The 144,179-nt window shown below is 29.5% G+C and overlaps 14 protein-coding genes across 16 annotated transcripts; 2 read left to right on the forward strand and 12 right to left on the reverse strand.

Moving 5' to 3' along the window:
* Positions 1-3,776: 3,776 nt before the first annotated feature.
* LOC135948975 (uncharacterized) lies at positions 3,777-5,890 on the reverse strand. The gene is made up of 2 exons (XM_065498430.1): positions 4,741-5,890; positions 3,777-4,588 (listed from the first exon to the last, which is right to left on the reverse strand). Exons 1-2 carry the CDS (start codon positions 5,810-5,812, stop codon positions 4,389-4,391), a joined length of 1,272 nt encoding a protein of 423 aa, XP_065354502.1. The 5' UTR covers positions 5,813-5,890; the 3' UTR covers positions 3,777-4,388.
* A 7,639-nt stretch (positions 5,891-13,529) lies between these two features.
* On the reverse strand, positions 13,530-15,017 carry LOC135948976 (uncharacterized). Its single transcript, XM_065498432.1, has 2 exons — positions 13,884-15,017; positions 13,530-13,820 (listed from the first exon to the last, which is right to left on the reverse strand). Exons 1-2 carry the CDS (start codon positions 14,935-14,937, stop codon positions 13,621-13,623), a joined length of 1,254 nt encoding a protein of 417 aa, XP_065354504.1. The 5' UTR covers positions 14,938-15,017; the 3' UTR covers positions 13,530-13,620.
* Positions 15,018-21,788: 6,771 nt separating this feature from the next.
* LOC135959576 (uncharacterized) lies at positions 21,789-23,230 on the reverse strand. The gene is made up of 2 exons (XM_065510534.1): positions 22,155-23,230; positions 21,789-22,089 (listed from the first exon to the last, which is right to left on the reverse strand). The coding sequence occupies exons 1-2, from the start codon at positions 23,194-23,196 to the stop codon at positions 21,890-21,892; spliced, it is 1,242 nt and encodes a 413-aa protein (XP_065366606.1). The 5' UTR covers positions 23,197-23,230; the 3' UTR covers positions 21,789-21,889.
* A 3,875-nt stretch (positions 23,231-27,105) lies between these two features.
* LOC135948977 (uncharacterized) lies at positions 27,106-28,686 on the reverse strand. Its single transcript, XM_065498433.1, has 4 exons — positions 28,456-28,686; positions 27,825-28,330; positions 27,386-27,755; positions 27,106-27,320 (listed from the first exon to the last, which is right to left on the reverse strand). Exons 1-4 carry the CDS (start codon positions 28,658-28,660, stop codon positions 27,115-27,117), a joined length of 1,287 nt encoding a protein of 428 aa, XP_065354505.1. The 5' UTR covers positions 28,661-28,686; the 3' UTR covers positions 27,106-27,114.
* Positions 28,687-35,663: 6,977 nt separating this feature from the next.
* Positions 35,664-37,453, forward strand: LOC135948978 (uncharacterized). The gene is made up of 2 exons (XM_065498434.1): positions 35,664-36,882; positions 37,011-37,453. Exons 1-2 carry the CDS (start codon positions 35,763-35,765, stop codon positions 37,208-37,210), a joined length of 1,320 nt encoding a protein of 439 aa, XP_065354506.1. The 5' UTR covers positions 35,664-35,762; the 3' UTR covers positions 37,211-37,453.
* A 5,603-nt stretch (positions 37,454-43,056) lies between these two features.
* Positions 43,057-49,629, reverse strand: LOC135948979 (uncharacterized). The gene is made up of 4 exons (XM_065498435.1): positions 49,340-49,629; positions 43,689-44,300; positions 43,410-43,626; positions 43,057-43,341 (listed from the first exon to the last, which is right to left on the reverse strand). The coding sequence occupies exons 1-4, from the start codon at positions 49,571-49,573 to the stop codon at positions 43,148-43,150; spliced, it is 1,257 nt and encodes a 418-aa protein (XP_065354507.1). The 5' UTR covers positions 49,574-49,629; the 3' UTR covers positions 43,057-43,147.
* Positions 49,630-53,881: 4,252 nt separating this feature from the next.
* LOC135959585 (uncharacterized) lies at positions 53,882-61,878 on the reverse strand. The gene is made up of 3 exons (XM_065510547.1): positions 61,292-61,878; positions 54,685-55,181; positions 53,882-54,620 (listed from the first exon to the last, which is right to left on the reverse strand). Exons 1-3 carry the CDS (start codon positions 61,494-61,496, stop codon positions 54,048-54,050), a joined length of 1,275 nt encoding a protein of 424 aa, XP_065366619.1. The 5' UTR covers positions 61,497-61,878; the 3' UTR covers positions 53,882-54,047.
* Positions 61,879-70,078: 8,200 nt separating this feature from the next.
* Positions 70,079-71,502, forward strand: LOC135959594 (uncharacterized). Its single transcript, XM_065510559.1, has 2 exons — positions 70,079-71,170; positions 71,232-71,502. Exons 1-2 carry the CDS (start codon positions 70,132-70,134, stop codon positions 71,423-71,425), a joined length of 1,233 nt encoding a protein of 410 aa, XP_065366631.1. The 5' UTR covers positions 70,079-70,131; the 3' UTR covers positions 71,426-71,502.
* A 3,352-nt stretch (positions 71,503-74,854) lies between these two features.
* LOC135948980 (uncharacterized) lies at positions 74,855-76,625 on the reverse strand. The gene is made up of 4 exons (XM_065498436.1): positions 76,352-76,625; positions 75,657-76,162; positions 75,231-75,600; positions 74,855-75,172 (listed from the first exon to the last, which is right to left on the reverse strand). The coding sequence occupies exons 1-4, from the start codon at positions 76,554-76,556 to the stop codon at positions 74,961-74,963; spliced, it is 1,293 nt and encodes a 430-aa protein (XP_065354508.1). The 5' UTR covers positions 76,557-76,625; the 3' UTR covers positions 74,855-74,960.
* Positions 76,626-83,743: 7,118 nt separating this feature from the next.
* On the reverse strand, positions 83,744-90,481 carry LOC135948981 (uncharacterized). Its single transcript, XM_065498437.1, has 4 exons — positions 90,323-90,481; positions 85,058-85,288; positions 84,104-84,973; positions 83,744-84,045 (listed from the first exon to the last, which is right to left on the reverse strand). Exons 2-4 carry the CDS (start codon positions 85,269-85,271, stop codon positions 83,840-83,842), a joined length of 1,290 nt encoding a protein of 429 aa, XP_065354509.1. The 5' UTR covers positions 85,272-85,288; positions 90,323-90,481; the 3' UTR covers positions 83,744-83,839.
* A 17,734-nt stretch (positions 90,482-108,215) lies between these two features.
* Positions 108,216-116,149, reverse strand: LOC135948982 (uncharacterized). 3 transcript variants are annotated; one of them, XM_065498440.1, is made up of 5 exons: positions 116,128-116,149; positions 111,762-111,972; positions 111,213-111,703; positions 108,550-108,916; positions 108,216-108,477 (listed from the first exon to the last, which is right to left on the reverse strand). In XM_065498440.1, exons 2-5 carry the CDS (start codon positions 111,958-111,960, stop codon positions 108,290-108,292), a joined length of 1,245 nt encoding a protein of 414 aa, XP_065354512.1. In that variant the 5' UTR covers positions 111,961-111,972; positions 116,128-116,149; the 3' UTR covers positions 108,216-108,289. The 3 variants fall into 3 exon arrangements, with proteins under 3 accessions (XP_065354512.1, XP_065354510.1, XP_065354511.1); XM_065498438.1 differs by having other exon boundaries at positions 116,030-116,139; XM_065498439.1 differs by lacking the exon at positions 116,128-116,149 and adding an exon at positions 115,817-115,932.
* A 4,915-nt stretch (positions 116,150-121,064) lies between these two features.
* Positions 121,065-124,588, reverse strand: LOC135948984 (uncharacterized). The gene is made up of 3 exons (XM_065498441.1): positions 124,350-124,588; positions 123,797-124,287; positions 121,065-121,765 (listed from the first exon to the last, which is right to left on the reverse strand). The coding sequence occupies exons 1-3, from the start codon at positions 124,543-124,545 to the stop codon at positions 121,205-121,207; spliced, it is 1,248 nt and encodes a 415-aa protein (XP_065354513.1). The 5' UTR covers positions 124,546-124,588; the 3' UTR covers positions 121,065-121,204.
* A 7,168-nt stretch (positions 124,589-131,756) lies between these two features.
* On the reverse strand, positions 131,757-133,539 carry LOC135948985 (uncharacterized). The gene is made up of 3 exons (XM_065498442.1): positions 133,278-133,539; positions 132,726-133,216; positions 131,757-132,629 (listed from the first exon to the last, which is right to left on the reverse strand). Exons 1-3 carry the CDS (start codon positions 133,468-133,470, stop codon positions 132,069-132,071), a joined length of 1,245 nt encoding a protein of 414 aa, XP_065354514.1. The 5' UTR covers positions 133,471-133,539; the 3' UTR covers positions 131,757-132,068.
* Positions 133,540-138,509: 4,970 nt separating this feature from the next.
* LOC135963898 (uncharacterized) lies at positions 138,510-139,926 on the reverse strand. Its single transcript, XM_065515903.1, has 3 exons — positions 139,734-139,926; positions 139,182-139,672; positions 138,510-139,082 (listed from the first exon to the last, which is right to left on the reverse strand). The coding sequence occupies exons 1-3, from the start codon at positions 139,924-139,926 to the stop codon at positions 138,510-138,512; spliced, it is 1,257 nt and encodes a 418-aa protein (XP_065371975.1).
* Between the last annotated feature and the right edge of the window lie 4,253 nt (positions 139,927-144,179).

A 144,179-nucleotide genomic window follows, 5' to 3' on the forward strand; every position in this document is an offset into this window, starting at 1 on the left:
TGGAATCTCTTTAATAAATTGGGAATATTCAGGGGACTATTAATATTTAGTTTAGAACATCAGACGAGCTCATCCTAAATTATGACTTAATTTTAATGTTCCAAACGTTGTTCTATAATTGAACTCAGCTCTCACAATAACACTTCTAACTGAAAATTATTTTAACCCTTACCCTGCACTAGACCCATGACATGTGACTATAAACAGTCGATAACACTCTGCTATAAAATAACACTTTTTGTCAGAACTTGAAAAGCGATATAATGGAGGTTGTAGGCCTAGGTAAAACCGTTCTCAAAGATTTTGAAACACCCTCAAAACTTTGGGTTATTTTGATAGTACCTCTAACTCACACACTTTAACACAGATTTAAAACAAAATTGTAAACAACTATGGATAGGCAAAGAATTAAGATTTCGTAAAATGTATGCATAAAATGTATATCCCAAAAAATTGTGAAAGTTTTTATAAAAAGTTTCGCTTTACTATTTATTTTTTTTCGTAATTTTTAAAATTCAACAGTAGTTATTTTGCACAGTGTTTTAAATACAATTTTATATAGACAAAAAAAAATTAAATAAAATATTTACTGCCACCATCTACTCATAAACTATTGGAATCTTATCTATCGGACCGTATATTTACAGTTAAGTACAATGATTACGTGACAAGAGAATATAGGATTGGAGCAGGAGTACCACAAGGAAGTGTTCTTGGACCTATCCTCTATTTGATTTACACCTCTGATTTGCCTACGAGCGATGAATTGACTATTTCTACATTTGCTGACGACACCGCAATTATTAGCTCGCATGAAAACCCATATATAGCATATAGTATACTAGATGGCTACTTAAGATGTGTGGAAACATGGTTAAACAAATGAAGAATACGTGTAAATGAGTTAAAAAGCAAACATGTTACGTTCACTCTGAGGATGGGATGCTGTCCACCTGTCACACTTAACAATGTTAATATACCTCAGTCCGATTATGTTACATACCTTGGTATTCATATAGATAGAAGACTTACTTGGCGCCGTCATATAGAAACCAAGAGACTTCACATGAAGTTAAAAGCATCTAGCCTTCACTGGTTAATAAGTGACCAATCAAAGTTAAGCCTGGACTATAAAGTCACCCTGTATAAAATCATTTTAAAACCAATTTTGACATATGGAATCCAATTGAGGGGAACGGCCAGTAATTCCAGTATTGAGCTTATACAGAGGGCCAGTCGAAAATTCTAAGGACCATGACGGGTGCACCATGGTACATAAGAAATGAAAACATCCACAGGGACTTGGAAGTGCCACTAGTGAAGGATGAGTTTAAGAAAGTCCGCGATAAATATATACTGAAACTGCAATCCCATCCAAATCCGCTTGCTCGGCTTCTCGCACAGAGTCAAACCAGATCAAGGCTTTGTAGAGGAGATCTACCACCCCGCTAAGATGAGGTACATGCATCAAGCAATGCTCTCTTTAGATATCAATTAGTTTTAATTTTAGTTATAAGGTTTAATCACTTATTGTTAGACCTAATGATATAGGCAGATTCAATAAATAAATAAAAAAGTTAAAAAAAAAAATAATATAGACAAAAATGAGACATTAATTGTTAAAATCGGTTTATATTTGCAAAAGTTATTGAACTTTTTCGAAAAAAATTTTATAAGCTTTCATATAAGAATATGCAATGAAAAGCGACTAAAATCAAAAAAGTTGATAATTTTTTTTCTTTTAGATATTATTAACAAAAATAATGCTTACAAATGTATCAAAAACTGCACGACAAAAACTGACTAAGCTACAGATTGATAAGTCGACGAACATAACTGAAATTGTAAGTTTGTGTTTGTTTATTTGTTTGACAATCACGCCTAAACAATCACATATTCGAAAGCATCAATATGCTATACCGTTTTTATAAATTGGACCATAAAGGGATAAAAAGGGGAAAACGGATAAAATAGGTACCTTTAGTTTTTAAACATTGAATATTTGTTTAAAAGGTAAACATTTTCAATTTAGCTCACTATAGTCACAAAAATAGATATTTAGAAATTCAAAAGTGTATTTCCAAGGGGGTAAAAATGGGTAAAATTAGGATAAACACATCCGTATTTATGTCTGTTTATTTGTTTGTACTTTATAGGAGGCTAAACCACTGGTCACATCCTTTTGAAATTTATATCGTATATTCCTATGTATTTGAAACGACCAATAGACTACTTTTTTTTTGAAATTTAACCTGGGCGTGGCACCACCCATACAAAGTTAATAGTTATTATGGAATATCTGGTGAACTATCATTGTGAAAGACGCAAAACTTCGCCGGATTTACTTGTGCACTGATTGCCTTAAAATGGGCGTGGCTTCACCTATAAAAAGTAAATAGTTGTTTTCGAATATCTACAGAACAATATTCAAACTTTATACGACTCGAGCTCTTAGCACCTCCCATACAATGTAAATTGTTTATTTCTTATATGTATATGAAGAACTATAATTGCAAAAGAATTTGAACTTTGAACAAATTAATTGTATTAGTGGGCGTGAGTAAATAGTTATTTTCGAATATCTGGAGTAGTATAACTGTGAAAATCTTCAAAATTCAATTTCTTATCACTGCATGAAGTTCAACGAAAAATTGGAGGTTGGCGTGAGATGCCACGCCCAATAATCTATTAACAATGAAAGTAAATAACTAATTTCGTATATCTGGAGAACTGTAACCGTAAAAGTATTTAATTTGTATAAATTAATTTCTCATCACTGTACGGAGTTTAGCTTAAAATGGCTGGCATAGGGACTGTAAGTGTTGGCCCTTCCATACAAATATTCGAATATCGAGTGAATGTAATTGTGAGAGTCTTTAAACTTAAGAAGATAGGAGAAAGTAACGTGCCTAATCCGGACGACTTCTGTGTTCCCAGTGGGAACCAACTGGAACTTCTGATAAATTTGTTTTTTGCGTAATAATTTATTTTATTTTAAAAATTCTTTAATAAAAAAAACAAAAAAAAATAGTTCGAAAAACTAATTATAATTAGTTTTTCGAACTAATAATTGTATAAAATGCTAATGCAACGAATCGTTATATGCGGGATATATGTATATTAGGCCGGGTCGATTTGTATGGACGATCAAAGAGTAAAAAATCAGAAACGCAATCTACTGAAAATTCTAAGAAATTTTCCCCAAGAAACCATAGGTCTAAAATCAAAACCAACAAAAAAAAACTATTTAAAAAAAAAGTATATACTGAAATATCATTGGATAAAAGACGAAATGCTCAAGATAGGATTTGATTTTAGACCTATGGTCTCTTGGGGAAAATTTCTTAGAATTTTCCGTAGAATGCTACGATTTTTCGTGAAAAAAATCGACCCACCCTAATGTATATACTTTATGGGTAGCAAATGAAAACTGTGGATATATACCCTTTCCAATCATGGTGAAGGGTTCAACAATTAAAATTTCAAAATATAAATATCTTTTAAATTTTCTTCATTATCATTTTGCTTTATAACAAATTAATTTTAAAATATATCGACATTTGTACAAATTACAAGCTGTATAAAGATACAGCCTATAATCCACTTTGTGTTCTAAAGGGTGGTTACAATTTTCTGTTCTTATTATTAATCTTATTAAATTTTAAACATAGTTTAGGCTTAATCAAAGATAAAATGTATTTAATTTGTATAAAAAAATAAATTTAAACTTGATTAAGCCTTAGCTATGTTTAAAATTTTCATAAGTTACCCGGCATTAGTATGTACAGTGGTGGCCACCAATTTAAGACAAATACTTGAATTTTTTCCATCAACTGAATTTTAAGTGCGTTGGAGCCAAAATAAAAGGACCTCTAAGGGTATACAATTTATTATTAATGTTTCTAGTTTCTCAAAAATGTTTGGAAAAATCGGTAAAACATATATGGACAAATATATGTGGAAATACGTTGACCCACCTCAGCGAACATCCGCTGTTAATAACATAATATGACCGAAACTAATGGAACTAAAAATACGAAATTTGGTCCGAATATTTTATAATAATAAAAATATAATGATATAAATGTGAGAAAATATGTTTATTTAAAAAAAAAATTTTTGGTCAAGTTGTAGAAAAATCTTATGAGTTCGTGGTGAATATGTATGAATTGATACAGTCGAATAAAACACAGTTCTCATGCATACATATTTGTGGAAATATTTAAAAAAATAATTGACAATTACATGGAATTTAGCAAACAATTTTTGTCTTAATTACCTGGCCACCACTGTATATAATTTAATTTCATAGTCTTTATACAATTAAACATTAATTTATAACTTATATCTATCATTAAATATATGTACATTATTAACAAGTTTAAAAACTATTTCTGGACATCCAACAAGCCAATTTGATCGAAATATGGCAATAATATTTTTAGATTATTTTGCAGACGTTTATTTTGGTAGAGAGTGTTGCGGAATTTTCTACCTCTTTCGTCGTCATCTATTAAACTATGGAAGTCGGCATCATCGCATTGATCGTTAATCATAATGGGCTGATTGGTAGTGGCAGCAGTTAAGGCTGAAAATATTAAAAAAAAAATTAACATAGAAATTCAAAAAAAAAGACAACCAAAATAATCTCTAAATGAACTGTAGATTCTTTCGATTGAGAAAATATTTGACCATTATGAAAATATTTTCTAGATGTATTATTTATTTCTAGAGACATACCCAATATTTTGCCTTCCTCTAACTGAACATGCAACTGATGTAATGTTGGTATATAACCCTTATATTTTAGTTTTCTCAAAACATCAACTAAAACTCTTTGATAATATTGCACCAACTTATTAAGAGCATGTATATCTAGTTGTAATTTTGGCTCCAAGGATGTATGAAGAAAATAATGCAAATCAACCGACACTGAAGACCAATTACACAATTGAAAATCTATTAATAAAACATCTTTCAAAGATTTCTCCTTTGTTGGTAGTAAATCATACAGCATCATCATATTATTAATCCATAAATCACCATGATTTAGAGTGTAAAAATGATTAGGATTACTGTTGTAAGCGCGAGTGCCATAGTCAACAACATGAGGTTTTAGTTTCATAAGTTTATCATGATAGTACGATCCCAACTCAGGACACTTTTGAGCAAACTTGGCGCAAATTTCTGTCAAATATTCGAAAACACAACCGAAAGCCCGAGTATGCCTATTAAAAATACCACGCTGAAATTTCTCCAATTCTCCATTAAGACGTTCATTTAGAACGGCAGATGCTGCATGAAATTTTGCTAATTTCTTTAAAGTCAGACAGGCATGTGTTTCATCCATTCCTATTAAGCGATCGGCCAAAACATAATTTTCCACCGTTAAATCCTCAAATATAATGGCCGATTTATCGAAATCCACTTTTAAAGTTTTGGCAAACAGCTTTTCTGTGTCACCCACTTCCTCTAGAATATCAGCTAATTGTGGTAATATTTGTTCATACATTTTCATTTCTGTATTATAAACATCATAGCCAGACATTATATTTGCTACGAAAGGATCACTTTCGTAAGAATATTTCATTATAAAGGTTAATTCTTGAGGATTTTTGCTGTGTTTTTCTTGCATAAATTTCACTTTAATACGACTCATAACACTGGCATAATTTTCACCATTCGAAGTGGCGGGCTTTATATCAACATTTATTATTTTCAACTGATCATCTTTGAGGTACTTTTTTAAGACATCCTCCAAATAGCTGTCTGTTAACCACAAGGGTGCTTGCCAGCTATTATTTTCACACATTTTCTATATTTTATTTTATATTATTTAAATTAAATTATTTTTTAGTTTTAATTAGAACAGCGTATGTTGCCTCGTGAATTTAGACTTTCTAAATGATAAAAAATTTATCAAAATCTTTAGTTTTATGATGTGAAAATTTCACTTAATTTGACTAAAAGTGCTGTATAATGTTAGTTTTATCTAACACTTACATATTTTATTATTTTAGTTTTTATTTTATTTATATTACTATAATTTAGTTTATAAATTTATAATGCTACTTTAAATTTACACAGATGTTAACTACATTAACATCTAAACTTAACAAATTTATTGCATATTTTGGGGCTGTATTTGAAGACAAACCACATTTCAACATGAATGTTGATAAAGTAATAAATCAATTTTGAGTTAAGTTTATTTTACGTATATTTTTAAGTACGAGTATTATCTGTTAGACGTAAGTGAGAACAATAACTTTAATTACATAGAGTAAACAAAATATAATCATATTAAATCAAACATTTTGTAATAATAGTTTGTATTAGAACATGTACAGTGGGGTAAATGATAATAACTGAAACACTAGTCAAAATCCTGGAACGTCAGAAAATTCCTTTGAAAGTATGAATTTTAAGCACAGACAGTGCTAAAATGGATCAAAGTTGGACACCCCTGATGGGACAAACAATTCCGTGTTTGAAAATTTCGCAAATATGGTCTGAAATGTAGAAATCCTTAAATTCGTTTCATATATGGGGTAAATGTTTTTCTAATTTGAGCTCACTATAATGCCTAGATCAGGACAATATTTTGAAAGTTAATTTCTTACTTTATTGGCGTTTTAAGTTTTAGAGAAATTTGTTTACTAATTTAGATGTTACATATGTCACACTAATTATTTTGTGATTGGCCCCATAGTGCAATGTGTAAATACGTGCTTTTTTTTCAAAATAGAATAGAAGCACAAAAATGTAATTTAATTTCAGGCTTGGGCTAAATCATGAGTTTGATTTAAGTTTCATTTAAGAAATTTAATTAATTTGCTAGTAAGAATTTAACAACAAAATATTGTTATTACTATTTTTAATAATATGTTAAATATTGTAGGTACTTTACTAATTATACTTTGTATTTAAAAATTATTTTCAATCAATATTTCATTTTTAATGTTGTAAAAACAATTTGATAAATTTTCATTCGATTTAAAATTTTAAAACTATCTATTACATTTGTGTCATTAAATAAATTATTTTAATTTTATAAATAAATGTGTCTTCATTTATAATTGGTGACCCCGCAAAACAAATATTAAAATAATTGCTACAATCAACATGCCTGTTTTTGAAGATATTCCATTACGAAGCACGACACAAGAGATGCCACAATCGAATCCATTGCCACCGCCTGCAGAGCCTACAAATGTTCCAGAAATTTCTTCTGCAAAAACACCAAAGCTTCCAACTTTTTGGAAAGATGAACCAGAAGTTTGGTTCTTCCAAGTTGAAGCAAGGTACTTTACTAATTATACTTTGTATTTAAAAATTATTTTCAATCAATATTTCATTTTTAATGTTGTAAAAACAATTTGATAAATTTTCATTCGATTTAAAATTTTAAAACATTTGTGTCATTAAATAAATTATTTTAATTTTATAAATAAATGTGTCTTCATTTATAATATTATAACCCCCAGTAACACGAAGTCTGGTTATGTGTTAACTAATAGTTATACTGACAGTTTTCATACAAAAATAATTTTAAAATAAATTTATAACTATTAGTTAGCACCTAACCAGACTTCGTGTTAAATGGGGTAAAAGGTTATTGTGTAATTCGAAAATATGAATTGTATGAATTAGTATGTTTCATGCATTAATGACGATTGCACTACTGCACACAAAATGTTGTCTTCATATTTTTTTTATCATTTATTAAAGTTTACTCATACTCTCTAAGTGTGTTGCATTTTTAACGCAATTTTACTTCATGTAGCTTCTAAATATTCTAAAACAATACTTTTTGTTTCCATTTTAACACTTTAAATTTTTTAAAAAATACAAAAACCACAAATGAAAAATATTTTTTTTTTCAAAAACAATAACAAGAACATCTGTTTTAACTTTAAACAGTGGCGTTTTTTAGGACAGAACTATTTTTTTCAGAAAATAATACAAATAAAGTTAAAATGCAACAATTATAACCTATAAATTTCTGATTTTATGTGGGTTCCTGGTTTGTAGGTTATTACAGAAGTTGTCACTTGGACGTATACTTAATGTAAAATTGTACAATAATTATTCGCAAGGATACTATCTATTCGATTTGTTATTTATTTGGCTTTTATTTGGCTAAAATTTCTTAAAATAATTTTTAATTAAAAACCTGTTCAAAAGTTTAAATACGATCGAGGTCTGGGGATCAATTTATCAAACAAGTTTGAGCACGGTCTCATAGGATAAAAATTAAGTATATTATGAATTATATCAAATAAAAAAGGGAAATACAATAGCGTTATTCACAATCTTGTGCATTTGTATGGTGTATTTCTGTATATTTTGTTAGTGTAACGTAAAAATGCAATGTATATACAATGATGCAAGACCATTTGCACAAGATTGTGCAAATTTAAGTTTCAAAAAACTCGCTATTTTATTCACGATACACAGTGGTTTAGAAAAGTTTTTTTTTGGAAATAATTCGGTTTATCGGGAAATATTGGAAGCCCCCATTAGTGCTTCCTAGCACTAATGGGGGCCAGTGCGTTGCCCCACAAAGTTGGTCACCTTGGATCTAATTTTTTTTTAAAAAAATCGCCTAAAATCCATTTATGATCCGAATGAGCTGAAATTTAAAATTTAAATAGTGCTTAAGAAGGTCTAAAAAAATACGCTTACAAATGTAGGTTATCTCTATTAGTTGAAGAGATATTTATTTATTTTATTTTGTTTGAAAACCATAAAAAGTTTTTTAGATGTTGCGGGCCTACGGAGGGTCGAAAGTTTTGTTTAAAATATCACCTATATTGGCGATAAAATTTAAATTAAATTAAAAAAAACTTGCTAACCGTTGTTTTGTTTCTATAAATAGTTAAACCAAAGTTGAAACATGTAAAAAGAACCCTAAAGAGTAACTGTATTTTTTCTTTTATAGAAAAACTTATTCTTCTGGACTACATACAATTTTTTATGATGTTTATGATGATTTATTTGTGTAAAAAATTTTGAAAAGTCAAAGCATTTGTATAACCCTACATACTTCTTAAATATCTACAATTTTCTTTTACTATCACATTGGCACTTTTCTAAAAAAACTCAGTTTTTGGAACACATGTGTCAAAATTCTGTTAAAATTTTACATTAATTCAAATTTTATAATTTTTTTTTCATGGAAAATCACCATATTATAATTTTAAAAAAAAAATTGAGACCCTGAGGTGCAACGCAACGCCCCCATCAGCGCTAGGAAGCTGAACAACTACAAATCAACTCAAAAATACCACAGCTCCAACCATGTGAAATTTCGTAACAATATCTCTAATAGTTCCCGAGATACCGAATTATATTAAACAAATTCTGAAAAATAATGAGAACTTGCCGAAAAGACTACTTATTATACCCTACACCACCATAGTGGGGAGGGTATTATGCGTTTGTGCAGATGTTTGTAACGCCCAAAAATATTAGTCTAACACCCAACTTAAAGTATACCGATCGACTTAGAATCACTTTCTGAGTCGATCCGTCCGTCTGGTTGGCTGGCTGGCTGTCCATGTAAACCTTGTGCGCAGAGTACAGGTCGCAATTTTGAAGATATTTCGATCAAATTTGGTACATATTACTTTTTCGGCCCAAGGGCCAAGCCTATTGAAACTGGCTGAAATCGGTCCATTATTTCACCTAGCCCCCATACAAATGTCCCCTCGAAATTGGACTTTATCGGTCATAAATGTTTAATTTATCTATGTATCTACACAAATTTCGCTCCAAATAAATTTTATATATACAAAATTCATGTCACCAAATTTTGTTACGATCGGTCCAAAATTAGTCATAGCTCCCATATAGACCCGCTTCCGAAAATCACTTTAACCTGCATAGATCGCTTAAAAATGTTGATATACACACAAAATTCAACATAGTTAACTTTAATATAGACACAAATCACACGACCTAATTTTATGGTGATCGGTCCATAATTGGTCATAGCTCCCATATAAGGCCCACTTCCGAAAATCACTCAAAACTATAAATTATTGATATTTTAAAAGAAAAATATTTTTACCCATTTACTTGGTGTAGGGTATTATATGGTCGGGCTTGACCGACCATACTTTCTTACTTGTTTTTCTATTAGAAAAAGTACTTCGATGTCACAGAAGTAATCCATTATAATTTGATTTGCATAAAGTATTCTGTAAGCCATTTATGTACGTTGAAGAAAACATTTTTTGTTGGAACACGATTCGAACCATCAACCTTTTTTGCTTGTTAATCTAGCGCCTTATTTTGTTAAGCGTTAACAACTGGTTTTAACACACATATAAAATTCAACATAATTCATTTTATTTAAATTATATAGACCAGACGATAGTATGCTGGACTATCAATCTGAGGGCTGCGGGTTCGATTCCCGCCACAGACTCTGGGTGTATCTGCAGAAAAGCAAAACGCATCGCAGTTTGTGTTTGTTTAAAAAAATAAAAAAAAATGCTGCTCCAGTTGTGTGTTGAACTCACTATCTCATATCAAGATTTATATTTAACTTGATGATGATATATTACAAAATATCGAATTTAGAAAGTAGTAGTAAAGTAGTAACATTTAAAATTGGAAGTGAAGTTATTACTAGAATGGGAGTCCTGGCCAATTACACTGTACCACACCAAAAAAAATTACGAGGTCCGACCAATAAATATTGATAGAGGAGACAAAAAAAAAGACACGTGTATCGGCGTTTTGAAAGTTAACATCTGAATTTCATTTGAGGGGGGGTTAAAGTTTCCCAACTCTGGCACATTCTTATTGTTAATGGACATAAGAAACCATGTGATTCTTGCATTTTCAGCTAATTTATGTAAAATGTTAAGGAGAAAATTTTTTTAGAATATGTTAACCCTCTAAATCCTCAAGGCATGGGTCTTTTTTGTCCTTCTTTTAAAAAAGAGCAACAAACTCCATTAAAACATGGATTTAAGGGGTTAAAATGTTCAACAAAAATATTTTCCATGAAATTTTACTATAAGTCCCTGAATACACCAAAACGGAAAATTCAACCAGAAAGTCAGAAATAGGACACAACAAAAGAGAGCTTAGGGTTAATTTCGCATTTATGAAGAATTTTATTTTAAAGTACCCCAAAAATTTAACATGCGCACCCATTGAAGAACGCTTATAGCTGAAATATGCTGGACATTGTATGGTAATGAAGCTAGAGCTAAAAAAAAGTAATTAATAAAGACTTCCTATCTAAATTCTTAATAAATACGAAATTAACCGTAAGCTCTCTTTTGTTGTGTTTTATTTCCAACATTCTGGTAGAATTTTCCGTTTGGTGTATTTAGGGACTTATAGTAAAATTTCACGTATAATATTTTTGAGGAACATTTTAACCCCTTAAATCCCTGTTTTAATGGTGTTTGTTGCTCTTTTTTAAAAGAAGGACAAAAAAGACCCATGCCTTAGGGATTTAAAGGGTTAACATATTCTACAAAAATGTTCTTCATAACATTTTACATAACTTTGAACTGAACACATTTTATACCTAAAATGTAAGGATCACATGGTTTCTTACGACGATTAACAATAAGAATGTGCCAGAGTTGGGAAACTTTAATCCCCCTCAAATGAAATTTAGATGTAAACTTTGAAAACGCAGATACACGTGTCTGTTTTTTTTGTCTCCTCTATCAAAATTTATTGGTCAGACATTGTAATTTTGTAAAAAATTTGTTTTTGTTGTATAGTGTTATTACCCAGCAGTTTGAAAAGTGCCAATTGGAAACCTTGCACTAGCTATATTACTACTTGTACAACTAACTAGTTCGATGTGGCTGCTAAAGTGGTAGTTAAATGGTTATCATTTGCACTACATTTCACCAGCATATTCAGTAATAAGCAATAGTCAGCTATTTGTCCTAAGTTTTTGAATATTCTCAGTGAGGATGTAGAAAATGCAAAAATAGAGAGTAGACTCACATGTTATTCTTAATAACAATTAGAGAGCAGTACAAATAAGTGCTCAGTGGTTTAGTGGTTAGAGCATTTGACTAGAAAACGAGAGGTTATGTGTTCAACCCCGCTCTCAGAAAAATTTATTTTTTCTTTTTTTCTCAAATGCTGGAGTATTTTCACTATTGAATTTAATAGTGAAGTGTTATGCAGAGTGTGCCAATCGGCCACTTTCAATGACATCCCCGTGTTAAATTCACCAGTCAATAACGTTGCGAGTGGGTTGAAAATTCACTAGTAGTAGTTCTTAGTGGCCAACGAATTCGACGTAGCGGAACTAGTGCAATGAACTGCAGGGTAGCTTATCCTTGGGTAGAGCTATTTTTATATATCTTAGGTTTATATGTACCGTGTTTATATGTATGAAACGAAAAAGATAGTTTTGGGACTTATTTTTGCTAAATTGTGTATGAGTACTGCTATTCTATAGGCACTTTGTAAACTTGGTCTCTTATAAATCCTGCATAATTTTCTGAATATAACACCAAAATCCCTTTTCCGAAGGGAGTTGTCTGAGTTTCTTATTAAGTGTCATACTAATCCGAACCGCACTTCTAGAAATTAAAAACATGTGAAAAATACACATCCTCAGGACTGAGATCGAAAAATTCTTAATATACATAAATGTTAATAAAAATGAAACCACTAAACTTACAGTTTTGATTTGTTTTTTATTTGATTGAAATTATTATTGCAATTTACAAAAAAAAAAAAAATATTTTTGGGAAATTTATTTGCTTTTTGGTACTAAACTTTTCCACAATATTCCCTCGAGTATCAGCAACATAAAAATATTGATCCTGAAGCTGCGAAAAATTTTCCAGAACATACGTTTCGTCAACTATTATACAGCAGGTATATTTTTTTTTATAAAATTTGACTTCAATTTCCGAGCTCTGCCTTTGGCCTCTAATTTTTTAGCAGAGTTCCTGTCAGGAACTTTTTGATCCTTGTTTGTTTTTAAAGCTGCATTAGCTTTAACTTTTCGTACCAAATAATCAGAGTACTGAGCTAAACGGATTGCTTTCCTACCGGATGTGTTGGGAGCTCTTTTGAAAATGCTTTCTATTTACGGACTTTAGAAACATCATGTGGACCATTCCCTCTAGCTGAACCAGGTTTTCTATCAACGGGCAATATCTCCCGATACAGTTTAATGACATTGTAATCAGTTTGACGGCAGACCTTTGATTGTTTGGCCAACTTTTTGTAGGACCAAGTTGGGTTTTGTTGAAAATATTTAATAATTGTAGTACGCACTTTTTTCTCGTCACTCATTTTAATCAGATTAATATCAAATGTATATAATTGACATTAAACATAATAACTGACATGCTTTGTAAAGGTAAGTTCATCAAAAAAAAAATTAAATAATACTTCGGTTAAAATTTTTAATGAAAAACGTGTGTTAAGATCTGAGTCCTTAATAGACATATTATTAAAAATATTTTAAGTTAATCGGTTGCTGCGCATTAGCTGGCTAAATAGAGCAAAAAACCAATGGGAAGTGATGGGATATTTTCCAGAAATTATATTTAAAAATGTTTTATTGCTTAATTTAAATCTAAAATGCTATTCCTTGAGCATACAATTCTTAAATTACATTTGTAGATCTAACAAGCCATGACGATCAAAATATGGTAATAAAGTTTTAATGTTATTCTGTACTCGTTTATTCTTATAGGCGCTTGCACGGAAATTTCGACTTCTCTCATCATCATCAACCAAACTGTGAAAGTCAGCATCATCACATAGATCATTTATCATTATGGCTTGACTGGCTAAGGTGGCAGTAACCGCTGCAAAAGATAACAAATATATGAAAATGTTTAATAATATTTTTCGTTTTTATTGAAACTTACCTAAAATCTTTCCTTCTTCCAATTGGACATGCAATTCATGCAAAGTGGGTATATAGCCCTTATATTTCAAACTCTTTATGGTTTCCGTCAAAATTGTATGATAATATTGCACCAGCTTATCGAGGGCATGCATATCGAGTTGTAACTTGGGCTCTAAAGAAGTATGCAAGAAATAATGCAGATCCACAGCAGGTGAAGACCAATTACTCAATTGAAAGTCTATTAGTAAAACATCTTTTAAACAATTTTCCTCATCATACTGCATCATCATATTATTTATCCACAAATCACCATGACATAAGGTAAAAAAATTATTAGCATTACTATTGTAGGCTCTAGTACCATATTCAACTATATATGGTTTTAACTTCATGAGTTTATCATGATAATAAGGACCCAATTCCGGGCAAGTTTCCGCAAATTTAGCACAATTTTCTGTCATATATTCGAACATACAGCCGAATGCCCGAGTATGCCTGTTGAAAATTCCACGTTGAAATTTTTGCAATTCACCATTAAGTCGTTGGTTAAGTACTAATCCTGCAGCATGGAATTTGGCCAATTTCTTTAAGGTGAGACGAGCATGCTCTGCATCCATACCAGTCAAACGATCTGCTAAAGCATAATTATTTACTGTCAGATCTTCAAATATAATGGCTGATTTTTCATAATCCACTTTTAGGGTATCGGCAAAGAGTTTATCAGTATCTCCCACTTCTTTTAGCACTTCAGCTAATTGTGGTAAAATTTTTTCATACATTTTCATTTCGGTATTATAGAGATCATAACCACTCATAATATTTGTCACAAAAGGATCACTTTCATAAGAATATTTCATTATAAAAGATAATTCTTGCGACTTTTGTTTGCTGCTGGAAAAATTCACTTTTATACGACTCATAACACTGGCATAATTTTCACCATTTGAGGTGGCGGGTTTTATGTCAACATTTATTATTTTCACCTTTTCATCTTTGAGGTACTTTTGTAAGACTTCCTCCAAATAGGAGTCAGTTAACCACAAGGGTGCTTCCCAGCTGCTATTTTCACACATTTGATTTATTTTTATTTTAGTTTCTAGAAGATTTCAAGTGAAGGCGCGTGTCGCTCTACCTTTTAAATGATAAACTGTTGGCAGGCTATGTTTACTTTTATTGTTAGAAATATTTGATAAATTCTGTGAAACAAATATTCTTTGTTGAAATGGTTTATTACTCCAACTAATCTTAATTAGTGTATAGAAACAGTGGAAAGTACAATCGTAATTATAATTAGAAGATGTTTAGTATATAAATAAATAATGGAATTATTTAAATATACTTTATGAGATCTGGATTTTGCTGTTATATTTATCATATACATTTTATATCATCTAGCAAACCATGGTGAAGAATTTCATATTTGCCTTAACGTTGACCGAATTATGTGCCATAGACCTCAAATGGAATATAAAATCTGCTTCTTAATGCACAGAGAAAGATTGATTAATTTTGTCAAGCGTATTTTTTGACAATTGAAAGATTCGATTGTGTACATTAGGTGCACATTTTCTTTTTTCGATGCTCCCTAGGCATAAAATTGTATTTCTGGAAATTTGAGCAAAATCAATTTATGTTTATGCATATGTAGCAAAGTTTATTTGAAATAAAATCTTAATTTTGCACATAGAGAAATATACATAGAGCGGAAACTCTCCTGCCAAAGACCTAACTCAGTTGTCAAAAACCTAAGTGCTGAGAATTTATTAGTAAAAAAAACTATGTGAAAACAAAAACAACACTCGTATGTGTGATAATTTTGAGTAAAATTTTTGTTTGAGTTTTTTTCTAGTTTCCGCTCTTGCTGTTTCTCTATGGTTTTGCACTCGTATTTTATTTACAGATATATTTTTAAATTTTAATTATAAAAATTTTCTATTATCAATAACACATTATAATTTGATACCAAAGATAATTATTGAAAATTAAATTTTGTTGAACAAAACTTTGGTTCCAAAAAAATGTTTGTTTATGATTTCAATACTTTAGATTTCGAATACTTAATATTTTATATTACCATTAAAATTCCACGAGCGAATGAAAAAAATTGCTTTTAATTTATTTAGCAAGAATTGTGTCTCAATTGTTCGATGTCCAAAATAGAATTGAACGATAATAAAAATGTTTAAATCTGCATAGCAATCAAAAAATAATATTCAGTAATGAATAAATAAAAAACAATAACAAATATATATACATCATAACAAAATGAGAACAATTTTGGATCCAAATTAATCATTACATTCTATATTATTGTTATTAACATCTTACTAGTATATAAAGTGAGCTAGTTAAGCAAAGAGTAACATTGTATAGGAGAATATTATAATAATCTCAGTAATATTAACCTTATAATGATCACTTTTGGTGTCGGTTACAAACGAAATGACAAACTTATGGATTTATACCATTAGTACGGTGAAGAGTATAATCCATATTCCATATAATCAATCACAAAATTGTATATCTTCAGTTACTAAACATTTATTTTTATATTTATTCCACTCGCATCCCACTAAACGACCAAATAGGACTTAAAGGAAATCAACTAAGCTTTCTTTTTAGCAAAAAAAAAAAATTGCCCATTTTGAAGAAAAAAAATTTCGAATTTGCAAAAAAAAGTCAATAATTGTATGTCTTGAGTTACAAAATATTTATTTTGATAGATATCCCACAAAATAAGTCTTAAAGAAAAAGAACTAAGCTATCATTTGAGCAAAAAAAAATAAAAAATTTCATGTTTTGAGTTACAAAATATTTATTTTGATAGATATCCCACTCGCATCCCACTAAGCGACCAAATAGGTCTTCAAGGAAAATATCTAAGCTTCATTTTAAGAAAAAAAAGGGCCCATTTAAAAAAAAAAGTCAAAAAAGTTTTTGATTTCGGAAAAAAATATTAAAAATTTTTTATTTTTTTTTAAATATTTTTTTTCGATACATGGATAAGAAAAAACACCTGGTTGGCCAAAATGTCTCCTCTAACTCAGAGAGTTCTCGACCGATCTTGTTGAAAAATTGTGTCTGAGTTACTATCCAATAGAACTAACCTTGGTGCAAATTGTAAATGTCTTGTATGTTTGCTGGTTTGTTGGAGCATCACGTCTAAACTGCTGAACCGATTTTTATTGAAATTTGGAACGTAGATAGATCATTACTTGGAAGCGTCAATAGGCTATCTCTTTTTTCTATATTTGGACTAGAAAGGGATAAGCAGGGGAAAACTGGTAAAATGTACCTTTAGTTCTTAAACAATATAAACGGTTGAACCGATTTGATTGAAATTTCGATCATAGATAAATTATTTAGATGCATTTTTCGCAACTTGCACCTTTTAGTTTTTAAACATTGAATATTTGTTTAAAATGAAAACATTTTCAATTTAGCTCACTATAGTCACAAAAATAGGTATTTATAAAATACATTTTCAAAAGTCTACTTTCAAGGGGGTAAAAACGGGTAAAATTAGGAATTTTGTGTTTATCTATATTTATCTATATTTATGTCTGTTTATTTGTTTGTATCTTACAGGAGGCTAAACTACTGGTCTGATCCTCTTGAAATTTTGAGTGGGCGTGGCACCTCCCATACAAAGTTAATAGTTATTATGGAATATCTGGTGAACTATCATTGTGAAAGTCGCAAAACTTCGCGGGATTTACTTCGGAACCATTGTGCACTGCTTGCCTAAAAATGGGAGGGATTGTATAAATGGGCGTGTCACCACCCATACAAAGTAAATAGTTATTTTGGAATATTTGCAGAACTTTAATTGTGACAATATTCAAACTGGATAGGAATCAATTTCTTACCTCTACATGAAGCTTAACCGAAAACGGGATGGATCGGAACAGGGGGTGTGACACCACCCATACAAAGTAAATAATTATTTTCAAATATCTGGAGAGCTATAATTGTGGAAGTCTTCAAACTTTTTCCGAAGAGCATTCTTTGCATTTTACTTTGTATGAATTAATTTTTCATTACTGTACGGAGTTTAGCTAAAAATAGGTGGGATATGAACAGTTGGTATGGATCCTTCCTTGCAAAGTATTTAGTCAATTTTGAATATCTGGGTAACTAAAATTGCAAGTTTCTTCAAACAAAATCGGGCGGGTTATTAATAGTTGACATGGAACTGGACATATTATCGAATATCTGATGAACTGTATTAGGGAAATTCGTAAAACTTCTAAGAATTTATTTCGTTACCACAGTTACATAGTTGACTGAAAATGTAATGGATTGTATTAGTTATTTTCGAATATTTGGAGAACAATAATTGTTAAATTCTCGAAGATTGGTACCACTGAGATCGGAACATAGGGTGTAGCAACTACATTACAAAGAAAATTGTAATTTCGAGAGTCTTTTAGCTTTGTCTGAATGCCTTCCTCTTATTTTTAGGTTGTTTGACATTTTTTTTTCCAAAATCAAAATTTTTTTTCGATTTTTTTTTTTGCTCAAATAATGTTTTGGTCTTTTTCTTGAAGAGTTTTTGGTCGCTTTGTGGAATGCAAGTTTGATATATGTATGTATATAAAAATACATGTTTTATAACTCAAGATATACAAATTTTGAAATTTTTTGCAAAATCAAACACTTTTTACTTTTTTCAAATTGGGCCCTTTTTCTGTTATTTTTTTTACCTCAAAAGATATCGTAGGTCTTTTCCTTTAAGACATTTTTGGTCGATTAGTGGGATACATATCTATCAAAACAAATGTTTTGTAATTTAGCACATACAATTTTTGATTTTTTGCGTTAAGAGCTTTTTGGTCTCTTTGTTGGATACGAGTGGAATATGTGTATTAGGGTGGCCCTTAATAAACGAAAGTTGGATTTTGGCCATTCTCACCCTCCAGTTTGGTGAACATTAGTAAAAAAATCATCCTGAAAATTTTTTTGGTAAATCGGTTGGGGTTAAGACGTGCCGCAAGCCCTCTGAAGTTTTGAGATGCATTTACAAGGGGAAAAAATGCATTTTTTTCAGTTTTTGTAAAAATTTTGCCATTAAAAAATTACTTTTGTAATTTAATTTAAAAGAATCGAAATGAGTACGTAATTGTCGTTCTAATAAGATATAAAATGTTGTATATTTTTGGGCCGATTTTTATGAAATTTAACAAAAATATAACATAAACTCTAGGGTTTATAATAACAGTACAAGAATGGAAATTAACGTTTAATGGCACTTGGGGTTAAAATGACCCCAAATTTTTAAAATCATAATTTTTTTAAATACTAGGCTTTGTGTTGGTATTTACATTTCGAACATTTCGAAATCTTGCCAACAGAAATTCCAAATATTGAAAAATTTTACCTTTCACCTTCACGATTTAAGGGTTAACGTCTTCGGATTTTAGTAGAAGTTTCAGAGTATATTTAGAATTATCTGGACTATAATATTCTGAATAAGTTTGGCTTAAAATTCATAAGAGTAAGGAAATAGAGCTCATTGGCCTAAAAATTGCCAAATAATTGGTTTTTCTCGAAAATTTCAAAATTTAAATCGCAGTTACGGAAAAACTATAAGAGATATTTTCATAATTTTTTCACATTTTTATTCCCTATTATATTCTTAATAAATACCAATGAGATGATCAAAAAATTCTGAAATTTGTTTAACAAAATTTTTAAAAATTTTAAAATGGAGTTTTGAAACTGCCGCTAAAAAAATTTTATTTTTTTGTTCATACCTAAGAATAGGTTAACGGTATCCTACGAAGACAAAAACTCATATACAAGTAAATATGGACATATTTTAAGTAAAAATGAGCTTTTATTTTAATATTTATCAAAATATGTTAATTTTGTTCCAACATTTCTTGTTCTAGTGGCCTGAGACACGTTAATGGCCTGGCGAATTTTTAATAACTTTAACATTTTTTGACCGATTTATGTTTTTTATGTCTCATTAGAACGACAATTACGTACACATTTCGATTCTTTTAAATTAAATTACAAAAGTAATTTTTTAATGGCAAAATTTTTACAAAAACTGAAAAAAATTCATTTTTTCCCCTTGTAAATGCATCTCAAAACTTCAGACGGCTTGCGGCACGTCTTAACCCCAACCGATTTACCAAAAATTTTTTCAGGATGATTTTTTTACTAATGTTCACCAAACTGGAGGGTGAGAATGGCCAAAATCCAACTTTCGTTTATTAAGGGCCACCCTAATGTGTAGAGTAACTTCGGGTATTGTGGACTATGCGTCTAATGTGGACCAGTGTCTTTATTCAGAAACTATTGAAGGTATGATAAAACTGATTTGTCGTACATTTTACAATTTGTTTGAAACGATAATTGCACATGTGCTTTCATGAGTAATTGATTAGTTGGCTTTTAATTCTTCTATTGAAATTAATGCGGGTGCTCAACATTTTTTTCGGCCCAAGTAAGAAACAAAATTTGGTACAGTTACTTGGTAGAATTTAATGTTTGGTTGTTTTATATAGTTAAAGTGGACACGTAGTTTTGCATATATTTGGTAAGAATTTAAGCACATTTAGATTATTATGTAAAATTAATTTGTTACCACTGTAACCCAAGTTCGTGTAATGTGGACCACTTAAATTACTTGATTATGTACTACTGGTCCACATTACCCGACAATAACTATGTACTTTGTAAGCCATTTATCTAAGCCAAGAACTCGACTTTTTAGTTTGTATTAATACAAATATATTTAAAATTAATTTTTTAATCATTCATGATTAGCTGGTTCATGAATTTTATGCATTAAATACTAGTCCACATTACCCTCATATAGTGGTCCACATTACCCTCCAATTTTTTTAATGCTGGTTTTTGGGTTCCTTACAATATTTTCACATAAATTTGTTATCCCTTGACTGAAAAAATTTTCAACTGGAAAAACAATTAGAGAATACATTAGCTAATTTTTTGATTCACAACTTTTTTAATATCCATATATATTGTTGCCAAAATTTTGAAAAAACAAAATGGTAGTCCACATTACCCGAAGTTACTCTATATCAAACAAATTTCATGTATTCTATATAAGTCCTAGAAATTTAATATTACAAAATCGTAAATAAGCAACCCAAAGAAATATTCTGAAATTAAATATTAGAAAATAAGCTACATGTTTTTTTAATAAATAATAGTTACAAATTTGTGAGAAAAACTAAATTTCCTCGAAATCTGGACGTTTAATAATCTTGATTTAGCTTTTATCAAAAATTAAAAGATATTTTTCAAATTTTTAAAATTTATATAAAATTTATATAGATTTTTATACCCTGCACCACCATAGTGGGGAGGGTATTATGCGTTTGTGCAGACGTTTGTAACGCCCAAAAATATTAGTCTATACCGATCGACTTAGAATCACTTTCTGAGTCGATTAAACGATGTCCGTCCGTCCGTCAGTCTGGTCGGCTGGCTGGCTGTCCATGTAAACCTTGTGCGCAGAGTACAGTTCGCAATTTTGAAGATATTTCGATAAAATTTGGTATATATTATTTTTTCGGCCCAAGGACCAAGTCAATTGAAACTGGCTGAAATCGGTCCATTATTTCACCTAGCCCCCATACAAATGTCCTTCCGAAATTGGACTTTATCGGTCATAAATGTTTAATTTATAAATGTATCTCCACAAATTGCTCTCCAAATAAGTTTTATATATACAAAATTCATGTCACCAAATTTTGTTACGATCGGTCCATTATTAGTCATAGCCCCCATATAAGGCCCACTTCCGAAAATCACTCAAAAATAAAAATTATTGAAATTTTAAAAGAAAAATGTTTTCACACTTTTACTTAGTGTAGGGTATTATATGGTCGGGCTTGACCGACCATACTTTCTTACTTGTTTTTGTATAAAGTTATAATGAGTGTTTTTCTAATAGAAGCAAATGCAATAGGGATGACAAAATAAAGTTTATTAACACCGCTGTAACAATATAAATATCACTTTTTATAATTTTTAATTAATAGTTCATTGATTGACTTCCAAAAGTCCTCTGCTATCAAATAGTGGTAAAAGATTCCTCAGATTCTCTTGAATTGTGGGATTATTATATAAACGGCGTTTGAAATTCATGGCACGATCATCTTCACCCATTAGAGAATTATAGTCAGCATCTGTGGGATCCTGATTCAGCATAACAGGTTGTATAACAACTGATGAATGAACAGCTAAAAAAAAATGTATCAAATAATTACAATTTCTTGTATAACAATTAATATTCAGCTTTACTCACCAAAAAATCTTTTTTGTTCGACCTGCAATTTGAACTGTTTCAAGCTGGGTATTGGATTCGATTTATACTTTAGTTGTCTCAATGTATCTGTAAATTGCTGATGATACATTTGAAATAATTCATCTTGATGATGAAGTCTCAATGGTTCTTTAATGGATGTATTGAAAAAATGATGTAAATCCAAAGTGGGAGAACCCCAAAATGAGTATTGAAAATCAATCAGTAAAGCATCTATGGGTTTTCCACTTTTTGCACAATACTTAAACATGACATTGTTTGTCCAGACATCGCCATGAGCCAAAACATTCACATGACCATTCGTTGGGGCAAAACAACGCTTACCAATGTCCATGTAGTGGGGTTCCAGGGCAAACATTTTCTGGGCATATTTACGAGATTCCTCATCATTCAGTTGTTGCAAATAACGAGCACACGATAGAAATGTGTTGACAAAATAAGTTTTATAAGTATCAGTATATATGTTGAAAAATCCACGATCATATTTTTCCAAAGTACCTCCATTACGTTCATTTAATACAGCTGAGCTGGCATGCATTTTAGATAATTTTTGTAATACCAGTTTTATGTGATCCATATCGAGTCTCTGTATACGATCAGCCATAACATAACCCTGCACGGTTAGATCCTCAAATATAAGAGCCTGTCTCTTGTAATCCACATGAAATACTGTGGGAAATAGACGATCTGAATCATTGATTTCCTTTAACAAATCATTGATTTTGGGCAAAACTAGTTCATATAATGACATCTCACGATTAAAAATATCGTAAGGTTCCATTTTTTCTTTGGCAAATTCATCTTCTTCATATGAGGTCTTGCATATGAAATGATTTTCTTTATGTTCTTGTCCGTTTTTCAAATTATACACCACATGTGCTTTAGTCAAATAACCGCCAAAATTTTCACCTTTGCCAAATGCTGGTTTTATATTAAATTTTTCTATTTTTAACGTTAAGTCTTTGTGATATACTTTCAACACTTCCTCGATATAATTTTTTGTTAGCCATTCTGGAATAGACATTTTAGTTTAATTATTTTAGAATCTGTAATGCTTTGTTGAGCTAAACTGTCGCATTTTTTAATTTATTGTAACTTTTATAGTTTTTTTCACAATTTTTTAGAAGTGTACATGTGTAAAGAGGCATACAATGTTTATCAATAGATTTGAGACAAAAGCAAAAGCTTAATATTTGCATTTATATTATTTCGTGATCACAGAATAGAGAAATTAGCTGTAATAATAAAATCTTTTGTCATCCAATTAGCTAAAATAATCAGAACATTTATTAGTCTAATATATGTGTACATTTAGCTACTTAGTCATATTTTGAAATAAATACCATTGTAGGGTATCTGACAGTCATGGTACATATAATTCGTAGGTAGAATGTGATTGCATTGTATTTTCATGACAAACACACGCGCAGGACTGAAAAACTTATTCATATTTCATTGTAATAAAACAGATTTATTTTCATTTATTTATATAAATTTTAATAAATGTTTTATTTCATTTTATTACTCGTTTATTATGTTTATTGTAGAATACACTGTTTCCTTGCAGATTCTAAAATTTAAATTTGGCACACGCATTTTTTTGGCCCAATTGCGAAGCCTATTGAAACTGGCTGAAATCTTTCCATTATTTCACCTAGCCCCCATACAAATGTCCTCTCCAAATTGGACTTTATCGGTTATAACTGTTTAATTTAGAGATGTATCTACACAAAATAAGCCACAAATAAGTCACCTAATTTTATGATGATCGTTCTATAATTAATCATAGGTCCCATATAAGACCCACTTCCGAAATATATACATTATTATTTGATTTTTTTTTATTTGATTTTTTTTAAGATAATGAAAATCCTAAAATTTATTCATCGATTAAAATTTTAATGTTTAGGTTTGTTGGAGATTGAGTTGAATAATAGATTCGGTTGTGTAAAAAAAGATTTAAGTCGGAATATAATGATTTTCATGATCCTACACAGAGAAAACAGATTCGTGATAGCAACCGAATTTGTTCCCAATCGAATGATTCGGTTGCACACATAGAATTTTTCAGTTCTAATAACAGAAAGTCAGTTGATAAAGAAGAATTTCAGTTGAGGCAACCAAACTTTAGTTACCCCTTACAAAATATTGTAGTCACAACTGTAAAATTCGGTCACTAAGATAGAATCATTCGATTGGCAACAAATTCGGTTGCTATCACGAATCTGTTTTCTCTGTGTAAAAAATCAAAAAATATATATATAATTATATTATATATAATTTCTTAGTATATCCGGATATTTGTGTGTATGTCCTATTCTCTTTCCGCAACTTTCTGGAGCCATCTGATGACATAGAAAGCTGAAATTTGGCATACTTAATGAACTCTCTCTGCGGAAGATCGTAACGGAGCCAGATTTTTAATTTTCGGAGCGGTGTAAGGGATTTTACTTTTTCACAACTTTCTGAAGCCATCTGATTACATAGAAAACTGAAATTTGGCATACTTAATGAACTCTCTCTGCGGAAGACGGTACGCGGGGCTACAGAACCGCCATAAACCTCCCTATATAATTACTAATTTTTTGTATGGAATTTTTATATTTTCTAGATTTTTATGAAGACCGATGAAGGAAATCGGAACATTGTGAAGATATTATTGAAATTCCAAATGAAATGATTTCTCAAGACTCAATTATAAAGAGAATTTTTGGTACAGTAGAAAAGTATTCAAAATCTGTCATTCTTTGCCCTAGAAATGATGACGTTTGTCAAATTAACGAGAAGGTGTTAAACCATTTAAAGGGCGAGCGTTCGTCCATTTAAATTACGAGCGTTTAAAGGACGAGCGTTCCACAGACTTGAATATTGACACTTATTGACCCTGTAGAATGTAACTGCATACCCGAAAGATAAAACTATCCGGTCGAGTTTTTAAACAGCTTTTCACCATCGGTGCTATTGTAATGCTTCTGTGGAATATAAATACGAGGAAAGGACTATGTAATGGCACAAGATTGCAGATAACCAAACTTTCGAAAAAGGAAGGAAAATCCGCATTTATCACGAGGATTGACCTTGCTCCTATTAATCCAAACCTCCCATTCGTTTTGCGCAGAACACAATTTCCCATAATGCTGGCATTTTCCATAAAAATAAATAAAGCACAAGGTCAGACGTTGGTGGGGATCTGCCTAAATTAGTTTTTAGCCATGGCCAAATGTATGTTGCATTTTCTAGATCAAGATCCCTACATGAAAGTGATTCATGAAGATGGGAAGCAGAATATGCTACGTAAGCATATTCTAAATAACTAATGGAAATTTAAGTCAATTTTAGTTATAGCTTTTTGTTATGTATGATTCTGTCAATTAGGATTTTTTGTTTGTAAATTAAATTGTGTATTTCATTCTATAAAGAAATGAATTAATTAAAGAAATCAAATTTTTGTTCCTTAAAAACCATTAAAAAATTCTTTACAATCTTTTATTTATTAAAACCTGGCATGGCAGGCTTCTCAACTAGTTCAGTTGTTATCATCATAGAATTCTACAGAAGTATGTTTCATATAGGCATTGATCACACCACGTAATTTCATTGCGATCGGTCCATAATTGGTCATGGCTCAAATATGAGCCCACTTTCGAAAATCACTCACGAAATAACAATATATTCATTGTTATACACATTTTATCAAGAATGTATGTATATTGATATAATTGATTCCATGTCATCGTACGCGACATTTGAACGCCTATAGAGTGGAATAGATTATGCAAAAATAAGAGTAACTGAAAAAATAATTAGCTTTTTATATCCCATTCGAGGGTACTATATTTAAACAAAATAATAAGTACTTTCGAAACATTGTTGTCGAAAATATCGAGCAAAATAAGGGTATATAGTACGTGACATAAAACGGAAGTAATTTTGAGGTGCATGTAGAAATATGCGAAAATTTGCGAATCATGAGAGGCGTTATGTTTTCTTTTAATTTCTTACACTAAACCAAATATTTTTCATTTACAATCCGTCATAATTAAGTAAAATCAATCAATATCGTACGTGACATAACACACCTGACAGATTTTTCTTTTATAGTAAAACAATATATATTCTGTTAATATATGTATACAAAAACTAAAAAAATATATAGAAAATATATGAATGTATTTTCGGTTTCAATATCCAATTTGATAATAGCAAAAAAACAATCAGAGTCAAATTCATTGGAAGCTTAGTGTTGGCTATATACCAATTAAATTCAAAAATTATATATATAGTCAGTTTAAACTATTATTTTTGCCTTTAAAATGTTGTAATAAGCTCTAAATACTTTCGCATAGTAACATTTTAGGGTTTTCTCCTATTCAAATCATCTTCAAAAAAAGTTTCAAGGGTTTTTTTCTTTTCAGTCATGGTTGTCATTCTCATGGAATTGCCCATATATGTAAGTTTCGGAAATAGAAATAATCTGTATTTATAAAAAAATTATTTTAATGTGTTTTTATCACTCGACATTTTTATGAAAGTTTAGTAGTTCGTGTTTTGTTTGGTGAAAAATCGACAAGTATTTGAGTGCATGCATATAATATGTTGGCCCATTGACTATACAAATTTCAAAGTTGTGAACAGAAAATATTAAGTATTCTATTTATGGACCTTTTCTTTTATGTCAGAAATTTAATAGTCGATTTTGTTAATTTGCGTTACCAAAATTCTCATGATGTATTTAAGCTACCACATTGTAGAAATAATACTAACCACTGGCAAATAAAATTAAATCTTAACATATTCGTTCATTGAAATGAATAGTAATTTTATTATATTAACTTAGATTTGGATATTTTTTTCCAGTAAATGGTGTTGAATAATCTTTATTTTAAACATATTTATACTAAACAAAATTCATTAACATACAAAAAGCCATAAATTACAGAAATCACTCAAAATCTGAAAAGTTAAATAGACCTCGTCTAAAATAAAAAGGATATAGTTCCTTCATTGCCTCCACATAGCAAGGATTTGTGAGAGCTTTCATGCGAAATTGTTCTCCGAATTCATCAGGTCTGCAGAAATTATGAATGCTGCTGTCTTTATCATTGGGCAACATAAGAATTGCCAAGTGATTAAAGCAAGCAAAAAATGCTGAAATATAAAAACCAATATTAAGTAAGAAACATTTTGTTCTCCAAAAACTCATCTTAAATTACCGGTAAATGTATTAGCTTGATCAAACATATCTTTATGTAAATCTCTTAGCTTGGGCAAAGGTTTCTTAAATCCCAACACCTTTAAACATTCCACCAGACGCTCATGGTACATGGAAATAAAATAATCAAACTCTTTGATTCTTATATCTTTGGCAGCCGATATTGTTATAAACAACAATAGATCTTCAGCAGGACTACCCCATTTGCAGAATTGATAGTCCAAAAATATTAATTCTTTTAAATCTCCTGTAGGCAAATAGTTAAACATTATGTTACTGGACCAAAAATCACCATGGTTTAAAACATTGAAATTATTTGTTTTCTGATTCAAAGAACCGAGGCAGCACTTCCAATACTGTTCACTAGAGGGCTGAAATAAGAAAACCGATTTTTAGTTTTTAACTAATTCGATTCAATTTAATGCAAAATAATTACTAACAAATTCCTTAAGATATTTGTCCACTTCATCTAGACCCCATTGTTGCATTGCCTTTTTATATGGCTCCTTACGTGTTTCAAACATACTTTTTTGATAGTCAGCCCCAGCATCCAAATCAACAAATCCAATTTGAAAATCACTGGGATATTCACCATTTATTTCCTCATAAACTGCACTGACCGCATGTAACTCGGCCAATCTATGCAGTATACGTTTCATATGTACCATATCACAGCCTTTTAAACGATCTATATTTTCATAATTATTTTCCTTTAAATCTTCGTAAACGAAATTAAAACGTCCGTCATTCTTTTCAGCAAACAAACATTTTGGAGCCAATTGTATATTCCAACCCACAGCTTTATACAATCCTTCAAAGGCGGGTAAATATTTCTGATACATTTCCATTTCTTTGGGAAATAAAGCCAAATTATTAAACAGTTCGCCACCTTTGTCATCATCTATCATGGTTTTTAAAATATAAGTCTTGTGTTTAATAGACTCATCTGAAAATAATTTGATGGAGAGCAATTTTAAAATATTTTCTATTATATTTTTAAAGCCTTTCGTAATTCCTAATTCGGTTAGATTTTGTAATTATAATTTAATTCTGTTCTGCTAATCAACGTACCCATCATTATCAAATCCATATGTATGCGCAACATAACCGAGGTGAAATTCTCTCCTGGTGGTACGGCGGCAATTGGTACGAAATTGTTAACACCTATCGAGTCTGGTTCATCTTTGGCTAAAATGTCTTTAAAATAATCAGCATTTATCCAGGATGGAATCGCAATATTTTCATTTGGATTTAAGATTTCTATTTTCGGTTGCATTTTGTAAAGCGAATTGTTACAATGTTTTTAACTATGCTGATCTACGAATAAAATGAAACTAAACTATAAAATGAACTCAAGCATTGAACAAAACATTCTATTGTACTTAAAAAAAAATAAAAAAAAAATTATTTAAATATTTTGGGGTATTCCAGAAACTAAATTGTAAAATGTACTCAAAGCATTACAAAAAGTGTTCTACTTGAAATTATTTAAAAATTTTGGGGCATTCCAGAAACATTAGACTCTGGATTTTCGTATTTTTAATTTGTTGAAATTTAATATACACAATTTTCTCTAATTAGCTAAACCAAATTTCAACATTTCCAACGGCGGGAAAAATATGCAGTAAAGAGGCTTTCCTAAATGCCTCATTTTGCAGACACAAGGACTTCTAGCCGCATGGCAAAATCATTTAAATTTTACACGGCGTGTCATTGCGAGCCAACCCCTCTTTCATAATGAGTTTTGTTATTATATGGGAGATTTCATGTCAAGTGAAAAAAATTTTAAACCAATGTCTTCCGATCGGGATAGATTTTTGTGATATTTTTCAACATGTTCGGTCAAGAACTCTCTGAATTAGAGGGGGTAAAAATTTGACATTTTGGCCAAACGGGTTTTTTTTCTCATCCATGTAACTTATTACCTAACTCAGAGAGTTCTTGAACGATCTTGTTAACAAATTGAGTAGAATTTCAACACGATCGGAAGACATCGAATTCAAAAGTTGGTTTACTTGTAATGAAATCCCCCTTATTCATTAAACTAGCCCCCAGCTGTATGATTTTATATGTATTTGCTTACTGTGTAGATTAAAATACACAGTTTTATTAGAGTTTCTTAAATTAATTTACGATAGTCATTAAATATTTAGCTACATACATAAGTAGACCAAAACTTTATCGTAATTTCTGTATAGGTATTTTGTAGATCATGAATATCTGGGAAAACGATTTCTTCAAAATGCATTTGTGGCTTCATTAAGGATTCGAATAGGTGGAGCAGTTGTTTGTATGTTGAAATCTAATTTTTATTGGCATCCAATTAACAATATATCCTTTTACATAATATCGAGACTTCTAGAAATTTTTAAATCTGTCCAAAAATGGCTGAGTGAGTTATAAACAACAAAAAATACTTTCTAAAAATGTAGAGTTACATATCTATCAGAAATAATTTCCAGAATAGAGTAACTTCGGGTAATGTGGACTACCGTTTTGTTTCTTCTAAATTTGGCCACAATATATATGGATATTAAAAAAGTTGTGAAGCAATATATTAGCTAATATATTCCCTAATTGTTTTTGCAGTTGAAAATTTTTTCCGTCAAAGGATAAAAAAATTATGTGAAAATATTGTAAGGAACCCAAAAACCAGCATTAAAAAAATTGGAGGGTAATATGGACCACTATATGAGGGTAATGTGGACTAGTATTTAATACATAAAATTCATGAACCAGCTAATCATGAATGATTAAAAAATTTAATTTCAATATATTTTTATTAATACAAACTAAAAAGTCGCGTTCTTGGCTTAGATAGATTGCTTACAAAGTACATAGTTATTGTCGGGTAATATGGACCAGTAGTACATAATCAAGTAATTTAAGTGGTCCACATTACACGAACTTGGGTTACAGTGGTAAAAAAATATTTTTACCTAATAATCTAAACTAGCATAACCCGGTGCACTTCGCTACCCCTACCCTAGTAAAATTAAAAAAATATGAATGGAAATACGAAAATAACACATACAAAATTTTAGAATCTCTCAATTACAGTTCACTTGATATTCGAAAATAGCTAACTAATTTTGAGTGGGAGATACCACTCCACTGCTCTGATCCCACCCATTTTTGAACCTGTTATGTAAATATCAATCTTTACTTTAACTTTCCTTTATAAGGGATAGGTAATTCCTACTAAGCCGATCATGATTATCTAAACTTCGAACAGGGAACAGGAATAAATTCGTTTTTAGCTAACCACCGTAGAATGGTAATAAATTGATTGATGCAGAGTTTAAATACTTTTAGAATTATAGTTCTCCAGATGTACAAAATTAATTATTTACTTTGTGCCACAACCACTTATGCAATCCCGACTATTTTCAACCAATCTGTGTAAAATGGTAAGAGAGCTATGCGGACAAAGTTTGAAGAACCTTGTAGTTATTTCTTTGTATGGGACATGACTCACCTCCTTTTCCGACCCCTCCCATTTTGGGTGCTTTGCCGTCTAATCTAATTCCGTCTATATTCAGCTAAACTCCGCACAGTAATAAGAAGTTAATTCGCTATAAGTTTGAACACTTTCACAATTATAGTTCTACAGATATTCGAAATGAATTATATACTTTGTATAGTGTAAGCCACGCCCACTATTCCAATCCCGAACAATTTCAGCGAAACTATGCAAAATTATAAAAGAGCCATTTTGACTAAGTTTGACTATTTAGAAACATCTATTTACTTTGTATGGGAGGCGACTCACCATTTTTTCCGACCCGTCCCATTTTTGATTAAACTTCATGCAGTGATAAGTAATTGATTCGTATGAAGTTTGAAAACCGTCACAATTATATTTCTGCACATATTAAAAAATAACTATTTACTTATGTACCTATACATATTTACCCCCATATCAATTTAAATATTATTTATGCATATGGGAGTCAGAAAATAAGAAAAACACCTTCAAAATATATTTTTGTGACTTTAAATTACAAAAGTCTTCTCCTTTGTTTTCTATAACAACTCTCACTTAAAACAGAGCGAAATCAATACAGTTTAATTGTTTCTCTTATTGCTTTGTTTACTTTTTAGCTTAAGGTTCACATGTACACGTTTTTGCATATGTGTTAGTAACATCTTTAAACGCTTATAACTCCTAAAAAAACTGAACCGATTTCAATAAAATATATATTCTGCACTTCTGTGAATAAATCTCTTTAAAATGGTATATTTCTTGCCCAAATTGAATGTATAATATGAGCGTAAAAGGGGTCTAAAGAAATCGACTTGCCTATTAATATTATGATGTGCTTAAATTTTTATCAAATATATGCAAAACTACGTGTCCACTTTAACTATATAAAACAACCAAACATTAAATTCTACAAAGTAACTGTACCAAATTTTGTTTCTTACTTGAGCAGAAAAAAATGTTGAGCACCCGCATTAATTTCAATACAAGAATAAATAGCCAACATATCAATTACTCATGAAAGCAAATGTGCAATTGTCGTTTCAAACAAATTGTAAAATGTACGACAAATCAGTTTTATCATACCTTCAATAGTTTCTGAAAAAAGACACTGGTCCACATTAGACGCATAGTACACAATACCCGAAGTTACTCTATATGTGGAGAAAAATCAATCAAATCGGTATTTTACCCAACATCCTATGTGAAAATACAAAATATTGGAATATCATGCATTTTGGAGAAACTTCAAATATGCATTATTACAATAGGATACATACATAACATATCTAAATAGTAGATTAATTAAAATTTTAATTCTCAAAAAATATTTTTAAAAAAATGTGAATTTTACAAGTTTTTCCCATTGGGACCACATTTGGTTCGATGCTTTGGGATTTTAAAACAAATATGCTAAAGCCGAAATTTCGACATAAAATGGGTGAAAATTGAAAAAATTTTATGTTGAAATAATCTCTGTAGAAATATTGTACTTTTGTAAACATATTTTCTCTAGGGTCTACAATTTTGTGCACGGGTTTGTGACTAAAAAATCTATGAAATTCGAAATTTCTTCAATATTCAACTTGAAATCACACGAAAAAAAATTCAAATCAATATTTTGTACAGTCCAAAAATAGTTAAATTTTTGGACTCGTACAAAATATTGATTTTAATTTTTTTTTCGTGTGATCGGATATCTCGGATATTAAACAAGTAAGAAAGTATGGTCGGGCTTGACCGACACTAAGTAAATGAGCAAAAACATTTTTCTTTTAAAATTTCAATAATTTATATTCGTGAGTGATTTTCGAAATGGACCTATATGTGGTTAGCAACATTTTTAAGAAATGGTTGTTAAAGTGATTTTTGACAGCGGGCCTTATATGGGAGCTACGACTAATTATGGACCGATCATCATAAAATTAGGTGAGCACATTTCGGGAGCACATTTGTATGGGACCGATTTCTGACATTTTCAATAGGCTCCGTCCCTGGGCCGAAAAAATTATATGTACCAAATTTTATCGAAATATCATCAAAATTGCGAACTGTACTCTGCGCACAAGGTTTACATGGACAGCCAGCCGATTTGGTACATATTATTTTTTCAGTTCAAGGACCAAGCCTATTGAAACTGGCTGAAATCGGTCCATTATTTCACCTAGCCCCCATACAAATGTCCTCCCGAAATTGGACTTTATCGGTCATAAATGTTTAATTTATATATGTATCTCCACAAATTCCGCTCCAAATAAGTTTTATATGGACAAAATTCATATCACCAAATTTTGTTACGATCGGTCCATAATTTGTCATAGCTCCCATATAGACCCGCTTCCGAAAATCACTTTAGCGTGCATAAATCGCTTAAAAATGTTGGTATACACATAAAATTCAACATAGTTAACTTTAATATAGATATAAATCAGACGACCTAATTTCATGGTAATCGGTCCATAATTGGTCATAGCCCCCATATAAGGCCCACTTCCGAAAATCACTCAAAAATATAAATTATTGAAATTTTTGCTCTATTACTTAGTGTATGGTCCGGCTTGACCGTTCATACTTTCTTACTTGTTTTAACATAGATAAATGGATTTTCTGTGCAACACATCATTCTGGCTGTCTTCAATCATTAGATATACTTAAATGAGAAAATATTAACCCCTAATGTATTAAGCTTATTAAGGAAAATTAGTTTGAAGACTATAACGATAGTTTGTCGAAACACAGTTTTTATTTTTCGAGCAATAATATCCTAAGCGATGAAGCACTTTTTCACCTGAATTAATCGCATCTGATTATATAAAAATATTGCATCCATAACGTGTTACATACTTGGAACATCAGGCTGGTAATTGTTACTGTTACTCAAGATATCGCGGCATGGTAAAATGGCACCACATGACTGTGAGATATTTACTGCATGAAATATTTTCTGGTCGTTTACTTTCTTGTTTCGGTGATCATAATTGGCTCATAGAACGTATGATTTAAGACTATTGAATTTCTTTTTTGGGGTTATCTGAGCTCAAAAGTCTATGTCAAAAAGACCATAACCAGCCGATAATTGAACTAATAAATTCAGCCAAATTTATACAAAATGTTTATTTGAAATTTCAATAAAAAAGAGAGTATGGCCCATCAAAGCCAGGGACATATGGGAGCTATGATCAATTAAGGACCGATGATCTCAAAATATGAAAAAATTAGATCGGTTGATATGGAATATTACTTGTAGCGAATGTATTTCAAGGAGTTATCACGTTGAAATGATTTTCGGAAAGGGGTCTTATAAGAGAGCTATGGTCAATTATTGACCAATCATCCCAAAATATGCAAGAGTGATTTTACATATTTAAGATATTTATGTCAGCGAAATTGATTTTCCGAAATGGGAGCTATCATAAATTATGGAGGAGTGATTTCTATTTATAAGAAATTTACTTGCTTCGAATTTTATTTTGATATTAATATATTTTCGAGGTAGAACACATTCTAACCAAATGCAATAGCATATGTCGTTGGGTCAAAGTTGAAGCCAAATTCCATCGAATTATGTTCGAAGTTGCTGCCTGTAATTTTAATATAAAGTATACACGAACGAACTGATAGACGAACTGGATATTACAAATTAACATAAAAAGTAAAAAATCTGGATTTCTTATGAGATTTTTCTTTAAAATAATAACTTTTAATAAATTTATTTTCCATAGCATTGAAATTATTGATTAGGAAATATTTAAGAAATATATAAATCGAAAACAAGTTTGGAGTACAACGATTTTCAAGATCGTAAAACTGTGCAATTCAAATTACGTTTATGAAGAAAACACGTCAATTCCGAAAATAACTGAATAAACATTATATTATTTGAAAGAGTTGAAGAAACCACTTAAAAAATTTTGAGTTTTAACGTTATGTATAATAATATTTCATCGTCGGATTTTATTTGCCACTAATTATACATATACTGGAAATAGTTGCTATTACATATATATCAGGGTTATTAAGTAAATTTACGAATCTTACATATTCTCAGGTTTTATTAAAGCACTAAATGCTAGATACGTGATTTAAAAATTTAACAAAAAATTTAAATTTCTACTTATACTTACGTACTCAATTAAAAAGATATTGTTGTACTCTTTTTATAATACTAATAACACTAAATTAGTAGCGTGACAAATTGACATTTTATGATTTAACTAGTGCTTCTGTAAACGTCAGTACTGTAATCAGGCAGTCAGTTAATTGTTACAATAAATGAAATTTAAATAGAATAAAGAAATGTCAATATAATCTAGGATTAAAAATAAAATAAACTAATTTAACAAATAGATCGTCAACAAATTTTAAAGGTTACATCGAGTCTACTTGATTACTTGCGTGCAAAGAGCTAACACGTGTAAATGTAATACTTCAGGACAGTGTAATGACATTTGCATGACAACCACATTTTTCGTACATAGTACTGATCTTTCAATATAAGTTGTATCTTCTTATTATTTTAATTCCTGCTGCGCTTTCAATTAGCGCAACTTAATTAAAATCTACTTTTTTTTATCTATTTAAGAATGCACACCAGAGTAAATTTAAGCAAATAAAAAATTTTAAATATTTATTCTTTACACAATAGAAGAAAGCAAATTTTCTAAATAGAAAGCAAAGTGCATAAATCAAAATGAAAACCGCAGAACAAAAAATGACACGTCTTGATTAAGGCGCGAGAATATCAAATATATAAAATAAATGTCGTGAATGTCATTGTCATTATTATCTAGATAGTTGTTAGGAAAAGTTACACATTTAAATCTTAACATTAAACAAAAAGTTTAAACTATTTCCATAAAATATTAGACGACAATAAAAAAAGGATTTAAATAAAATGCCATCTACAGATGTTTTAAAACATGTTGAAGAACAACTGGCCAAGTGTTCCACTGAAGTAAAAAGTGAAGATTTTTGCTTGGAAGATTCACCCGATTGGTTTACCAAAGATTATTTAGAATCATGCTTGAGATCCTATTACAATGACCATAACTTGAAATTGGTGAAAATGCATGCGAAAGCAGCTCTGGGCAAGGGAGAAAATTATGGTGGAGTTTTGACACGTGTCAAAGCCGAATTCAAAACAAATGGCTCCAAGTCACCGAACAAAAAAGGAAGCTACATTATAAAAACTTCCTTTGAGGGCGATGAACTAGCGATCAAAGCCATGGAACCCTATGATATATTTAATCGCGAAATAAACGTATACGAAGAAATTTTACCAAAACTTAAGTTGCTACTCAAGGAAATTGGCGACGATGAGCAAATTTTTGCCGAAACCATGGCTGTGGATAAAGTAAAATCTGCTTTGATTTTTGAAGATCTTAACGATAGAGATTTTGTAATGCCCAATCGTTTAGATGGCCTTGATATGGATACTACTAAAATTATTTTACGAAAATTAGCTAAAATGCATGCCAGCTCAGCGGTGCTAAATGAGCGTGAGAACAAATCTTTGGAAACCTACGATTGTGGCATGTTTAATCGTCATACGGAAAATTATGCACCCTGTTTTGTGGGCTGTCTTGAGGCTTGCACCAGACGTGTGGCTCAATGGCCGGAATTTAAACAAATTAGTGAGAAGCTGACAGAGCTTAATCCCCAATTTATGGAATTGGGTAAACAGGTATTTGATCCCTTGCCCAATCATTTCAATGTGTTTTGTCATGGCGATTTGTGGACCAATAATGTTTTAGTTAAATATGATCCAAAGACGAAAAAACCTGTAGATGTTATAATCATTGACTTTCAATATGCAGTTTGGGGTTCACCGGCTATTGATTTATTTTACTTTATGAATACTTCGTTAAAGGAGGATTTGCATTTGAATAGACAGGATGAATTGATACAATTCTACTATCATCATTTGCATGACACATTGAAAAAGTTAAAATATAAAGGAGACATACCAAGTTTACACAAATTCCATTTGCAGCTGCAAGAGAAGTCATTTTATGGTAAGTTAATTATCTCTACACACCTAGATCTTTTGTCAATTAATTCTAAATTAATATTGACTTTTCGTTGAGTCAACAGTACTTTCCAAAAATATATACACATAAGTAATATACATTTATTTTTACAGCCTTCCACAGCTCCTGTGTGGTCCAGCCCATACAACGGAATGTTGTCAATGATGATGCCGACTTTAATGCTCTCATGCAAACTGATGAACGTGCCATACGCTTCAAAAATACTTGCTTCACAAATCCCTACATACAAAATAACATTCGAAAATTATTGCCGGTTTATGAACGTAGAGGCCTTTTAGATCCCAATCAGTAAAGATAATATCCCTATATATAGAAAACAATATTCATAAAATAATATAATTATACATTTGTGGTTAAGGTAGTCTATAGTTAATCGCTGTTGTAATTTTAAATTTAAAAATATTATCTTTAAATGTTTAAACTCTTTAATTAGTGTAAATACTGGTGTATGATTTAAATATATTTAAGATAAGAATGTTATTATAAACTTTATTAGATGTTTGCATAATGTATTAAAAAGAAATGTGATAAAGAATATTTGCAATTTTTATTTAAAAATCTGTCTCAACACATGTTGAGAAATTTTAAACTTTTGCAAATACGATAAATTTTTGTACCAGAATAAAAGCGTCAAGAGTTGAGTTTTCTGACGTATAGTGTTAAGGCTACCTAAACAGCAGTGTCAACGATTTGTCATCAATGACCAATATTTACTTTAAAATGTTAGTTTATATGTACGCTAGAGATCCTTATCGGGAATATTTTTTAGAAATTTGTTGGAAAATTTTGCAATATGTGGAAAAAACTTCCAGCTGGATTCTTTTATATCACTTTCAATGTAGGAAAGTTAAAATCGAATGTCCACAAACACTACTCCATCTTTCCTCCTTTCCACAACCTATTTCTCTAGTTCCAACACAATACTATACTATAACTATACTAGTGGCCATCCCCTGAGTGATGATCCAAGAAGAAAAAAAAATAAACCAATTCTTATTTGGTGTGATAACTAGAATTTTTCAGCCACAACAGGAAAATTCTTTCATTTAGACTGAATAATTTTCTCTGTGTGACAAACACAGAAAAATGTTTATTTAGAACAGGAGCTATGTGAGCTATGACTAATTATGGACCGATCATAATAAAATTTGGTGACATGAATTCCGTATACATATAACATACATATGGGGCATTTCATGTCAAGTGAACCAACTTTTGAAATCGATGCACCAACGTTCTATTGGATAGTAATTCAGACACAATTTTGCAACAAGATCGGTTGAGAACTCTCTGATTTAAAGGGGGTCAAAATTTGACATTTTGGCCAAGCAGGTGTTTTTTCATATCCATGTAACTTATTACTAGGGGACGGATTAATATGCAAATGCATGTTTTTTCTCGAACGTCCAAATACAATGTAGACCAATTATCTATCCGAATCGCACATTTTGCTGCAAAATGGCATCGATTTGTTTGTGCATATTTTTGCATATTTTATTGATAATGCATATTATATTATATTTTACTTCAAAATACATATTTATATGCATATTATGCCAATTTTTAATAAAAATATAATTTTTTGTCATTAATAGGCAATACATTGTTTCGACAACAATTTTTTTTGTCGAATTTATTATAGAAATAGCAGTAGATAACATTTACTAACTAACTTCTTTCGACATCGAGAAACTGGCATTAAGTTTTTCATTTCTTTAACAGTAATTGAAAATTATCATTTCAAAACATTTTTCTTCAAAAAAGTTTAGTTTTTTTAAGTATCAAAAATTCATTAAATGTATCGAAAAACATTCATATTTGTTTTAATTGCAAATTCGATTTATAAGAGATTTCCTTATCGAAAGATTCACATACAGAGTTACCGCTCCTGACAGTCATTTCTACGAGACTGTCGTAAACTAGTGATTTTGGATAACTTAGAGACACTATAGATTACATAGAGACACTTAAGTGACAATTGTCTTTATGCTAGATTCCATGGGATGTATAAAGTAACCAATTGACTTCTCTCTGCATTTCAAATAGCATGTCAAATGACCCAAAATATATAAATTGGAGTCAGCCAAGTGATCAGATATTATTTCCCTCTATAAGGGATACATTTACTAATTGCTTAATTGCTTGGTTATTACGAGATAAAAATTAAGGTTGGATGCTACTTTACAGCACGATCAAAATAGAGAATCTCTAAAGATTATGGCTTTAAACAAGTATTCATACCAAGATATTACAATTAATATATCGTCCATCGTTTTTTCAGAAGAAAAATTATTTTAAAAATAGTTTTAGAACTTTAATTGTTTAATTCCTGGTATAATTTAAAGAGTTCTAACTGCTGGCAACAGTGCTGTGTATTTTTTGCACATTTCGAATTCCATACTTAATTATTTTATGTTTCTGCACAAAAATATAAGTGCATATTTTTTAAATTTTTAGGTCATATTTTGATTTGTTTGAAGCATATTTAAGGCGCATATTTTCCAATAATAAATGCATGAAAATCCGCCCCCTACTTATTACCTATTGTTCTTAGCAAAATGTGTCCCACATAGTTTAGATAGCTCTTTCTTCAATCTTTCGAAAAAAAAATACAAAATTTTTAATATTTTTTTTCCGAAATCAAAAACTTTTTTGACTTTTTTTTAAAATGGGCCCTTTTTTCTTAAACAAAGCTTAGATATTTTCCCTGAAGACCTACTTGGTCGCTTTGTGAGATGCGAGTGGGATATCTATCAAAATAAATATTTTGTAACTCAAAACATACAATTTTAGACTTTTTTTACAAAATCAAAAAATCGGCCCTTTTTTTAAAAAAAATTTTTTGCTCAAAAGAAAGCTAAGGTCCATTCCTTTATGATATTTTTGGTCCCTTAGTGGGATGCGAGTGGGATATCTATCAAAATAAATATTTTGTTACTTAAGAAATACAATTTTTAATTTTTTTTTGGCAAAATCTAACTTTTTTTTTCAAAATGGGACCTTTTTTTAAAATTTTTTTATGCTCTAAAGAAAGCTTAGGTCCATTCCTTTAAGATATCTTGGGTTGCTTAGTGGGATGCGAGTGGGACATGTATCAAAATAAATATTTTGTAACTCAAGACATACAATTTTTTAATTTTTTTTTTTTAACTCAAGATATACATTTTTTGATTTTTTTTTGGCAAAATCAAAAACCTTTTTTCACTTTTTTTTTTAAAATGGGCCATCTTATTTATTTTTTTTTTCTATAAATAAAGCTTAGGTCTATTCCTTTAAGATGGTTTTGGACGCTTAAATAAATGTTTTGTAACTCAAGACATAAAATTTTTATGTTAAAACATTTATTTTTGATAGATACCCCACTCGCATCCCACTATGCGATCAAATAGGTCTCAAAGGAAAGCTTTCTTTTGAGCAAAACAAATTTAAAAAAACAGCCCATTTTGGAAAAAAAACGTAAAAAATTTTATGTCTTGAGTTACAAAATATTTATTTAGATAGATATCCCACTCGCATCCCTCTAAGCGACCTAAAATATCTTAAAGGAAAGGATATAAGCTTTCTTTTCAGCAAAAAAATTAAAAAATTATGTCTTGATATACAAAATATGATTTACAAATATTTTGATAGATATCCCACTCGCATCCCACTAAGCGACCAAAAGAGTATTCAAGGAAAATATCTCAGCTTTTGTTTGAGCTAAAAAAAAAAACTAAAAAGGGTCCATTTGAAAAAAGTCAACAAAGTTTTTGATTTTACAAAAAAAAGTCAAGAATTGTATGTTTTGAGTTACAAAATATTTATTTTGATAGATATCCCACTCGCATCCCACTAAGCGATCAAATAGGTCTTCAGGGAAAATATTTTATGGCCCATTTAAAAAAAGTCAAAAAAGTTTTTTATTTCGGAAAAAAATATTAAATTTTTTTTATTTTTTTTCGAAAGATTGAATAAAGAGCTATCTAAACTATTTGGGACACATCTTGCTAAGAACAATAGGTTATAAGTAACATGGATGAAAAAAACACCTGCTTGGCCAAAATGTAAAATTTTGACCCCCTCTAACTCAGAGAGTTCTCCACCGATTTTGTTGAAAAATTGTGTCTGAATTACAATAGAACTAACCAAGACATCGATTTCAAAATCGATGACATGAAATCCACAATATATACAACTCATTTGGAGCAAAATTTGTATAGATACCTATATGAAATTAATATTTATGACCGATAAAGTCCAATTTCGGGAGGAAATTTGTATGGGGGCTAGGTGAAATAATTGACCGATGTCAGCCTATTCAAAGACTGCGTCCTTGGGCCGAACAAATTATATATACCAAATTTTATCGAAATTACAAGTAGGCGGAGGGACATCGTTTTATCGACTCAAAAAGTGATTCTGAGTCGATCGGTATACTGGGTATTAGATTCGTATTTTTGGACGTTACAAATGTTACTCCCCACTATGATGGTATAGGGTATACAAAGTAAGTCAGTCAAATCTGACCATATGATACCCCACACCGAGTATTTGATTATAAATAGTTTTCTTTTGGGATCTATGACTTTTTATCGATTTTAGGGAGATCTTCTGAAATAATCTTTTAAAAAAAGAATGTAATTTAAATTACATTCTTTTTTTTCAATTTTAAACTATTTTTTTTTAGTTTTAATTAAACTTGACTTGAAACTATCTCACTGATTGTAGATGTTGGAAAAATCGAAAGTAAGGCATGATAAAAAGTATGCAATTTCTCAGTACTTTTTTAGTTTTTTCTAAGCTAGTTTTCTAATACTAGTTTCGTTAACACAGAAAAAAATTACGACAAATCAATTATCATATTAAATACCAAATTCGTCAATACAATTATTTTTTTAATTGAAAAGGCACCAACAACCGATATTGTATATATAAAAAATAAATTTGTTACTTAAAATTGTTAAAACTTAACAATGTTTTTTAATAACAAATTTGTTTTATTGAACAAATAATTGATTAACAATCAACTTTTAAAATTTAATAATGAGTTCGTAATACTAAAAAATTATGTTGTTATTAGTTAGTTTTTATCATTATATGTATTTATCATAATAATAAATAAATTTGTTAGTAATTAGTTGACCTTCCTACAAAAAAAAAAACAATATAAGGATACTTCGCAGTTTCTACAAACGCTAGTCCGTCCAATTTTTATTGATGGAGTTTTTGTAAATTTGGTAACCAGATTACTTGAGATATATACAACAAGTTCAGAGAAAGGGTTCGGTTTGAGTAACTGAATATATTCCGAAATAAATGCCATGGTTATTCATCAGATATTGCTACAGGATTTCTGCAGAGTTCTTAATATTGAGTATGTTGGAAATAATCTTGCAAAAACAGGCAGCATAAACCAGCACGAGCACGCTACGGATGTTATTCCATGAATATCAAAGAATTGCTTGTAAAGGAACTTTAAATCTGTCTTCAAAACCCTGTGGAAAGAATATTTCTTTAATAGTTTCTTTGACCAATTTGTTCGCTTAATAAGTACAACAGCTTAATTAATATACATACCTTGTTCTTTGGTCCTACACAATACGCCAATATTTGCTAGGTTAGGTTAGGTTATACATTTTTAAATTTTCAACAAATAAATTGTTGATAAAGAACTATAATAAATTGTTAATATTACAATTTATAAATAAATTAATTAAACAAATTGTTACGTAGTTGAACCAAGAGTTTAAAATTTTGTTAATAGCTTTTGAACTCTTGTAATTTTTTTCTGTGTAAGTTCTGATTAAAGATTCGTTTCAGTAATGTCTTTAGTTTCGTCTGTTACCATGTCGTCCTTCAACTTAATATCACAAAGTTCATCATAGAATATTCTAGAAAAAATGTCATTTCCAAATTCCATAGTTTCAGTTTTCGTACTATACTTCCGAAAACTATTGCTAGAAGGGAATGTTCAAGAGTTAAGAAATTAAATTTTAAAAAATAATTCTGTTAATCGGTTAATCGACACAAATTAATCGGTTTATTCGTTGTTTGAAAATCGTCAATTTTAAATTATTCGAACAGTTAACCGACAAAAATTAATCGGTTAACCGATTAACGGTTAATCGATTAAATACCCTAATAAATACAAAATTTACATTATTTTAACATTTACAAAAATACTTTTTTTTTATTATGTCAACAAACATTTTTATAACAATTTCTTAAAATCTATTTTATATTTGTCATTTTATACATCTAAGAATCCGCTTAATTCAAATTCTTTCACAGTACGTTGAAGAAATGCTCTATACTTAGGGTTCTCAACATTTTTGCGACGCATATCATCACCCTCTTCAGTGCGTGAGGTAAGATTTTCTAGACTTTCGAAACCGTCTTTTTCCATAAATATTATAGGAGTTAAACAAGTAGCAGCAATAACACCTAAAATTAAACGAATGAAGGAATAACATTTGAATTTAATTCTTTAATAATACTACAGCCTTAATTACCTTGCAAACTGTTATTAATGATATCAATGGTAAGAGCCTTAAGCGAAGGTATTTCACCTTCGTAATTTAATTTTTCTAAAGTTTCTTTTAAAATGCGATGATATTCACGTACGATGTATTTTAGATGGACCTTGCGCACATTTTCATTTAGGGAACCATACAGGAAGTAATTCAAGTCCATAGCTGGAGAGCCATAATAGGATAATTGGAAATCTAACTGTTAATGGAAAAATGTGTCTTTAATATATGATTTATATTTTTAAAGTTATCATTTCTTACCAAAACTACATTATCAGGTTCTTTAGTTTCATTATTTACATGGAACATCAAATTATCAATCCACAAATCGGCCACATTAAATACACGGAAACCATTTTCATGTGATTCATACATATCAACTGCACTCTGTAATACATTTTCGGCCAGTTTAAACATTTTCTCCGTAATTTCTTCATAACCCTTCCAATGTGAAAGTTCTTCAGCTACACAGCGTATATTGACGGGGAAGAATCCCAAGAAATCTTTACGATCTGGATTACGTGATATGGGTGCCTCTTCAAAGAATTCCATGATTTTTGAATTGTCAGCTGCTATGACAGCAGAACATGCGTGCAACTTGGCTAGCTTTTCAATGGTGGGTAACACATAGTCCAAATTAAGTAAACGTCCTTTTTCGAAATTTTCAAAACCATTCAGGTTCATGTCTTCAAGTACCAGAAAGGGTTGAGGTGTTTCTGTGGTGTAGTAACAAGCGGGAGCAATTTTTGTTGTGTCACCTATGGAGGCAAGCAGCTCTTCGACACGGGGTAATACTTCTTTGTAAGCCATAATTTCACGTTTAAACAGTTTGCTTTTGTGGGCTACTACTCCAGTGAAGCCTTTAGGGTGCTCCTGTAAGTGATATGAAATTTGGAATAAATATTATTACTACTATGTACTTCTTATTTGTATAAATTTTTGTAAAAATGAGAAATCACTTTTGCGATTGTCAATGCTCTAAAAATCAAATGCTGAAAATTTTAGCAAAATCGGATAACGTTTAAAACAACGGGTCTCAAATGGAGTGCTTGGACCTTTAGGGGCCCGTATAAACATTCTAGGGGGCCGCGAAAAATTCAAAAAACCCTTAAGCTTAAACACTATATTCTAATTTATTTTCCAAAGTTTTCCCGCTTGTTGGCGGTGAAACTATTAATATAATTGTCATCGACATATTTATGTGAAACTTTACCATTTCTAGTTAAAATTGAGAAAATCCAAATTAATATTGGAAAAATACAAATTGAAGATGCGAAATCAAATTTCAAACTGAGAAAATATAAATTGTAATTGATAAAAGCAAGTTAATATTGACAAAAAGCTAATTGAAATTAAGAAATTCAAATTAATATTGAGGAAATACAAATTAAAATTCAGAATATCAAATTAATATTAAAAAAAACAAATTCTATTCAGACAATAAAAATAGAAGTTAAGAAAACTCAACTTGATGTAGAAAAAAACCTAAGTTAATAGTGAGAAATAATAATTTTGTATAAAATTCATTATGTATTTTATAAAAAAAAATTATTTATATACATAAGGGGCTTATAGTAAAGCCTTTAGGGTGCTCCTGTAAGTGATATGAAATTTGGAATAAATATTATTACTACTATGTACTTCTTATTTGTATAAATTTTTGTAAAAATGAGAAATCACTTTTGCGATTGTCAATGCTCTAAAAATCAAATGCTGAAAATTTTAGCAAAATCGGATAACGTTTAAAACAACGGGTCTCAAATGGAGTGCTTGGACCTTTAGGGGCCCGTATAAACATTCTAGGGGGCCGCGAAAAATTCAAAAAACCCTTAAGCTTAAACACTATATTCTAATTTATTTTCCAAAGTTTTCCCGCTTGTTGGCGGTGAAACTATTAATATAATTGTCATCGACATATTTATGTGAAACTTTACCATTTCTAGTTAAAATTGAGAAAATCCAAATTAATATTGGAAAAATACAAATTGAAGATGCGAAATCAAATTTCAAACTGAGAAAATATAAATTGTAATTGATAAAAGCAAGTTAATATTGACAAAAAGCTAATTGAAATTAAGAAATTCAAATTAATATTGAGGAAATACAAATTAAAATTCAGAATATCAAATTAATATTAAAAAAAACAAATTCTATTCAGACAATAAAAATAGAAGTTAAGAAAACTCAACTTGATGTAGAAAAAAACCTAAGTTAATAGTGAGAAATAATAATTTTGTATAAAATTCATTATGTATTTTATAAAAAAAAATTATTTATATACATAAGGGGCTTATAGTAAAATTTCATGGACAATATTTTTGTGGAACATTTTAACCCCTTAAATCCCTGTTTTAATGGAGTTTGTTGCTCTTTTTTTAAAGAAGGACAAAAAAGACCCATGCCTTGAGGATTTAGAGGGTTAACATATTCTACAAAAGTATTCTCCGTAACATTTTACATTGTACAGTGTAATATTAAATTGGATATCCCATTTTCAATTTACTAATATTTTTTCAATATTAATTTTCAATTAACTTTTCCTCAATATTAATTTGCTTTTCTGCATTTCAATATGTTATTTCTCAACACAAATTTTAGTTTTTTCAATTTGTACTTTATCAGTATTAGTTTGATTTCAATATCAATTTGATGTTTAAAATAATAAAGTAACAATTAAATAAATGAACAACAATTCAATGAAAAGGGTCATGACGGTAGTGAAGCTTGTGAGAATCCTAGGTTTAAAGGTTGCACATTTTATTTAAAGTTTCGTGTTTGGGTCAAAGTAGCATTATTTTACAAAAAATATAAAAATAAATGTTTAAAAAAAATCTAATTAAAAATAGTTTTTGTATTTCACACTGTGCTAGTGGAAAAAACTGTCAAACGGGGCACCTGGAGGGTAAAACTAATTCGGGTATGCTGAATTCAGTGGTTCTAACCGTTTTTTTTAGGTTAGCTCGTATTTTCGAGATATACCGTTATTTAGAAAATGGAGGTGGTGCACAACATATATTCTCGTAACTCAAAAACAGTTCAGTTTATTGAATAAAATGATAAAACCAAAATTCCGCAATAAAATTGCATTTAAGAAAGGTTTAACATGTTTTTAATCTTCGCAGTCGTTTTAGAAATCTAATTTTTTTGGCAAACAAAAATTTATTTTTTAGCTAAATTTCGTAATTTTTGTTTTTGAAAACGGCATGAAAAATTGGAAAATGAAGCTACGCAGTTAATTTTTTCTAAACTTATAGAAAACAAAGTTCCAAACAAAACAGGCTCTAAGTGATTAAAATCTTTCCACAACTTTTGATTTTATAATCAAAAGATAAAGCAAATATCCCCTAATAACATTTTAAAATGTTTTCCCAAATTTTTGCAAAAAGTTTTCTATACATTTTTTAATTCTTAAAAATTGTATACATTTTTGAAAAGAAGACACAATTTCCTATTTGTTGATATATAATATTTTATCATATCTTTTCCACTAGTCAAATGTATGGATTCAAAATCAACAACAAACAGAAAATTTACAGAATCTTGCCGTTTTTTCTCAGAATTTCATCGCAGATACCTCTTTCGAAAGGTTTTGAAATTATTTATTTTTCTGTATCATAAAATTGTGTCAAAAAATTTTTCTTATAAATTTTAGAAAAAACATAGCTCTTATTTGCATTTTTTTCGATGTTGGTACATTCAGAAAAAATTTACACCTAACACTCCTGGATAATGTTGCGGAACGTTGTCAATCCAATTTATTTTGCTATAAGGGTAAAATAAAACAAGTAAGAAAGTATGGTCGGTCAAGCCCGACCATATAATACCCTACACTAAGTAAAAGAGCAAAAACATTTTTCTTTTAAAATTTCAATAACTTATATTTTTGAGTGATTTTTGGAAGTGGGCCTTATATGGGAACTATGACCAATTATGGACCGCTCACCATGAAATTAGGTCGTGTGATTTGTGTCTATATAAAAGTTAACTATGTTGAATTTTGTGTGTATACCAACATTTTTAAGCGATTTATGCACGTTAAAGTGATTTTCGGAAGCGGGTCTATATGGGAGCTATGACTAATTATGGACCGATCGTAACAAAATTTGGTGACATGAATTTTGTAGATATAAAACTTATTTGGAGCGCAATTTGTGGAGATACATTTATAATTTAATCATTTATGACCGATAAAGTCCAATTTCGGAAGGACGTTTGTATGGGGTCTAGGTGAAATAATGGACCGATTTCAGCCAGTTTCAATAGGCTTGGTCCTTGGGCCGAAAAAATAATATGTACGAAATTTGAACGAAATATCTTCAAAATTGCGACCTGTACTCTGCGCACAAGGTTTACATGGACAGCCAGCCAGCCAACCAGACGGACGGACGGACATCGTTTAATCGACTCAGAAAGTGATTCTAAGTCGATCGGTATACTTTAAGGTGGGTGTTAGACTAATATTTTTGGGCGTTACAAACATCTGCACAAACGCATTATACCCTCCCCACTATGGTGGTGTAGGGTATAAATAGCACTATCTTTTCAAAAAAATTCAGAAATAAACAATTCGTAGAACAAACATTGTTTCCGGTACCACAGAAAAGTTCTTTTTCGCAAAAAGTCGATTTTGAGATATTCAAATTTAAAGGAGCTAAAGCATAATATATTTGGTACCTTATTCTTTGTTCTGAAGATATATTAATAAAAACTAATAGATTTGGTATCTTCTTGGTACATGTTATCAACAACATTATGTTTGTGAATACATTTTTTTATTTTAATAAAAACCCTATGCTGATATGAGCTTCCCGTAGTAAAAATGTTCGTTTGAATACCAGTTGAATTGGGGAACAATAAGGAAACAGTAATTTAATAAAATCTTCAGTTTTCTACTAGAGAGATGAAATCGAATATAACAACATTTGTCCCTAGTCCCCAAACAAGATCCCCCTCAGAAAATTACCTCATAAGGAAAAAAGAAGTACTTAGGTACTTAAATTTATGATTTTATATGTTTGTTTCTTAAATAGCAAATAATTTTTGTAACAAATTACGATTTTGTGGACACAAATACAGCATTTGATACTTTTGTTCTTAAATCGTTGACGTGAAGTATTGTTAGTTATGTGTAAATAAAATAAAAACACAAATTTTGTTACTTTAACGATATAAAATGTAAATTAATCAGCGTTTCGGATTGAAATAAAATGAAAACTCGAGCACCGCTGGGTGGAGAAAACTTTTCGTATTTTGTTTGTATTCCATTTTCTTTCAACTTTCTTAACTGATACAAGTTAAGTATTTTCAAAATTTAAGTAAATATTTAATAGTGAAGTTTCAGCTACATTTCCAAGTACTTGATTTTTTTAATACTAATCATATTTATATTTATATTTTTTTATAATTTTTGTTTGTGTTATTTATGTACAAACATCTTGTTTGTTTAAAAAAAAATTGTGCTTTTAATAACAGTGTGCTAATTTTTAAAAGCAACGACCGATATAGTAAGTAGTACTAAATCTAAATTCAAAATCAAGCTCTTATCAACATATTTTTGAGATAAGAGCATTTGGTATTAATGCTTTTAATTAAAACATAATTTTTTAACACAACATAATCCCCAAACTTTTTTTTGAAAAAAAAAAAAAATGCATTGACACAAATTTTATTTTAGAACATTAAACCCCCCAAATAAAGCTTTTCGAATCAACAGGCACCTTGTAAGAAAGAAATTTGTTCACTTATTCATAAATCTCAAATAATTTTAAGCTCTTTGTATTTAAACAATAACAACAAGTGTATTCTTTCATAAGGCATGTGATTTATATAGCAACAACAACACCAAGAAAAAATATTGATTAATAACAAATGCGGTTGGACACTTTTAAAGAAGAAAATACTACTAACTATACCTTTATAATGACAGAAAATTTGCCGGTAACATCATTGCGTTTTAAATTGAAAACAGCACGATGCATTTCACTGGCAAAACCACTGCCCACTTCTTCACCTACAGCATTGATACTTTTCACAACAATTTCATGCACTTCCAAAGTGTCATCTTTAAAATATTCCTTAAGAACATCTTGCAGAAACTCTGCTGTAATCCATTCTGGAGCAGTGTAATTTTTAGCACCGGTACCCATTTTACGTTTTTGTTTAAATTTCTTTAATTCACCGCGGTCACCTGATTACAATTAACTTCGAGTATATTTTAGACGTCTGCTAAAACGTCTGAACAACTTAAAATTTTGATAAATAATAAATAGAGTGCTGTTAATACTAAGGGGAGGCAATTTCGGGTGTATTTAAATGTAAAGTTTATTTGAAAAGTTTTTCTCACTGCTCAGTAAGCGCAAAACTCACGTGCTTTCGAATGAAATAAAGAAAAAAAGAATCAACAGAGAGAGCTTTTTTTGCTTAAACAACTGTGGAGGTGATAACAGGCAGAGTTGCCAGCACAATAGTATTTGAATTATTCGCCGGATGTAAGCTAATTTTAAAGTGCTGCATTTATTTTTTAATATTATTCCTATATTTTTAAGATAGGCTGGGTACGATAGTTTATTAACCCACATATATGTCACAATTTTCAGAAGGATTGGATTTTATTTTCCATCTACACGTATTTATTTGGAAGCACTTAAAAAAATTACCGTTTAAGATATCGTAATAGTTTTTGAAATTTAAAAATATTTGTTATACTTTTAATGAATACAATAAATTTTAGTATAATTTTTTTTATGCTAGAAACATTTCTACAAAAGCTGATCAACTGTCCACGTTTTTGAGCGAAAGGGTAACAGTTAAATGACAGATCTATTCCTATAAATTTATTTATTTATATTATTAAAAACGGACTTTACAATGCTTTGTAAATAGCTCGCATCTAATTGTATGACATAATTAGTCATAACTCACATAAATACATAGTATATGGCCTACTTCCGAAAATAATTCAAACAAGCATAAATCTCTTAAAAATTCAAGTCACATAATTTCATAATGATCAGTCCATAATTAGTCATAGCCCCATATAATGATCTCTTCCGAAGATAACTTTAATGAGCATAAATATCTGAAAAATATTGTATCCAAATAAAATTTAATACAAATTCAACACGTTCGGAACATAATAAGGCCCACTTCCGAAAAACATTTTAACATAAATTAAACAAGTAAGAAAGTATAGTCGGTCAAGCCCGACCATATGATACCCTACACCAATATAATTATGGACCAATCGCAATAAAATTAGGTGGCATGACTTCTGCATACATGAAACCTAATTGTGTTGAATTTTATTTGAATACCAACATTTTTAATAAATCTAAACTATGGGAACTATGACTAATTATGGACCGATCGTAAAAAAATTTAGTGACATGACTTTTGTATATATACAAATTATTTGTGCTGAGTTTTATTAGGATACCAATATTTTTAAGAAATGTATGCTAGTTAAAGTGATTTTCGGAAGTGGGCCTATATAGTAGCTATGACTAATTGTGGACCGATCATCACAAAATTTTGTGAGGCGAGTTTGACTTATATAAAACTCATTTTTGCAGAATTTGGTTTGGATATCTATATAACTAACGTATTTATGAGAGCTTAACTATTTTCAGATATGGTAATCGTATGGGGGCTAGGAGCAATAATGGACCGATTCTAACCAAATTCAATAGGCTTCGTCCTTGAGGCATTAAAGAAGCTTGTACCAAATATTATCGAATTATCTTTTTTGCGACCTGTAGTTTGATTACAAGGTTTACATGGACGGACGGACATCGCTAAATCGACTCAGAAAGGGTTTTGGGACAATATTTTGGTATGTTAAAAACATCAGCAGTATCCCAATATACCCTCCCTACTATGGTGGTGCCGGGTATAAAAATTGTTATCTAAACAAATATCAATACAAATTAGTTTCATATACACAGAAGTCATGCAACATTATTTGTTGACAATCGGTCTATTTATATAAGCCCAACTTTGCTAATTTCTTACTTGTTATAAATTACTGATGCATTTATACTTTTATAGACATTTTTTTTCAAAAATTGAGCAAGTTGTTGGTTTTATCTAGGTTTCGGGAAATGTTTGTCAGGAATTTTCGGGAATTTCTTTCTTAAAGTTTCAATCGTTAGGTTCATTGCGATTGCCAATTTTGTAAGTTTTTATAAAAAGTTTCGATTTATTTGTAATTTTTTTGTAATTTTTCAAATTCAACAATAGTTATTTTAATTTTTTTAGATGAAAACCTATTTCTTTTTTCACAGTGCTTTAAAGACAATTTTAAATAGACAAAAATGAGACATAACTTGTTAAAATCCGTTTTTTATTTGCATAAGTTATTAAACTTTTTCGAATACAGTTCGAAAAAATTTACCTTTTAAATTCAAAATTTTACAAATATTTTTTTGTTTTTTTTTTATTCATATGCGCTGGAGAAGAAAATACAAAAAATGGTGTTAATGATAAACTTTTACAATTTGCATCCGATTTAAATAATTAAAACCATGTTTTGTTAAGAACTAAATTCTGTTTATACATTGGTATACATTTTTATAAGCCCTCATATCAAAATAAGGAATGAAAATCGACTTAAATCAAAAAAGTTGATAAGTATTGTTTTTCTTTTAGATATTCTTAATAAAAACAATACTTATAACTTAAAAATGTATAAAAAGTGCACGTAAATTTAAAGCGTAATCAGTTTTCTTTCCAAGCCCGTCGGACAAAAACTGACTGAGTTACAGGTCGATAAGTTAACGAACATCACTGGAAATAGTTTTTTAGAATAACTTATGAATTTGAGGGTGTTATTAAACAATAGAATATATTGATTTTATACCGGTTAAAATACGAGTGTAACAATACCACTATTAAATTTGAAGCCCTTAAAAAGGCTGAACCAATATTGTACAACCAAATATAGTTATTTTACACTTCATTTGTTTCAAATGCTGGTAAAATTATAAGGCAATTTATTTTAAAAAAAATTATTACTGGTTTTAGGATTGATTTAGTATTAAAAAATTCCCGGGAATGAAAATGTTTTTTAAGTTTCTCCCGGGAAAGGATCTTTGGTGTATGGGACAGTTTTGAACTCGGACAAAATATAAATCAAAATTACAAAATCGTAAATTAGTAACTCTATGATACTATTTAAAATTAAAAATTACAAAATATGATACAAAAAGTTTTTTAAGAAATACTTTTAACCCTCTAACCAGTAAGGCTGCCTTTAGGCGGGTATGTTAAATGTATGTAATGCTGCTTTATTTGGTTATTTTTCCCGTTATAACGGTAAATATGTGTAGAGAGACAAACAATTTACTTATTGTGATAAACAAGAACGTGCACTTGTCTTTTGTTTGTTTTTATTCCAACGTATTTCTTTTTTTTCAAACACTAACCTGGTTTATTATTTTACCTCGAAATAAAATTGGTCGGTTAGAGGGTTAATAAATTTATGACAAATGTTGATTAAAACGTATTAAATAATTATTAACTATATAAATTGTTAAATTTCATACGTTCTAATAGGAATTTCAATAGTAAATTGCTGAATTAGTTACAATTTTTTGTACATTTTAAATAAAATATCTTCTGCGTAAACTAGTCTTTCTAACAATTGTTATATTATTTCAGTTGTTATACCATCATATTTAGGTGGAGGGTATTTAAGATTCTGCACGGCCGAATATAGTACTCTTACTTGTTATAAATTCAGCTGTGATGCAATATAATTTGAATCTCATTAAAAATCTAGATTTTTTTTATCCAAGAACATGAAATATGTTATAATTATTGGTATTACCACTATAAAATTCCCACAATGAATTTATCATTATCCAAACAACTCAATTCTTAATATTTTATTTCAACAAAATATGCGAAATATTTTAAAATATCGCCAATCTCCTTAAGATATATTCTGTCCACTAAAGCGTTTTAAAATCCTCAAACTGCGTTAGTGTTAAATATACATACCGTGTGATCCATATGAAACTTTGTGTATGTAAAATACATGTGTATTACTCGTGACATTTTTGGCAATTAGAGCATGTTCTATTTTCGTGTGTATAATAGTGTTGTATTTTGAAATACAACACTGTGTGAGTGCAAAATAAAAAAAAAACAAAAAAAAGAGTAAAGAAAAATTATAACAAAATAAGTTTCATTGCATTGAATATATTTATTGTTATTTAAAAATGTTTTAAATAAATATATTGTTAAAAACAACAAACATATAAACTAATAGAGGTTATGTCACATGCAATTACATATGTACGTTTGAACGTGGAAATTATGAATCGTATGTATAAAGTGAATTTTGACATAGACATGGAATTCCATATGTGTCGAATAAATGTCCCAATACACAAGCAATACATGCCGTCTGACCCCCCTATAAGAAATTATAAAACAAAATAAATCACATTGAATTCACATTTTACTAAACAGAGCAACTCTAAACTTAAAAGCTTTCTTTAAACTAAATAAAAAATACACTTCAATAAACTTTTGAAGCTTTAATCGTTATTTTTAATTCGTTTATTTTTGAGATTTTTTTTTAAATGTATGTTAAATGTATGTTAAGAAACTTTTAGCTTATTCAAACTCCAGTATGCCCCTTCTATAAAGAAATGGTAATATATCCAAAATAGCCCTTACATACAGGGGATTTGTAAAAGCTTTCATGCGAAACTTTTCACCATCTTCACTGGGCTGCATAAGTTTAAGTAGACTGGCTTCTTTATCGGATGGCAATAGTATCATAACCAAATGGGTGAATGAGGTGAAATAACCCCAAAAACCATGTCTCAGCATACTGATATGGAGATCACTTAACAACGGCATAGGTTTTTCGTATTTTAGAAACTTCAGACTTTTTAACAGGTGCGTATGATATATTCGAATGAATAAATCGAAATTACGTATACGCAAATTGCTTTCCACTGAGCAAATAATAAGTTCCCACAAATCCATGGCTGGACTGGCCCATTTACACATTTGAAAATCCACAAAGCGTATTTGATTAATATCACTGGTGGCTGCACCCTTTGAGGTATAATTCAGCATTATGTTGCTAGACCAGAAATCACCATGGTTTAACACTTTAAATTCATTGGTTTCCCCACTGAAGCACTGCATAGTGGCATTGACATACTGTTCGGCATTGGGCTAAACGGAAAAAAAAATTAAAATATTTAAATAATATTATATTATAGTAATGCAATATACTTACTATTCTCTTGGCATATTTTTCATAATCCTCCAAACCCCAACTGGCCATAGCTGCTTTGTAGCTGTGTACTCTAGCCTGATATGATTTTGATTTTTGATAGTTGGCGGGTAAATATGTATTTGTAAATTCCTTTGGATATGAACTAATACGCTCCTGTAGCACTACCGAAGCGGCATGAAATTCTGCCAACTTCTCTAACACTCTCTTCATATGCACCATATCGAAACCTTTTAAACGATTTATGTTTCGAAATTTCTTTGTTAAAAGGTCTTCCTGAACCAGTGTTATCCGTCCCGATTTATCTTCAATCCAGTGACATTTTGGTGCAAATTTTACTTTACTGCCATATTCTTCATAAAGGGACTCCAGCTGTGGCAATATTGTTTCGTACATCAATTTTTCTTTGGGAAACAGATTGAGAGTGTTAATAAATGTGCCGCCTTTATCATTGTCCAGCATTGTTTTCATAATGTACGATTTCTGTTCGGTAAAGCCATCTGCAAATAATCACAATTTATTAGGGAAAATTAATTTTTGGTTTTATTAATATTAAAATCAGATTTTAATACAAAATCCCTTCCCATTTTTATTTACTAAAGGTCTTTTTCTTAAATGTAATTTTAAATTTACCAAAGTTTTTTAAATCTTTTTTTTATTTTGTATCGGAATTTAGTTTCATAAACATTTGAAAAGTTGAAATTGTATTTATTTATTATTAACCCTTAAATGCATGATTTTTACTTTTATTTTTCTATAAAGTTTCAAATATTTAGTTGATTTTTATTTATTATATTTCATTTAGCTTTAGTTTGATTTAGAATTTTGTGCCAACAAAGTGTCATATGAGCGATGTTTTGCTTTACTTTTTTAATTTATAAAAAGTGCCGCCGAAGAACACTGATTGCTCACCAAAGCTTATTGTGAATGTGTTTCATCGTTATCAACGTGTGAGAGATGGTTTGTGCAGTTCAGAAGTGGTGGATTTGACACGGAAGAAAAATATCGCCCAGACCATTCAAAAAAGTTTGAAGACCAAGAATTGGAGGCATTACTCCATGAAGATTGTTGTTAAATAAAACAAGAGCTTGCTAAATATTTGTGAGCTACTGAATCTGCAATTTCAAAACATTTGCAAGCAGCAGGATTCATCCAGATCATTGGGTATTCGAAGCATAAGAGTTCGTATGTGAAGCCAATTTTCATATGAATTTCTATTAGAATTTTCTGTAATACAAAAGGAAATTTCAGAAATACACTTGAACAACTTTGAAATACATTTGGAAAATTCTGAAATATAATTAGAAATTTCTGAAATACAATTCGAAATGGTGTTAACTCTAGATTTTAAAGTAGAATATTAAAAGTTTCATGAGTTATACTGTGATAATTTTATTAAAGTATGTATATACTTATATTTTGGTTAAATGTTAGAGAAAGTAGATTAAGAAATTGAGAAATCTTGCTACAGATTAAAAAGTTGATTCCAAAACAGATATGAAAACTTGTTACACAAAGAAATACAATTGGATCTAAATATAAAAAAAAACTTAACTATTAAGAATTTCCAGTTTGGCGAATTTTAATTATAAATTGCTATAATAATGTTTTTGTGAATATCAATTAGTGCTAAATAAATTAATATTATCAGTGTTATTCACAAGTTTTCTATTAAGTTAATAGCAACAAAAAAATGTGATTACGCCTATGTGTATTACTTTCCAATTCTAAGGTATTACTCTATCTATCATTATATTAATGCCCTTATTTTTATTTAAATCTTTTCAAGTAACTTTTAGAAATTTTGTATATACATTTTTTCAGATTTTTAAACAAAAACATAATTCGCATAACTAGTTTAAATTATGGTAAAGTTGTTGACATTTTCAACAAAGAAATAATAGTAATAAATATTTAAATTTTCAAAATGTCTGGTACATACAGTGTATAAATCACTATTAAAAATATATGGGATACTTGACTTTAGCGTATTTAATATCTCTTTTATAACTATCAAGAATTTAATTTTATATTTGTATTCCAATTAGAAACAAAAACTCATAAATTATAAATTATCTTCGAGAACCCCCGAAATATGCAAGATAGCAGCAAAATGTGGACTTTAAGAAATAATAAATTATCAGGTTTATTATAGCTTAGTCAGCCACAATTCCAAAAGGTTCAACAATATTTTGTTCTTGACTATAAATAACACTGAACAACAGAGTTAAATATATTTTGAGGAACTAAATAAAAGCTGAATATAAGTATGTTGGATAACATTAGATTTTTTTAAACATCTTAAATAATAATATGAGTAGTGTATTCGAAGATTGTTCTTAATAATTTCTTCTTGATAAATATAGATTTTTAAAAATCGGTCAGGAGGTACATAAGACCGGGGAAATGTGTTTCTACAGAGGTAGGAAAGCTCAATAACAACCTGGTAGTTTGGAAACACTAGTTAACTCCACTTTTTGAGAAAATTGAGATAACACCAAAAATAGAAACTACGTTTCATTTACTATCACTCAATCAGATCACAATTTTTATATAGTTTCTCATTTAAAAGTTATTTTCATGTAAAAATTGGTGGCATGTCACAGTGTTCATTGAAATAATGTCCATGGACATTATGACACCCCATAAAGTGACATTATGTCCATGGACATTATGTCATTTCGGTAGTGTCATAATGTCCATGGACACTATGTCACTTTGCTTATGGATATTATGACACTTTTGAAAGTGTCATAATGTCTAAATTTTGTTCAGAAAAACTAATTTTTATAAAATTTTTGATCCTAGTAACAGTTTATATTTTCATATATTAGAAAACTTCATGTAGCGAAGCCGCGTTCCATGGAGGAGAAAGCCCCTAAAAGCGGCCGCAGGCCGCCAATAAGAAATACCTTTTTCTGCGACACCGAATATTGGCTCGCCATGCTACTGAGTGCAAAAAACTTGTCTTTGTAAATAAAGTTTTTCTGCGTGGGGGCCTATGGCCGCTCTTAGGGACTTTCTTCTCCATATAACGCGGCATGCGGCTTCACTAAATAAAACCTTTCTTGCAAATAAATTATTAAAAAGTATTTTTTTGAAGTGAAAGTTCTTAAATTTTTATTGTACTCTCTTTTTTTGTCAAATTTATTCCTAAATTCATATTTATATTTTACATTACCCATTTTAACACTTTAACACTTTTACTTTTTTAAACTTTAAATTTGTGACGTCTGAACTCCACAAAATTCAGATAACAGATAACTAAAAATCGCAGCTATCGTCTATGGACATTATGTCAATGGACACTGTGACATGCCACCGTAAAAATTTGCTAACTCCATGCATTTTTTGAAAAAACACGGTAACTGCATATTTTCTTAAAAAAATGAAAAATTTTAAGAGAAAGAGCGAAATAGAACAAAAAAACAATGAAATCTTTAACCTAAAACAAGAAAAAAACTCCGTTTATTTTTGATATGTATATAAGAATAAAAGGAAAAAATATTTTTTGAAAAAACTGGGTAACTTCATTTTTTCGAAAACGGATGAATTATCGTACTGAGTCAAATAGTCAATGTTTTACCACCAATGATTACTAAAGTTGCTTTAATTCCGTAAAATAAAAAACTAATTAAAAAAAATAGTTTTTTTTTGGAAAAACTAGGTAAATCCATTTTTCGAAAAAACAAGGTAACTGACATCGATTTTCGGTTCTAATGTCCAAAAATGAGTTCAGTGGAACCAGAAATCTTCAACACTATTTAAAATTATGTTTTGTTTAATGCGCATTCATAATAATATAAATTCAGATTAAATAATTAGTGAAATATGTTTAAAACTTTAAATGTGTTTTTCTCGTGTTTTCAAAAATTGGAGTTACATAGTTTTTTCAAACAATCACAGACCTAATGATTGAGAGTAGATGTGGAATACGTAAAACAAAGTGTCTAATGTCAATATCAAAAAGTGAAGAGCTTATTGAGAACTCTATCAAACATTTCTGAACTGAAAGTGGGAATGTATATAAAATAGTGTAATGATAGACCTCACTAATTGTTTAAATTTAATTTTCAAAAGAAAATGCTTTCATTCTTAAGATAGCTCATTCTATCAGCACTTTTTTTGGAATCATACTATGACAGCAAAAGTACAGCTTATTAGAAAAATGTTTGTTGTTGAAAGCAAGCAAGTTAATGATGACCGCAACAGATTTTCAGATAGCCCACATTGCTCACACCACATAATTTTCATCTGCAATTCACATCTATCGTAATTCTTCTTCACAGTATTAGGAAAATAAAGGGACTACACGTCTTTGATAGTTTCAATCAAAGGCTACACGCAGACAAATAATATACTTGTGCATGTTTAATGTAACCATTTAAACATTGTTCCAATTTTTTTAACAATATTATAGTCACAGTAACTATTTACAAAATTGTGGTAACCATGATATGGTTAATTTACGATTCACATGATTGTATGAACCATATATATGGTTACAGTAAACAAGTATATGTTTGTGACAACCATTTTTATGAAGACCATTTGTGAATATTCCAATCAAATTTGTAAACACCATCTATAGAAAAGTTAATCGTCTAACTGAAGAGGTAAGTAGATCTTTTGAATTTAGGAGTTATTGATCAACTATATTGTTTTTATTGCCACCATTTTTTCATAAATTTAAAATTATTTATTTAGAGTAAGGCTGGCGTTGCTCAGGATTTAATTTACATATCCGTCCTGCCAACATGCTGAAGTCAACCAGATATGTGGAGGCATTGTTGAAAAACTAGCGAAAACGCAAAAATGAAAACATGATACGTTGGAGGGGGAAATATACCACAGTCCGCTCATGTCACATACCTTAGCATTCTTACTGAGAGACGAATTACTTGGTGCCGTCATATAGAATTAAAAATATTTCATTTTAGGCTTTAAGCTAAAGTCTTCCCTGTTTAATCAATCAAATCAAACTTAAGCCTTGAATCTAATTTTAAAACCAATTTGGTCATATGGAATCCATATTATACAGAGGGGCCAATCTAACATTGGAGTTCAAGAAATATATTGTAAAACTAGGAAAACATCGAAATCCACTTCAAACTCTTCTTGAACAGAGTTGTAAGATGACAGACGTTTGTCCAGCAATATTCTCGTTAGGGAGGATATTAAGGTAGCTCCCATAGAATTTGTCGATATTTCTAACTAAACTTACTTACATTTTATGATACCATCGAAATATTGGCCGCAGATCTCCAAAAGTTATATAGTCAGGGTCCGTCTGTCTATTGTTGGTATGATAGGGCCTATAGGAAAAGTCCAAGGGGAATGAAAGTTAACATCAGAAATGTTTGGTATGGATTAAACGATAGGGTGTAGAGGGAAAAACCTATGGGGATGGAATTTTTTACAAAAAGAAGGACCAAGGAAATGAAATTTTCCTCAAATATTCTCTTGTCTAATACACAAGATTAAATGCCTACTGCCTTCTAGTACTCACAAAATACTAGAGTCTTACCTATCGGATTACATCATCATCCGAACCCGCTCGAAAGGCTACTTACAGTAACTCAAGACAGGTCACGGCTGCGTAGAGCTGATTTATCACTCATCTAATTTTCCAAATATGATTCTCCACTGAGAGAATAATTGTTTAGTTTTAAGATTTAATTACATATTGTAAGGCCTAGAAATTAAAGTCAGGAATAATATTATAATAAACGTAAAAAAAAATATTCTCTTTTAATCAAGAAATATTTGGTATTAAAAGTGACAAAATAGGCACAATCAGAAAAAAAAATTAAATTAAAAGAAGAGATCTAGAAAACAGAATTTTAACACAAATATAATATTTTGATCAAAAATGTTTGGTACTTAAAAAGAGCCAAGATATGTACAACCAAAAAAATAAAGTTTAAAATCGCTGTACACACAGAAAACAGATTCGTAATAGCAACCGAATTTGTTGCCAATCGAATGATTTGGTTGTACACATAGAATTTTTCGGTTTTAGTAACAGAAAATCAGTGGACAGAGAAGAATTTCGATTGAAGCAACCAAACTTTTGTTGCCACTTCTAAAATTTTATAGCCACAACTGCAAAATTTGGTCATTAAGGCAGAATCATTCGATTGGCACCAAATTCGGTTGTGAACACGAATCTGCTTTCTCTGTGTAGCACTGTGCTATTGATTCAAACACTCATTGAGACATAAATTAACACTAGTTGATGTATCAAATATACTTTATTGACTACAAGTGTTTTATGAAACACTTAAATTTTCAATAAAACTAATTAATTGAAGGGATCTAAAGAATAAGAAAAAAATAAAATTTCATAGTTTTGGGAATAAGTATTTCATAACATTTGCTTTGTTATGAAGCTTAATGAACGAAAGAAATTCTTTTTCAAAACAATAGCAACAATATTAAAATAGAAAACTGATAAAAACCTTTAAAGATAATAAGATAACGAACGTTATGGAATTAAAAAAACTACAAACACTAGAAAAGCCCCCAAGACATTTCATACACATGAACTATCAAAAAAAAAATTTTAAATTATTTAAAAAGTAAACCTAAAAACTTTCCACTAACTTACCATCCAATTCAATATCCATTTTAATTCGCAACATAATTGAGGTATAATTTTCACCAGGTGGTGTAGCCGGTATGGTGGTGAATTTTAAGATCTTTTTAAAGTTTGCAACATCTTTCTTGAGAATATTTTCGAAATACTTTTCGTTAATCCACTTGGGTATGTCCAAATGTAGATTTGGATTAAATTTTGAACTGTTATCGGGCATAACTTATTATGATTTATTATTATAGATATTTATTTTGTTTACACTGTTTAATTAAGTACAATACAATATTGCGTTCGTGATGGGGGGTATTTGATGTATTCTAATAATAGATGTGTTTATTTTAGTTTTGAAAACAACGTGGACAATTTATCGTTGACAATGGGTTTGTACAGTTGTTTTTTATTTCAATTTATTGTAATTTTATTTATTGTGTGAACAATTTGTATGTCTTTTTTATTGTTTTTGTTTATATATAAGTATTTTTTATTATTATTTTTTTAATTTTGAACAAAATGAATTAAATTATTTTATGCGCGTTGTTGTTTTTTGAAACGTCGTTTTATAACCATCAACTGTTTTGAATTGTTTTCGAAAATGCAATCATGCTCTCAGTTGAGTCGACTTTTTGAGGCAGTTACATACAATTTTTGTTTCTTATTTCTCCATACAATTCTCCTCGTTGAGAATTAGGAAATACATGTTTTTTGTTTTTGTTTTTATTTTCTGTTTTAGTGTAGCGTATTTACTTATTGTCTCCTTAGTGTTTGTTGTTTTTGATTTTTTATCAATTTCAATTTCGTCGAGAGATAGCAGTACATGTATGTATATATTTTGCTAGTAAAATACTGATTACGTTCCTTTAATTTATAAATTATTTCGCTGTAGTATAAAGCTTAAATATATATATGTAGGGTTTTCGAAACTGAAAAGTTGTGTCAATATTTCCAATGAATACTATTGTGAATACCGAAATTTGTGTATCCCCCACTAAAAGAAAATTAAAAATTTTAAAATATTTCATCTAAAACTGAAATTGATGGTAACAATTATGATCTACACCATTTCCAATTGTATTTCAAAAGTTTCTAATTGTATTTCAGAATTTTCCAACTGAAATACAATTAAAAATTTCTGAAATAAAAATGTAAAATTCTGAAATATAATTTGAATATTCTGAAATTCAATTTGAAAATTCTGAAATATAATTGGAAATTTCTGAAATTCAATTGGAATATTCTGAAATACAATTAGAAATTTCTAAAATATAATTGGAAATTTCTGAAATTCAATTGAAAATTTCTGAAATAACGATGTTCGTCTGTTCAAATATTGGAAATCAACCTTCCACGGTTCCAGATAAAGTTATTACGGGCTAAAATCTTGCACTAATATAGGTTTGAGTATTCTGCTATTGCAAACCATCTAAATTGGACTATAATTGTTTTATATGTTATGTATGTGAGCTATGAAACACGATCGCGTTTTGTCACCAACAAATTTTTTCACCTACATAAATTAATTTTTGTCTATTATTTAATATAAAAGTTTTTTTTGTAACATTTTCCACTACAATTTTCCCCAAATACCATAAATGATCAGTTTTTAAATTTTTTTGTGTGAAATCTTCAAACCCTACTCAAAACAACAGTGAGTGCAAGAAATGTAGCAGTCACTACATGTGTAAATTAAAAAGTCAATATATTGATAAAATTGTTACTTCAGTTCTTAAATGTACATACGACTGAGTCGTAGATATTAATATCAATTATGTTCAAGTTGATAGCTCTAAATATAGATAATCATTTATCTTTGTGTTGTTTTTTTTTTTTTTAAATTAGTGTTGCTCTAAATTTACACTTCAACATTATTTGTTTACATTGACACATCTGTTGTAAATAGTTTACAGGGTGATATATAGTTATTGATACGATTAAGAAATAAATTTTTTGTTGAAACGAGTTTTTCTTTTATTTTCTGTAGATTTTTAGAAATACATAATTAATACAGCTTATTGTTCCCTGGCGTTAGTTAGAATAATTGATGATCGATAGGAAAGGTTCAAAAATTTTATTTAGTTTCAAAAGCTCAAAATATTCTAGATGTTACTCCATATAAATAAAGTCATGGATGTTTGCAATTAATGAAATTTTAATAAACAAAATTATTTAGTTACTAGAGAGGTATTTTGGGCTTAACTAAACTTAAGGAAATATTTTTTTGTTATTGAAAACTGCAGCTAATATTAAGGTATTGGTTTTTTATCAATAAATATAGCATTAAATGATTAAGACATGAAAAACTCATATGATAAGAAGTAATTAACAGAGAAATGTGAATGAACACAATGCTCAACTAAAATATAAAAGAGTGCACAAAATAGTGTGAGATAAAAAGCTTATGGTGAGTTTTTAAATGTGGGGTGTGTATCTCAGAAATAATGTTAAACGTTATAAAACAGTTAGTTCAATCTAAAATTTAAAAATATATGACTTGTATATGGTTTAATTCGAACAGGAAGGTCAACGATATATTTATAAAAAATGATTTTAAAGGGTATTCCAATAGGTACTTCCAAACTATAGCGTTGAACAACACGTGCATATGGTACATATTTTTTTTATCAAAATGGGTGTTCTGTTTAGAGATGAGACCCATTTCTGGATGAATGGGACAATACCAATCCACATGAGATCCAAGAGAGCACAATTGTATAGAAAAACAAGTAAGAGTAGTATATTCGGTCGTGCCGAAATTTAAATACCCTCCACCTAAATATGATGGTATAACAACTGAAATAATATAACAATTGTAAGTAAGACCAGTTTACGGAGAAGATATTTTATTTCAATTGTACAAAAAATTGTATCTAATTTAGCAATTTATAATTGAAATTCCTATAAGAACGTATGAAATTTAACAATTTATACACTTAAAAATAAGTTAATACGTTTGGATCAACATTTTTCTTTTTTAAACTCAAGTGAAGAAACAGAGTTTAAAACAAGTAAGAAAGTATGGTCGGTCAAGCCCGACCATATAATACCCTACACTAAGTAAAAGAGCAAAAAAAAATTTTCTTTTAAAATTTCAATAATTTATATTTTGATTGATTTTCGGAAGTGGGCCTTATATGGGGGCTATGACCAATTATGGACCGATCACCATGAAATTAGGTCGTGTGATTTATGTATATATTGAAGTTAACTATGTTGAATTTTGTGTGTTTACCAACATTTTTAAGCGATTTATGCACGTTAAAGTGATTTTCGGAAGCGGGTCTATATGGGAGCTATGACTAATTATGGACCGATCGTAACAAAATTTGGTGACATGAATTTTGTGTATATTAAACTTATTTGGAGCGGAATTTGTGGAGATACATATATAAATTAAACATTTATGACCGATAAAGTCCAATTTCGGGAGGACATTTGTATGGGGGCTAGGTGAAATAATGGACCGATTTCAGCCAGTTTCAATAGGCTTGGTCCTTGAGCCGAAAAAATAATATGTATCAAATTTCATCGAAATATCTTCAAAATTGCGACCTGTACTCTGCGCACAAGGTTTACATGGACAGCCAGCCAGCCAACCAGACGGACGGACGGACGGACGGACATCGCTTAATCGACTCAGAAAGTGATTCTAAGTCGATCGGTATACTTTAAGGTGGGTGTTAGACTAATATTTTTGGGCGTTACAAACATCTGCACAAACGCATAATACCCTCCCCACTATGGTGGTGTAGGGTATAAAAAGGGTAAACAAATATATTTGGTGAAATTTCAAGATATTGGGTTGTGGGACTTATATGAGAGCTATGACCTATTATGATTTGATTGTCATAAAATATTTTAACGTGATTTTTATGTATTTATAAGGGAGCTGTTGCCAAATATGGACCGATATTCAGAAAATTAAGTAGTATGATTTTAAAAATTAGTGATCTATGTACTATTTCGGTTCAATATATGAAAACTATGACCTACTATGGGCCTAAGTATTTGAGTGCTATTTTTGTATAATTTCATATAAACAACGCCATTAACAAGAGTGGACCTTATATGGGAGCCATGACGAATTATGGACCAATATTTAAAAAATCTTGTAGTACGATTCTTGGATACAAATTACTGATCGGTGTAAAATTTTGGTTCAGTACACATTATTTTGTATATTTGTGCAGGTTAATGTGTTTTCCGGAAGTGGTTCTTATATGGTGGCTATGACCAATTATGGGCCTATCATCGTAACATTTGGTACATCGATTTTTGTATACATATATTGAACAAATTTGTTTCGAATTTCAAACTGATAACTATATTTGTAAGAAATTTATGAGGAGTTTAGTGATTTTCGGGAGTGGACCTTATATGGGAGCTATGGTTAAATATGGACCGATATTCACAAAATCCAGTAGTATGATTGCTGGATACAAATTACTGATTTGTGCGTAATTTTATTTTGATATCGATTTGTTTTAAATACTTTTTAAGGTTAATATCTTTTTCGGAAATGGGCCTTATAGGGGAGCTATGACCAATTGTCGGTCAATCTGCGTAATATTTGGTACAGTGATTTCTATGTATATGCTTATTATTTGTGAATTTTAGCATGATAAAGCTATTTATAAGAGATTTATGAGTACCTAACTGATTTTCAGAAGTGGAGCTCATATGGGAGCTATGGTCAAATATGGACCGATATTCACAAAATCCTGTAGTATGATTTCTAAATATAAATTAGAGATTTGTATAAAATTTTGTTTTGATATTGATATTTTTTAGATATTTATGTAGGTTAATGTGTTTTTTGGTCCTTATATGGGAGCAATAACCAATTATTGGCCGATCTTCATAGAATTAGGTATAACGATTTTGGTATATATGGGGACTATTTAGGACGAATTTAAATTTAATAGCGATATTTATAAGACTATATGCTTATTTAAGTGATTTTCGGAAGTGAACTTTATATGGTCAAATATGGGCCGATCCACAAAAAATTTGGTGTTGTGATTTTCTTAAGCACGAAACTTATTTTTCCTGAATTTTGTGTGGATACTGCAATTTGGAAGGCATTTACAGACCATATAACCATATTTCGGGAAGAAATTTTAGTAAAAAATCTATTTTTTTTAAAATTCTATTTTTTAGTAAAAAATCTATTTTTTAGTAAAAAATCTATTTTTTAGTAAAAAATCTATTAATATATTTAGTGTGTTTTTTTTCAATTTATTCAGGTGATATCACGAAATTCATTTGTATTGGCATCTGGACAAAGGGACATTGAAGAAAACTGCAGATCTGATGCATGAACTACCCGCAATTTAAGCGAATGCATTCGTCTTTTGAGTGGTAAACAACTAGTTTCATAGAAACTTATAGCGGTCACTATTGGTCTAGACTAGTCTCTAGCTACATACGCTCAAAGAATGATAACCCCTTACAACAAGGAGAAGTGGAGGCAACTGAAAATCTTCCCTATCATTGTCCGGCTTTTGGGGACTTAATTTTTAGTCAATAAATACTTATAGACAAACCCCCATATGCATAAACAGTTTATAAATTTATCAAAGGTTTATAAAACAAAATTTCCATACAAAATCTGTTTCATAAACCTTTGATAAATTTATAAACTGTTTATGCATATGGGGGAAAATCTTTTTCCTTCAAAAAAAAAGTTTCCCCAAAAACTCCCAGTAAAAAATATATAAAAATTGCTTTAGTTTTATAGAAACGATTACTTTTTTCACTAATATAAATTTGAATTTAGAATAATGTAGAAAAGATTTGCAAAGTATTTAAAAAAAGTTACCAAGTAATAAGTTAAAATGCTAAATTCTTGCCCTTCACTACTTACAAAATAGCATGTTAACTCATTATTTTAGCACGGTGGAGGCAAGTACTTACCATAACCGCTTATAGATATGTCATTACTTTAATATCACTGAAACTAGTTATAAGTAATAACCTAAATAACTCATAGATAGTTAGTTTTCACAGACACGCATTTTTAGGATCAAGTGCCGAATTACCGCATACGTGATTGAATGAGCTATCGTATAAAAAACAAGCAACAGAGCTACATTCGCCGAATTATATTTTAAATAAAAATTTTAAATATGTTTACGTGAACTAAATTTAAAAAAAAAAGTTTCAAAATTTGTTCAATATTAGCCAAAAAAAATGTTATGGCAAAAAAAATTTTTTAAATTTATTTGTGAAAAAAATTGTGTAACAAAAAAATTATTTTGATGAAATAAAAATTCGGGGTAAAAATATTTTTCCGATTTTGACAAATTGTAGGTCCGACTTACTTTACCCTTATATATACATACTCAAATACATAGAACTCACATTCATATCGGTAAAAAATTTAACAGAAATAAGTTTCAAGTAGATCTGGTGACTATGGGTCATAGTTATATATTGCTACTATATAAGGCTTTTAGATATACATACATATATAGCTAATATCCTCCACCACAAGTGGTGATTGAGGGTATTTAGTTTCTCCAAAATACTTTTTTTCCTATAAAATGTTACATTTAGAAAACTGGAAGTTATTTAAGGTTATTCTAACGAATATTGTTCAATTAAAACGAACTAATTCATTTAACGTTTGAAAGTTAACCTCCAGTAACTTTCAAACGTTAGCTGATGAGTTATCGTACATATGGTACATGAAAAAATGAGAAGCGCATAGTAAGCTGTCTTTGACTTGAATAACATAATATAGATTTTTTTACAAGGTGTGTGATTTGCATGCATTATTTTAAAGTATAATAAAGAATTAGATACATTGTTTTATATATTAATATAAAGGTAATGAAATGTAGTTTTCAAGGCATTTAATATTTTGAAAACTACTTAATTAGTTTTAGATGAAAATTAATAAAATGTAAAATAAATATTTTTGTGACTTTCACACGTTAAATGAATTAGTTTGTTTTAATTTAACAATATTCAGTAATGAATAACCTTAAATAGCTTAACTTTATGACGTAAGCTACAAGAGCTTTATGGGTATTATAATGATTATCGAAAATTGAAGTTATATGGGTGCCTTTATGAGTATTTGAGTGATTTTCGGAAGAGATCTTTATATGGGAGCTATGGTCAAATAGTGCCCTATCCAAAAAAAATTGGTTTCGCTATTTCTCTTTGCACAAAACTTAGTTCTGCTGAATTTTGTATGGATACTGCAATTCTATATACCATAGCACCATATTTCGGGAAGATATTTGTATGGGGGCAAGGAGAAATTATTGGCCGATTTTTACCATTTTTAACAGAATTTGATATTTCGTCATATAAATAGTGAATGAAAAATTTCGTGGTATTATCTGCAATGAATTTATCAAAAGTCACAAAAAACATGTGAAAATTATCAACATTTTTGGAGCTTGTCTTACATTTAGATTCATAACATTGGTTCTACAAATTCGATTTTGCTGATTTTCAATAGAGTACTGTTTAGAAAAATTACAAACATTTTGGTATATATTTCATTAATTTCACTTATGTATTTTGGACGTGAGAGTGCTTTATACAGACATACAGATGGACATAGCTCTATCGACTTAGAATTTCATAAGGATCAATAATATATATCGCTACCTTAATATAGAAAAGCCCTAACTAACATTTTTTCTTATTTTACAGGAGGAGGAAACAACTTAATAAAACTTAAAGTTCTGTAGTTGCGTTTTTTTTTAATACAAATTTTTATGAAGGTCTTCAACCAATTTAATGTTGTGACATTTAATTTTATTTTATTAGTGATGATAGGCACTTTTGCATTTTAGGTGACGATATGTATGTGTGTATTTAAACTATAATTGAAAAAAACAGCGGTAGCGACAGTCACTCAACAGAATGCTGGAAAAGCTTTTAGTCTGTAGATAAAGTAATTTGAGCATATTGATTAATTTATTAGTATTTGCATAATAATTAAACTCAATTAATATGTGCTATTAAAATGAGCTTTTATTTAATAACTGAAACTATAACAATACCGATTGTTATGATGTTTTCAACAATCAAATTGTTTAATAGAATTTTAATTAAAATTGTTGAGTACGAGAACAGATCTTTGGCTTATTTTTATGCCCATCACTAATAAGAAAAACTCATTAAAATATTTGCAGTAGACCCACAAAATTATATATATGGGGGATTTCATGTCAAGTGAAGCAACTTTTGAAATCGATTGGGATGAAAATTCTATTTGATTGTAATTCAGACACAATTTTTCAACCAGATCGGTAGAGAACTCTCTGAGTTAGAGGGGTCAAAATTTTACATTTTGGCCAAGCAGGTGTTTTTTCTCATCCATGTAACTTATTACATATTGTTCTTAGCAAAATGTGTTTAGATACATATGTAGCTATTTCTTCAATATTTCTAAAAATAATTAAAAAAATGTTTGACTTTTTTTTTCCGAAATCAAAAACTTCTTTAACTTTTTTTGAAGACCTATTTGGTCATGGATATCTATCAAAATAAATGTTTTGTAACTCAAAACATACAAAACATAAGAACATTTTCAGTATAAAAGTATTTCTACAGATGATTTGCAACAACAAAACTGCGCTAAATTAAATAAAATTTAAAATTTTAGTAGTTTTGTTGGGAAACAAAAACTTTTATTGTTGTTATAAAACAAAGACAATAAATAGTCAACTATAAATGTTGTCGTGTAGTACCTAATGTAAAACGCAAAACTAATAGAACTGAAGTGTTTTGCATTATTAAAAATAACAAAATAGTTTATTTAATTTCAGTAGTAAATAGAAAACCAAATAGAATACATCAAATGCACATCGCTAGAAATAAAATAATCATTTATTATGTCTAGTAGTACATATAACATACCCGTATGGCTTAAATCAAATTTATTTGAGAATGTTTTACACGAAACTTTGGGAGGCTTTAGAAAAATACTTAACTTTAAAGCTTTTCCCGCTTTGGCGCCAGGAGAAAATTACGCCACTCTCATGATAAAAGTAGTAATAGAAGTCCTACTTAATAATGGCGATAAGCATGAACAAAGTTTTATGCTGAAAGTATCTCACGATACTGAATTGTATCGCAACGAGTTGTCGAAATGGGATATGTTCACCACCGAAGCGGGTATGTATCAACAAATTGTCCCAGAATTTGAGAAAATGTATGCAGATATTGGTGAGAAAGTTAAATTTGGTGCCATGTCCTATAAATTGCCCATACAACAGGAATATATACTTCTGCAAGATCTTTCGAAAAAAGGTTTCAAAAATGCTCCTAGACAGGATTGTTTAGATATGGAACATTGTAAAGCAGTTTTTAAAAAGATGGCACAATGGCATGCAGCTTCTGCAGTTAGAATAGAAAAGAAAGGACTTTACGAACACAAGTTTTCAAAAGGATTGTTTATAGAAAATGGCAAAGATCTTTTCAAAACCATGCTCGAGAATTCCCTAAAGCATTTACTCAGCTCGATAAGGAAATTGCCAAGTCATCCAGAATACCTACAGCAAATGGAAGGGTTAAGAGAAAACCTTACCGATTTATTTTATGAAGAATGTTCCCTCGATGAACAAGAATTTAATATTTTGAATCACGGAGATTGCTGGTCTAATAATATTATGTTTCAATATGACAAAGAGGGAAAACTGCAAGAAACTTATTTTGTAGACCTACAAATACCAAGTTATGGTTCTCCAGCCCAAGATTTGTTGTACTTCATTATATCTTCAGCTCAGTTGGACATCAAAGTTAATAAGTTTGATTATATGATTAAATACTATCATGATAATTTAGTAGATCATTTAAGACTTTTAAAATACGGAAAACCTGTACCAAATTTAAGGGATTTACACACATGTTTAATAAGACATGGTAAATGGGGTAAGTATGATGATATTATTAGATCCAAATTTATTTATAAAATTATTATTTTAACAATAAGGTTTACTTGCTGCTCTTGTTACCATGGCTGCTGTTTTGTGTGATCCCACCGATAAAGCTTCGGCGGATAATTTAATTGGTGATTGTCAAGAAGCGGATAAATTTAAGGAAATGATGTTTTCTAACGAACGTATTAGCAAGCATTTACAAGTGATTTTACCTTGGTTTTTCTATAGAGGAGTTCTTAACCATTAAGTGCTGATAATATTATAAGAATATAATTTTAAATAAGTATTAACTAATTAAAATAAAACTGTCGAACATAGACGAAATTATTATCCAAGTGATTAAAGCAGGCGAAAAAGGCTACAAAAATAACATTTTTATTAAAACGTATTACTAAAAAACAATTTCAACTCACCATAAAACGAATTCTTTCGATCAAACATGTCTTTATGTAAATCCCTTAATTTGGGTAGTTGTTTCTTAAAACCCAAAACCTTTAAACATTCCACCAGACGTTCATGGTAAATAGAAATGAAATGATCGAATTCTTAGATTCTAATATTTTTTGCAGCTGAAATTGTTATAAAGAATAAAAGATCTTCAGCAGGGCTACCCCATTTACAGATTTGAAAATCCAAGAACATCAATTCATTTAAATCTCCATTGGTCAAATAAGAAAACATAATATTACTGGACCAAAAATTTCCATGAGTCAAGACATTAAAATTATTTGTTTTTTTTTAAAGTGGCCAAACAACACTTCCAATATTGATCAAAGTTGGGCTGAAATTATGAGTTTCAATTTAGTTTAAAAAAATTTTTTAGTAAAAAAATCTATTTTTTAGTAAAAATGTATTTTTTAGTAAAAATCTATTTTTTAGTAAAAAAATCTATTTTTTAGTAAAAACTTTATTTTTCAGTAAAAAAAATATTTTTTAGTAATTTTTTTTTTTGCAAAAAAAATCTTTGAACGCAATAGTTTCTAATTTATGAACGCGCACAAAGTCATTCAAATTAGGTGAATGATTGGTTAATAAAAGTTTACTTAAGCTCACTTTAAACATTCGCAAATGCTAGAAGCAACGAAAAATCACGAGCAAGTGAAAAAGCAACAATAAGCCAAAGTTCATATGGTACATGAAAAAATGAGAAGCGCATAGTAAGCTATCTTTGACTTGATTAACTAATAGAGATTTTTTTTACAAGGTGTGTGATTTGCATGCATTATTTTAAAGTATAAAAAAGAATTAGATATAATGTTTTATATATCAATGGAAAGGTAAAGAAATGTAGTTTTTAAAGCATTTAATATTTTGAAAACTACTTAATTATTTTTAGATGGAAATTAATAAAATGTAAAATATATATTTTTGAGAATTATTTTAAACTTTCGATAACTCATCAGCAACCACCAGTAGCTTTCAAACGTTAAATGAATTAGTTCGTTTTAATTGGACAATATTCGTTAGAATAACCTTAAATAACTTCCAGTTTTCTAAATGTAACATTTTATAGGAAAAAAAATATTTTGGAGAAACTAAATACCCTCAATCACCACTTGTGGTGGAGGATATTGGCTATATATGTATGTATATCTAAAAGCCTTATATAGGAGCAATATATAACTATGACCCACAGTCACCAGATCTACTTTAAACTTATTTCTGATACATTTTTTACCGATATGAATGAGAGTTCTATGTATTTGAGTATGTATATATAAGGGTAAAGTAAGTCGGACCTACAATTTGTCAAAATCGGGAAAAATATTTTTACCCTGAATTTTTATTTCATCAAAATAATTTTTTTGTTACACAATTTTTTTCACAAATAAATTTAAAAAAAAAATTAAAAAATTTTTTTTGCATAACATTTTTTTTTGGCTAATATTGAACAAATTTTGAAACTTTTTTGTTTTAAATTTAGTTCACATAAACATATTTAAAATTTAAATTTAAAATATAATTCGGCGAATGTAGCTCTGTTACTTGTTTTTTTTATACAATGGCGCATTCAATCACGTATGAGGTAATTCGGCCCTTGATCTTAAAAATGCGTGTCTGTGAAAACTAACTATCTATGAGTTATTTAGGTTCTTACTTATAACTAGTTTCAGTGATATTAAAGTAATGACTAGGGGGCGGATTTATATGCAAATGCATGTTTTTTCTCGAACGTCCAAATACAATGTAGACTAATTATCTATCCGAATCGCACATTTTGCTGCAAAATGGCATCGATTTGTTAGTGCATATTTTATTGATAATGCATATTTTGTTATATTTTACCTCAAAATGCATATTTATATACATATTATGGCAATTTTTAATACAAATATAATTTTTTGTCGTTAATGGGCAATACATTGTTTCGATTGTCATAGAAATAGCAGTAAATTTGATCGACTAACATTTTTCGACATCGAGAAACTGAAATTTAAAAATCCATTAAATGTGTCGAAAACATTCATATTTGTTCTCATTGCAAATTCGATTTATAGGAGATTTCGTTATCGAAAGATTTTGTAACTTCACCTACACAGTAACCGCTCCAAGCCGTTCTACGAGACTGTCGTAAACTAGTGATTTTGGATAACTTATAGACAAATGCACTACATAATTATCGTTTAAAGTCCCTACACTATAGATTACATAGAGACACTTAAGTGACAATTGTCTTTATGATAGATTACATGGGATGTATAAAGTAACCAATTGACTTCTCTCTGCATTACAAATAGCGCGTCAAAATATATAAATTGAAGTCAGCCAAGTGATCAGACATTATTAACAATATCCGTCTATAAGGGTACATTTACTAATTGCTTAATTGCTGGGTTATTACGAGATAAAAATTAAGGTTGGATGCTACTTTACAGCATGATCAAAATATTGATGATTTTAAAAAGAAAGTCACAATATAGAAGCTCTATGGCTATAAACAAGTATTCATACCAAGATATTACAATTAATATAAATATCCATCGTTTTTTCAGAAGAAAAGTTATTTTAAAAATAGGCAACAGTGTTGTGCATTTGTTGGACATTTAGAAATCCATACTTAATTATTTTCTTAAATTTTTAGGTCATATTTTGATTTTTTTGAAGCATATTTTAGGCGCATATTTTCCAATAATAAATGCATAAAAATCCGCCCCCTAGTAATGACATATTTATAAGCGGTTATGGTAAGTACTTGCCACCACCGTGCGTTATGAGTTATGCATGTAATTTAAAATACTTTGCAAATCTTTATATCATTTTTAAAAAATGTTTAAAGTTTCTACATTATTCTAAATACAAATTTATATTAGTGGAAAAAGTAATCGTTTCTATAAAACTAAAGCAATTTTTAAATATTTTTTACTGGAAATTAAGTCCCGAAAAGCCGGACAATGATAGGGAAGATTTTCAGTTGCCTCCACTTCTCCTTGTTGTAAGAGGTTATCATTCTTTGAGCGTATGCAGCTAGAGACTAGTGATCAATAGTGACCGCTATAAGTTTCTATGAAACTAGTTGTTTACCACTCAAAAGTCGAATGCATTAGCTTAAATTGCGGGTAGTTCATGCATCAGATCTGCAGTTTTCTTCAATGTCCCTTTGCGCAGATACCAAAACAAATAAATTTCGTGATATCACCTGAATAAATTGAAAAAAAACACACTAAAAAAATTAAAACTTACAAAAAATCAAATAATTTATTTTACAATATTACTGCTATTTCTTTTATTATATTTTTACAGTCTTTTTACTTAGATATTATTTTATTTATCAAACATGTAAATCAAATTTCATCATAGTCGGCAAAATTGAAAAGACCTCTTCTATAAAAGAATGGAAATAGATCTTTCATTGCTTCCACATAGCGTGGATTTGTAAAAGCCTTCATGCGAAATTGTTCACCGATTTCATCTGGACGACTGAATGTATGAATACTGGCATCTTTATCACTGGGCAGCATGACAGCTGCCAAGTGATTAAAGCAGGCGAAAAAGGCTACAAAAATAACATTTTTATTAAAACGTATTACTAAAAAAAAACAATTTCAACTCACCATAAAACGAATTCTTTTGATCAAACATGTCTTTGTGTAAATCCCTTAATTTGGGTAGTTGTTTCTTAAAACCCAAAACCTTTAAACATTCCACCAGACGTTCATGGTAAATAGAAATGAAATGATCGAATTTTTGGATTCTAATATTTTTTGCAGCTGAAATTGTTATAAAGAATAAAAGATCTTCAGCAGGGCTACCCCATTTACAGATTTGAAAATCCAAGAACATCAATTCATTTAATTCTCCATTGGCCAAATAAGAAAACATAATATTACTGGACCAAAAATCTCCATGAGTCAAGACATTAAAATTATTTGTTTTTTGTTTTAAAGTGGCCAAACAACACTTCCAATATTGATCAAAGTTGGGCTGAAATTATGAATTTCAATTTAGTTTGAAACATAAATTTAGTGTTAAATATTTACAAATTTCTCCAAGTATTTATCCACACCTTCTAGACCCCATTGCCGCATGGCTTTTTTGTAAGCTCCTACTTTAGTGTTAAATACATTTTTTTGAAATTCTGCCCCAAACTCTGGATCAACAAATCCAATTTGAAAATCTTTTGAATAGTCTCCATTACGTTCTTCATAAACCGCACTGGCTGCATGAAACTCGGCCAATCTTCTCAAAATGCTTTTCATATGCACCATATCACAACCTTCTAAACGATCAAGATTTTTGTAATTCTTTTCACTTAGATCCTCAAAAATAAAATTTATACGTCCATCTTTTTTCTCAGTGAACAAACATTTGGGACATAGTTTTATATTCCAGCCTACTGCAGTATAAAGTTCCTCAAATGCGGGCAAATATTTGTGATACATTTCCATTTCTTTGGGAAATAAAGCTAATTTATTGATGACTGCACCACCTTTATCATCGTCCAACATGGTTTTTAAAACATATGTTTTGTGTTTGTAAGTTCCATCTAAATATAATTGTATCAAAGGTGAGATTTTAGAAACAAGGTAACTATATGAGCTATATTTTGAAATTTGACTGACTTATGTGCTTTAAAGTTTTAGTTATTTTAAAATATAAATACAGTAGGGCACCTTAATTTTATATAGTTTATATTGCACTTATAACAACTATACATTACACTTTTTATATTCACCTTTCATTTCCAAATCCATATGTACGCGCAACATAACCGAGGTAAAATTCTCTCCTGGTGGTATAGCAGCTATTGGTGTAAAATTTTTAACACCCACCGATTCTGGTTCATCTTTGGCTAAAACATTTTGAAAATACTCAGCATTTATCCAGGCTGGTATAACAATATTTTCATTTGGATTTAAAATTTCCATCTTAGGTTGCATTTTGATAAAATATTGTGTAATTTCAACTGCAAATTATAAAAAAAAAATTTCAAACTGTAGAACTATACTGGTCTATGAACAAAATTAAACTAAAATACAATTTTCTCATCAAACCACATACTCAAGTAGTTAAGAGCACAAAATCAAACGAAAAAAATATGGTTTATTTTAATTAAAATAAAAAACAAACAAATTTGAAGGTATAATTTGTCGGTTGTTTGGTTGGTCGGTTAGTTATTTTGTTGCTACTACCCAATTGGAAATACGATACATAAGAATTATAGTATTGTTGTTGATTGTTATACCGCACTAATAAATAATGCAAATTATTGTCTACAATTTGCAAAATATATCATTATTGATATTTTCGAAATTAATTTGGTGTTCTTTAATAGGGTAACTGAAAAAAGCACATCAACTAGCATTTTTTTAGTAAAGTGTTGTTTAACAATATAATTCTGTGTATTGTTTACTAAACTATTAATTTGTAGTATAATTAATAAATGTACTAAAATTCAATGGAACAATTTAATAGTTATATGAGACTACCTTTTTGTATGCGGCGGACAATAATAAAATAAAAAAATTAGTCTCACAATATGATAAGATATATATAACAACACAGCTCAAACAAATGTTTAGGAATTGGTTTTATTTGACTCCCCTAGGCTTTACCAGAGCTAAAATCAATCAAATTAAAGAAAAAACTAATGAAAAAAAATTAATTGAAATACTTCAAGAAAATAATATGCGAATTATTATTAATTTAATTAATTAATTTTTTTAAAAAATTTTTCATTTCTCTGAAAGGTAACATTTTAGGAAGTACTATAGAAAAACAATAATTTAAACAATTTTATAACTGCGAGTTCCAGAGCCAAAGTATACCTATTTTTTATGTAAATTTAAAATTTATGCCAAATTTTTTTTAATCGCTGCATTCAAAAAATTAGAACAATGTTGTATGCCCCAGTATGTCCTTAAATATTTTGCAAAGGGAAATTATAGCCCAGGCCTCGATACCTTGAACAGAGTCAAAACACTAAAAAAATTCCATTTTTGGGATTTTTTAAAAGTTTTTTGAGAATTGTGGGATTCTCAAATTTCTCTCTCACTTTTGCATTTTGATCAAACATTTCTAATAACTGTATAATTTCTTTAAAGAAAACTTCTATTGCATTTTAAAAATCAAAATTTTCCAAAAAAATACGCTAACATTTTTTATTCCCATATTTTTGAAAAAGTATTTTTATATATTTTTATCATTATTTTCGTTATGTATATAAGCAGAAACTCAAATCGGTTAAAGTGTTATAATGTACATAAATAATTCGCTGTAAACTTTAGAACTGTGATAAATATATATATTTAAAAAAGTTTAAAATTTTATGTTTTGAGTTACAAAATATTTATTTTGATAGATATCCCACTCGCATCCCACTAAGCGACAAAATAGGTCTTTATGGAAAATATCTAAGCTTTATTTTAAGAAAAAAGGTCCCATTTTAAAAAAAGAAAAAAAAAATAATAAAATTTTTTTATTTTTTTAAATATTTTTTTTTTTTCGAAAGATTGAAGAAAGAGCTATCTAAACTATTTGGGACACATTATGCTAAGAACAATAGGTAATAAGTTACATGGATAAGGAAAAACACCCACTTGGCCAAAAAACTCAGAGAGTTCTAGACCGATCTTGTTGAAAAATTGTGTCTGAATTACTCTCCTATAGAACTAACATTGGTGCAAATTTAATCCCGATCGGACATCGATTTCAAAAGTTGGTTCATTTGACATGAAATACCCGGTACTGTGAAATAGCTCCCAATGAAATAATTCCCATCAAAAATTAAATAATTCTCAAACTTGAAAAATTAAATATCTACCAAAGGGTAAAATGAAATTACTCCCAATAATCGGCGGTTTCATAATTTTAAAAATATTTGTTCCAAAAAAGCGAAATAACTCCCAATGAAATAAATCCCAATAGAAATGAAATAATTCCCAATCCGAAGCAATTTATTTATGTAATCTAAAAAAAGGAACTACAAAAGTGAAATTCTTCTTCGCTTACCAAACATTTTTTGCATTGCAGACCTATGGGATGTGTCAAAAACTGGCTTCATTCAGAAAATTTGTTTTGCATTGCCGGCCTTTGACCAGGTGCTAAGTTTTCTTCTCTGGGGTGTATCAAAAACTGTCTTCGTTTAGAAAAGTTTTTTGCATTGCCGGTCTTTGGCCGGGCGCTAAGGTTTTCTTCTCTGGGGTGTATCAAAATCTAGCTTCACTCAGAAAAGGTTTTATAATATTTCAGAAAGCCGATTTTCATTTCACACCAGATTAAGAAATCGTTGCAACCTGACAAAGGCCGACAATGTAAATAGAATCTTTTCTGATTGAAGCCGGTTTTTGATACACCCCAGAGGAGAAAACCTTTGCGCCCGGCCGAAGGCCGGCAATGCAAACAACTTTTCTGAGTGAAGCCAGTTTTTGATATTTGCAAAAGCAGAACCCAATAAAAATTAAATAACTCCCAATACAGTGAAATAACTCCTAATTCCCAAAATTAAATGAAATAAACCCAACAAAAATTTCATTGGGAGTTGTTTCATTGGGAGTTATTGCATTATGAAATTATTAATTTTTAATTAAAATATATCCATATTTACTTGTATATGAGTTTTTGTCTTTAACCTATTCGTAGGTATGACCAAAAATATTACATTTTTTTAACGGCAGTTTCAAAACCGCATATTCAATTTTTTAAAAATTTTGTTAAGCAAATTTCAGAATTTTTTGATCATCTCATTGGGATTTATTGAGAATATAATAAGTAATATAAGTATGGAAAAAGTATGACAATATCGCCTATAGTTTTTCTGTACCTGCGATTTAAATTTAGCTATTTTCAAGAAAACTATTTTTTTGGCCATATTTTGAGAAATGAGCCCAATTTTCTTACTGTTATAAATTTTAAGTAAAACCTATTCAGAATATTATATATATATATAATATAATTCTAAATATACTCTGAAAGTTTTACTAAAATTGGAAAACGTTAAGCCTTAAATCGTGAAGGTCAAAAGTCTAATTTTTTAATATTTGAAATTTCTAATTTAAAGACTGCGAAATTTTATTTATTTTTGGGCCGATTTTGAAGAAACTTAAAAAAATTTAACATAAAGGAAATTAACCCTTAATGGCAATTAGGGCTAAAATGACACTCAAATTTTAAAATCACGAAAAATACAGTCAATATGAATGCTGCTAACTTTTATGTTTTTTATACTTAAATAAACTGGATCATTCAAGTTATTTTTTAAATTGTTTTTCCCCTTATCAAATATTCAGAAGCTTAACCCCAGCCGATTTACCTAAGGATGATTTTTTTACCATTTATCATCAAACTGAGACTTGCAAAAATCCAACTTTTGTTTATTAAGGGCTACCATAGTAAGACAACCATGGAAAAAATATTGAAATTTGAAAATAAATCAGTTTTTGCTCATATACTCGATGAGTATCATATGGTCAGGCATGACCGAATAAACTTTCTTGTTTGTCTTTTAATGAGATATTTTTTGATATGATTGTAATTTAAGAAATTCAGTTTTAAAAGTAGTTTCCAGTGCTGAAAAATGCAGAAGTTCCTAGTATAAGAGAAACAGTTAAACGAAAGTAAAAACACTCATGCAAAATATATCCAGGAGAGTCGAATTAGTTACTTCTAGAAGTCAGTGGTGTTACTACAGCGAGCATAATACGATTTCATCAGCGATAAATTTAAATATTATAACGTTACGAGGTAGAAACTTCTACGATAGAAAATGCCGTATAACATTTAAACACCAGAATCTAGTAAGGTGAAATTTACAATTTGTAGTAACGAAATAGGGTAAACCAGATATCGTATTATATCGGTAATGGGTATATAAGAAACGGTTCAGCCGAATATAACACTCTTACTTGCTACAAATTATAAATTATATTTTTCTACTAGTTGAAGTTGTAATAAACAAATAACAATTGTATAAACCTTGAACTCCAAAACTTTTTAAACAAACTGTGTATATGTATATAAATTTGTTTTAACAAATCTTATCTTAAGAGTAGAGTAGAGTATCTATTTACGTGAGAATTTATTTTAATAATTTTATGCTCTTCAAATATGTATTTGATTGTTTTTTTTTCAACAGGTATTTATTTGCGTCTAATGTTTCACAGTACGTAGGTTGTTTAAGAGTTGTTGGGTTAGTCGTTTATTATTTCACATAAACTGCTTAGAAATAAAGTTTAAACGAGCTTTAACACGCATTGATACACATATTTCAAATTTATAAATGGAATTGTAAAATTGCTAAATATTGAATAATATTTTCAATTATAAACTTTAATAATTGCATAATTAACAGTCGTACGAAAAGTAAACTCTGAAATACAAGGGCTAATCTTATTTGCATCTAAATTCTCATAAGGAAAATTTTGTTTTCGTTCGCAATTGTTTAATTAAATGATTTATTGTTAGCAAACCGTTTAACTGTGTGACTGTTATCAATTCAAGAAAAAGGCACACGTATCTAAAATGCGTCATTTATGACTGTTATAAATTAATTAATTATTTAATATTAACCATGAAAATCATTGATTTAAGATTGGAGCACAGTGGTTTAGAAACTTTTTTTTTGGAAATAATTCGGTATCTTGCGAATTATTGGACATATTGTTACGAAATTTCACACGGTTTGAGCTGAGGTGTTTTCGAGTTGATTTACGTTTGTTCAGCTTCCTAGCGATAATGGGGGCCAGTGCGTAGCCACCCAAAGTTAGTCACCTCGGGTCTCAATTTTTTTTAAAAAAATAGCCAAAAATCCATTACATCAGTTAAAAGTGACAGTCTGGTGTGCAATTTGGTCAGTAGGATCATTGGATCTTACTTCTTTGAAAATTAAAACGGCATAACGGTAACTGTGAATGGGGAGCGATATCGTGATATGATTGAAAACTGTTTAACGCCACAACTGCATGCTTTGGGCTTGATTAACATGTGGTATCAACTAGACGGTACCATATCGAATACAGCCAGGATTACAATGGAATTACTGCGAGGCCTCTTTCCACAACAAGTTATTTCAAGAAATGGTGATGCTGATTGGCCTCCACGGTCACCTGATTTCACTGCTCCGGACTAATTTTTGTGGGGTTATCTGAAAGGCAAGGTTTATGCAAACAAACCAGATACGCTTGAGCAACTCAAACAAAATATTCGTGGTGAAATTAATGAAATACCGCGTGAAATGTGTGAGAATGTAATGAAAAATGTGCTCAAAAGGGCTCACATTTGTGAGGCTAACAGAGGCGAACATTTACCTGATATTGTATTCCATACATAATTGCCGTCATTAGATAAAACATTTATCAATATAAGATCCATTCTCTTTCATTATAATTTCATTAATTATAAACAAACAAAGTAGTTTGCCTTTCCGGCGGACACTCTGTATTTATGATTTATTCATTGAAATCTATCCTTTTTTCTACAAGTTATCAGCAGTAAAACGTTTTCCTAAACATAGGTGGTCTTATGTGGTACCCTGTAGCTCACCTTTTATTCTGACAAGGTGGTCACTAATTTAATTTTCTTAAAGTCTATGTCCTCCTTTACGATTCGTTAATACATCAGTTTGCAATCAGACTTTTAGTTTAGAAGATATAGATTTATTACCAAATTTTTGGAGATTGAACGCACTGTACGTCGAACAGTGGGGCAGAATCAAAATTTCTTTGGAAATAAATCTATGTCTTCTAAACTAAAAGACTGATTGCAAACTGATGTATGCTAAACGGCTAGTGAAATGACGTGGGAGCAGCCAAGTAGTATTCGAGTTTCAATTATTAAAACGGGCTCTACAAATTTTCCATGGGCGGTGTTATGGGGGCTTAAAGTACATATTTATTGAGTTTCTATAACTAAAATTTGTGTAAAAATTTTAATAGGATTGCAAATGTTATGATCCACATCCACATTTGATCCACATTTATTTCGAGCGCTTTCCAAAAATATTAACACCTTTGAAATCGGATATGAAACAAAAAAATGCAACCCTGGAGCATTTGTAGGGCTCATTTTAATAACATAAACTGGAATACACCTAGGCTACGCCCACGTCAAATTTTATTCTGATCGGACCAGCTCACGTTGGGTTGAATCATGGCCAAAGTGGCGCTTAATTGATTTTTTAGAATTAATATTAATTTATTAAATTTGGTACCGGGTAAAAGTACATACATTCAACATTACTAATAGCTAACTAAAATCGTTATTCTAGGTTGCATACTTTTTCTGCAGTATATTTTAGATATATATTTCGTATTTTTAGATAAATTAATAAAAATTTAAATTAAACGCAATTAAAATAATTTTTTTTGTTTAAAACATTTAAAAGCTAACTTTTTATGATGGAACCATCAACTTCAGATATTTGAGTATATGAATAAGAATCTTTTATTTAGATTGTTTTTGGAAAAGTATTTTTATTTCTTTTTTTCTAAATGTTCCAAATTTAGAGTATTTTTAATTTTTGATGGATAATAACTAAATATGTTTGTAGTTGTTTGTTTTTAAACTATATAATAAAAAAAAGTACAACATTTAGGCTTTTATTTTAAATGTTGCTCATGTTTGCGCGCCTTTCTTTAAATTAATATTTTATTAAAAGACTCGAGCTGCACTGTGGCGGAAATGAAAAACTTAAAATAAATAAAAAAAATGTGAATAATCTGTAAATTCTAAATGTTTTGTCGATTTTAATAAAATTACCCATTGCTACAGAGGAGGTGTAGCTGAGTTTAAGTTTTGAACAAGACCTTAAAGTGAGGTAACTCGGGATGAGAAAAAACACCTGTTTGGTCAAAGTGTCAAATTTGGAATCCCTCTAACTCAGAGAGTTCTTGACCGATCTTGTTGAAATTGTGTCTACATTACTATCTGATAGGACAAAATTTCGTTGGTGCAAATTTCGTCCCGGATCGGAAAACATCAATTATAAACATTTTTTCAATGGACTTTTTTTTTCGTTTGTGAACATTTTTTTTATAAAATTTTTTATTTAATTCTATAGAAAAAGATCGTCAAATAATTTTGTCCACATAGATTTTGATTTGGAACCACAAAATTACATAAATATTATTAAAAGATGTGTGTTTATTAATTAATTATAAATAATCCTGATTTATACAGTTTGTACATTTGCTAATAAAATATAATACAAAATCACATTAAAGTTTGATCACTTTCTTGACGTAATATCAAAAATACCCTTATTATTTAAAAATGGATAGAATTGCAGCATAGCTCGTACATATATGGGATTTGTGAAACATTTATAACGAAATACATCACCCTCTGGACCGGGTTTCATAAAATTATCCATATTAGCATCTTTATCAGAAGGATATAAAATAGCAGGGGCTATCGTATTGGCAGTAAAAACACCTGTGAATAAAAGTATTAATTTAGTAACATTAAGATTTCTTTTAATTTTAATACTCACCCCAATAGCCGTATTTCAACATCTTGATATGAAGTTCCTTGAGCGAAGGAATTGTCTTTGAATATTTAAGCAATTTGAGACATTCGCCCAAGCGTGAGTGATACATTTGTATGAAATGATCAAATTCTATAATTTTTATGTCCAAATTCACAGAATTGGTAATCACATACCAAAGATCTTGTACCGGTGAACCCCATTTACATATTTGAAAGTCCACAAATAATGATTCTTTAACTTTGCCAGATTCATCATGGGTGAACATGATATTGTTGGACCAACAATCACCATGATTTAAAACGTTAAACTCATTAGGATTTACAGTGTTTAAGAGTAAATTTTCATCAAAATATTCATCCATTGTAGGAGTTTTTGAAATATATGTTTCAACATCATCTAAGCCCCATTCGAGCAAAGCTTTCTTAAATAATTGTGAACGTGGTTCATACAGTGCCGCCATCATAGGACGATTTGCTTCATTAAAGAAACTAGCATGATACATTGGTTCGTAGGGACCATTCAGCTCCTCATAAACAGCCGAAGCTGCATGAAATTCTGCTAATTTATTGAGTACAACTTTCATGTGGTCCATATCGAAACCTTTCAAACGATCAATATTGCCAAATTGTTTACGTTTTAAATCCTCCATTACCAGTGTAATCTTTTCGGGTGTTACATCAAAATGTAAGCACTTAGGACCCAATTTAACATCTACACCGGCATCTTTGTAGAGTTGTTCAAACTTGGGTATATAATTGGCATACATTTGTTTCTCTTTGGGGAAGAGATTCATGGCACTAACGAAAGCTGCGCCATGATTACTAGCATCCAGGACAGTTTTTAATATGTATGAAGCCTGTTGAGAACTGCCATCTGTAAATAAGTTAAATGAAAATAAAATCACGTTTAAAAATAAGTTAATTTCTAAAACAATTATAAATTATGAGAATCCTTTACCTCTCATTTCAAGATCAATTATAACACGCACCATGATCGATGTATAATTTTCACCCGGCGCTGTAGCAGCTATTGGTGAAAACTTTGTAATGCACTTGTAATCAGGAACATCTTTTTCCAATATTGGCACAAAATAATCTTCATTTATCCATTTTGGTATATCCAGAAACTCATTAGGATTAACAATCTCTTCTGGATTATTATTTGGTGGCATTGTCAATGAATTTCAATCTAAATTAAGAAAATATTATCATAAATTATTAAAAATATTAAAGTATTATTTCTAGGTATGTACTGTTTATAAGTATAAACGAATAAATTTTAATTACAATTCGTTTCACATATTGTGTGTTTGTTTTCAGCTTGTAAACAACTATAAAGACAGCCGTTTGTATTAGAAAAAATGATTTATGAATATTCAATACTGAGCAGATACAAACGATTTGACTGTTTTAATAAAAAATAGTCACAAAAAAAGTAATTAAAATAAAAGTATGCTTTTGAATAGCAATTATTGGAATAAATTATAATCTGTTTTTGTTCAGACAGTAATAGAACAAGTATGATGATTTGCTAGTGATTGATTATATAAGTTTTGATTTTATTATCCAAATAATTGATAAATACATAAGATAAATACATACATGTATACTTATCGATAATTTGAGTAATAAAATCAAAATTTTTAAAAAGCTGCCTAGCAATATGTTTATCATTAACAATCATTTAGCATGAGCTAAATTCATTAAGTAAATTACGCGAAATGAAATAAGCAATAATGTTATATTCGTCTATGGTAAATGTCAATATCAAATATACCTAAATTTCAATTCAGTCAACAATTATAGTATGAACGTCTAAAAGGGCGTATAAACAAACCATTTGGCTAAATCTTTAAGAGACGATAAAAACACCATAAAACTTGAAAATACTATTGATTTACTTGTTTCCAAATATTTGCTAAGACATAACGCATACTTATACCTGTGCAAAAATTCAGTGAAAAATTCGAGTCAGAACCAGTTAAAATTTTTCTAAAATGGAATAAGGGCATATATAATGGGGGATTTCAGGTCAAGTGAACCAACTTTTGAAATCGATGTCTTCCGATCGGGATGAAATTTGCCACAGGTTCTATTGGATAGTAATTCAGACACAAAATCAGGGGGTCAAAATTTGACCTTATTCCAAACATGTGTTTTTTCTCATCCATGTAACTTATTACCTATTGTTCTTAGCAAAATGTGTCCCAAAAATTTTAGATAGCTCTTTCTTTAATCTTCCGAAAAAAATATTAAAAATAAAAAAATGTTTAATATTTTTTCCGAAATCAAAAACTTTGTTGACTTTTTTTTCAGAATTAACCATTTCCACCTTTGCAGATGACACTGCAATTCTTAGTTCTCATGTGGACTTAAATGTAGCATCTAGAAACCTTGATAATTATTTCAGGCACGTGGAGACGTGGTTAAAAAATTGGAGAATACAAGTGAACGAAATTAAAAGCAAGCACATAACGTTTTCACTTAGGAGAGGAAATTGTCCACCAGTGACACTAAACAGTGTGAACATCCCACAGTCTGACAACGTTACATACCTTGGCATTCATTTAGATAGACGACTTACTTGGCGTCGGCACATAGAAGCCAAGCGGCTCCATATGAAACTAAAAGCTTCTAATTTACACTGGCTAATCCACCACCAATCGAAATTAAGCTTTAACTGCAAAGTCATCCTGTATAAGACAGTCTTAAAACCAATTTGGACATACGGAATCCAATTATGGGGAACAGCAAGCAATACCAGTATAGATCTTATACAGAGGGCACAATCCAAAATTCTAAGAACCATGACGGGAGCTCCATGGTATATAAGAAACGAGAACATCCACAGAGACTTATATGTACCCTTGGTCAAAGATGAATTTAGGAAAACTCGTGAAGCTTATTTATCAAAATTACATCATCATCCGAACCCGCTCGCAAGGCTACTTACAGTAACTCAAGACAGCTCAAGCTGATTTACCACTCATCTAATTTTCCAAATATGATTCTCCACTGAGAGAACAATAATTGTTTACACACTACAGTTTGTGTCGACAAGAAACCAACCAATTGTAGTAAGGAAATGTAAGAAAAGATAAATCACGGTTTATTGTTGGTGTTTTGTTTAAGCTTTGATATTTTTACAAATAAAGCTTGAGTGTCTGTAATTCTCAAACACTCTATAGTTTTATTTGTATAATATCTGTAAGCCTTTTGGGAAAAGGTTTCCTGATGATCTGGCCTAAGCAACCAGTGAAATGCGCATAGGAACTAGCTTATCCCCCAACAATAAATTTCAGTGAATTTATCAAATTAAAAATTGGGAATTTTACCATAAAAACAATTTTACTAAAATAATTGTTTAGTTTTAAGATTTAATTACATATTGTAAGGCCTAGAAATTAAAGGCAGGAATAATATTATAATAAACTTATAAATATTTGGTCGCTTAGTGTGTTGAGTTACAAAATATTTATTTTGATATATATCCCACTTGCATCCCACTAAGCCATCAAATAGGTCTTTAAGGAAAATAACTAAGTTTTTTTGAGGAAAAAATAAATTCAAAAAGGGACCATTTTGGAAAAAAGTTCAATTTTGCAAAAAAAAAGTCAACAATTTTATGTCTTGAGTAGGGCAAAATTCCGGGGAATTTTGTATCGGGAATTCCCGGAAATTTTGCCAATTTTTCACTACCCGATTCCCGGGATTTTTAGTCGGCAATCCCGGGAATTAAAAACTGACGAAAATACATAGAAAACAAGTTAGAACTCAATTTTTTTCACCAAAAAACAGTGAAAAGATTTTAAAGTTTTTTGCTCATATCTTGGCAATAATAGACCGGTTATTATTATTATTTATTTGGGGTTTTCGTATAAAAATTTAAAAAGTGAATTCATTATTTATCGAATTTATTTCTTATTGAATCATTCTAATTTCTTCTTCAAATCCATAACAAAATAGCTTAAAAAATTTATTAAATGATTAAATTGTTCTTCAATTAAAATCTAGTACAAAAAAGGTTTAAGACAATTTTTTCAATTAATTTTGTAAATGATTTGATTTAACAAAAATTTAATCATTCAAAATTTAAATAAAATCTGTTATTAATTAACTTTAAAATTAATTCAGATTCATTCCAAAGGCTTTCGAATGAATATTAAAAATTAAATATTAGGAATGGATTTACGGAATGAAAGGCTGACATTTTTTAATTACGAATTAAGATTTTAGTGAATTAAGCTCAAATTTTATTAATTAATTCTAAGCTCTGATATTTAGTAATTATAACATTAAGTTTTTATATGAAATTTGGCTATAATATTCCTTAATTACATTATCATTATATATTTCGGGAATAGCCGGGTACCCGGGAATGTAGAAAAAAAATTTCCGATTCCCGGGAATCAAAAAAGGTCGGGAAATTAAAAACCCTAGTCTTGAGTTACAAAATATTTATTTTAATAGATATCTCACTCGATCATAAGCGACCAAAAGGATTTTCAAGGAAAAGATCTAAACTTCCTTTTGAGTAAAAAAAATATTAAAAAAATTAGCATATTTTGGAGAAAAAAATTCGATTTTCAAAAAAGTCAAAAATCATAAGTCTTGAGTTACAAAATATTTATTTTGATAGATATCCCACTCGCATCCCACTAAGCGATTAAATAGGTCTTAAAGGAAAAGACCTCAGCTTTCTTTTGAGCAAAATAAATTTTTTAAAAATGGCCCATTTTGGAAAAAAGTTAGATTTTGCAAAAAAAAGTAAAAAAAATTGTATGCCTTGAGTTACAAAATATTTATATTGATAGATATCTCACTGCCATCTCATTAAGCGACCAAAAAACTCTTTAAAAAATGGATCTAAGCTTCCTTTTGAGCAAATAAAAAAAAATTGTAAAAGGGTCTATTTTGAAAAAAAAATTGTAAAAGGGTCTATTTTGAAAAAAAAAATTATATCTTGAGTTACAAAATATTTATTTTAATTTTCGCATCCCACTAAGCGATCAAAAAGATATTCAAGAATAATATCTAAGCTTTCTTTTGAGCAAAAAATAGAAATTAAAAAAGTGTCTGTTTATCTAAGCTTTCTTCTGTGAAAAAAGGGTCCATTTAAAAAAAAAAAAGTCAAGAAAGATTTTGATTTCGGAAAAAAAATAATAAAATTGTTTTATTTTTAATTTTTTTATCGAATGATTGAAGAAATAGCTATCTAACATGTTTGTTACACATTTTGCTAAGAACAATAGGTAATAAGTTACATGGATGAGAAAAAACAACTGCTTGACCAAAATGTCAAGAGAGTTCTCGACCGATCTTGTTGAAAATTTGTGTCTGAATTACTATATTGATTCACTTGATATGAAATCCTTCGTATATGCTTTTTGTTTATTTTTTACTTTCAAATTCGAAATATAATGTGAAATATTTAAGATATTTTTTGACGACTCACGACTCTAACTTAAATATATTGAATGTAATCCGTAAGTAAGAAATTGTGAGTACAGATATCAAATTAATGGCAAAAATATAGTAAGTTGCAAAGCTAATTTTTATTTTTTATCTTTTTAATGATCATAACTTTAGGAGCTGAATGAGAAACAGCCAATTTGTTTGGTATGGTCTAGCAATATGTGTAATTTTTTTTTCGAAACACAAAAGAAGTACATTTCATTTGAAAGCAATTTCAACGAGTCTCCAATTTTTGTTTTTATTTTATCATATACAATATTTCCTACTTATATGGTGGTGTTGGTAAAATGGACTTTGTCACGAAACTCTAAGTCCACTATTATAATTATAGATATTTACAATAATTATACACATTCGATCGTTTTATATCATGATATACTTGAAATAACCCGTTAAATGAACAATTAATACTTGTAACTATTTAATTATCATATTGTTTTATGTTCAAGAAAATTATTTCAATAATTAAAATGATTATTATGTGTATACAAATTACCATAATATTTTCATTAATCATGAAATTAATATTGTTACAAAATTTAGCTTGAGCTTATTTAGAATAACTTTTAATTTCACTTTACAAAACATTACTTTTTCAAAACACTACAATTTTAGGGATTATAACCCAAAAGTTATGCATATATGTAATAAATTATCAACTTATTTTAATCTTAAAATATTTATGTAAGCAATTTTTGGATCAAAGTTCACTCTACATAATTTAGAAAAATTTACATTATTTACTCACATCACAATTTTGCTATTTTTAAACAAATACAAACAAATTTCCACAATTTAACAAAATAAACAATCCAACAAAATACTAATAAATTATAAAATAAATAGAAAATTAACTTTTTCTAAATTTTAGTTGACTAGCGAGCAAAAAATACCGTGTTGTCGCGTGTCCGTATCTGACAGATATGAACAATGTATCTAACAAATTTGATACCCACACGAGAACGTACTAAATTAGATGTTAAGAGAGAGTTACTTACTACTGACTTAATGAACTGATCAAAACAAATAAACAACAACAATTCGAAAATATATATGGAAACAACTTATTGTGGTAGGGCGCAAATACAACAACAAACCCATTATAAAATTATTAAATAGTCAAACATTAATCAAAGATCTGTTTCCGATGAAATAACAAATTTTAATTTTGGATTGGATGTTAATTTTATTGTATGTACATTAGGATGGCACCGATAAAAAGTTGTCAATATTCCCAACTATATTTATTTATTTATTTACAAGTTTTAAATGCATAATTAATTATGTATATAAAAAATAAAGAAAGGTACTAACAACAAAGGTTTTCGACCAAACCCAACTATAATGTAGGTTTATTTCATTGTAATTCATTCAACTAAAATAAAAAGTTTAATTCATTCTAAGATACGGTTTCTCAAAATGTTTGACGTCAAATGACGTCAGTTGAATTTTACATAAAAAATATGCGTTTTTTGGATGGACCTGGTACCCTCGGTATCAACAATTTTCAAATTTGTTTTGATTTAAAATATTTAGTGTAAAGTTATTATTTCAAAAAGTATAAATTCCTAATACATCATCTTAGAAATTGTTTTGAAAATTTAAAAGGAAAAAACTTTTTCATTTTCCCAAAAACTAGCGAAAGTTGGCCTTTTTTTTCAAATGCATATAACTTTGGAGTCAGTCACGATTTTTAAACTATAATTTTTTGTTTGACAAATCAATTTGTTGTTAGTCCAATAAAGAAAAATGGAGAAAATCTTGAAATATTTGGACCTGCTGTTATCACAAAATTCTAGTAGTGGGTAAAAATGTTGAAAATTTAATTTTCAAATGCAAATATCTCCTCAGTTATAAGAGATAATTGATACCTCGATGAGGAGATTTTATATATGTAATTTTTTTGAAATTGGAACATACACTGAATCAATTAAGTCTCCGTACAGACATACTCATAATATAAACTAGCAATTTATGGTCACTTTTCAATACATATTTAAAACTTTTTTTAATTCATTTTATAAAAAATCTTATAAACTAGAAATCAACATAAAAAAAATACAAACGTTTTCCTTAAAAACATAAAAATTTACATAAATTCAATAATTGTACGAAAAGTATCACCAAAAAAGTCTCCGTACAGTTAACCGTTTTAAGGCTAGGAATCCCAATATTAAACTTAATTGCATTTAATATGTGGTAGGTCCTCCTTTCTAAGCAATTGCTTAATTTTAATGGCTGTGCATGGAACCAGCATTGTTGTTGTCAGGGAATCCAAAAATAAGCAAATTTTAATGGATAGAAAGAAAATTATTATTAACTTGCAAAATGAAGGAAAAAATCTAACCGAAATCAAGGATATTGTAAAAAGACCACGCTCTTCCATTCAGTACGTTATTCAACAGTTCAAAAAAACCGGAACAATGGCAAATAAACAAAGAACTGACCATTCAAGAAAAATAGATCACCACTTAGAGAGAAGAATTGTACGATTTGTAGAAGGTAATCCAAAAATTAACGCATGTTTAATTGCGGGAAACTTGAAAACTAGTGATGAATTAACGGTAAACCCCCAAACTGTAAGAAACGCTCTTAAACTAAATGGATACAATGGTCGAGTAAGCCGTAAGAAGCCCCTTGTTCGAAAAGTGAACATGAAAAAGAGATTGGATTACGCTATCGAGCATATTGATAAAGATTTTTTTATTTTGGGATCGAGTTATTTTTAGCTATGAAAGTAAATTGAATGTTTTTGGTTCTGATGGAAGAGAAATGTTATGGAGAAAGCCAAATACTGAAATGAATCCGAAGCATTTGACGCTAACCGTAAAGCATGGAGGAGGTAACGTTATTGTTTGGGGTTACATGGCTTCATCTGGGGTGGGATAACTTATTTTTGTTGAAAACACTATGGTATAATATGCATACCTTAATATATTAAAAGAAAACTTAAAACAAAGTTCTGGAAAATTAGGCTTGGGACGTTTGTATTGCTTCCAACAAGACAACGATCCTAATCACACCTCTAGATTAGTAAAGGAATGTCTTATTTATAATGTTCTTAAGCACTTAAATCGCACAGCTCAGTCACCTGATCTCAACCCGATTGAGCATATATGGGATCACTTGAAAAGAAAGGTTCGGCAGCACAATATAACAAGAAAAGATCAGCTAAAAGCCGTTATAATGGAAGAGTGGTATAAAATAGATTCCCTGACAACAACAAAGCTGGTCCATTCCATGCACAGCCATTAAAATGCTGCAATTGCTCAGAAAGGAGGACCTACCACATATTAAATTCAATTAAAATTAATATTGGGATTCCTTGCCTTAAAACGGTTAACTGTACGGAGACTTTTTTGGTGATACTTTTCGTACAATTATTGAATTTATGTAAATTTTTATGTTTTTAATGAAAATGTTTGTAGTTTTTTTATGTTGATTTCTAGTTTATAAGATTTTTTATAAAATGAATTAAAAAAAGGTTTAAATATGTATTGAAAAGTGACCATAAATATCTAGTTTATATTATGAGTATGTCTGTACGGAGACTTAATTGATTCAGTGTAGATGAAGAAATAGGATCGTTTTATAAACAGCATATACCCGAGGTGTCCCAATTTGGGGACCCTAGTCGCTCTCCTGGTGAGCCCATGCTATCAAAATTAAAAACTTAAACTCGACAATACTTTCTGCATTACGCTTTTCAAATATCATTAAAATCGGACTAACGCTTTAGAAGTTACAGATTTATTTACCTCTTTTTTCATAGCAATGTGCGTCAGTATTTGGTAATTTTTTCAGGTTTTTATGATTTTTTTAATAAGTTTTGCAAAGGATATTTTGGTATATTTGAAAGGAAGGTATTTAATATTTTTGTAAGTCCAAAAAAAAATTTGTGCATTAAAAACCTTGTATTATTATAATTTTATAAATTTCTAATTCTATTTTTCCGTTTTTCGAAATTCAATACAGTTCGAATTTTATTTTAGTTTTTCAGAACATATTTTCTCTCCGATCTAATACGGCATTGGCAGCATAACTATAACAATTACAACATTACAAGAACAATAGTAATTTTTGTTTGTGTAAACCGTGTAAACTGTAAAAAAAAAATCACAAAAACGCACTTTTATAAATGAAATAGTTTTTTTAACACTTTTAAATATTTTATGCACATAAAGCGGTGTCAAACTCACTCACTTTTTTAAATATAAAATAATTGTTTTAATCTTAAAACAAATTTAAAAATTTTTGTAAACAAGCTTTTGATATTTCACGAGGCAAAACACGAGTAGAGCTAAAAATAGTCAGCTGGCGTTACGCTGCCACATGGTTAAATATGCCTTGTTTTAAACCTTTCTTATGATAAAAAAAATTGTGTAAAAATATCATACAAATTCAAAAAATTAAATTTTTTTAACCTTTGAAAAAGATTACGAAATACTAACGCTATGACAAACATTTTGAGAAATTGTCTCCTTAAACAAACTTAACTTTAATTTCAGTTGAATACATCGACCCCTTTATTTTTCCTCCATACAAATGGGGCCAACCTAATATATATGTACAATACATTAGTTAATTACATCAGTTAGTTTTGGTGAATAAATATAACAGTGTGTATAGTAGATAAAAACTTTACTACGAATTTTGAAAATATGAGCAAAAAAAGCAAATATCATCGTGAATAGGTTTTATCAATTGTATGTCGTATTTGAGATATTTGAAAAAAATTTATTTCTAAATTTGTGAAATAAAATATTCTAGTTATAGAAATAAAAACTGGGAATTCCATTTTAATATTTATTTATACATAATATTCTTGTTTGATCGATTTATTAATCCACGATTACTTTGAATTTACTTAATTTTAATTCTTATTTTTATCTTATACATAGTAGTATTATTTTAGGACATATTTTGCTTGAAAGGCATTAACAACATTTCTAAACCTAGTGAGTTAAGACATTATGAGAATATGACATGATAGGAGACCTTGTGAATTGACCAATTATGTATGTAAAATTTTCACTCTCTAGGCATTCGTTGAGCTTCTAAGTAGAAAGAAGCAAACATACATAAAATATATATAGGAGATACTTTACTTGCATCTATTTCATTAAATTATTTAGAATTATTTAGATATAGAATGTCTACATTAGCATTGACCCCAGAATTCGTACAATGAAATTGTTTGTTATTGACATTGACTTTAATTGAAATGAATTCAATTCTAGAATTTCTAGTTTAATTTATTAATGTGTTGGTTCAATTATTAATAAATTGAAATAAACTACTTATTTTAAGCGAGATGTTCACACAAAGCTGTTAATAATTGAAAAGTATGTATTTTAAACATATTGTAGTATAAAATAATAAGCACGTGTTTAATGAAAGATAAAAACGTGTAAATATACACATATGTATGCATTTCAGTAAATACATTGTTTGAAAAGAAATTTAGTATTGTATTACTATTTCTCAAACGTTTGTATAACAAATTCTATCTAATTTGGACAACGTTAACGGAATGAAGCTTAATCGTATGTCTTTATATAGTCTAGTTTAAGCTTCAATCGTAGGGGTTAATTTAGTCCAGTTTAAGCTTCAATCGTAGGTCTCTATATATAGTCTAGTTTAAGCTTCAACCGTAGGTCTTAATACAGTTCAATTTAGTTAAGCTTCAATCGTAAGTATTTATATAGTCCACTTTATACAGTCTTGTTTAAGCTTCAATCATAGTTCTTTGTAACCTAGTTTAAGCTTCAATCATGCTGAAACAATATATTTATATGTTATCAGCACAAAAGCATAATACCCTACCCGCTATGGGAGTGTATTAATCTAAACTGCGGGATTTTTTAAAACTTTTAGTTTTTATTTTGAAACATTTGTACAATATAAATTTCTGCAACATGGATTCCGAATCAAAAGAACAGTTCATCTTTTCAGGTCAAGTACAAATCAATCCTATATGGGATACACTGTTCTGAAGTGAATCGTATCCCCGAGAGAGCGTTATGCTCGGTCTAGACTATAAAGCGGATGAAGCAAAACTTCGCAACCACTTCATTCTAAATACTTTTTAACAGGTATTGCATTTTCATGATGTGGGCGTTTTTCGACCAATGCTCGCTTCAAACGAATATGTTGCATCCAGTAATGGTTCCCTTTGATGTTCTGGACAGATTTCAGCAAATACAGAGCATTACCTTAGCGCCATGGATATTTTGGTGTCGATTCGGCAGGTTGATCGAACTTCACATACGATCTCTTACGCTTCGGGTTATCAGTCTAAAAATGATTTTGTTTTATAGCGTTGAATCAGCATATCAGACATACAAAATCATCGTTCGAGGTCTCTCAGCATAAATTCGTATGGTACCTAATTTCCCTGCTTTTGGATAAATCCTGCTGCTTGCAAACGTTTTGAAATTGTTGATTGAGTAGCTATAATTATGCAAGCTCTTGTTGAGTTTGACAACAATAATCAGTAATGCCTGCAATTATTGGTCTCCAAACTTTTTTGGCTCGCCAGGACGATCTTTGTCTTCCGTGTCTGAACCGAACAAACCATCTCTCGCACGATGAAACCCATGAAACACATTCACCATAAGCTTAAATATTTTAAATGAATTATGTACTTAACGTTTTGTACTTAACTAAAGAACTTTCATCATAAAAGAGCGATCTTTGAATTTTTTAAAACATTAATGATATAAATATATTAACAACGTATTTGGTTCAGTGTATGTACACGAGCATGTTTAAAATATTAACATTAAAAACTTGTTGTTTCTTTTCTTTTTATAACAAAACATGAACTTTGAACATGACACGCCACTCATTAAATTTTTAACAGACAGTTGAATTATGTACATATTTATGTATATAAGTGGTTATGTCTAGCATAAAATAGTAAATAATAGCCGGTTTAAACGATCTAACTCAGCGAAAGAAATAGGTAACAATAACGATAAAAACTAAACTGCTTGTCAAATTGTTGAGTTTTTTACATTTTCAAAATATAAAGAGAGTCATAGCAATATTTGGATCTTTAATTATGTCTGGCACATGTATGGCACAAATTATTTATCTATTTAAAACGCTAAGTGTAGACTAATTGAAACATTAGGCTGTTTAAAAATAACACCATTTATCATTACATTAAATTTTTTCATAGATTTATTTATTTTAAGTTATATATTTGATATAACTATATATAGTTATCGTCGAATGCTGTCACAAAAGCTATTTAATTGTTTTTCTTTATTAAGTCACTCTAGGGTTAAGATAATTAATTAACAAATATGTACAATATATTTTAAATACCGACGAATAGATAGGTTTTTATATTGTTTTGTTGACACACATTTAATGAAATTCTGCACAGTCATCACAACAAAATTTGGATATAAGTTTAAAATTATTTTTAAATTTTTGTTGCAGTCAAAATTAACCAACACACTATGTGCCCATTTCCCATTTTTACGGCAAAAATTCAAATGTTCAACTTTCGCTTTTTAATAACAGAAATTTACGGTTCAATTCCTAACACTTCGATGACATAAATGCCAAAAATGTATTCCAATTGGCCAATCAGTTTATATGTAAACAGCAGTGAAAATTAACATTTGTTAAATAAAGTTTTCAAGCTGAATTACATATAACTAAGATTTTACCAAAAAAAAACTTTAAATATTTTACTAAATGTTTATATTATGTGTAAAATTTCGTGTTTTTATTAGTAATGTTTTTGTGAAGTTATGAAAAAGTTGTTTGTCTTCTGTAGTATAGACCTTACGTTGCCTGCATTTGCCCAAGGAATGATACATATGCGGTTATTTGTGGGAAGGTCAGGCTTCATTCCATACTCAAATATTTTGCAACTACTTGCACCGAAGAAAATAATTTTCTTTTTTCTAGAAACATACTAAAATTTTTTGTAACTACTTTTACCGAAGTATGAGAACTTAATGTAGCAGGTTTTATAACGATAGCGAATGTCAAAGCCATACACAATTGCTTACCTAAAATTTACTTATAGCTGAGCCCCAAGAAAACGCCAAACAAATGAAGAAATGCTATTTGTATATAGAGCTATGAGAATATAAATTGAATTTTTTTGGGAAAATTGTTGGTGATTTGGAGGGGGGTTATAAGAAAACCTACACCACCATAGTGGGGAGGGTATTATGCGTTTGTGCAGATGTTTGTAACACCCAAAAATATTAGTCTAACACCCACCTTAAAGTATACGGATCAACTTAGAATCACTTTCTGAGTCGACTAATCGATGTAAGTCCGTCCGTCTGGTTGGCTGGTCGGCTGGCTGGTTGGCTGTCCATGTAAACCTTGTGCGCAGAGTACAGGTCGCAATTTTGAAGATATTTCGATCAAGTTTGGTACATATTATTTTTTCGGCCCAAGGACCAAGCCTATTGAAACTGGCTCAAATCGGTCCATTATTTCACCTATCCCCCATACAAATGTCCTCCCGAAATTGGACTTTATCGGTCATAAATGTTTAATTTATATATGTATCTCCACAAATTCCGCTCCAAATAAGTTTTATATATTCAAAATTCATGTTGCTGAACGGTCCATAATTGGTCATAGCCCCTATATAATTCCCACTTCCGAAAATCACTCAAAAATATAAATTATTGAAATTTTAAAAGAAAAATGTTTTTGCTCTTTTACTTAGTGTAAGGTATTATACTTACTTATTTAAAATGGTATTTGTGGAAAGTGCTATGATAATATAGATTGAAATCTTACTTGAAAATGTTTGGTGAATTGGTGGGAGGGGTTATCCCTTTTCTGACAATTATTACCAATTTTTTTTTAAATGCTTATTTTAGCAAAAGAGCTCTCTATACAAAGTTTTATGATGCTAGATCCCTTGGAAATAATTTTTGCCGCAATTTTGGCTTTTGGACACATAGTGCAACATTTTCATACATTTTTCAACAAGATCGGTCAAGAACTCTTGAAGTTAGGGGGGTTAAATTTTGACATTTTGGCCAAGCATGAGATTTTTCTCATCCATGTAACTTATTACATATTTTTCTTAGCAAAATGTGTCCCAAATAGTTTAGATAGCTAGTTTATATAATTTAAATATAATTTTTTTTTTTCGAAAGATTGAAGTTTCGAAAAATAAACAATTTATATTTTTTTCCGAAATCAAAAACTTTTTTGATTTTTTTTTTCAAAATGGGCCCTTTTTTCTTAAAATATAGCTTAGATATTTTCCTTGAGGACCTATTTGGGCATTTAGTGGGATGAGAGTTCGATAAACATGTTTTGTAACTCAAAACATGCAATTTTTGACTTTTTTTGCAAAATCAAAAACTATCTAGACTTTTTTAACAGAAAGCTCAGATATTTTCCTTGAAGACCTATTTAGTCGCTTAAAATATAGCTTAGATATTTTCCTTGAGGACCTATTTGGGCACTTAGTGGGATGAGAGTTCGATAAAAATGTTTTGTAACTCAAAACATGCAATTTTTGACTTTTTTTGCAAAATCAAAAACTATCTAGACTTTTTTAACAGAAAGCTCAGATATTTTCCTTGAAGACCTATTTAGTCGCTTAGTGGGATGCGAGTGGGATATCTATCAAATTAAATGTTTTGTAATTCAAAATATGCAATTTTTTACTCTTTTTTTGCAAAATCTTTTTTTTTTAAAAATGGCCCTTTTTTTAAATTTTTTTTTTGCTCAAAAGAAAATCTGGGTCTATTCCTTTAAGAATATTCCTATTCCTTATAGCTAAATAAATGTTTTGTAACTCAAGATATACAATTTTTGATTTCTTTTTGGCACTTTTTTCTAAAATGCGCCCTCTTTTTAAATTTTTTTTTACTCAAATGAAAGCTTAGGTCCATTCCTATAAGAGCTTTTTGGTCTCTTATTGGGATGCGAGTGGGATAGCATCAAAATGTTTTAACACAAAAATTGTATGTCTTGAGTCTAATTCCGTGAGTTCTTGACCGATGTTGTTGAAAAATTGTGTCTGAATTACTATCCAATAGGTATAACCTTGGTGCAAATTTCATGCCGATCGGAAGACATCGGGAAATCCCCCATATACAAAATGGAATTTTTATATCAATCAATAAATTTTTAGGTATATATCTAGTCACATATAATTAGTATTATGTATATGAATGTAAATTTGGGCGGGTCGATTTTTAAACTTTTCACAAGGAACCATTCTGATGTTCCATATTTTGACCCAAATGTCAAATTTTGAAAAATCTCACTTTGACCCATTAAAGTGCCACTATTGAATCTAAATGTATGACCGACCCCGACTAACTTTGGAGGGCCGACCCACCCATGTTAGTGACACAACCCCTGGGGGGTCCCCATACAAAAATTTCAAAAAATAAAAATTTTTTAAACTTTACATGATGTATGAATTGTGTATAAATTTTGTTTATAGAGCGTATGATAAATATAAATGTGATGTAGGTAATAAATAATATTAATCATGCGTCTATGAGAATCAGCATAGTTTTATTTTTAAGATTTAGTTTAAACTTTAAACCAACATAACTTTTGCTCGCAATGAGGGAAATGATTAACATGGATAGTTTTAGCATATTTAAGTAGCGGAGTATTCAACAATCACAAAATGACGTTCGTCTCATAATAAACAAATTTGGAAAAATGTGCTTAGTAAAATTTTCCAATTTTTTTTGGAAATTTGACCTTTGGGTCAAAATAAGAAACATAGGAGTTCATTTTAGAGGTATGGTTCCTTGGGCAAAGTTTCTTATTTTGATCCCTAGAATACGATTTTCCTTGTCACTTAGGCGATTGTTGTGCATCCTTACAAATCCTTACCTTAATATACATATACGTACACAAAATAATTTATTTTAACGCAAATTTTAATATAAAATTTTAACATTTAGTAAGGCAAACAAAATAGCTAATATTTGTATAACTTGTGTTTAACTAATTTTTTATTTTATTATACGTTTCACTGCATTTATAAACTGTGATACGAATATCAATTATTTAAGTGCAATTATAATATTCTATGAACAAGTAATTTTATAAAATATGTTAATTTATGTATATTGACAAATATATTACTTTAGCATCTAATAGGAAAATGAGGAAAGGCCAGAATGTAGTTGGCGGATTTATTTTAATTTAAAAAAGCTTAATTTAATCTTTAAGACGTAATTTGTATGGAGAAAAAATAAGGTATTCCCAACTGATATGAAAGTTTATTTTGTTTCAGAAGACCATTTCTCAAAATGCTTGTCCTGTGTTGAGTATTTGGTAAGATGTATTAAATAACGAAAAAAAGTGCCATTTGAAGTATTTTATGATTTTGTTCATAATTCCCGCAAAGTAAACGTATGAAAGGTCGTCGAGAGGCACTTTCAAGGCTGTATAGAAAATGTTCGCGTAGATTTTCCTCAATTGACAAAGCTTAATGTGTATTCCTAAAAATGTCATAAGTCTTATAAGTATATGCAGACTTACAGCCTATGTTTATAAAATTATATCGGGATCCACAAAATCTGGACGTTCGGATTAAGAAAGCTGGATTATCAGAAAATACTGGACATTTAAAAAATAAATTAACAAATAAACAATATTTATTAAAACAAGTAAGAAAGTATGGTCAGTCAAGCCCGACCATATAATACCCTACACTAAGTAAAACAGCAAAAACATTTTTCTTTTAAAATTTCAATATTATATATAAAAAGAAGTGTACATTTTGATGTCACCACTAACTGCGAAAACTGGTCGACCGATTTCAACCAAAATTTCAGGGTACGTTGTGGATGGTCTGTAGATGGTTTATGTTGAGTTTGCACGAAATCGGCATAGTGGTTCCGGAGATATGGCTGGAACGATTTTTATCAAATTTTCAGTGAATCTTCAGGGGAGGGGCATGGTAAAATCAAATTTTTACACTATACCGCTAATGATTTCAAGGTCAGTAATTGTGGCCAAACTTTTTTAAATAAAAAAAAAGTAAAAAAAAAATCCAAAAAAAAAAATTGTCAAAAAATTATTCTTATTTTTTCATTCGAGAAATAAATGCTTTTTTTCATTCCCAACGATCAAACAATGCTAATTTTAATTTCGTTGCTTAACATCATTCTAAAAATTTGAATTCACAGTGGTGTACTCTGAAGCGAATGATTTGGTGTAACATGTCCGGTACATACCAAATTCATATAATAATTTCATATCGTTCGATAAAACAAGAAGGCCGCTGTTAACATTGTACTATAAAAGTGCTTTTATATTTATCAACCGATGATAAACAAAATTTCCGAAAGTACAACTAATATAGTAAACAACGTCGACAAATCAGATTTCGTTCCCGCCGAACTTCTGCCAAATGCAAATGAATATTCAATCCTTTGTCGTCAAGGTATTCACAAGTCTTACAACCAACTACAAAAATTCGGATTGGCTGTGAGAACGTGCAATTTTGCGAAGACGTAATGATTTCACGCATACCAAAGATTTCCAACGATAAAGCATAAGGCCAATCGTTGACTATTGCTGGCTTACATTTTGAAAATTCATGTTTTGTATGTGGTTTGCTCCCGAGTAAATAAAAAAAAGAAACGTATATCCCCTGTCCTTAAGATGAATTCATAAATATAATATCCCATTTTCCTTAAATACATCCGTTTCTTTTTCTTAATAGCATGCCACTGTACTTATAGATATCTGCTACAACTTTGTCAAATGACCACCTCAGTGTTTCGGGTGCGATGTCAGGTCGGGGGAGTCCGTGCTTTTTTTGTCCGACACTGTATATTCAAATCGAGATGCAATATAAAACAGAATTATTGTAAGGACCAGCAACGCGGACCGGGTTCAGCTAGTAATTTATATTTTTGAGTGATTTTCGGAAGTGGGCCTTATATGGGAGCTATGACCAATTATGGACCGATCGTAAAAAAATTTGGTGACATGAATTTTGTATATATAAAACTTATTTGGAGCGGAATTTGTGGAGATACATATATAAATTAAACATTTATGACCGATAAAGACCAATTTCGGAAGGACATTTGTATGGGGGCTAGGTGAAATTATGAACCGAATTTAGCCAGTTTCAATAGGCTTGGTCCTTGGACCGAAAAAATAATATGTACCAAATTTTATCGAAATATCTTCAAAATTGCTACCTGTACACTGTGCACAAAGTTTACATGAACAGCCAGCCAGCCGACCAGCCAGACGGACGTACGGGCATCGTTTAATCGACTCAGAAAGTGATTCTGAGTCGATCGGTATACTTTAAGGTGTGTTAGACTAATATTTTTGGGCGTTACAAACATCTGCACAAACGCATAATACCCCCCCCCCCCACTATGGTGGTGTAGGGTATAAAGACGGCCTGTCGAATAATCGAAACCGGTCTCATTAATCCAAATATGGCCAAAAAAATAGTTTTTCTCGAAAATCTCAAAATTTAAATCGCAGGTACGGAAAAACTATAGGAGGTATTTTCATATTTTTTTCATATTTTTATTCCCTATTATGTTCTCAATAAATCCCAATGTGATGATCAGAAAATTTTGAAATTTGTTTAACAAAATTTTTAAAAATTTGAAATTGGAGTTTTGAAACTGCCTTTAAAAAAATTTAATTTAGTTTGTCATACCTGCGAATAGGTTAACGGTATCCTACGAAGACAAAAACTCATATACAAGTAAATATGGATATATTTTAAGTAAAAATGTACTTTTATTTTAATATTTCTAAAAATATGTTAATTTTGTTTCTACATTTTTTGTTCTAGTGGCCTGAGAGACGTTAATGGACGTTAAAAATGTTTACAAAAACTGAAAAAATTTCATTTTTTCCCCTTGTAAATGCACCTCAAAACTTCAGCATCGTTGCGGCACCAGTTAGCGTTATCATATCATCCTAATATTTTACACAACATGTTTCTACAATACATAGAACCATTCTAGAGGGGGGGACGGTCAAAATTCGCAATTTTATTTTTTTTGGAGCACTCTAATGTGTATATGTACATTAGGGCTATAACTTTTTTACATTTTTTGCAAATATCAAAATGGCCATAGCATAGTCGAATACACCATTGAAAGTTATTTAAAAAAAAGTTTTACTTTTTCGCAGTTATCAAAATAGTACACTCACAAAACGCGGTTTTTTATTTTTTTTATCCAAAAAGGCAAATAGTTTTTTTTATAAATATATCAACCTGGCTACACCCAGAGAAAAAATGAACACATCCGTGTACGATTTGACACCATTCGGTGTCAATAGTGTATCAACCCCGTATGTGCACAAATTGTACACGAACGGTGTCAATTTGACAACGAAAATATGACACCATTCAGTTGCCGAATTGACACCATCCGTTGTCGATTTGACACCGTTCGTGTACGATTTGACACCAGACCGTTGTCAATTTGATACCGCACCGTTGTCAATTTGAAACCATATGTTGTGGATTTGATACCGTTCGTGTACGATTTGGTAATTGAAATAAATAATAATTCCTTTATGTTTTACATTTATTTTTAAATACAATACGAATAAATACTTAAATATAAAATACATATAAATTTCATGTTTAAATGTGGCAAAACATTGGTGGCAATTGTCGGAGTTCCTGTATGTGAAATTTCAAATAGCATCCCTAATTGTGGCACTGCATCCACAGGTCATCATTCTAAAAAATAAAACAAATACTTATTGTATTCTACATTGCTGATAATTATATATAGCTCTACTTTCCTTTTAAATGTACAAAAACTGTATGTTTATTGTTTCCAGGAATTTTTGGAGTTGTATGTCGTCAGTGGATTCGGTGATCTTCTCTTTTCTTGCACTGTCTGGATCTTCATCTGCATCATCACAAATTCACTATTAAACACAATTACACTTTCTTTTATACATATTTTCATTTTTAAATATTTCCACTTTTTTAATGTAAATAAAATTTAAAACTCACTTATAAAAACAAAGCAGAGCAAAAAGTTTCGCCGCAATACTTTGACAATAACTTGACAGCAACTCACGTTGAGATTCGTCGGCGATTAATTTAACAACATTGCGTTGTCGATTCGTACCCATTTGTTTACAAATTGTAAACGTACGGTGTCGAAAAAAAAGTGACACCGTATGGTGCCAAAATGACACCAACCGTTGTGGATTTTGCAACGTCATTTTTCCCTCAGTGTAGTCGATAGTGTGCTGGACTATTAATCTGAGGGTTGCGGGTTCGATTCCCGCTAGAGACTCTGGGTGTAACTGCAGACAAGCAAAACGCTTCGCAGTTTGTGTTTGTTTTTAAAAAAAAAATTTGCGGTAGCCAGAGAAAAAAAGTTGTGTTACTATAAAAAAACAAAAAAAGTAATAAAAATTTTACAAAATTTGACTTTAAAAAATCATTTTTGTGAGTGAGGTTTTATTCCAAAATGACCCGAAAAACATTTTATCATAAATAGCACAACATTTGCAATCGCGTGTTGCTAGGGCCAAAATTTGTTTATAGCCCTAATGTACATATTTACTACTTTAATCATCTAATAGGATGAGGAAAACCGAAACAGTTAAAGTGTTTCGGGTTTGGAATACTGAAATTTCGAAACAAATATTCGTAAATTTTTGAATTCATTCTTTTAATTTTTAGTAAAAAATTTGCTTCATATTTTGTCGTTTGTTTCACGGATGCTGCAAGAATCGCTATATATTTGTCCTTTATCTATTTCTTTAGATATTTGAAATAGAATTTTTAAAAAATGGTGATTACCTTTTGAATACAATACATTTAAAACAGCGAAAATATTTCACTGGACAAAATCAAAATTTTTACCAGAAATTAAATTTTTAGACAAAATAATTAAATTTAAAAAAAAAATGTTCACCAAAAACACAATTCTTTGCACAATTTTAGGAATTTTGGCATCGAATTTTTAGTGCACATTTTAGCTTTTTTTTTATAGCATATTTTTGAGTATTCAATATTCCTTTATTTTTGTTGCATATTTCCTATCTTTTCATTACTTTGTGTTCCTAATATTATTTTATTATGTGCATAGTAATTTTTTATTTCTATATTTTACTATTTTGTTCAGGTCCATTACTTATCTTCATGAATTTTCGTTGACTTATGGGAGCTTAATTTTCTTATATTTGAATTTAATTAAAAATATACACACACAAATATCAACAATTAACAAATAAGTTGTAAAAAATACGTAAAAAAATTAAAAGAAAATTAAAAAATTGTATCTTATTATGAGCAACTGGTTAAGTCGTTAAGTAAACAAAAACTTAAGGTTGCTTGAGACAGCTACTACTAATTACTAAAAAAAAGTTTGAAGTATTATATAGCTTAAAATTGAATTTATCAATTGATTAAGATTGTCTAAGAAATTCTAGGGAAATCAAAAACAAAGATTTAGTTTGAAAAGTTGAAAACTTAATTAAGTAAACACTAGTGCCATATTCATTAAAATCGAAATTTAATCATATGATAATCAATTTAAATTTATATTTTATTTATTTTTTTAATAAAGCTTCGAAATTAAGCCAAAACTAACTATTGCATATTTTTTATATTTTAAGAGCATATTTTTTGTTTTTAAGTGCATATGACCTGTTCATTAATCTGAAGAAGTCAATTATTTAAATAAAACAACTTAACACTTCTTATTATAATTAGGTCCACGCTTTCCTACTTAATAAAACATAAAAAACTAATTTATAAATCTAAAATATTTTACCCTATTCAGCAAATCCTAATGAATCGAAACAAATGTACCAGTTAAACATTATTAAACAAAAAAAAAGATTTTTAGAAAAAGTGGTATGTACGACCTTATATTTATCAATGCTTTATATGTAGACGACTTTAATTTTTTGAATACTTCACTTCTAAAATACACTAAGGGAAATCCCAATGAAATAAATACCAATAGAAAAGAAATAATTCCCAATCCGAAGCAATTTATTTATGTAATCTAAAAAAAGGAACTACAAAAGTGAAATTATTCTTCGCTTACCAAACATTTTTTGCATTGCGGGCCTATAGCGTAGCGCAAAGTTTTACTCCTCTGCGGTGTATCAAAAACTGGCTTCGCTCAGAAAAGTATTTTGCATTGCCGGCCTTCGGCCGTACGCTAAGGTTTTCTCCTCTGAGATGTATCAAAAACTGGTTTCGCTCAGAAAAGTTTTTTGCATTGCCGGCCTTCGGCCGGGCGCTAAGGTTTTCTCCTCCGGGGTGTATCAAAATCTGGCTTCGCTCAGAAAAGATTTCTTTCATTGCAGAAAGGTTTTATAATATTTCAGAAAACCGATTTTCATTTCGCACCAGATTAAGAAATCGTTGCGACCTAACAAAGGCCGACGATGTAAAAAGAATCTTTTCTGAGCGAAGCCAGTTTTTGATACACTCCAGAGGAGAAAACCTTTGCGACCGGCCGAAGGCCTGCAATGCAAAAATCTATTCTGAGCGAAGCCAGTTTTTGATACACCCCAGAGGAGAAAACCTTAGCGCATGGCCGAAGGCCGGCAATGCAAAAAACTTTTCTGACTGAAGCCAGTTTTTGATATTTATGGGTTCTGCTTTTGCAAAGTAGAACCCAACAAAAATTAAATAACTCCCAATACAGTGAAATAACTCCTAATTCCCAAAATAAAATGAAATAAAAACCCAACAAAAATTTCATTGGGAGTTATTGCATTATGAAATAACTCCCAACAAAAAATTATGAAAAAACTCCCTATGCGTTAGGAGTTGTTTCATAATGAAATAAGTCCTAAGTTGTATGAAAAATTTGTTGGGTGTTATTTAATTTTTTCGTGGGGAGTTATTTCATTTGTTAGTTATTTCACGGTACCTTTTTTTTATCATCTTCGTTTGGAATTGTCAAGGCTCCGCATGGTAAAGTTACGCCTTGGCGAAATTAGTGTTCACAACCACAATAGTTGTAACATACAACGTACAGCATAAAACTATGTTGTGAATTGGACAAATAAATCAATAATTCTCAACTTTAAATTAATATTTTTTCATATTGAAATAAAAAACTTCAACATTACTAGACTTTCGTTAATGTTTCATATTGATTCAATTTCAATTTCTCTGGGTGTAACCATTTAAAAGTATAAACATTTGGGTTGGTCGATTTTTTTCATGAAAAATCGTATAGCTGAAACGCATTCTATGGAAAATTCTAAGAAATTTTCCGCAAGAAACCATAGGCCTAAAATCAAATTGGATAAAAGAGGAAATGCACAAGATAGGATTTGATTTTAGACATATTGGTTTCATGAGGAAATTTTCTTAGTATTTTCCGTAGATTGCGTTTCTGCTATAAGATTTTTTACTTTTTGATCCTCCATACAAATCGACCCGGCCTAATAAACATTTATTCGTCATTTGTAAGCATATCATATAATTATTTTTCGTAATATTTTTGGTCAAATGTATGAAAAATAAATTAAAAATTATATATGCATTATCCAATTAAATTTTGAGAATAGCATATAAATATTGTTTTAAATCCATAATTGTTGCCTTTTTATCGATAAAAAAGTTTTATACTAATAATATAACTAAACAAGCGACAATTAAATAATCACACAAATGTTAATACGGTACAACCAAATTATAATAATATTTATAATAATAATGACAAACAAACAATTAATTAAAATTAGAAATAAATTATTTCCAGTCCAGCAAACCGCGATTATCCAACCATGGTAATATTTCTGACATGGCTTGAACATATTTATGATTACTAAACATGGCTGTCTTCATTTTGGATTCATCATGAATATAATTTTCTAAATTAGCTTGATCGGTCTTTTCCAAAATGACAACTGGCAAAACTTTGGAAACAACCATATATGCTGGAATAAATAAATTAGAAAGAAATATCTTTAGGTTAAATAAATTACTATATATAATAGATAAAAACTTACCCGCCAAACCATTTTTCATTAAGGCAATATGAATATTTTTCAATTTTGGCAGGGGACGATGATACTGCAGCAGCTTTAAATTCTCCACCAAATGTTCATAATAGAAACGTATCATGTAATCGAACTGATTGAGTTTTATATCCTTGCTAGCCGATGACAAGATAAAATAGTACAAATCATTGGCTGGCGAACCATATTTGCCCACTTGAAAGTCCACAAGCAAAGTATCTTTAATTTTACCGAACGCATCGTATTGAAACATTATGTTATTAGACCAACAATCACCGTGATTTAAAACATTAAATTCTCGGGGATTTACTTTTTGATCTTCCAGCAAGCGATCAACCAAAAATTCATCACTATCAGCCTGTTAAATATTAAATAAATGAAATTGTTAATATAGTACGTAACATAAAAATCCATTTAGGAATAAAAACAATATTACAATAAATATTTTGACCGGGCATGTAACCAATTCTAACCAATCTCAATAGGGTTTGGACCAAAAATAGATGTTTGTAAAATTTTAGAGTTTAAAGTACGAGCTTGATTACAATGTTTAAATGGACCGAAAGACTGACCATTAAGTCGATTAAGTGATCTAATCGACTCAGTGAATACATAGTATACTTTAAGGTAGGTGTGGAACCATTAAACAGTTTTGGAATAATTCACTAGAATCTTAATTCAGAATTAAAGATTTTAGCAATTCATTCCATAAAACCATTCCCAACAAAACAAATTTGTAGCCTCCATTCAATGTCTTTTATTTAAATATTTCATAATGAAATGAATTCGTAATTAAATTCATTTAACTTTTGAATATTTATATTTTTGTTAATTCAAATTGAAAATATTTTTTCTTCATCTAAATGTATTGAAAACAAGTAAGAAAGCATAGGCGTTCGTCAATCCAGACCATATAATACCCTACACTGAGTAAATGAGCAAAAACATTTTTCCTTTAAAATTACGGAAGCAGGCTTTATGGGAGCCATGCGCAATTATGGACCGATCGTCATTAAATTAGGTCTTCTGATTTATGTCTATATGAATTGAATTTTATGTCGATACCAACATTTTTAACAAATTTCTGTTCGTTAAAGAGATTTTCTGAAGTGGGCCTTTATTGGAGCTATGACTAATTATGGACCGATCATCATAAAATTTGTGTAGATATCTATATACATTAAACATTTATGACAAATAAGATCGATAAAGTCATATTTCGGGAGAACATTTGTAAGGACGCTAGGTGAAATAATGGACCGATTTCAATAGACTTCGTTCGTCATTGGGACGATAAAATGCATGTGTCGAATTTGATCGAAATATCTTAAATATTGCGACCTGTACTTTGAGCACAAGGTTTACATCGACAGCCAGAAGGACAGACGGACAGACGGACATCGTTTAGTCGTCTCGGAAAGTGATTCTAGACCAGCGAAATGCAATGAGCTCTCAAATGAGCTCTCTTGTTTTTATTTTCACATGTACTCAAGCACACACATTGTATAAAAACAGTCAGTCTCGCATGAGCATTGATACCCAGCGGCGAAAAGAAGTAGTAAGCAGGCCTTCTGGAAGGCCTTATTTATCAGACACAAGGCCTCATTGCTCCATTCCATACTCATATATTTTTTACACACGATGTCCTAGCCAGCCAAGGCCTTCTTCAACAGGCTTGATAGAAGGCCTTCTTCAACAGGCTTGTTTTCAGGCCTTTTGTAAATAAATTTTGTTAAATAAATTGTATCTTTGATTAAGCCTAAACTATGTTTAAAATTTAATAACTTACCCGGCCTAAGCGATATCTTATTTATTTTAATTTTTTTATAATAAAATCCAATAATGACCAAGTAAAAAATTCTCACAACCGCTTTGTTCAAGAATTAAAGCAAAACTATTTTAAGTTTACTTCTTTTTTCTCTTCACTTTTTGCATTTTTTTGTATTTGTAGTTTTGTCTTTGGAATGTGAGTTTTTAACGGTATTTTCTGCTTGTACTACGTTTGTAGCAACAAAAAGAAGGGAGCAGGTAGGCCTTCCATAAGGTCTTCCTGAGAAGGCAAGCGAGCATGAGTACAGAATCTAAAAAAAGGTCCAGGAAGGTCTTACAGAAGGCCTTATAGCTGAAGGCCTCAAAAATTTCGCCGCTGGGTAGAAGCAGGTTGTGTTACGCTTTTATGCTTGTTTATTTCATTATTTCAGCTAGTTGTTTTTGTTTTTGCCAGAGAATAATTCTCAACTCATACAACTACAATATCTAAAAACTGTAGTGGTGTGAGTTTGCATTTCGCTGTTCTAGACTAATATTTTTGGGTGTTGCAAACATCAGCACAAATGTAAAATACCCTCCCCACTGAGGATGTGTAGGGTATATAAATTGCGTAAAAAATATTTGTAATAGATTTGAGTTAAACAAATATTGAATCATTTAATAACTTCTATTAACCTAGTTTGTATGGATTTGAATTGAAGAAATCTTGAGTGATTCAATAAGGAATTAATTCTATAAAGTTTGAATTCTCAATGTCATGAATTTAGTATGTTTCTTCAAACATATTAAATTATTGAATAATGAATTAATTTTTCCATTAATTTTTTCATAAAATATTTGGCTCAAACGTATTATAAATACAAATAAAGAATGAGATATCTTACCAGTTTTTCATAGTACTGCTGACAGTTTTTCCATTTCTTTAACTGGCTCAAAAATGCACCCGAGGCATTAAATTCCTTCAACAAGGCCTTATTTTTTTCACTAAATATGCCCACAGTGAAATCTTCACTAAACATGCCATAGTGTTCTACATAACAAGCAGAGGCAGCATGAAATTCGGCCATTTTTATTAAAACCTCTTTAACATGATCCATATCTAAACCATTCAAACGATTTGCATTTTTAAACTGCTTTACATGAAGATCTTCTAGCAAAACATAATCGACTCCTATATCACGATCAAAGGTATAAGACTTTGGTGCAAATTGTACACATTTGCCGGCATCTTTATAGAGTTGTTCGAATTTTGGTATGATTTTATGATAGATTTCTTCTTCTTTGGGAAATAGGCGTAACATGTTTAGAATTCTAGCCATCATTTCATTGGCATGTTGTGCCTTCAATACAAATGAAGCCTTTTTAGTACCGCCATCTATTTGAGGAGATTAATTAATATAGTTTCAACTTTCATTAAGTCTCTTTAGTATTACCTTCCATTTCTACTTCTGCTTTAATACGCATCATTAGCGATGAATAGTTTTCACCTTCTTTCGAACCATTTTCGGTTTTGATTTCCAAGATACTTTTGTAGTCTCCTATTTGCTGCTTAATGGCCTTCTCCAATGTTACGTTGTCCAACCATTGCGGTAATCCGTTGTCAGCTGACATACCGTTTTGCTGTGGAGCCATATTGTCCGATGACTAATAACAGAAAATTTGTTTTGTTATTACTGTTAGTATTTTATAGATTTCGTTTGGGAACTTTTATATAAACAAATCTTATAAATATAATGTTCAAATAATTTTATGATAATCTTATCTAATGCATTGAGTGCTCCATCAAATGTTGTTCGTTGTTGTTGGCAAATAGGTATATTTACACCAGGCAACAGTTGATGGAAACAAATTTTACATAGACTTAAATGGATACATTTATACATTAATATGGCCTCATTTGTATCAAATAAATTCGACATTATCAACTAATATAAAAGCTTAGTTATGTCCTAATTCAAGTATGTATTTTATTTTTTTATACTCATTTATTTAGAGTTTGATAAAAATTACAGTTTTTATGTATTATTTTTATAAATTATCGACCGATATGGTAGAAACATATTACACTAAGTATTTGCTACAAATTAGGGTGGAGGGAATTTTTTTTTTTCGCAATCGCTAAATATACACAAAAAATTTCATTTGCTTGATGTTATATATAGAGGTGCCCCAATATCATTATAATAATAAAAAAAAAATAAATGGCTCTAGAAACCGGGGGGAGTGGAAGACCCCAATGCCCTCCTTATGTCTAGTAGTTGTGAATGTCCTCTATCAGTAAAAAAATAACCAAGTGATTAGGCCTACTTTCCTAAGCTACAAGTACGATTTTGTGGATTGGGTATAAAAATACCCACTTCGGCATATGTGGGTTGTAAAACATATGAAATATAAATTAAATTTTTTAAGTAAAATTTTAGTTTTTTTGTGATTATTGGATGTAATTATATTGACCTATCAATACATAAAAATATTTATATTCAACATAAATTAAAGTTTATAAAGCATTAAGGTTGTTTAATGACAATATGAAAATATGTAATTTTTCTGATCTTCAATTGTGTTGGGGCACCTCAAAACATCAAAGGAGGTAAGCAATCTTAGGTACGTTTAACTTACTCATTAAGAGGCAAGTTTATATCGCTATGCCGTTGAAAACAAAAAAAAAAGGTCATACATAGCGCTCCACCCTAATGTATATTCATATCAAAAAAATCAACTTTTGAATACGATGTCTTCCGATCGGGATGAAATTAATTCAGACACAATTTTTGAACAAAATCGGTCAAGAACTCTCTGAGTTAGAGTTAGAGATTTTGGAAAAAAAAATGTAAAACATTTTTATTTTTTTCTTTCAAAAGATTGAAATTATTTAATACATTTTGCTAAGAACAATAGGTCATCAGTTACATGGATGAGAAAAAATAGAGTTCTTGACCGATCTTGTTGAAAAAATTTAAGAAATGGCCACTTAAAATCGGTACGCACTGTAGAAAAAGAAGCTAGAGAAAAAATTGTACACAAATATCTAGAAAATCCGTCTTTGTCGGATTTTCAGCAGATATCAGATCGGTTTGCGGTTTGAAGAGTCAAGCTTTTCAGACATGTTTTTAAAGAATTTTCAAAATTATATATAAATTTCTGTCATTTATAAGACATCACACATCTGACACAAAGTTTTAGCCAAGTTGTCATTACTCAATGACAAGTTGTCAATACAACTATGTCAACTCAAATACAACTATGAAGTGGTATAATGAGAATAATATTGATGTTATACCAAAACACAGCAATTGAACAAATTGCCCAAATCTTCGTCCAATCGAGATATATTGCGCAATTGTTAAACGTAAATTGAAAACGGTAGAAGGGGGAAGAAAAGTTGTGCAACTATTAATGAGAGGCATAAGAAGAAAAGCCAGACAATTTATTCGCAATAAATACACATAAACCTACATTTATATTTTTGTTAAAGCTTAATAAATTACCTTTAATTTCATGTATAAAACGTTAACATACGTTGTTTCATTTAAATAACTTTTAAACGCTTTAATACGTACCGATTTTAAGTGGCCACTTCTTTACTAACCAATAGAACTAACCTTGGTGCAATTTTCATTCCGATAGGAAGACATCGATTTCAAAGAATGGTTGACATGAAATCCCCCATATATATATTGAGGAATCATTCATGTTAATTTGTGGAATTTGAAAGTTGATTTCAACAGATGGACTTGCCTTCGTTATATCGATTTCGCTATCTACAAGGATCGACAATATACATTCTGATCACTAAAGTACTTTCTACTAAATAACTTTCCTACATTGAAAGCGACAGGGTAGACTTCAGCAGACATTACGGCTAAATAACGAATGTTCCCTGTTATATATTGTGCGGTTCACTGAAGAATCGATCACAAAGGTATGTGTTCTTGATGAGAAACGTGTATTACGTAAAAATCTGTGGGTATCTGTGGGAACAAGTTCCCTACTTTCATCAGAATACATATGATTGTATTACCGAAAGAACAGTAAAACGCAACCAGCATTGAGTCGGTGCTCCAGCGAGTTGTATACCCTACTATCACCAATAATCACCTTAGCCCTCGGATATAGGTAGTGCAAATAGTGAGGAAATCAGATGGAGTGAAGTAATTTCTACACCGTTTCAGAAAACCGATACAATTGAATGCTTCTTTCGAAACTTCAAAAATGTGTTTAAATGAGCGAACATCACATTGTGTAATTATGTCCAAAACATCAAGATTGTCTAAGTCCACAATATTTACACCACCCTTAAATACTATTGAAGCGACTTAATCGTTTTTGTGTTAAAATGCAACACCGAATCTTGCGATTTTTGATAGCTACCCCATTAAGAGAATGGTTAATTTTCCTCATTACCCCAATCTCCTACAGGCTCGGTCTATAACTGAATGAATATGAATGGCCAATGTTGCTGTCATCTCCAAAAGTATATATAGGGTTGGAGATTTGACGTAGAAGGTCGTTTAGAAAAATAAGGAATATAGTAGGAGAAAGAACGGAACCTTGTGGTACCCCAGAATTTATCTTGAACTCGTTTGATGAGATCCCGTCTATAACAACTCGTATAGTGCGATCTCTGAGAAAGCCCAATATAAATCGAGAGAAATTATTACCCTTAAAAAAGCAATAATTTTTGATCTATCTCTATCGAACGACTTGGAAATATCTAGAGCCACCAATCAACTTTCGCCACGGTGAATGGAACGACACAATTTTTCCGATAGTAGGACTAGCTAGTCTCCCGTAGAGCGATCTCTACGAAAGCCTTACTGGCGGTAGTTAAGTTGGACTCCAAATATTATATAGTAAGTCAACATTTTTGTAAAACTCGATATAAGTTATTGGATATTATTGCATGTCCGAAATGATGCTTGAACGCTATAAAATAGATCCATTGCGATAACCCGAATCACAATCAGATGACGGAGAAAAATTTTAGATCATCCTAGTGTACATTAATTTTTGCTTCTGTAAAAAATCTTAACACAGATTCGTTCGTCATTAATCAAATGTGTTATTGGCGTTTTTGTTAGTCCTTTATTATTTAATAGTTACTTCCTTAATTCCTTAATAATGTTAACTAACATTAAAATCATGCTGTTGATAAATTTTAGCTGTTAAAATCACGTTTAACAGGGTGTTTCTATAATCAGTTCAGGACATTTACATTATTATTTCACTAATAAATATACACTTTCACATATAGGGGGCGCTTTTAAATGATATAGTTCTAAAGGAGGCGGAGTTTAAATATAAGGGTAGTTTTTATTATTATATCTCGTACATATGTATATGATATAAGTATTACTTTATTCGATTCCAACAGTTTTATAGCTATAACATATTATTTTCACTACACATTTTGTTTGTTACACTCATTTAGCTTAAGATAACATTATACGTAGAAGAAAATATAAATATTTATTAAAATAAAACTCACAAGTAACTATTTAACTGAAGTAACTAAGTTTACTTTAATCATTAGTATTGAACTTGAATCTGATAACGACACACTACAAACGTAATACTGATAAAATAGCAATTAAAATATTTAATTATTAGAGCCAATTAAAGTAGCACTACACACTGCTATTATTTATTATTATTCTTGTTTAATTAAACTAATAATAACGTTTTGTTTAAAATTTCTTACATATTGAGTTGTACTGTGCCAGAGAAGTGTTCAACTTAATATTTTTTGCTGATAAATTTTTAATATTTTTTACGTATTGAATAACAATGCAACTTTACCTATTAACGTTGTTCGAGTGATTAATGTTTTGTTTTATTCTTCGCCAATTTGTTTACCATTTCAGACAGGGGAGAACATTTTTTTTATAAATATGTACTTAACAACAATTATTGATGTTTTTAGTTTTTTTTATCACTGTTGTACATAAGGTATTTAAAAGAATGTCAGCGTTTGCAAAAAGTAAAATTTCAAAAATAAATCTGTTAAGATACATCAATATATCGAGTATTGTCTCGGTCACCAAAAAACAAAGAAAAGTTATTCAAACAAAACAAAAATAGTTTTCAACTACAATTTTCTTTTTAAAAAAAAATACGAAATAAATTGTTTTACTAAAAAAATGTATAAGAAATTAAAAATGGACATAAATTGTATGGTGCTAATATATTTGTGACAACCATTTCTATGATAATGGACTTACCATATTACATTGCTCTCGACTTATGGATATCATAATCTGAGAAAAACATATTATGATATAATGATTCTTCATAAAAATAGTTGTCACAAACATGAAGTCTAGTATTTACAATAACAGCATAAAAATGGAAATTAACCCTTAAGTGCACTTGGGGTCCAAATGACCCTGAACTTTTAAAATCACGAAAAACACAGTCATTTTGACCCCAAGTGCTCTTAAGGGTTAATGTCCATTTTTGTGCTGTTATTGTAAATACTAGACTTCATGTTATATTTTTCTTAAGTTTCATCAAAATCGGCCCAAAGATATATAATATTTCGCTATCTCTCCATGAAAAATTCCAAATATTGAAAAATTTGACTTTTGACCCTCAAGATTTTAGGCTTAGCGTTTTCCGATTTTAGTAAAACATTCAGACTATATTTAAATTGACCTGGACTATAATATTCGGAATTGGTTTTACTTAAAAATCATAACAGTAAGGAAATTCGGCTCATTCGCCAAAATATGGCCAAAAAATTAGTTTTTCTCCAAAATCGTAAAATTTAAATCGCAGGTACGGAAAAACTATAGAAGGTATTAACATACTTTTTTCACATTTTTATTCCTTATTATGTTGTTAATAAATCCCCATGTAATGATCAAAAAATTCTGAAATTTGTTTAACAAAATTTTTAAAAATTTGAAATTGGAGTTTTGAAACTGCCGTTAAAAAAATGTTTTTTTGGTTATACCTGCGAATAGATTAACTGTATCCTATGAAGATATAAACTCATATACAAGTAAATATATTTTAAGTAAGAATAAACTTTTGTTTTAATATTTCTCAAAATATGTTAATTTCGTTCCTACATTTCTTGTTCTAGTGGCCTAGACACGTTAATGGCCTGGCGATTTTTTAATAACTTTAACATTTTTTAACCAATTTTTGTTTTCTATCTCATTAGAACGACAATTACGTACACATTTCGATTCTTTTAAATTAAATTGCAAAAGTAATTACATAGCAAAATTTAAAAAAATAACTGAAAAAATTAATTTTTTCCCCTTGTAAATGCACCTCAAAACTAAATCGAAACTCGGCATGGGTTGCCCTTCTTAGAACAAGCTAAAAATTTGTTTGGTGGTATTTTAGGTCATTACGAAAGTTTACAGGGGGTACCGTTTTAACATTTCAAAAAATTTAATTCTAAGGGACACTCTAATGCAAAACTATATTTTTTCTCTGGGTGTAGGTTTAGTTATAGTTCTGCAGCTATTCGATAACAAATATTTTATTTGTATTTATCGGAGGGGTGGTCACTCACACAGTTCCATCACTTTTGGCATTCTTACACAAAATTTGATTACAGTTCTTCGGATAATCGAAAATATACATTTCTTTGGTATGGGAGGTGTCACGCCCACAGTAAAGATTACATCCCTTTGTATCCCTATCATGTACAATTGTAACAAAATAACTCATGCATATTATTGATAGTTATGAATAGTTATTCACTTAATATGGGAGTGCTCTCCCCCACTGTTCCGATTTTTAGCTTAACAACTTATACTGGGAACAATTTAAACCAAGTTTGAAAACTCTGACTTAAATAGTTTAAAAACTATTCGATAATGAATATAAGCATTCTTTGGGATAAACCATATCCCTAGTTCCAATCACGCCCATTTTCTTAACAATTACGTAAAATGGTAACAAAATAACTCACGCAAAGATTTATAATTTCACTATTATAGTTGTTAATATATGTGTATGTGAGTGGCCACGGCCACTGATCCGATCCCCTTTATTTAACAGCAGATACTGGTATCAATGTAATTTATACAATGTTTTAAGACTGTCGAAATTACAGATCTTAAGATATTCTAAAATAACATGGTGTGGGCGGTGCCACTCCCACTATTCCGATCCCACCCATTTCTATTTTATCTATGATTAGAAATATAGTTTTCCTGTGTGCATGGAAAAGCCATGCCCACTAATCCGATGCCGCACATTTTCAGCCAAACTATGTATAATAAAAAAGTGATTCGGATGAAATTATAATTCTTTGGACCTTCTTAAATAATTATTTACTCTGCATGGGAGGTGTCTAATACCGTCCGCTTTCAGCCGAACTATTTACATTGGTAAGCTAATGAATCGAGCAAAGTTTTAAAGCTCTCACTATTACAGTTCGCAAGTTATTCGCTAGTGACTATTAACATAGTAAGGAAGTTGCCATACCCACATGTAATTTCAAAGGAAAAAGTACCCTATAGTTCCTTTCACGTACAAGGAAAGACGCTGTGAATAAAATCAGCCATGCTGTTTAGCCCTTTAGGCGTCTATAGGCTTCAAACAGAAAGACATACAAACAAACATAGACACATTAAATATAGAGATATATAAATCATCTGGATGTAAAATTTTATCTCACAATAAATGAAAAATAGCTCCACTACAAGGGTCCATAAAAATTTAATTTTAAGCAACTTTTCAAAACTTTTCAAAATGTGAAGTGTGAATAAATTTATGAATTGAATGCATATATTTATTTAGCTGTCATATTTCTCATACTATACACATTTCCAACATTAGATATTTTGTTGATTGATAACATTTGCTTTTCTTTTTTATAGGTGATATCAACACTATTCTGTGGGGTTTTTAGTCTCTTTGCTCTGATAAGAAATCGCAATTGCATGTGAATTCATTAAATTAGTAATGTAATAACCCATTTTTTTTTAAAATAAATTTATTAACGTAGGCAAGCATGTGATATTGTTCTAATGAATCAATTTAATTTTGATAATATTAATATCTAAAGAATTATTCATATACATATGTATATGTATATTGAAGTATAACGCTTATCAAAAATAAATTTCTATTGTATAATAATTTTCTTAAATAAATACATAAGTACAATATAATTGGGCCAAACAGCGCCATGTTAAATGACATTTACTTAGTAAAATTTAAGAGGAGTGTCTAGTTCAAATAAGTTAATTATCTACATATACATATGATGAAGAGCATATTTATTGCTAAATAACAGTTTCCATTAGACCAGCCCTTAAAAAATAGATCTTCCTTGGATGGATGCTATTTTGTATATTTAGTAAATGAAACTAATTGAAATTTTAGATCTGTCAGATAAACAGAATCCGTGAAGGATATTGTTAAATTATTTTAAGATTAAGCAATGCTGAATATTTTATCAAAATCGGAAAACATTTAGAATTGTACATTTTATTTGAAGTTTCGAATTTTAAGCCAAAGTAGCAATACTTAAACCATAGGAAAAAATATACAATTAAAAATAGCTCTTGTATTTCATTTATATAAAAATATTCTTACATCGATAACCCACCACAAATCCCAAAATTTTCGTTTTCAAAATTATTTTTAAACGAAATGTAAAAAAAATAGTAATCGCAAATTTTAACTTTTTTACCTATTATGGGTTCGAAAAATGTAGAGAAATTTTTTTTAAATTTTTTTTTGATCAAAAACTCATACGTGAGAAGTTATTGACTTCGTTAAAAGACTTCGTCAAGCAATTTAAATATAAATAAGGAAAAATATATGACTTTTATTCCGAAAATGTAAAAATAGTAGCATTGCTAAAAAGCTTAATAGAAAGAAAAATTTTTTTAAATTTTAACGGTGCCAAAACAGTAAGAAATTATGGTCGGTCTGGACAGATGTTTGTAACGTCCAATTAGTCTAACACCCACCTTAAAGTATACCGATCGACACAAAATCACTTTCGATATCCGTTCATCTGGCTGGCTGTCCTTTTAAACTTTATGGTCGGAATTGACCGACCACAATTTCTTATATGATTTTTATTTTAAATTTCGCTTTAAAAACATTTAAACATTATTCGGAGAACATTCGTAAAGAATGGGGTAGGCATTCCAAATACTCAAATTAAGTACCGGGAGAAGACTTAGTGCGAACCCTACAAGAAATTATATAGGATCTTATGGACTTCGAGACTGATGATAAGAACTTCTTTACCACACTGCTTTGGCGCGAAACTAGGTCTGGACGCTGTCATAAATATCTGGACACTACCAGAAGTCAAAAAAGCAGGGATATACAAACTGGAGAGATACAATCTTTAGGATCTCCACTGATGCCCCGAAGTCGATGGTTCACGGACAGGAACGATCGTAGAGAATATTCGGGTTAAAACAGATAATCATACAGTCTTCAATTATCTTATCTAAGTCAGAAACGACATCGGATGTATACAAATTCGTCAAAGGTCGTCTAACACCAACAAATTTTTAATTTAAATCTATTCAAAATTAATGTATGAAACGATAATAATTTTTGTTGTTATTCAATTATTTTTTTTGTTAGTCATGTAATTGTGATTTATTCGAAAATGTAATTGTTATTGATGCATGTGATACTGATTAAAAATGGAAGACCAAGGTCTTATGCGATTTACAGTAAAAACAGATACAATTAAAAAAACTATATACATTTTTTTACATAAAACAAAATTTCATATTAACTCTTATTTTATTCACTTTATTTGATCAAGTTTAAGACTGAAATATTACAATAAACATGGTAAGGTATTATTAGATTTTTTAAAATAATAATAATAAACAAAAAAAATAACAAAGCATTCTAAACATTTTACAAAATAGCATCAGAACGACAAAGCACCACGATTTTTTAACCAAGGCAATAGAGCTTCAGCATGTTTACGATAACGTTCATTTGAATACATCAAGGTCTTCAATGCCAAACCAGCATCCGAATCAGCAATAAAATTATCTATATTAGCTGTATTTGTGGGATCTAAAAGCGTGACAGACATAACACCAGCTACCGTCGAAAATCCCCAAATGCCGTATTTGTACAACATTGTATGTAGTTCCGTTAGAGTGGGTACTCTATTGCTGTACTTCAACACTTGCAGATTTTTCACCAGCTGATCATGATAGAATTTAATTAAATAATCAAATTGATTTATTTTGATATCATATTGGGTGGATGATAATAAAAAGTAAAATAAATCTTGAGCCGGTGAACCGTATTTGGGTGTTTGATAGTCAATGAGGTATGTTTCCTTGATTTTACCAAAGGCATCATATTGAAACATGACATTGTTGCACCAACAGTCACCATGATTCAAAACATTAAATTCATTTGGATTGGGTGTTGACAATTTGAAAAATTCATTGATCATAGTGGTCTTGGCTGAGTTCTGAAAATAAAATTAAAATTGATTAAAATTATTTTGAATTAAATATGTTTTAAAACAAAATACACTTTTAAAAGGTCCCTGATAACTTCTGATAATATCGTCAGCTTATTATTATTATTTTGGCACATATAAAAAACATCGGAACTATATGCCATTACCCCTATTGATAGCATTTGATATCCACAAATCATCTCCATTAGAGTGTCCCTTAGAATTAAATTTTTTGAAATGTTGAAACGGTACCCGCTGAAAACTTTCGTAATGACCTGAAATATCATCAAAAAAATTTTTAGCTTGTTCTAAGAAGGGCAACCCGTGCCGACTTTCGATTTAGTTTTGAGGTGCATTTACAAGGGGAAAATGCATTTTTTTTCATTTTTTTTTAAAATTTAGCTATATAATTACTTTTGCAATTTACTTTAAAAGAATCGAAATGTGTACGTAATTGTCGTTCTAATGCGATATAAAAACCAAAAATTGGTTAAAAAATGTTAAAGTTATTGAAATATCGCCAGGACATTAACGTGTCTCAGGCCACTAGAACAAGAAATGTAGGAACAAAATTTCCATATTTTGAGAAATATTAAAACAAAAGTTTATTCTTACTTAAAATATATCCATATTTACTTATATAAAAGTTTTTATCTTCATAGGATACAGTTAACCTATTCGCAGGTATAACCAAAAAAAATATTTTTTTAACGGCAGTTTCAAAACTCCAATTTCAAATTTTTAAAAATTTTGTTAAACAAATTTCAAGATTTTTTGATCATTACATGGGGATTTATTAACAACATAATAGGGAATAAAAATGTGAAAAAAGTATGTCAATACCTCCTATCGTTTTTCCGTACCTGCGATATAAATTTTTCGATTTTCGAGAGAAACTAATTTTTTGGCCATGTTTTGGCGAATGAACCCAATTTCCTTACTGTTATTAATTTTAAGTAGAATCTGTTCAGAATATTATAGTCCACGTAGTTTAAAATATAGTCTGCAAGTTTTCCTGAAATCGGAAAACGTTAACCCTTAAATCGTGAAGGTCAAAAGTCAAATTTTTCAATATTTGGAATTTTTAATGGAAAGATAGCGAAATATTACATATTTTTGGACCGATTTTGATGAAACTTAAGAAAAATATAAAATGGAGTCTAGTATTTACAATAACAGTACAAAATGGAAATTAACCCCTTGTAAATGCACCACAAAACTAAATCGAAAGTCGGCACGGGTTGCCTTTCTTCATTTTTGGTGGTATTTTAGGTCATTACAAAAGTTTTCAGCGGGTACCGTTTCAACATTTCAAAAAAATTAATTATAAGGAACATTCTAATCTCCATCTTATACGATTTTGTTGCAGTTGCTTTTCCATGTAAGATTGCACTGTCCTAGTTATTGGAGTATCGTGCGTGTCCATGTACGATGTCGCCATAAGATCCAGTCTATTGTTATTTTGCTTTGTATCAGTTTCGTTAAACGGTTGTTGTTCTAGCTAAATAAGTCAGTTAAAAAGACATATCGTAGACAGTCTTACAAAACTTACTCCGATAACACTCTTATATATTACAATAACCACTTTCAAAAGGGCAGTACAAAATAAACTTTTAAAGTGACCCCATTCTAGGTTACTTAGAGACACTAAAGTGACAATTGACTTCACGCTTAAGCAAAAAGAATAAAAACGCTTTAAGTGACTATACTATAGATTACTGTGAGATAGTTAAGTGACAATTGACTTCACGCTACATTACCTGGGATGTATAGAGTTACCAATTGGCTTCTCTCTGCACTACATAGAGCAAACACGTGTCAAGTAATACAGAATATACTGTCTATAAGGAAAACAACTTGCTTAACTGCTGGGAAGATCCATGAACATAATGTCGTGCCACTATGCAAACTATGCTCTTAATAAATTAAATAGTCTTGGTGTGACTTGGTGTAGAAAATTAAAAAGTTTTTGTTCACTTCTTCTGAGTCATATAAGTCACTAATATCAAACTTATTTTATCCACCACAACTTTTACTTACAAGATCATCTGCATACTCGCTGTAGTTGCTATAATTCTTAGCACAATTAAAGAAAACTTTACCCATACTCATGAACATAGCTTTCATAACGCCGTCACCTTCTTCCTGGAAATTGATATGTGTTATTTGTTTTTCACAAGGACCCTTTCCAGCAACTAGAACTGCTGAAGCAGCATGCCATTGAGCTAATTTTTTCAAAACACATTTCGTATGTTCCATATCTAGACCTTCCAGACGATTGGCATTTTTAAAACCACGTGTACACAGATTTTCTAATAAAATATATTGCATTTTACTCGGGAAATTATAAGATTTAGCACCAAATATCACTTCTACCCCGACGTCGGCATAAAGTTTTTCAAATGCTGGTACAATTTCATCATACATGTTCTTCTCTATTTCAAAAATGTCGTGACCTTTCACAATTTCACCCAATTGTTCATTGTCATGACTGACTTTTAACATAAAAGATAGAGATTTTTTGGACGAATCTAATGGAAAAACACAATGTCTTTAAAAATTATTCCTCTTGTTTGTTAGTATTTGAAATTACCTTGCAATTCAACTACAATTTCAACTTTTAGCATATAGGTGGCATAATTTTCTCCTGCTGGCATAGCCGGTTTAACATTAAATTCTATAATATTTTTATAGTTTTCAACATTTTCTAGCAAGATATTTTCGAATAGTTTGGCCTCAATCCATTTTGGTACCAACTCTTTGTTGCTATTTATTGCATTAGTCATCATAAAATTATTTGGTTGAAAATTCTTTAATTTAAATGTGGACACTTCTACACACTCTAATTGTTTATTGAAGACTGTTAGAAACGATTAGAAATAAATTTACGAGTACATGAGCTTTAATTTTGAGAGTTTTGATAGAGGACCTACATAGAAATATAAGTATGAGTAATTATTTAATTGGTTTTTTTTAAATTATTTTTACTGTTTTTAATAAAATAACAAGGGTACACATTTACACGGTTTACTTTATATTTTCCAACCCAACTGTTATTTTGTATTCTCCTGTAATTTGTAAATATATTTTTTATGATTTATTATTAAATTGTACTATCGCTGGACTAGTGTTTATAAAAAAACGACTTTTTAAAAAACCGGTTTGTCGGTTAACCGAAAATTTCTCTTTTTTAGAAAACCGGTTTTTCGGTTAACCGACATTGAGAAAACCGGTTAACCGTCATATATGTGTAGAAAGCTTTAAAATTTGTAGTATTTAGTAGTCTGTAATGGTTAATATTAAATAACATTAATATACAAAAGTGCTAAATCCATTTTATTTTGTAAAAATTTCAAAATTGTTTTCTCTGCCAAATGAAATTAAGTATAAATATGTTACTAAATATATAATACTTGTTTTGTATTATATATTTGTAAATCAATTTTTTAATTAAATATTTGAAATTTTGAAATTTATTATCAACTCGACTTTCTGATATGAAACAGAAAATGTTACAAGTCTCAAATAAGGATATATAAGATGCAAACTCACTTCTTCTTAGCTGTGATTATTTTTCATTATCAGGGCAACCAAAAATATTTTCTAAAAAAAGTGTTTTATGCGCATAAAATATGCACGAAAAAAATAAGCTCTTAAAATATAAAAAATATGCACTTAAAAATTGTTTGTTATTGTTTGATTTCAAAATTTCAATAAAAAAATATATATGAAGTAAATAAAATATTGAGCTCATAAATTAAAATTGGTTATTATAGGATTAAATATCGATTTTAGGGAATTTGGCACTACATGAAAATAGTTAGATTCAATTCATTTTATTATATTTAGCAATAAATTACTATGTGTTTACTTAAGTTTTAAATTTTTTTAACTAAATCTTTGTTTTAGATTTCCGAGTTTCTTAGACAATCATAATCAATTGATTTGTATCATCTTTTAAACTGTTTAATACTTCAAACTTTTTTTAGCATAATATTTTACATTCTCAATCCATGTGTCCCAATGATTATAGGATCCCTACTGAGGATGTACCCAATAAGTTTCTCCAAATGTTTCTATTCAATATAAAGCTTTTTTTATCATTTGAATAATGTTTCAAAAACTCTGTGAATAGCGTGTAATTTTTTAGTAAAAAATTGCAAAAGATTTTGGAGCATTCATCATGTATCTAGATTAACATCTGAATTCGGCTTCTAAAATTTAAATAGAATTATAAAAGAGCCTTACAATAGTGGAATGATTAGTTCTATTTAAGACTGCGGCAATTAAAAAAACTTGTTGTTCAAATTTTATCACTGGGACTCAAAATACCGTGACATTTCATATGTTTCTTCCTTTCTCATCCATTGTATATTTTATCGATATCCACGTATATTCTTTTTTAACGATTTCTTAATAATTTTTTTTACAAGTTGTGTAAATATATTAACGGGTTTTGAACGCAAGATTTTCGATAGATCTTAATATTCTTAACGTCTGTTGAATACTTGTTTAATTTTACATTAGTGGTATACTAATAATGACCAAACATAACTTTCTCAATCTCAAGCTGACTAAAATTCCTAAGAACAAAACCCACTTATGAAGTCAAATTTATTGAAAGAAGGTATGTACATCAAATTCAACTTAATGTTTGGTAAAATCATCACTAAATCTATCATTAATAATTTTTAAGATTTAGCTTAACTTCTAAAATTATGCGAAATTTAATTTTTAGTAGTTTCATTATGTGCAATTTATTCTGAAAAAGTTTTGAAATAATCTCATCGTTCTCTACTATTTAGAATCATTGTAATTCTTAAAATAATTAATATAAAGGGTTGCCACCATATGAATAAAAATTAAAAAAGTTAAAAAAAACTGAATAGCTCGAAAACTAACTGATACATTTCTTCGAAATTCGGCACGATGAAATTACGCAATTGACTAACAAAATGGCGTATAAGCTGTGCAGAAAAAATCTTGCTTGAAAAAGTCGTTAATTTTTCCGTGATCCTAGTGCCACTTTATCGCTAAATTTTTGCAAAAAGTTTGTAAATCATGTTTTGAAACATTACTTAAATCAATTTCACTGATAATAAAATTGTAAAAAGCATCAGCTTTTTTCTTTTTATTTTTTTTTCACAAATGCAAACATTAGAAAGTTCGCTATATTTTAAGCAGAGGCTGTCTGCACGAAAAGGATATAAAATAAAAACCATAAAATAAATTCGGAAATCGTTTAGTAACACTTTTTATTAATTAAAACTGCAGTCCACGGCTAACATTATCAAAAGCTTAAGCGAAGTTTATATTTATGGAAAAAGTTATTAATTTGAGGCTAAATTAGAATTACACGTTTTGTTAACAAAAGCCAAAATATTTTTTTTATTTACTTACTTACTATCCATCTCTTTTCCGTATTATGCACGAATTCCTTCCATTTGTTTAATAACTGATAAAAAACTTTTCAATTTATATCAAAATTACACTTTTTGTGCTTGCAAATGTCAACTTCGACTGCCCATAAATCAGCTGATATTTGTTTTCTACAAAAACCTAATATGCATTTCTTAAATATAATTAATTAATTAAACATATAATTAAATATAATTGAAAATTACATTTTTTGTCGGGAGTTCAAAAAAAAATTTTGAACTCCCGACCTCATGGTTAGATTTATATTTGAGTTGGCTACAAAATAATGAATTCAGGAAGTAGTTAAATTGTAGTTACATTTAAAATTGTAAGTTAAGCTTTTGCTGGGTATTTATGATTTTAACTTTGTATCTGATATTTTAAACTACACCATTTCATGTTGAAATTGAGAAAATATAAATGTATTCGTCACCTGAAATGCAAAAGGACGTAACAAATGCAGCTTTCTATTTTTAAAAATAACGACTTTATTAAAGATAGAAAATCATATTTGCAACCCCAACACTTTTAATTTTATTATGTTTTTTGTTTCTCCTGTAAAATTTTAAAAATAGGCGCTATTGCATTTTAGGTGACGATATAGAGAAAAAACTAATTGAAATTTAGAAATCCAAATTAATATTGAAGATGAGAAATCCAATTCAATAATGAGCAAATAGAAATAATAATTTAGAAAAAAGTTAGTATTGAGGAAGGAAAATTGAAATTAGGAAATGCAAATTAATAATGCGAAAATACAAATGGCAAAATTGCAAAGAAAAGCAAATTAATATTGAACCTAAATAGAAACTAAAAAATCCAATTTTTTATTGAAATAAACCAATTGAGAAAATGAAAATTGAATTTGAGAAAATAGAAAGAACTTGACAATGAGAAATCGAAAATTAAGATTGAGAAATAATATATTTGTGTCAGATTTAATAAATTTTTAATTTCTAGATATTTTCTAAATTTAAATTTGTGTGTTCTTAATATTAATTTGTTATTCAGAAATTCAATTTATATTTTCTCAATATTGTTTGAATATGAAAAAAGTGGGCCATATTGAAAGGCAGATGGACACAACTATGATGGACATTTTATTAAATTTTTTTGGATGGACCTATTTTAAACGTTTTCAGTATCATACATTTCTGATCATGTATATTTGTGTCGAATTTAGGTTTTACAGATTTCATCTTTTAGATACTACTATGCCTTGTTGTTTTCAAACGTCGCACACTGAATTCGATGGTATTCATAGAAGCCGTAGTTTTAAAATATAATAGTTTTTTATTGATGAGTTATTATAAGCACATAAAAACACAACATTTTAGAAAAAAAGGTTAAAAAAAATGTTTTTTAACCCTTTAAGCGCATTATTGTTTTTTGGAAAAAAAGACCTTTGTTCACAATTTATGCTGCAACTTTGGAATGGAAAGTGATGAATTATTGAATAGAATTGGAAATTAACTATTAAAAAAATCAAATTATAAATTTATTGTAAGTATTTTTATTAGTATAAATTTAATTTAAAATCCAATTTTTGTTTTACACAAAATTGTATAAATTTACAAATTTTTTAAAAAAAGTCACAAAAGAGAATATTATAATTTTTTAGTAATGAATAATTATAAATACATAAAATAAATACACAGCATTTTAGAATTTTTTTTAACCCGTTAAGTCCATTATTGTTTTTTTTTTTTAAAAAGGCCTTAGTTCACAATATATGCTGTAACTTTGGAATCGAAATCGATAAATTAATGAATAAAATTGGAAATTAAAGCATACTTAATGTGCTATTAAAAACATCAAATAGTAAATTCAAAAAATGAATATATATTAGTATAAATTTAATTTAAAATCCAATTTTCGTTTTACACAAAATTTTATAAAAATAAAATTTTTCAAAAAAGTCACAAAAGAGAATATTATAATTTTTAAGTAATGAATTATCATAAATCCATAAAAAAACAGCTATTTAGAAAAAAAGTTAAAAAAAAAAATTTAACCCGTTAAGTGCATTATTGTTTTTTGGAAAAAGGACCTTAGCTCACAATTTATGAATGGAAACTTTGGAATGGAAAGCTATAAATTATTGAATACAATTGGAAATTAAAGCATATTTAATGTGCTATTAAAAATATCAAATAATAAATTTATTATATGCATTAATATTAGTATCAATTTAATTTAAATTTTAATTTTTGTTTTTCAGAAAATTTTATAAATGTAAAATTTTTTTCAAAAAAGTCACACAAGAGAATATTATAAATTTTTGTAATGAATAATAATAAATTAAAAAAAAAATGGAAAAAAAAAATTTTAACCTGTTAGGCGTATTTTGTTTTTCGGAAAAATATAATTTTCTCTGTAAGTCTAGTGAGTTTAGTGAAAGAAAAACTGGATAAATTTGCATCCAGTTTTTTTTTTCACTAAACTCAGTAAATGTAAAATTTAATCTGAAAAAATAAAAAAATTTAAAAGTTTTGGGGGAATCTTTGATGTCGTTTTACCTTCTTAATAAAAAATATATTAAAATAATTGTATTATTCTGCATTCTGGAATTCACCACAAATATCCCAATTATCATAAGCTTCATTATAATCATTATTATAATCTTCTTCATCATTAAAATCTTCATCGTTGTTATCATTTACTGGTCTTGTTATGACAATCAGAATTTTAAACAAAACTGAAAATAAAAAAAAAATGGCCAGGCATTGTCTGGACTTTCTTTTTTCTTAAAAATAAGCTGATATCCTATACTATTCTAAAATCTATAAAACTAATTTCAACTATTACTAACTTAATACTTGTGGCCCATTAAATTCGAAAATTATCCCAATTTTGGATCTTTTTTAAAAAAAATTATTAAAAATACACAGAAAAAAAAGACAATAGTTGGTAAGTGATTAAAAAAAATTGTTAATTTTAAGTTCAACTATGTAACAATTTTTTTTAATAATTTATTTTTAAATTGTTATAATAAATTGTTGAAATTTATTTGAATATTGAATAGAAAAAAGGAAAAATTTGTGTCAAATATAAAATATAACAATTTTTCAATTTAAATAAACATCAACGAATAAAATGGAAACTAATAGAAATTTTCGAGAATTGTTAAGGGCTAATGTACAAGGTATGTATATTAATTATGTTGTTGTACGTATCCAGAGAAAAAATTGGACAAATAATCTTTTTACAGAGTTTGAAAGATCGATATAACCTTCCTTTACAAACAATCTTCGACATAATTTTATGGCAGAGATATAGATTCCTTGAATACCATCCGTAGCGTGATGTTGCAGCTTCTGTCCTTGCAAGATTATAATCACCATAGTAAGTATTAAGAACTCTGTAGAAATCATGTATCAATATAAGATGAATAAACTTTTCATACATGTAGGAATATATTCAGGTACTCAAACCGAAGTCTACCTCTGAACCCGTTTTATATCACTCAATCTCAAGAAATCCGGCCAACAAATGAACAAAAACTCCAGTAATAGAAATCGGACGGACTAGTGTATGTGGAATCAGTGTAGTATCAATCGTATTTTTTATAGATTAAACCTTAATAAAATAAACTAGTTCAAACAAACCTTATATTGCTTTTTTTAGTATATAAAGGTCAATCGTAAATCGTAGAAAATGTAAATAACTACTAACAATATAATTTTTTAATATGACGAACATATTGTTAAAGGTGTAGGTAGATAATAGTTGATAGTTAACCTATTATTTGTTCAATAAAACAAATAACGAGTTAAAAATATTTGTTAAGTTTTAACAATTTTTATCAACATAAATATTTTTTATATTTACAATATCGGTTTTTGGTGCCTTTTCAATTAAAACAATAATTGTATTGACGAATTTGATTATTAATATGACAATTGATTTGTTGTAATTTTTTTCTGTGTATATACACATAATTTTTATAAAAAAAAATGTTACTATATACTTAAATATCTGATGTTGAAGGTTCCATTATAAAAGATTTACTTTTAATAGACTTAACACTAACAATAATCACTGAAAAGAAAGTAAACAACTTAGTTGATTTATTTTTACAGCTAGTGATGTAGAATTTTATCTACTTTTACCCTATACCAAAATTTATTATAAAAGCTTTATTTCTAATTTTCAATTAATCGCCACTTTTATACCATTTGAACCCAACGTGCGTCGCACAATTGCTCATTTGCTAAAAATCGGGGCAAAAATTATAACATTTTGTGAATTTGAATTATCACAATGTTGGTAATTGTTAAGGCTGAAGAAAAACAAAAGTCGACAAAAACTTTATTGAAATAAAAAAAAATGTTTTTCCTCATTTACTCATTGTTGGGTATTATATGGTCAAAACGAGCTACTGTGTGTCAAATTTTGATTTTCCAGATCTTCTCATTTATGCCATATTCCAATACGTTCTTCACTCTAGATTGCAAACAAACGGATATATCCAGTATGAACATTTTTAAAAATTTCTGCTCAACCAAAAATATATCTGCAAAATTTCATGTCCGATGATCTAGGGCCTAGCATGGAGGTACCTCAAAAAAGTTAACATTAATTGTTTATTTACACTCTTATAATTTTAACTATATTTAATGCTACAATATGTATGATAAGGCGGAAAATACAAATATAAAAAATAAATAACAAATTACATAATAATAATAATCACTATCGATTGATAAAAGTCTGAAAGATTATCAACGAAAATAAAAAAAATAAATTTTATACTTATTATTAAACATAGCGCTTATTTCTGTATGCCAACAAAAATACTTTTCTACGAAACTTGTATTGAAGACAAACAAATCCTATAGTTTTTGAACAATTTCCTGTATGAATGCTTCTTACATTATATAGCAACGAGTCCTTAAAAACACATAGCTCCGCGATTTTTCAACCAAGGCAACAACGCTTCCACATGTTTGCGATAACGATCGTTGGAATACATCAATTTCTTAAAAGCCAAACCTGCATCCGAATCACCAATGAAATTCTCCAAATTGGCAGTATCTGTTGGTTCTAAAAGTACAGCTGCCATAACACCAGTAACTGTAGAAAAGCCCCAAATGCCATATTTGTACATCATTGTATGTAATTCCGTTAATGAGGGAATTTTTTTGGTGTAATTCAACAATTTAAGATTCTCCACCAGCTGATCATGATAGAATTTGATAAAGTAATCGAATTGTTTTATTTTGATTTCATATTTTGTCGACGATAGCAGAAAATAGAATAAATCTTGAGCAGGTGAACCATATTTAGACATTTGGAAATCAATTAAATATGTTTCCTTGATTTTACCGAAGGCATCATACTGAAACATGACATTATTCGACCAGCAATCGCCATGATTAAGAACATTAAATTCGTTTGGATTAGGTTTTGCCGCTTTGTAGAATGCATCAATCATTGTGGTGTTGGTAGAGATCTGAAAATAAAAATATATTGAAAATCAATCGTTCGATCTATTTAATATTTAATCAAAGTCATAAACCTCTAGCTTATAATACTAATATCAACTTACAAGATCATCTGCATACTCATTATAGTTGCTGTAGTTTTTAGCACAACTATTGAAAATTTGTCCCATGCCCTCAAACATAGCCTTCATAACATCTTTGCCTTCTTCTTGAAAATAACCTTCTATATATTTCTGCTCAAATGGTCCCTTAGTTTCAACAAGTACTGCTGAAGCCGCATGCCATTGGGCCAACTTTTTTAAAACACATTTTGTATGATCCATATCAAGACCCTCCAGACGATTAGCATTTTTAAAACCACGCGTACATAAATTTTCCAATAAAATATACTGTTCTTTACTGGGTAGATCATAGGATTTGGCACCAAAATTCACTTCTATTCCAACATCAGCATATAGTTTCTCAAATGCTGGAACAATTTCCTCATACATGCACTTCTCAATATCAAATATGTCGTGACCTTTCATCATTTCACGTATTTGTTCATTGTCATGATTCACTTTTAACATAAAACTTACAGCTTTTGTAGACAAATCTAAATAAATTGTATTATATTAGTATGTTTGTTACTGTAATAATTTTTGCTATTATTTTACTTTTCAATTCAACTTCAATTTCCACTTTCAACATAACTGTGGCATAATTTTCTCCCGCTGCCATGCCAGGTTTAACAATAAATTCCTTAATTTTTTGATAGTTTTCAATATTTTTTTCTAAGACATTTTCAAAAAGTTTAGCTTCAATCCACTTTGGTACTGAAGCATGAGTGCCATTTGTTTCTCCTGTCATCGTAATATTTTTTTTACGCTAATAATTTTTTTAATTTAGATTTGAGTTGTTCTAGACACTCTCAGTGTTTCTTTAATACTGCTGCAATTGCTAGAGAATATTCTTACTTAAATATATGTATGGTGTTGTGTTCAGATAGGAGAACGTAACTGCGAGTATTATTTAATTTATCAATTTATTTCGAAATTATTTATACATTGGCTAATAGTATATTTATTGTTTAGTCATTGTGTTTTAGCTGATTTAAATTTTTTGTTTTATTAGCTATTGCTAATATCAACAGACATTTTATAATATCTATTGTAATAATTTTGATAAAGATCCATTTAGACGCTTAAAATTTAAATTAGTTAAATTTTTACAAATCTCACAAAATATCTGTTAATTAATATCAACGTAAAATTGAATAAAAATAAACTTTAATTATATTTAATTATTTGTATCAATTTACTCAGAGAAAATACATATGTATGGTCGCATTTTTTTCCAGTTCAGTTAATGATGGCAAACAACATCAATAACATTGAGAAATCGGTTGGAATCATTGTCTCATCTTAAACCAAATACCTGTAATTAGTTAATCCTTAGCTGCAAGCTGCAATGAAAAGCTTTCTTCATGAATATTACACAGAAACAATGAATTCATAATTGGATTAAATTTGCGATAAAATTTCAAATACTATAAAAATAACAGTGCTAACAGTTATATCTTCCCTATAAAAAGTTACAAGCTTCTTGAAACATGTAAAAATGGTCGTATTTTTTACATTTTTTCCAAAACACATTTTGCATGGAATATTTAAAAAAACGTCGAAATTGCTCAAAACGTGGCAAGGTTTGTGGAGCTCCTGATGAATAAATATAAGTTTTTTGTATAATTAGTTCATATTGGTGAAAATCTTAGGACTTAAGGCTTAACAGTTTAGCGAAAAGTAATAATTTTACGATTTTTTCGGACGTCATTTACCTTAGAAACTAAAAAATGTCCATGAACAAAAATATGAAATTTGATTTAACAAGATTTGAAAATAATGTATATCCAAATATCCTTAAATCAATAGCATTATAATTTTTGAAATTTTTTATTTTTAAATACCTAAAACGGAGAAAATGTGTTCCAGAAACTGAGTTTTTTTTAGAATAGTGTCGAATGTGACTTTATTTACCACGTGATAGTAAAACAAGTAAGAGTACTATATTCGGCCGTGCCGAATCTTAAATACCCTCCACCTAAATATGATGGTATAACAACTGAAAAAATATAACAATTGTTAGAAAGACTAGTTTACGCAGAACCTATTTTATTTCAAATATACAAAAAATTTTATCTAGTTCTGAAATTTATAATTGAAATTCCTATTAGAACAATTTATATACTTAATAATTAGTTATTACGTTTGGATCAACATTTTTCCTTTTTAACCTCAAGTGAAGAAACAGAGTATAAAAAAGGGTATACAAATATATTTAGACAAATTTCAAAATATTTGGTTGTGGGACTTATGTGGGAGCTATGAACTATTATGATTCGATTGTCATAAAATATTTTTACGTGACTTTTATGTATTTATATGAGAGCTGTGGCCAATTATGGACCAATATTCACAAAATTCAGTATTATGATTTTTGAATACAAATTACTGATCTGTGTACTATTTTGGTTTAATATATTAATGCTATGACCTATTATGGTCCTAAGTATTTAAGGGTTATTTTTGTAGAATTTCAAGAGTGGACCGAATTATGGGAGCTATGCCGAATTATGGACCACTATTTAAAAAATCTTGTAGTACGATTCTTGGATACAAATTACTGATCGGTGTAAAATTTTGGTTCAGTATAGATTTTTTTTGGATATTTGTGCATGTTAATGTGTTTTCCTGAAGTTGTTCTTATATGGAGGTTATGACCAATTATGGGCCTATCATCATAAAATTTGGAACATCAATTTTTGTATATATTGAATAAATTTGTTTTGAATTTCAACCTGATAACTATATTTGTAAAAAATTTATGAGGATTTTAGTGATTTTCGGGAGTGGACCTTATATAGGAGCTATGGTTAAATATGGAGCGATATTCACAAAATCCAGAAATATGATTACTGGATACAAATTATTGATCTTTGCGTTATTTCATTTTGATATCAATATGTTTTTAATATTTTTTAAGGTTAATAACTTTTTTCGGAAATGGGCCTTATAGGGGAGCTGTGACCAATTATCGGCCAATCTGCATAAAATTTGGTACAGTGATATCTATATATAGGAGTATAATTTTTGTCGAATTTTAGCATGATAAATGTATTTATAAGAGATTTATGAGTAGTTAACTGATTTTTGGAAGTGGACCTTATATGGGAGCTATGGTCAAATATGGACCGATATTCACAAAATCTAGTAGTATGATTTCTAAATATAAATATACGGATGTGTGTGAAATTTTGTTTTGATATTGATATTTTTTAGGTATTTATGTAGGTTATTGTATTTTTCGGAAGTGGTCCTTATATGGGAGCTATAACCAATTATCGGCCGATCTTCAAAAGTAACGAGTGCAAAATTTTATGATATTAGCTGCAATATATTTACAAAAAATGTCCAAAAATATGTGAAAATTATCAATTTTTTTTTGAGGTTGTCCCACTTTTTAATTCATAACTTTGGTTCGACTGTACCGATTTCGCTGACTTTCAATACCAAACTGCTTAGGACAATAATAAACATTTTTCTTGCAACTCTACTAAGTTTGTTTGCGTATTTTGGACGTGAGCGTGTTTTACACAGACGGACAGACAGACGGATCAATAATATATATACTTTGTTGGGTCTCAGATGAATATTTCTCAATGTTACACACGGAATGACAAACTTATATATACCCTCATTCACCACTTATGGTGGTGGAGGGTATAATAACGCTATAAAAACTTGGAGCTATTTAGAATTTTTTACTCAAACCTAAATTTTTTTTTTTAAATTGGCAATGTTTTGAAAGTTGTGGGGGCGACTAGGTCCGCTTAAGTGAGCGAAGTTTTACTTTACATGCTTTTCCATTAGGTTCTCTTTTCGGATCATGTACAAATTTTATATAATCCCGAAGTAAATTTATAGGGACTTTTTGGGAAAAAACGTAAAATATACGGCCATTTTTACATATTCCAAATTTTGATGCATGTAACTTTTTATAGGTACGAGATAACTGCTAGCTAGTTGTTTTGATTGTATTCAGAATATTATAGCAAACATAGCTTTTATGTTTAAAACAAATTTCGAACCTCCATATATCTAAAAAAACAAAAAATAAAAGATCGAGCAGGATTAAAAAAAATAAATAAAACTAAATATCTCTTGAACTAAAAGAGATAATTTACATATAGGGGATTTCATGTCAAGTGAACCAACTTTTAAAATCGATGTCTTTCGATCGGGATGAAATTTACATCATTTCCACTCGCATCCCACCAAGAGACCAAAAAGCTCTTAAGCTTTCTTTTGAGCAAACAAAAATTTTGAAAAAAGGGCCCATTTTGAAAAAAAAAATATATTTTTCCAAAAAAAAATCAAAAATTGTATATCTTGAGTTACAAAACATTTATATATCCCACTCGCCTCCCACTAAGCGACAAAATAAGTCTTAAAAGAATAGAAAAAAAATTTAAAAAGAGCCCATTTTGGAAAAAATAGCTTTTGTAAAAAAAGTCAAAAATTTCATGTTTTGAGTTACAAAACATTTATTTTGATAGATATCGTACTCGCATCTCACTAAGCGACCAAATAGGTCTTCAAGGAAAATATCTAAGCTTTCTTTTGTGCAAAAAAAATTTAAAAAATGGGTCCATTTTGAAAAAAAAAGTCAAAGTATTTGATTATGTAAAAAAAGTCAAAAAATTTATGTTTTGAGTTACAAAACATTTATTTTGATAGATATCGAACACGCTCACTAAGCGACCAAATAGATTTTCAAGGAAAATGTCTAAGCTTTATTTTAAGAAAAAAGGCCCATTTAAAAAAAAGTCAAAAAAGTTTTTGATTTCGGAAAAAAAATATTAAAATTTTTTTTTAAAATATTTTTTTTCGAAAAATTTAAGAAATAGCTATCTAAACTATTTAGAACACATTTTGCTAAGAACAATAGGTAATACATGGATGCGTAAATTAACATGTTTGGCCAAAATGTAAAATTTTTACCCCCTCTAACTCAGAGAATTCTTGACCGATCTTGTTGAAAAATTGTGTCTGAACTTTGGTGTCAATTTCATCCCGATCGGAAGATATAGATTTTAAAAGTTGGTTCACTTGACATGAAATGCCCCATATATATTCATGTTTTTTGTAAATCTCCTTAAGGGCGATTTATATTTTAAATTTCAGCTCATTCGGATCATGCTTGAATTTTTGGGGCTTTTTTAAAAAATGTGAGACCCGAGGCGGCGTGTAATTTTGCTAATTATGCGTAAAGAGCTTTATTTATAACTTTGGTGACCCCAACTCAAATTTTGCGGCAAAAATGTTCGTAAAATATTTTAATCCTTAAATGACCCCTAAAGAAAGGAGATAGAGGGTTAAGATCTTCCACAAAAATTATCCCCATAAAATTCCACAATATAACTCTGACAATAAAAATTATCTCAGACATTAACTTACAATATTTTTTCCAGTTAGTATAATGCTCTCTTCGATCAAAATAGTCTATTCTACAAAAATGATCTACTCAACATGGCCTTTCAGAATTATAGGGTCGCTATTTTGTTCCAAAAATGCTGTTGGACAGTGTAATTATTATAATTTGTTTCCTCATTACAGGTTATGATGGCAGTTAAAGACAAATGATTAGAAATTAATAGATACATGTGTTCACGATTTGTTTATTTTCAGTATAAAGTGGACGCAATAAAACAACTTATTTACTACAACTATATAATAAATAACAACAACAATTATTATCTATTGATAAAATTCTAAACGATTAAAAAGCACAATCATAACAATGACGACATTGAACTTAAACATTAGTAAAAATGAAACTCATTTAATAAATTAAAAACTACTACTTATACACATAGCACCACGATTTTTTAACCAAGGCAACAACGCTTCCACATGCTTGCGATAACGTTCATTTGAATACATCAATTTCTTAAAAGCCAAACCTGCATCCGAATCCCCAATGAAGTTCTCCAAATTGGCAGTATTTGTGGGTTCTAAAAGTACAGCCGCCATAACTCCAGTAATGGTCGAATAACCCCAAACACCATATTTGAACAGCATTTTGTGTAATTCAGTTAAAGATAGAATTTGTTTGCTATAATTCAACAACTTAAGATGTTCGACCAGATTGTCATGATAGAATTTTATAAAATAATCGAAATGTTTAATTTTGATTTCATAGTTCGTCGACGATAATAGGAAATAGTATAAATCTTGAGCTGGTGTACCATATTTTGACATTTGGAAATCAATTAAATAAGTTTCTTTGATCTTGCCAAAAGCATCGTATTGGAACATGACATTGTTCGACCAACAGTCGCCATGATTTAAAACATTAAATTCATTTGGATTGGGTTTAGACGTGGCGTACAACTCATCAAACATTTTGCTGTTAAAAGAGTTCTGAAAAAATATGGATACAATTAATAAAATAGAATCAATAACGTTAAAATAAAATCTTTATACTTTTAAAAGTTGTAACCCATTTTAACTAATACTTACAATATCATCTGCATATTCATTATAGTTGCTGTAGTTTTTAGCACAATCAATAAAATTTTGTCCCATTCCCTCGAATATATGTTTCATAATATCTTTGCCTTCTTCATGGAAATAACCCTTTATATATTTATCTTCAAGTGGACCTTTATCTGCAACAAGTACCGCTGAAGCAGCATGCCACTGAGCCAACCTTATCAGAACACATTCTGTGTGTTCCATATCCAGACCCTCCAGGCGATTAGCATTTCTAAAGCCACGTGGACATAAATTTTCCAATAAAATATATTGTTTATTTATGGATAAATTATAGGATTTGGCACCAAAATTCACTTCTACTCCAACGTCAGCATACAGTTTTTCAAATGCTGGTACAATTTCATCATACATGCTCTTTTCCATATCGAATACATCGTGACCTTTCATCATTTCTAGTAGTTGTTCATTATCATGATTGACTTTCAGCATAAAACTTTGAGATTTTGTGGACAAATCTAAAATAAATTTATTTATATAGGGGCTTGTTCTTATTTCTGTAATAATTTCAATACCAACCTTTCAATTCAACTTCAATTTCCACTTTTAACATAACTGTGGCATAATTTTCTCCAGCTGCAATGCCGGGTTTAACTATAAATTCTTTGATGCTGTTATAGTTTTCAACATTATCTTCTAAGAGTTTTTCAAAAAGTTTGGGCTCGATCCACTTTGGTATGGTAGTATGAGTACCGTTGCTTTCACTAGTCATTGTATAATATTTTCAACAACAATTTTTATTATTTAAATGTGTCTCTCACTGTCTACACACTTTCAAAGTTGCTTTAGGACTGTTGGGGTTTTTGAAATATAATCTAGGTATATCTAATTTGTTTTGGCAATATTCACCGAAGACATTGCTTAATTTATCAACAAATTTTGAAATTCTTTGTAGTTAAAAACATTAATTTACTTCCATATCTATGTGTTTACGTTTTTATTTATGTATTGATAATGAAGGTTTTTTTGTTAGCTTTTTTTAATCATAGATGACAACTAGATAGGTAACTGAGAGCATAGAGAATAGATATAGAGCGGAAACTCTACTGTCAAAGACCTAACTCAGTTGTCAGAAACCTAAGTGGTGAGAATGTATTTGTAGAAAAAACTATGTGAAAACAAAAACAACACTCGTATGTGTGATTATTTTGAGTAATTTTTTCGTTCGAATTTTTTTCTAGTTTCCGCTCTATGTTTCTCTATGACTGAGAGCATGAAACCTATGTTTATTGTTAAAAACCTAATTCAGTAGAGTGCATTGACATGTGTTTTGTTATTGTATCACCTGTAAGTGTAAAAAGAGAGTAATTTTGTATAATTTTTCATTGTAGAATTAGCAAGGTACAATTATTAGAAAGTATGTTCTCGATTATACATTCCCTATAACGTCAAACAAAAGAAAATTAAAAAATATAAAAAGGAAATGCCAAAAAAAATAATTGAATTTAAATTTTTATTACAAAAATTTACTAACAATTGAAGAAAAACTATATTTTTTTAATAAGTGTGTATAATTTCATTTAAAACGTAACAAATTTTAAAAATATCGCGGTTACAAATTAAAAAAAAGTTAAGTGATTAAATACATAGTTTGACGTTTAAGGGGTGAACATTGGAAACTCTCTCTAATAATTGTACCTGGTAACTGATTGTACCATAGTAGAAAAATAGAAGGTAGTTTCATTCTCTCTTTATTTTTTAAAATTCTACGTCTGACATGCTTAAGGATTTTGGGAATACATAATTTTCATTAATTTGAAAATTATTAAAAAAATTTAAAAAATATTTACCCAACAACAACAACAGTTTATGGATATATGTAAAGCTTGCGAAGAAGATTTGCCAAAATAGCCAATGGTGTGCTCCGACCATTTAGTTAAAAGTAATATTTCAGTTAAAACAAAGCGTGTGAGATTGGATATGAATGCTGTCCCAATGAACACAAAGTAACTTCAAAATACTATTTATTATGTAAACATATTTTGGTATATATATCACCGATTATTACCGATCATAATCCATTAACTATGCACACTGGAGTAGAATCGAAATTATTTGAAAATAAATCTCGTATTTCTAAACGGCGTACCCAAGGAATATTCGAGTTTAAGATTTGAAAATGAACCCCACAAATACTTCAATGGCGGCTCTATGGGACCCAAAGTAGGGCACCTTCGACATGTAAATTTGTTAAACGCGTGCCATTTTTTGTTTTCCATCCGATTTCAAAGACTTTTTATATTTTCTGAGAGTGCTCGGCTAGATCTTCAAAATACATTCTTCCGTGTGCTACATGTCTCTTATAATTAAAGCTCCATTTAAAAGATATAAAATATTTACATAGTAATAAAAAAATGAAGAAAATGCATACATATAAAAATAGTCATCGTGTTTTAATAAGTGATCGAACGTTAGGAATTGAATCAATAACTCCCAACACAACATAATACATTTTTATTTAAATAATAAATTAAATTACACATTTTTTGTAAAAAAATTCTCGAAAATCATAATCATTTTTTGGAATGTGGCAACGCTTTTTATAATGCTCACAAAAAAAGGAAACTTCAAAAAACCTTATTTAAAAAAAAAAAATTTGATTGAAACTACCTTCTATATTTTTATCATGGATTGTACCATGTAATTTTTTTCATTAATATGTTCTCTCTTTTCGTTCTATGTATTTATACTATGTTTTCAATGTTCTGTAAATATGATTTTTTCACAACATAAATTAATAACATAATAATAATAATATTTGTTTTAAAATGGGTAATATCGATCCATTATTTCACCTAGCCCCCATACAAATGTCCCACGGAATACTGTTTGAGAAGTCATAAATATGTTGATTATACGGCAATTCTAATATAATGTTGCAAAAATTAGTTCTAAGTTATGAAATTGGACGCAAACATGTTTTATATGAGAATAAATCTTTCTACCAATTTTTGTGACGATCGGTCCATAATTGACCCCCATTTCAAATTCTGTATAGTTCGGACCATAACTGATACAAGTCCCCATAGAAGGTAAAAACTATTAAAAAATTTACCTTTAAGCAAAGAATATAGTCATCGATATTTGGATGAATGTTAACTAATACGCATATTTTTGATGATATTTCTATAACAAATTCACAAAAAAGATATTTATCGGTACAATATATTGCGCATTGACGACTAAATATATTATTTTTATTAGAAATAGATATAATATGGATATAAATATATATTTTGAAGTAAAAAATATAACAAAATATGCATTATCAATAAAATATGCAAAAATATCCTTTATAATTCGGTTCAAATAAGCAAAATAAGTGAGTATCTGTTAATAAAACTATTTGAACTATGTTTATTGTTTTGTCATAAAATAGTACTTTTTTTGTTTAAAACACAACAACAACTATTATAATATATTAGGACTTTATGACAATATGACTAATAGAATAAATACCCCTATTGTATTTACACATTCCTATGCATGCATTTGCATATGAATCCGCCACATGCTTTAATTAATCTTGAAAATAAACCACACAGAGAAAACAGATTCGTGATAGCAACCGAATTTGTTGCCAATCGAATGATTCTATCTTAGTGACCGAATTTTACAGCTGTGGCTACAAAATTTTGGAAGTGGTAACTAAAGTTTGGTTGCCTCTACTGAAATTCTTCTTTATCAACTGACTTTCTGTTGTTAGAACTGAAAAATTCTATGTGTGTAACCGAATCATTCGATTGGCAACAAATTCTGTTGCTATCACGAATCTGTTTTCTCTGTGCACACACTTTTACAGAAACATTGCTGACAAACTAGAATACCATGACTAGCAACCAATATTTGAAATACACTACATTATATTATTGAAGAGTGTATTATGCGTTTGTGCTGATGTTTGCAACACCCAAAAATAAAGAATACCGTTTAACTTTTTTGAGTAAATTTGAGGATAATTCAATGGTAAATACATGGGCATTCTTCCGTGAGAATCTAACTATATCATGTCAATATAGTCTTAAAATTCAGGGTTAATACTTTGATACGATAAAAATGGAATTGCAAAATCTTTCAGGTGATGGGTTGAAAAAAACACTTATTTTTTTCAACCCATAGTAATTCTTGTAAATAATACTTTTATAAATATTTTATATTACCACTAAATTACCGATATAATCGTAAATACCGTTACATGTCACATTATTCTTAATTTTTGCAAACTTTTAATTCTTAATTACATCGAATTTGCCGTTACCGCTAAGCTACCGTTTATAATCAGTAGTCAAAATTGATATCAACAAACCATTCATCTAGTCATTTATAGAAATAACAAGTCCGATTTTACGAACGTAATAATAGATCTGTTCATTTACTTTCCCAGTAAATACTTGCAACGAAAGAATAAAATCAAAATTTACAAAATTACTCTCTTAAATTCTCAAAAATAGTAAAAAGTAAATGAACGATTTTCCGGTAACAATTGTTTTATACACACAATTTTCTTATTTTATACCTTTTAAAATGTATATATACTCACATTTTCTTCAATTTTATTGAAAATTCTTTTTTTTTTACATTCTTTCACCACAAAAATAATATTGTAAATAAATAAACAATAACACAAAACATATGAAATATAAGATGCTAACTATTACGAGTTCAAAATAGAACTTGTAATAGTTTGCAACGAGAGAACATTCTCTAAAATTTGATTTTTTCTCTACTTGTAAGTTTTTGGAGTTAATGAACGCTTTTCCTGTAACAATTGTTAAAACTTTTAGTTATTGAACATAGCTAATATAACCATTAATTTTTCCAATTGAGTTGAATTTTTCGTTTAAAAAAGTTTGCATGAACACTTACAAAAATAACGACAAAGCAAATAGACATGGTACATGAACGTATATTCGAATTCGATTATACGAGCTTTGACAGTTAAAGAACATTGTAGAAAGTTTACCA

This window comes from Calliphora vicina, chromosome 1 (assembly GCF_958450345.1).
Source record: "Calliphora vicina chromosome 1, idCalVici1.1, whole genome shotgun sequence".
Lineage (NCBI taxonomy): Eukaryota > Metazoa > Arthropoda > Insecta > Diptera > Calliphoridae > Calliphora > Calliphora vicina.

What these genes read in the sequence shown, in the direction of transcription:
- LOC135948975 (XM_065498430.1), bottom strand. Translation starts at nt 5,812, where the DNA reads ATGTGTGAAAATAATAGCTGGCAAGCACCCTTGTGGTTAACAGACAGC. An exon ending in AGAGGAAGGCAAAATATTGG is followed by an intron (nt 4,589 to 4,740) that starts GTATGTCTCTAG and finishes TAATATTTTCAG; the next exon opens with CCTTAACTGCTGCCACTACC.
- LOC135948976 (XM_065498432.1), bottom strand. Translation starts at nt 14,937, where the DNA reads ATGTGTGAAAATAGCAGCTGGGAAGCACCCTTGTGGTTAACTGACTCC. An exon ending in GGAAGAAGGAAAGATTTTAG is followed by an intron (nt 13,821 to 13,883) that starts GTAAGTTTCAAT and finishes TATCTTTTGCAG; the next exon opens with CGGTTACTGCCACCTTAGCC.
- LOC135959576 (XM_065510534.1), bottom strand. Translation starts at nt 23,196, where the DNA reads ATGTCTATTCCAGAATGGCTAACAAAAAATTATATCGAGGAAGTGTTG. An exon ending in CGAACAAAAAAGATTTTTTG is followed by an intron (nt 22,090 to 22,154) that starts GTGAGTAAAGCT and finishes ATTTTTTTTTAG; the next exon opens with CTGTTCATTCATCAGTTGTT.
- LOC135948977 (XM_065498433.1), bottom strand. Translation starts at nt 28,660, where the DNA reads ATGCAACCGAAAATAGAAATCTTAAATCCAAATGAAAATATTGCGATT. An exon ending in TATGGATTTGATAATGATGG is followed by an intron (nt 28,331 to 28,455) that starts GTACGTTGATTA and finishes AATTATTTTCAG; the next exon opens with ATGAGTCTATTAAACACAAG. An exon ending in TCAAGCTAATACATTTACCG is followed by an intron (nt 27,321 to 27,385) that starts GTAATTTAAGAT and finishes TTTATATTTCAG; the next exon opens with CATTTTTTGCTTGCTTTAAT.
- LOC135948978 (XM_065498434.1), top strand. Translation starts at nt 35,763, where the DNA reads ATGCCATCTACAGATGTTTTAAAACATGTTGAAGAACAACTGGCCAAG. An exon ending in GCAAGAGAAGTCATTTTATG is followed by an intron (nt 36,883 to 37,010) that starts GTAAGTTAATTA and finishes TTATTTTTACAG; the next exon opens with CCTTCCACAGCTCCTGTGTG.
- LOC135948979 (XM_065498435.1), bottom strand. Translation starts at nt 49,573, where the DNA reads ATGGGTACCGGTGCTAAAAATTACACTGCTCCAGAATGGATTACAGCA. An exon ending in AATTTTCTGTCATTATAAAG is followed by an intron (nt 44,301 to 49,339) that starts GTATAGTTAGTA and finishes TATCACTTACAG; the next exon opens with GAGCACCCTAAAGGCTTCAC. An exon ending in CATTAATAACAGTTTGCAAG is followed by an intron (nt 43,342 to 43,409) that starts GTAATTAAGGCT and finishes GTTTAATTTTAG; the next exon opens with GTGTTATTGCTGCTACTTGT.
- LOC135959585 (XM_065510547.1), bottom strand. Translation starts at nt 61,496, where the DNA reads ATGCCCGATAACAGTTCAAAATTTAATCCAAATCTACATTTGGACATA. An exon ending in AATGGATATTGAATTGGATG is followed by an intron (nt 55,182 to 61,291) that starts GTAAGTTAGTGG and finishes GATTATTTGCAG; the next exon opens with ATGGCTTTACCGAACAGAAA. An exon ending in AAAAATATGCCAAGAGAATA is followed by an intron (nt 54,621 to 54,684) that starts GTAAGTATATTG and finishes TTTTCCGTTTAG; the next exon opens with CCCAATGCCGAACAGTATGT.
- LOC135959594 (XM_065510559.1), top strand. Translation starts at nt 70,132, where the DNA reads ATGTCTAGTAGTACATATAACATACCCGTATGGCTTAAATCAAATTTA. An exon ending in AATAAGACATGGTAAATGGG is followed by an intron (nt 71,171 to 71,231) that starts GTAAGTATGATG and finishes TTTAACAATAAG; the next exon opens with GTTTACTTGCTGCTCTTGTT.
- LOC135948980 (XM_065498436.1), bottom strand. Translation starts at nt 76,556, where the DNA reads ATGCAACCTAAGATGGAAATTTTAAATCCAAATGAAAATATTGTTATA. An exon ending in TATGGATTTGGAAATGAAAG is followed by an intron (nt 76,163 to 76,351) that starts GTGAATATAAAA and finishes AATTATATTTAG; the next exon opens with ATGGAACTTACAAACACAAA. An exon ending in TCAAAAGAATTCGTTTTATG is followed by an intron (nt 75,173 to 75,230) that starts GTGAGTTGAAAT and finishes TTATTTTTGTAG; the next exon opens with CCTTTTTCGCCTGCTTTAAT.
- LOC135948981 (XM_065498437.1), bottom strand. Translation starts at nt 85,271, where the DNA reads ATGCCACCAAATAATAATCCAGAAGAGATTGTTAATCCTAATGAGTTT. An exon ending in AATTGATCTTGAAATGAGAG is followed by an intron (nt 84,974 to 85,057) that starts GTAAAGGATTCT and finishes ACTTATTTACAG; the next exon opens with ATGGCAGTTCTCAACAGGCT. An exon ending in GTTGAAATACGGCTATTGGG is followed by an intron (nt 84,046 to 84,103) that starts GTGAGTATTAAA and finishes TTTTATTCACAG; the next exon opens with GTGTTTTTACTGCCAATACG.
- LOC135948982 (XM_065498440.1), bottom strand. Translation starts at nt 111,960, where the DNA reads ATGGCTCCACAGCAAAACGGTATGTCAGCTGACAACGGATTACCGCAA. An exon ending in AGCAGAAGTAGAAATGGAAG is followed by an intron (nt 111,704 to 111,761) that starts GTAATACTAAAG and finishes CTCCTCAAATAG; the next exon opens with ATGGCGGTACTAAAAAGGCT. An exon ending in AATGAAAAATGGTTTGGCGG is followed by an intron (nt 108,478 to 108,549) that starts GTAAGTTTTTAT and finishes TATTTATTCCAG; the next exon opens with CATATATGGTTGTTTCCAAA.
- LOC135948984 (XM_065498441.1), bottom strand. Translation starts at nt 124,545, where the DNA reads ATGATGACTAATGCAATAAATAGCAACAAAGAGTTGGTACCAAAATGG. An exon ending in AATTGTAGTTGAATTGCAAG is followed by an intron (nt 124,288 to 124,349) that starts GTAATTTCAAAT and finishes TTTTTCCATTAG; the next exon opens with ATTCGTCCAAAAAATCTCTA. An exon ending in GCGAGTATGCAGATGATCTT is followed by an intron (nt 121,766 to 123,796) that starts GTAAGTAAAAGT and finishes TTTTATTTTCAG; the next exon opens with AACTCAGCCAAGACCACTAT.
- LOC135948985 (XM_065498442.1), bottom strand. Translation starts at nt 133,470, where the DNA reads ATGACAGGAGAAACAAATGGCACTCATGCTTCAGTACCAAAGTGGATT. An exon ending in AATTGAAGTTGAATTGAAAA is followed by an intron (nt 133,217 to 133,277) that starts GTAAAATAATAG and finishes CAATTTATTTAG; the next exon opens with ATTTGTCTACAAAAGCTGTA. An exon ending in ATGAGTATGCAGATGATCTT is followed by an intron (nt 132,630 to 132,725) that starts GTAAGTTGATAT and finishes TTTTATTTTCAG; the next exon opens with ATCTCTACCAACACCACAAT.
- LOC135963898 (XM_065515903.1), bottom strand. Translation starts at nt 139,926, where the DNA reads ATGACTAGTGAAAGCAACGGTACTCATACTACCATACCAAAGTGGATC. An exon ending in AATTGAAGTTGAATTGAAAG is followed by an intron (nt 139,673 to 139,733) that starts GTTGGTATTGAA and finishes AATTTATTTTAG; the next exon opens with ATTTGTCCACAAAATCTCAA. An exon ending in ATGAATATGCAGATGATATT is followed by an intron (nt 139,083 to 139,181) that starts GTAAGTATTAGT and finishes ATATTTTTTCAG; the next exon opens with AACTCTTTTAACAGCAAAAT.